Source organism: Centroberyx gerrardi, chromosome 13 (assembly GCF_048128805.1).
Source record: "Centroberyx gerrardi isolate f3 chromosome 13, fCenGer3.hap1.cur.20231027, whole genome shotgun sequence".
Lineage (NCBI taxonomy): Eukaryota > Metazoa > Chordata > Actinopteri > Beryciformes > Berycidae > Centroberyx > Centroberyx gerrardi.
Window position 1 is genome coordinate 19,737,642 of NC_136009.1, and position 144,179 is coordinate 19,881,820.

At 41.9% G+C, this 144,179-nt stretch overlaps 5 protein-coding genes across 8 annotated transcripts in view; 3 read left to right on the forward strand and 2 right to left on the reverse strand.

Annotated features, from left to right (window-relative positions):
* Positions 1-17,529: 17,529 nt before the first annotated feature.
* Positions 17,530-36,063, forward strand: cables1 (Cdk5 and Abl enzyme substrate 1). 2 transcript variants are annotated; one of them, XM_071910853.2, is made up of 10 exons: positions 17,530-18,123; positions 24,718-24,789; positions 24,976-25,068; positions 26,474-26,551; positions 29,539-29,644; positions 30,560-30,716; positions 30,967-31,070; positions 33,300-33,406; positions 33,618-33,825; positions 34,384-36,063. In XM_071910853.2, exons 1-10 carry the CDS (start codon positions 17,564-17,566, stop codon positions 34,522-34,524), a joined length of 1,626 nt encoding a protein of 541 aa, XP_071766954.1. In that variant the 5' UTR covers positions 17,530-17,563; the 3' UTR covers positions 34,525-36,063. The 2 variants fall into 2 exon arrangements, with proteins under 2 accessions (XP_071766954.1, XP_078144077.1); XM_078287951.1 differs by lacking the exon at positions 26,474-26,551.
* Positions 36,064-40,999: 4,936 nt separating this feature from the next.
* npc1 (Niemann-Pick disease, type C1) lies at positions 41,000-57,399 on the reverse strand. 2 transcript variants are annotated; one of them, XM_071910855.2, is made up of 25 exons: positions 57,283-57,399; positions 54,954-55,082; positions 54,668-54,774; positions 53,860-54,032; positions 53,325-53,492; positions 52,908-53,157; positions 52,601-52,683; positions 52,133-52,500; positions 51,453-51,679; positions 50,930-51,030; positions 50,193-50,295; positions 49,846-50,035; positions 49,372-49,554; positions 49,162-49,276; positions 48,801-48,928; positions 47,889-48,023; positions 47,605-47,694; positions 47,117-47,307; positions 46,801-46,916; positions 46,399-46,528; positions 46,019-46,204; positions 45,064-45,295; positions 44,074-44,187; positions 43,533-43,695; positions 41,000-43,260 (listed from the first exon to the last, which is right to left on the reverse strand). In XM_071910855.2, the coding sequence occupies exons 1-25, from the start codon at positions 57,358-57,360 to the stop codon at positions 43,178-43,180; spliced, it is 3,843 nt and encodes a 1,280-aa protein (XP_071766956.2). In that variant the 5' UTR covers positions 57,361-57,399; the 3' UTR covers positions 41,000-43,177. The 2 variants fall into 2 exon arrangements, with proteins under 2 accessions (XP_071766956.2, XP_071766955.2); XM_071910854.2 differs by having other exon boundaries at positions 52,133-52,503.
* Positions 57,400-58,950: 1,551 nt separating this feature from the next.
* egfra (epidermal growth factor receptor a (erythroblastic leukemia viral (v-erb-b) oncogene homolog, avian)) lies at positions 58,951-96,369 on the reverse strand. Its single transcript, XM_071910861.2, has 28 exons — positions 96,121-96,369; positions 78,184-78,335; positions 77,509-77,695; positions 76,669-76,800; positions 76,492-76,560; positions 76,222-76,340; positions 75,409-75,550; positions 74,657-74,773; positions 74,331-74,457; positions 74,113-74,186; positions 73,897-73,984; positions 73,545-73,744; positions 73,233-73,365; positions 72,700-72,790; positions 71,594-71,751; positions 70,488-70,526; positions 70,189-70,333; positions 69,794-69,916; positions 68,819-68,917; positions 67,687-67,872; positions 67,093-67,248; positions 66,250-66,325; positions 65,223-65,369; positions 64,430-64,527; positions 64,149-64,316; positions 61,837-61,884; positions 61,626-61,719; positions 58,951-60,931 (listed from the first exon to the last, which is right to left on the reverse strand). Exons 1-28 carry the CDS (start codon positions 96,197-96,199, stop codon positions 60,588-60,590), a joined length of 3,591 nt encoding a protein of 1,196 aa, XP_071766962.2. The 5' UTR covers positions 96,200-96,369; the 3' UTR covers positions 58,951-60,587.
* Positions 96,370-104,265: 7,896 nt separating this feature from the next.
* On the forward strand, positions 104,266-116,189 carry mmp16b (matrix metallopeptidase 16b (membrane-inserted)). Its single transcript, XM_071910842.2, has 10 exons — positions 104,266-104,394; positions 106,434-106,582; positions 107,399-107,515; positions 108,762-109,066; positions 112,070-112,231; positions 112,403-112,620; positions 112,749-112,887; positions 113,683-113,833; positions 115,233-115,348; positions 115,828-116,189. The coding sequence occupies exons 1-10, from the start codon at positions 104,266-104,268 to the stop codon at positions 116,187-116,189; spliced, it is 1,848 nt and encodes a 615-aa protein (XP_071766943.1).
* A 26,522-nt stretch (positions 116,190-142,711) lies between these two features.
* Positions 142,712-144,179, forward strand: part of pter (phosphotriesterase related) — a 5,612-nt gene continuing 4,144 nt past the window's right edge. The window contains exons 1-2 of one of the 2 annotated variants that reach the window (XM_078287795.1): positions 142,712-142,780; positions 143,583-144,038. In XM_078287795.1, the coding sequence (XP_078143921.1) occupies positions 143,607-144,038 (432 nt within the window). In that variant the 5' untranslated portion in view covers positions 142,712-142,780; positions 143,583-143,606. Of the gene's footprint in view, positions 142,892-143,582; positions 144,039-144,179 lie in introns of both variants that reach the window. The other variant, XM_071910859.2, reaches the window with a different exon arrangement.

A 144,179-nucleotide genomic window follows, 5' to 3' on the forward strand; every position in this document is an offset into this window, starting at 1 on the left:
TGAGTGAGAGCTTTGATTAAATGCTCTTCTGTTTTATTACGCTTTCATTGACTCATGATTATGATGTGTGATAGTCGAATCTCCGAAATGACAGTTAATCCTCCCCAGCAAACATTTTGATGTTGAATAGATGTTGATACGGCTGCACCAACGCCTGCATCATCTTGTGAAATGGAGACCTAAATATCTTACTGATATCGGGTCAAAACACTTTCCAAAGTTTTTACCGGGCTATAATATCAAATTGTGAAAATGTTGTGCTTGTTTGGGTTGATGTTGAACTCGGCCTTCTCCTGCATGTCGCCTTCTGTCAAAAGGTTGCTGAGTTCAAACATCTTAAAAGTGAGAACATGCTTTTTGTGATTAGGTAATTACAACATGACTTAGTTGGTAAATGCATTACAGTAGTGGTCAAAAGCTCCTGGTTTCGAATGCAGATGTAGATCAAGCATTGAATCACAGTCCTTCTCAATTGCCACAGTAATATTTGTATCTTTCATTTCTTTTTCAAGTGCAATTAAAACTCTTCAAAAGTGTGCCTCTACAAAAATCAGTTAACATCGCCCCTTTACAGTCAGAGTTTCTTACAAACTGAGCGCTGGTATAAGTAGTGATGGAGAAGAAGGGGGGTTTGCCTAAGGGGTGTGCGGGGTGGACGGGTAGATATGACATCATCAAAGAGGAAACCCAAGCGGCCCTACTAGCTGTGCTGCTGGAGGCCCCTCAATAAACAGGCTGGTTATCACATCACTAACATTTATTTAACCCCTCTCCAGAAGGTGTTCTGCTAGAGGGCGAGCAGGGGAGGAGGCCGTTCCCGAATCGCTTCGGCCCGGCCTATTACATTTCCCCGACCTCGGCTGATACCCTAAAGTACACGTGGAGACACAAATACACCAAGACATACAAGCTGATGCACCCCACTGCAAAAAATCCCCATTTTAACAAGTCATTTAGTCTATTATTGAGTCAGAAAATTTTAATTTTCTTAAAATAAGTGACAAAATCTGCCATTGGGGTTAGATAATTTCACTTGGTTCCAATGCAAATCAACTTGTTTCAAGAATTTTGGAGAATCAAGTGTCATTTTCTTGATGCAGTGATCTGCCTTATTCTGACTTGTTTCAAGATATTGACATAAACTGCATTGGAAACAAGTGGAGTTATCTCACCCCATTGGCAGAAATTTTCTCTTGGTTTATCAAAAATAAGATTTGAAGGCTGAATATGAGACTAAAGATGGAAGTTTCTTGGCCCGAGATCGACGTGCACAAGCTAACACATACAAACGCACAGCTGCTGTCCTCCTCCCTCCACACATGTTCACACACAGCAGCAGCACCAAAAGAACCACCATCAACAAAGTGTTTCGGTCTCGTCTAGAGACATCCCCGCACTCCCCCGAACTCCTCTACTCTCCGTCTCCCACTTCATCCAGTCCTCCCATGTTTGGCTGTCTCTCTGGGACGGTGGGGTGAAAACATGACTTCACCAGAGGAACGGGTGGGGGCGGTGGGGTGTGGTGCGGAGGTCGGGGGAATGGGTGGGGATGGAGAGGGGGGATGTGGGGTCAGGGAATGAAAGGATGAGCGGATGAAAGGATGAGGGGATCCTCCTATCCCTGGATACCCCCCCCCCATTCCTTTCCCTCTTGCGATGGGACCGTGCACGAAGCTCTCTCCCACACATCTCCACATCCCAGCGCCAGGCCTTGTGTTTTCTTAATTCATTACTTAAAGGAAAGAAATGCAGCCCATACCAAAATAAATACAGCCTCTCTTGGATCAGACTGTGTTTCATAGTGCAATAGCTCCTCGGAAAGAAAAAAAAAAAGGCTGTTGTTTTAACCGGAGGAGGATGGAACTCTTTTGGCTCTGGAGTGTGTCTGTCACTCTGCTCTCTGTCTCCGTCACACAGCCGGGGCCCAGAGCGACGCTCTTATCACATGCATGATTTAGACCCAAATACACTGCTTTACAAGTGGGCTGCCTGCGGCGGCAGCACTTAGCGGGGAAATTACATTCATTGGATGACATTCTGCAGTTGCAATCTTAGGAGTGAAAACTGAATCACTTGCCTGAGGCTTTTGTCTTTTGGTCTAAGGGAATTTTTGTGTTTACATGCACACAATTTTTATATTCCATGTACAAAAATTGTATCCATATTAAGACCAATTTAAGTGTGATGGCTGGGATACATACACTACCAGTCAAAAGTTTGGACACACCACATTTTTCTTTATTTTTACCATTTTCCACATTTTAGAATAATAGTAAAGACATCAAAACTATGAAATAACACAAATGGAATTATGCAGTGACCAAAAAAGTGTTGAACAAATCAAAACTATCTTATATTTTAGATTCTTTAAAGTAGCCGCCCTTTGCCTTGATGGAAAGGCTTTGGAAAGAAATTCATACATACATTGATACATCAACTTCACTATTTATGTTTGTCTAAGAAACAAATTTCAAGCATTTAAGCATAAGCCTTCAGATCAAAATGGCTTCAAGAGAATGAAAAACATGGTACATTTAATCAGGTGTGTCCAAACTTTTGACTGGTAGTGTATATTATATTATTATATTATATTATATTATATATGTTTTTCTTTGGGATATGATGAAGCATAAAAACAGCTTATTGTGAAAAAAGAGGTTGCGTGAACAGCAAGCTATTATCCCAAATACTGTGTGCACTTAACACAAACGGTCATTCATCGATGTATGACCTTTCTCTAGAGTGCCTTTACATTCAGAAACATTGCCTTGAGTTTACCTAACACTGACAATAATGTACAGTATTAACTTTAGGGCCGCAGGCAGTTATTTTAAAATCTCCCTCCTTACAATTTCTTGCTAGTCACTCCAGAGAAACCCAAGCACTTGTCATTTAGAGTCTTTAACTATCTTGATGCTGCCTCACTTCGGGTGAGGTCTGTTAAATGGCCAATTGAATGCTCTGTCAAGCAGAACCTTCCTGTGACCCTAACACACACACACACACACACACACACACACACACACACACAAACACACATGCATATACACACACACACGCAGGCATGTATGCATGCACGCACACACAAACATTTACTGCACTGGCACAGTCTAGCACAATCCTTTGCTAGAACATCAATAGTTTGTTTATAATTAGCTCTGGCACCTCTTGACTACTTAGAGAGAGTGATTGTTTTTGAAAATGGCCCCTGGGGTCCTGTTGACTGATTGGCCCGAGGTGGCTGGTGGTGGGGGGATGTGGCGGGGAGCGGAGGGGGGGAGCAGAGGGTCTGTTGCCGGCGCACAGTTGTAGGCTGCATTCCACACGAGCCGCTCTGGACCCGCGTCTGACAGCCACTCCGATAATAGCCCAGTCAGATAGAGTCGTAGGGGCGGTGAGTCTGAGCCCTGTACAGAATCACTCAATTAGTGTAGCAGGAGAGGGAGCAGGGGAAGGAGGGATCTGCTCTGAAATGCCTTTGTTCTCCGAAACCCACGCCAGCAACGCACAGCAGCTCACAAACAGCATGGGCCCAATTAATAAGCTCCAGTGTTTATGCAGAGAAATGCAAGGCGTAAATACAGTTTGTGTGGTCTTGTAGCTTACTCTCTGTTGGTGGGACTCTGAAGAGGAGTGTGTGTGTGTGTGTGTGTGCCCAAGTTCTCTTACTGTTTATGGAGAGTAACATCATTCAAGGAAACAGTTCATAAACTCACCTCACATGAGTAGGCTACCAACACTTGCCAAATGGATCCTTCACCTAACTACAAATTTAAAGGCAATCATCTGCATGTTAGAAAAGATTCGGTTGTTGTTTAGGTTGGTATAAATGACAAGAAATGTTCTATACGCTTTAACTTTGTAGACATAGTTACCAGAATACACAAGGCCAAATCAGTTTTCTGCAGCCATTTGAGAGGTTGTATCAAGGGTTTGCTAGTTAGCTAGCTAGCTAGCTAGCTAGGTGTAGGTTAAATCGTCACCTACCTCCAAATACAACTGTCGCTATTCAGCGTTATCCCTATAGCCACTGACTTTCAGTATTGTTGCCATGAGACTACTTGCACTTAATGTCATGGCCGTAATTGTCACCATTGCCATGACAATAAAAAATAGACAATTAAAAAGATTTTCAAATGTCATAATTTTGACGCCCTGAGCCAACGTTAACATGGAGGACGAGACACAACAATGGGAAGAAAATAGCTGATTTGACTGGAATTTGGGTAGAAGCCTCAATTCAGTCAAAACACAAAGGTACGCACCATAACTGAAGCAGAAACCCATGAGACGTCTTTTGTTATTGTGACTCATTTCTCTTTTCAGTGTTGCTGTTAGTTCATACTGGTACTGGATATTGGTTACATCTTACAATTGATTTGAACCGTCATCCAAAAAAATTTGATATGAGCAGCAACTTGGACCTGAACATGAAGGTCCAGGGGTTTGAACGCAGCCTCTACAAGTTCAGCTCTTTCTGTTTGGTAGATTTGTTAGCTTTATACAAATACGTTACCTGAACAGCTTCTCACTGTACGTCGGTGCCTTTCTCAGACCCATGGATTATGTGGGCAATCCCTTGATGAATATACCTTTCCACTTTATCACATAATGAGCAGGAGTGGTGTTTGCTATGTCATTTTTCATGCACCACAACGGGACTAATTGGTTTTAGGGGCAGTGGTTTATCTTCAGCTGTGGGAGGGCGCTGGTGAAAGCTTCAGGCCTTCCCCGCTCTCTTACTTTTTCCCTCCCTGCTCTCCCTCACAGACTGCGTCTTGGCCAGCCTGCCGCTGACCCCTCACCCCTCGCTGACCTGTCACCTGCAGACACCCTCTCTGACTGCCTTTGATCCAGTGTTTACTCGTATGTACAGTAGGGGTTAATCACACACCTTGAGAGAGCGACGTGGAATTCCATACAATGGGGCCGTTGCCCTCTGTTGTCTGAGGAGTTAGAGAGGGATTAGAGATTAAAGGCCAGTCAGTGTGTGAGGTAAATAGCAGAGAACAATATTTTACCTACTCCACTTTTAGTCAGCGGATGTTGCTGTCAACCGGCTTTCTTTCTACTTGATATTTAGTTTTCACTGAGAGGCTGGTGGCTGCCAGACATGTGTGTGTATCCAGTACATTCTCTTCTTGTTTCTGGATCTGGAATCCCTGAAATTTCATAGTCTGCTGTAAAAATAATGGTATAATAGAGGATATTTTTCTTCTTTGAGGTCTGTTCAGGTTGTCCAGAGAGAACACACTCTTGGGTTGTTGAGGTGTTGGCCACGGACTAATATAACAAAAATTCATCACACACTCACAATGCCAATAATATTTTTATTCAATATATCAAAAGGCGAACATTTCGACAAAAAAAAAAAGTCTTCATTGGGAGCACGATGAGCAGTTTGTAGTTTGTATTTAGGCTACAAGTGTGCGATGCCTTTATGTTATATTTGTTTTCTAATTCTCCACCACCAATGGCAACCTTTTATCCAAACTCAACAAAGATATATTTCAACTAAACTGATGGAAGCTCTGCAATAACTACAGTAAATATGCCATCTGTCACACTAATGTTTCTCTCTCAGTCTCAGAAGACTGGGTGAAAAAACATCAACCTTAAGCTCATTGATCATTTAATCTGGGAAATAACCCAACATTTTGTAATATTTATTCTGTCTTGAATGTCCTTTGTTACAAAAACGTTCTTGTGCTGAAAGACGACGCTCACAAGAACAGAAAGCATATTCCCTTGATCGCTGAGCGCCGCGCTAAGGAATGGTATTATTTAAATTTGAAATTGAAACAAGACACTCCCTCAAGAACATGGTCATTCACTTGCTAATTGAAACTGAAATACATGAGTTATGTTCAAACAATTACGGGCTTTTCTTGTAAGAGCCCCCATTCATTTTCGTGACAGGAGAAAACAAAACAAAACCAAAGAGTGGATGTCCACTCGTGGGAAAACATTCGCAACACACAGAATGAACGCACAGCAAATGCATATCCCCAGAAGGAGCTGATCGCAGAAGATTCACAGCAAATCAATATGGACATCGGACCTTGAACGTCTAACTCTGACCCCTGTGTAGCTTCACGCCGCTCTCACTGGTGTCCAATAACAGGGCCTCTCATCCGCTGTAATAAAGCTGAATACACAATGTGGAACATAATGTGGCTAAGACTGTGGGCCCAGACTTCAGACTTTCAGAAAGTCCACACATTTGCTACACACCTGTCATTCAAAAGAACACAGTCATCACCCCCATGGAGTTCCAGTGAATCCCCAAACAAGCTGATGATGACATGCTTTTTATTAATAAGGCTGGCAGTTAATTCCAGGCTTTGAGAGTGAATCATGCTATGATAGTATTCATACTGAATCAAATTGTTGTGCAATGCAAATAGAGAATGTGTGGGGAAACGGTACGGAGGGAGACTGCAGCCTACACAAACTGACATTTCTCATCACACTGAGGTTTTGGGTTATGACACAATCTTTAAAAAAGAAGGCGGCAATCTTATGAGAATAGTCAGCGCCTTTGCGGTCTCCACATGGTCTTTTCGCTCTCTCTTAAATGGGCTAAAATAACCCTTTACCATTGGCATACAATGGCGGTTATTCATGGGTGTGATGGAGATGTTAATCACTTGCTTGTTGGATGCCGCTTATCAGCTGGTGGTGGACAGGTGCATCTCTGATTCACAGAAACATACAGTAAAGAGCAGATGTATGATGGGTCAGACATAGAGCTGGTTGTAAAGTTGTTTTAATGACAATGTGAAGTGTTGTACAGATTTAAATAAAGCAACATAGAGAAATCATGTACCTGGAAGGGGATTGGCTTGTGTAAACCATCTGTTTTGTTCTATGAAAGTTCTTATTATTTATTGGAAATGATGCACTTTTGGAAGAATATAAAAATAGGGATCTGTTTTTAATTTGCTTTTGGCGCCTGTCATCACTCTGCAAGGGCTGAGGAACAAGCAGGAACAAAGAACAGAAACAAGTCCAAGACCGTTTCATGCTGTCTGGATGAAAAGATATAATGATACTGTATGATAGGCCTATATATTTTCAATTGGTCGATTAAATAATGATTTACACTAAACGAAACTAAAAACACAGCTAAACTAACAACACATTTTTTTCTCAATCCAAAACCAAAGTTGTGGGTTTCAGTGGAAGACACAGATTATGCCCACAGGTGGCCATATTATCAAATTTCTCCAGAAACCAAGCAATAATGAGAGTAAGAGCATTGAAAGACCGAAACTTCTGGTTTCAAAGGGAATTGTGGATGAGATTTCCTGGAAGAGGAGTAAGTAGGAGTCAAATCCTGCCTGTGAACGGGCCTGGTTGCTCTTTGTACGTCTTCATCCCTCACTCCCACTGGAATCTGATGACAAACTAGGTTTAACCTCCCCGCTATGAGCAGCCGGGACCAGCTTCTTATTGCTCCGGGTGGGGGAGGCTGTTCTCCCGCGAGAGATGAATTGTAGTAGTGGGTTATGATTCAGGGCAGAAGGATGTATGGATTGATTCTCCTTCCAGCGTACTGAGAGCTGAGTCACAAGCACTCCGTAGAGATGGAGCGATATATGAATGCAGTTTCAATTGAGATTACAGTGGGCAGCAAGTACAGTGTTATTTCTTTTATTTTACATATTTTTTTCCAAATCTCTCACTAAATGTAGACTCACCCGTAGATTTTCTAAACATGTTCAACTTACTAACTTATGTTTAACTAAATAAAATCTATCCTAGTTTTGAATTATTTTAAGGCAATAATCCACTTAGTTTTAACATGGCAGTTATTCGGCACTTGACCGCCATGAAAACTGGATCTCACCAGCAAGTCAGTGGCCAGAGCTTCGTAAACACAAATCACATAGAGCACACTTTAATTAAAAAATACAGAATGGGATTTGTAAAAATGCCCTCACACTCCACCGCCATGAAAACCAGAATATAAACTTCTCACCAAGATCGGAAGCAGCGGGGACGAGTTTGTAGCGTTTGGATTTTTACTTCCCGTTCATTTGAATGAGGTCACGAAAGTAGTAGTAATAGTAATAGTAGTAATAGTGAAAACTGACATTTAACACATTCGTGAACAGATTCAGCAACAGATCCTGCTACTCAATTTTCAATTGACTGTGGGTCCAACGTTATTTCTCCGAATAGCATTTTTATTGATAGAAGAGAACATAGCGGCGGGATACCATTTTGGAGCGATAGTTCCTGTTTGGGAGACCGGATCTACTTTTATTTTTAAATACAAATTTTAGTGTAAACCAAGAATAGAAATTCAAAATGACAACGGACCAATGACTGCTTTATTGTCTTAAAAGCGGGATCTGTTGTTCAATCTGTTCACAAACGTCTTAAATGTCAGTTTTCAGGCGTCATTCAAACGCTACAAACACTACAAACTCGTACCAGCTGCATCTGGTCTTGGTGAGTAGTTTATAAGTTATATTCTGGTTTTCATGGCGGTGGAGTGTGAGGGCATTTTTACAAATCCCATTCTGTATTTTTTAATTAAAGTGTGCTCTATGTGATTTGTGTTTACGAAGCTCTGGCCACTGACTTGCTGGTGAGATCCAACTGAAGCCAGTCAGTCCACACTGGTCTAAATATAGCCTCTGAAGGAGATAAACTAGTGAAAGCTAAATTAGCTGTACTTCAAAGCAGACGAATTTTCAATACTTCCCCCCGGCATTTCAAGTTGTGCCAGTTCTTTTATCTCGGCCCATGGCCCTTGAGGGTCCAGCACTTAGATGGAGTCAGGAAGTCATTGGTATTGCTTGGCATTCTGGGATGTAAGAGGACTGGCCAGCTTTCACCCAAGGAGAAGATCTGTCTTTCTTTTCTCTGTAGTAACAATCATCCTGCCATGATATCTTTTTGGAGCATTTATTCTCCCAGACCTGTTTTGGTACTTCATCCTCTGATGGTGTCTTTTCATCAGAGGTAGTTTTCCTTTCAGCTTCATCGACTCTTAATTACCTGCTATTGAAAATGAGATGAGAAGAGATCCAATTGTATATTATCCCGCTGGGGAAAAACCCTATAAATAAATTAAGCCGCTTTCTCTAAACGTCACCACTTGGTGCCACCAGCTATCCTTTCTCATGACAAATCATTCATATTTCCACCCTAGGCGTTTCCTCCAAAACCACTCCATAGACAAAAGAAACCGAAAAGTGCTGATGCAGCGTGAAGGATGGTGTTTTCATAAGTGGTTTGGCGTCTCTGTCACAAAGGCTGTCACACACCGCTATCCATTAGCTGTCTGTGGGACAGGGGAAGTTATCTGGGGGACCTATTGTAAGCTTGGCGGACTTGTGAGTGTGTGTGTAAGTATGTGTGTGTCTGTGTTTGTGGCGTCACACCTCTACTGTGCCTAGAGGAGCTGCTGTCTAGGACCCCAGAGGAAAGCCTTGGCTCCAGGGGGCCTGTCCTCCCCTCTGGCCCCTGCTGGACTGGTGGGGAAGCCAGGCAGGCCGGCCGGAGGATGGGGCTGGGGATGGGGGGGGGGGGGGGGGGTGTACTGGGAGAGGAGGTGCTGGGCCGGCTCTTGCCCTCTCGCTGACAGGATCTGGTCAATGTCCTGCCGCCGAGGGTCGCGGCCCGGCTTACGCACACAAACTTATCTCCAGTGCATCTGCTGGGCCGCCTGCGCAGTCAGGCTGTCTCCACGGCGGGCCGCGAGCGCTTTCCTGCTGGGGGTGAGAGGAGGATGGTGGGAGGACAGGGGGGAGGAAGGGAGAGGGTGGGGAAATGCAGGGGGAAAAGAGGAGCGTGGGGGGGGGGGGGGGGGAGACTCAATGTGAAACTGCCTCCTGCCAAGTCGCTGAGCTATATGGAAAACACGAGCCGCCTCCAGGGTAACAGGACCACTTCTGAATTTCTACAAACAAAAATAGCTCTGATGTCTGGCTACGACCTTTCTGTTCTCTGGCCCTCGTCGCTCTCTGCGTGTCTGTCACATGGAATTCCCACACGAATAACAAGCTCATGTTCGAACCTAAGCCGTCCTCGAGAACAAGCTCATTTGCTCTACTGTTGAGCAGGAAAAAAAAAAAAAAAAGAACGTTGAAATTCAATAATTGTGTGGAGCCTAGTGTATTTATCATTCCTCCTCTCTTTGCATGGAGATGACCTCTTGGTGACCAATTGCGCGGACCTCGATTGAGGTCCCATTGGTGAACCATTTCATCATTTAAACAGCATGAGTTCCAATTCTCATGACCTAATGCGTTGTAGAATGCCTGAAAGCCGCTGGTTGTGTTTTCTCTTCTCTCCCTCAACCCGTTCTCATCAACAGCACCAGGGAGCCATAACAGACTCTGCTCCAGGAAGAAATGGCCGACAATTTTGATTTGTTCTGACAAGGTGGTGAGCTTGCAATTACATTTTTCGAGGAATATTAGGACTGAGAATTGTGTACCCAGAAATGATTTTTGATACAAACAACACAGATCATTTGTATGTTTAATGTGTCAAAAACAGCATAATAATTAATGACAATAAACTTGTTGGTATGGGCCCCAGTGTTTAGATCAGTTCTACTAGCTGATATAAAAAAAAAAAAAAAGTCAAAGCTGACCTTATTTTTTTACTTTGATTTAGATTCTGTCTGTGGGTCAGTTACCTTTCAGGGTAAAGTTTCACATTTTGGCTCAAAAACAGGGCATGACTCTCCCATGCTAATCCTGCAGTCCCAGGACCTGCAATAGATTCTCCAAAGCCTACATGACAGCACACCTGACACTGACACATGCACACCTATAAACCTTAGATCACAACTCCCCTCATCTGCTACTCATTGGGCCCACTGTTAAAGCAAGACCTTTAACACAAAGGTAAAACCTCGCAATGGGTGTTTACAAGACAAAGTTTAGCCATGTGACCTCCGACGCTAAAGCGGTTTGAGGGTGAGCGAAGGAGGAGGGGAGAAGTGGAGTGAAGGGCTTGAATCTGGCATATCGCTCTCCAGCTTCAAACCGTTCTTGACATTCAGAAACAAACACTGCAGTGAAATGCTGCCAGTGTGAGTTTAAGCCACTTTTCTGGCCTCACATCCTCTCTGCTTTCACTGACTGAACTGTAAACACTGTAAAGCGGATAGGAAGTAGCGTTAATGAGGAAGGGCCGAATTTGCCTCCCAATCAGCACCTCAGTCACTTGTAGAGGAGAGATGGGGGAAACTTTTTTTTTCCCAGCCACACTATGTAGTTTGGATGGAAGGGAGCAGGGAGAGAAATAAGGAGAAGAAGAGGGGAGGAGAGACAAGAGAGACAACCTCCTTAATGTACATTCTGTTCTGCCTGGCTGTGATTCTCAAGGTTGCTAGTATGTGTCTAGTGTGTGTGTGTGTGTGTGTGTGTGTGTGTGTGTGTGTGTGTGTGTGTGGTGGTGCCAGGCACAGCGTATCACAGTCAGTGTTGACCCTGCCCTGTACTTTGGGAGCGCAACACTCTCCTCCTACTTTGGGCGAGGCTTGGCGGTGCTGCACGTAGCAACACTGTGCTAATACTGATACGTATATACACGGATGGGCGTGTACACTCAACAGACAGACATGACATAGGTACACACACACACACACACACACACACAAAGTGTAAAGACTGTGATACTCACTTGTTGCTCAAATACACCCGCATTAACAAATTCAGAATTTGCAATTTGCACACAATTCTCTGAAAACAACTTGCTGCTGTTTATTTTCTCAAGGGAAATATTACTGCTTTCACTAAAAATATGAGGTGTAGAAAAGTCAGTGCAGGTCACATCTCTCTTCTACTTTACAGTCATTATGGACTCTCTGCTTTAGCAGAGCCACCTTTGTTGGAAATCTAATAAAAGTCATTTTCTCCTTCATCTCATTCCCCTGTTAACATCAGCCAATTACACCCTCAACCACGGGTTATATAAGTGTGACAAATTTTCCTGTGTGAAATAAATTGCAAATGGCCCACGGTATGTGAAGGTACATTCCTGTGAAAGTTTCACTCTTATCCGAGGTTGGGTCTCACTTCATTCAAAAGCCGCATGTTCCTGTGAGAGAGCCGATATCGTCACGGCTACCCTATTGCAGTGCCAGGTCGTATCTCGCCACCAGCCCACTCTGTGTCTGTGTCTCACACCCACACGCCTCCAAATTAATATAAATGAGTGTTTTCGTTCTGAGCTAGACAGCAAAGTATGTTACCAAAAACACTGGCTAACACTTTTAAAGGGAGCAATCTCGTCCACAAGATAAATAAATATGGGAAATTCTTGAGGATGCAGTCATGTTGTGGTCAAATTGTTTTTCATGCCTGAATTTGGCTAATGCGCTATAGCCTACTCTAGCTGTGCAAAAGCTGGTAGATAAAGATAGAAGGAAGAGCTTTCACATTTACATGTTTTTGGCATTTCATATTTACAATGTGCAACCGTGGAATAATTTTAAGCAGCAGGAACCACTCATTGCATGTAACATGAATTTGTACAAAAGCAACTCAAAATTTCACTATGGCCAGTGTCTGATTAACTGTACATTCCAACTTACTATTTAAAGGGAAATATGAAAAAGTTAACTGACCCAACGTTCCCAAAAAGTGATTTCCTCATTACTGTGGAATCCTGAACGATGCCAGGAACATGTCAGAAATATAAAGGAGGGTTGAATAACTTACACCCTGCCTGCCTCGCCGTCTGACTGAAAGTATGTGCTAATATGTTTATAGCGTTAGCTGATATTGCTGAACATTTACCGCAGTGTGTACATTTCTTGCCTGAGATTTATGTGGTAGTGCCATACAGACCTATCTTATTAACAAACCATATTTTACCACCATGGCCTATCTATGAATAATTTTTCAATCACGGCTGTATTTTTGTCATGGCGCATTTTGGCGACACAATTGTGAGTATCAGGACGCTAACGGCAGGTCTGGTTAGCTTTCAGGTTTGGAAGGCAGACGTCACAGAGCCTGGGATGTCTTCCTACGATCTGAAGGCCGCTTCAGTATAAATCTCTCACACCGAGACCCGGGCTGACCCTCAGAGTTAGCCTTTGTTTGGCAGACGCCTTGGCCCCCTTTAATCTTGTGAAGAGATAAATCCTTTGATGGACCTGGCCTGACTCAGTTGAAAGTGCTGCCCAGCCATCTCCATAGATCACCATAATACGGCATGTTTGATGTTGGGGGGCTGTGGCATGCGGGTGGGCTCCCTTCGCGACCTATAACAGAGTCATCAATCCTGGGCCACGACCGCAGACCCCACCTCTCCACGCCTCCTATCCCCTCCTCCTCCTCCTCCTCCTCTAACCGTACACCCAACCACAACCAACCCTGCCCTCTTGACCACAGAGAACTAACACTCAACCAGGATAAGCATATCTGTCTGTGTCAGACACAAACAGGCAGACACAGAGACGGCAGGCTTTTGACACAAAGACACACAATCCCAATTCAATGTGACTTCGCTTTCAAATTTCAGTATAGCAGTTTTCCCATTATTATTTTCTCATAAATTGTGGCTTGATGCACTACTCATCGCTCCCTGAATTATTTAAGTAGTGTTGTTTTCCCCTATACCTGTAAATCACTGCATGTATTTAGCATGATACCCACTCCTGAGAAAGTGAGCGGCCCTCGCCATTGAGTACATCATTGGGTTATATAAGTGTCATCCAAAAGCCTGTGATTGAACTGAGGTGAACTTCAGGGAGCTCTTTAGATTCCACTGATAAGAGCCTGGTCCCATTAAGACAAGCCGTCCCTGTGTGAGAGCTCAGCACCGGCCTCACACACTCGCTCTTATCTAAATCCTTCATCAACACATGGCTAATCTGAGCACAGCTGCTAATTTTGATAGATTTGATTCTCCGCTGGGGAATATGGGAGCGTTCAGTGTCAAAAATCAAACAATAGCAAACCATGTCATTATGAGATAGGATTAAGTCTTGTGGCTTTGCAGAATTAGGAGCATTTTCTACTCTGTTTAGTTTTTTTTTTTCTCATGCTTGGCTGTAATAGGAGCTAAGGCAGTCCATAGGTGATGCTGTCATGCTGCCAGGGCTGTCCTTGTTGTGTATGTGAGTATGTGCATGTGTGTGTGTGTGACGTATGCATATAAAGTGTGTGTCCCAGCAAGACCAACTAAGGCAAGCGGCAATAACACCCCTGAAATAGCTTTGCAGGCATTTTAATTGCTTTACCCTGCAATGGATCAAAACGTTATTGATATAAAAGACAAAAGGGTGAAACGTTTCCCAGGCCTAGGATTAACAAAAACACTAATACTATATCATGAATTGGGAGTGTCTGTCACTGTGACAACTAAATTCCATGAATGAGGTTTTAATATAACGATAAATACCCGGATGGCTGAACTTGATTTCCCAGCTATCCTCCCCGACCTTTGACTTCTTCCTTCCACATTCCCTCCTTTCACCTTATCCCCATTCTTCTTTCCACCCTTTCACTATTAGGACCACAATTATTACACACTACTGTACAATGCTATGTCCACTGAGCCACTACTACTATTGTGTTATGTGGTTTCTACCAGAGCAGTTAGGGGTAATTTATGACGCTCTTGGCATGTTTTTCTTTAATCAATGTGAAAGTAATAGCAGAGTCATGTGCATGCAGCCTCACAATGAGGTGCTGAAGCACTTCATCTGTAGGAAACTTCACACAAACACAGGAAGCTCAGTGTTTCTCGGTGAGGGCAGGAGTCTGAGCTGCGGCGCTGCAGGGACTGATGGGCCGCTCAGATTAACTGGGGCCAAAGAACCTGCAGTTCCTACGTTTTATTGTTGCCCGGGCCGTCCACAGTAAGGCGTCTCAGCACAGATCTGCACTGCATGGTCAATATACAGCTGGATTATTGTAGTTACGCACTGCATTCTGCTTTGGGCTGTTTGTGACACACATGATTCCTCCTCTTTTCCTGTACAATAGGTATTCAAGTGAAAGAACAGAGACTTGTTATGATTCTTGGTGAGCACAAGTGAAGTTAAATCAATGTAAAAAAAAAAAACTAAGATCATTAGGGAGTCGATGTCATCACCCCCGGTCCCCCTAACTTGTGCGGGTTACAGAATTAATAATATGATATAGATGTTTTCACCTGGGGACACCTGAGGATTTAACAGTTAGGGTTTATAAACATCAGTAATGTAAAGTACTGTTTTGTGTAATTAATGTATTCACCTCAAATTGATATGCAGCATATTGCACCAAAAGGAAAGTCATAATTTGCACTAAATGTACCCGTTTCATTTTTGGCTCTTCCCTTGTTGCACATGCCTCCAGACATCCCTGTGACACAACGAAGCCATGTTGTCGGTCAGATCAGCTGGGATCAAACAAACATGAGGAGCAGATTTGAGGTCCAACAGAGACATCCAGTGGTGAGCAAATGATTTGCTGTGCGCTGTCTCTAAATAGCTCATTCGTATGAAAGATCTACAATACATTCCAGTATGAATCAGGCCCAGTATACATTTAACACTGTAGTTTAGTTTGTAAAATAACATATCACTGAATGATGGCTAGATTAATGTAATGTACTTATTTTCTTATAGCCAAAATGCCAGGTGTAATAGAGTATCATGTCAACTGAATGCAGACTATCTTTTGTTTAATTTAACAACATGCTTTGAATTTGTTTGTTTTGAATAAAGACCACCTATTATACCAGAGGACAGGATTAATGGGTTTTTAATGGGTGACTTGAAAATGAAAAGCAGCTTTTCTTTATCATGAATGATGTCTGTAACATTGGCATCTTGACCGTAAAGGGCCCTATTGTAAGAATTCAAATTTTCCTCTATTTATACACATATAAGATGAAAGATGTTTGATGCAGACATTGTTAAAATTCAATTTTGTTTGAGTGATTAAATTTAAGGTTATTGACTTTTTTAAAAATGATTCAATTTTCGGACTAACTCTAGTCAACACATTACACAACTGGACTTGCTCTTGATTTTGCTCTGCTTACTCATAATTGCTACATTCCTTCAAATCAGGGAGGTTTGCAACATTTGAACTGACACGCCTCTGTGAAAACCTCCACTCAGCAGGTTTACCTCATATGAATTAGAAGGCCTAGTATTTTCGGCTAATCAAGCTCCAGTATTGTGACTGTTCTGCCTGTGAGGACCTAAGTCTTCAAACTAATTCAATAAATTCCCCTTTAAGATACTTGCAAAACATCATGCAGAACATTATTCTTATCCTGAGCAGTGGTATATTTGAAAACAAACTCATGAAAACTGAATAATATGGGACCTTAACATGGCTGAGCTCAGCTCTTCAGCTGGGGTTGCTGCTGTGATTTGGAGAGTGAGTTTATCTGGATGAGCATGAAGGATGTCTGAAGAGACATGAAGAGGTAAGTTAAACCAGTGGCTCTCAACTAGGTGCTATCAAGGCCCAGGAGTCTGCAGGTTTTACATCCAAATACTGCACATGCTGATTTCAATGATTAGTGTGCAAATCAGTGAAATCAGCTGCTGTAGTTTTAGGTTGTAATGAAAACCTACAGACTCTGACACATGGTTGAGATACACTGGGATAAATGGCTTCCTCTGGTAGTAGTATTATACATAGTCTAATGCAAGAGTATGATTTTATTTACTGTCAGTTTGTCACATTGGCACAAGACTTTTGGGTTCTGGGAAGAGAGCATCCTTGCAAAATGTTATATATCCTGCATACACAGTTGAGCAGTACTGCAGGGAAATTGCAGGGGATGGGATGGGGCAGGATGGGAATAGCAGGATATCTGCAAGACCTGAGAAGAGAGCAGAACAGGGCAAAAGAGAAACATGTGATTGTCAACCAAAACCACTAGATGGCATATTTAATGAGGTTAAGCCAAAAACAGAACACGCAGTCCATGTCAAGCAGACAGATGGCGCAATTGCTGAAGAGATGCTGACTTGCACAGTTTAGAAAATGATCTATTTCTCAAAACAAACACAGCCAGGCCCCATTCTGTCAACATCCATTGATCAAGTGCGTCTAACTGCAAGCCTTGTACGGATTGAGAAAGTGGGAGTAAGCAAGTCTGTTGCATTCTTTGATATTGATTTTTCATGCGCAAGCCTATTCATTTGTCCAAGTTCCTAATTTAATTAAAAATCACTTGTAGGGCTTTATTACCCAAAACACTGCAACAGACTGACAGAGTTAATACAGTCGGTTATTAGATCTGCATCAGATAGATCAGAATGAATCTATTTTAAAGATACCGTGCATACTTTTATGTAATTTTGGCATACCCTGTCAGAGAAGAGAGGGGGAGGCTTCGCCAGGCAGGAAAAGAAAAAAAAAACCTACACGTATCCCTGAGAGCCTATTGGTCCAATTTTTCCTTGTGCTGCCACAATACTGCACACACGTGACCTCCCTGTTTTTAGCCAGTTTAACGCATGTACTTAAAAGACAGGCCACTGGCATTCACCAACACAAGCACGATTAACACACTATTAATGTCATCAAGGTAAGACCACAGCCTGGGAGATTCAGATCACTGGAAGTGGACCATGGCGGCTGCCACGAGCAGCAACACATCCACAACCACGCTACAGATAAAGCACTCCAGTATCGAGCATACGCGGAAACGCATAGACCCGAGGAGGAGGCAAGCGGCGCTCTCTTTTCTCAGTAACATTTCGTTAGATGGACGGCCGGTGCAAGACGATGCAGACAATCAAGCCGAAGAGGATAATTCACTTGAAGCCAGGACTAGACAGAGCCTGGTTTCCCCAGAGCGCTCCGCGTACGCAGCGGGCACCGGGGCTGCAGCAGCGCCCACGGCCGCCCAGGCGCTCGCTATCGCAAACCAGGCTCTCCTCGCGAACAACCGGGCCAGTTTTGGGATGGGTCCCAGCGCTGCCCCGGCGGGTACAGACCCGGAGGGGGATGCTTTCGGGCCCTCCATGTACAGCTCGCCTTTCTCCGCGGTCCCGGCCGCGACTAGAGGGAGGCTGCAGACCTACACTCAGGGAATCCTACCTGCGCCGTACTCCAGGCAAGCCTCCCAGAACTACTGTCTGGAGGGCGGACAGATAGCCAACTCTGCGATAGAGCTGCAGAGGTCAAGGTAATGGTGTGAACAGCTGAGGTATTTGTTTTACTTAACGGTCTAATCTAAGGGGGCATGCACTGTGCTGGATGTAATGAGAGTAATAAATATGTTACAGGTTTCGTTACCCAGCTCCAGCTTGTCTGCAGGATCTGACTCTGCAGACGCAGGTCGTTAGACTGGACCTTGATCTGATCATAGCAAACAAGAGCTGGTCTGGTTTTCCCTGAAGGATCTTAGCAGTAAGACTGTCTCTATTCCATTGACAAGTATGCAATGGAGCAAACAGTACTCAGTTACCTGTGGTAGAGTCAGTACTAAGACCTGAGACTCACTCAACTGTTAAGGTTTTACTTATTTCCCTAATGGAAGCACATAAATCATGTTGCACATCCATTACTAATTACAATAACAATAGGATGCCACTGACAGATAGTCTATGCAGCCTCCTACTGTATGTTATTTTGTTCAGTTAGAATAATAATCACCACCAGCCTGTAGCTGTTACTTGTTGATTAATTGTTTTGGTTTTTTTCTTTAGTAGTTAAGCAGGACAACGGCTCGTTGTGCATGTCACATTTTGGCCAAACGCTCCGCACACCAGTTATTAAATTAAGGCAAAAGACCAAACAAAAGTCCACAGAAGGTGATAGACAAAACTGCTCATATTATCCAGATGTTTCCCTCCCGTGGGTGAAGTGTTTGGTTTACCACGATCCATTCATTTCCTCACAACCACAGCGACTGGGGGCCTGAATGAATGAACCCTTAGGATCCATTCAGGAACAAATTTCTTGCAACTTTCCGTCAGTGGTGTGTCAGAGATCCAATTGATTTGAATAGAAACAAACTTTTAGAAAAGGTGCTTTTGGCTCTAAGCAAGACAGCCAGCCCGGACAACAACACTACACAGCAAGAGGAAAAAGTTCAGTTGTTTGCGTATTTACTCCATGCAGATGCTTGCAGCCTCATGACTCATCGGTTTGCACGGAGACAGATACATATGATCGCAGGTCCAACAGCTGTGGAATCGTAACCTAGTTTCCCTGAGAGGCAACTCAGCATACCTCATCAGTCCAAGAATATGCTGCATCTCTCTCTCTCCCTTTCTCTCTCTCTCTCTCTCTCTCTCTCTCATGCTCTCATGCTCTCTTGCTCTTTGTCTTATTTAGTAGACTATAAAGTATTTTTAGTGAGTGTCATTCTAAAACTTGGCACACACCTGCTGTCTCCTTACCCTCTAAGTGATGTAAACATCCTGTAACTCTACACCTCTGTATAGCTACACACTACCGGGCTTACGGCTCCATGTGGATTTCTTTTACTCTGGCTCTCTTTGTGTACTCTTCCCGTCCGAGGCACAAGCAGAACTCGGAGGGTGTTGCTCCACAGCAGGACAACTGTCAGTAACAGTCGTCTCATGGGTCTCTCACTGTCTGAACCTGCTGTCAGATCCTCTCCACTCTGGTCTCCATTCAGGGCCCTTTTCTTACCCAAGTCCTCTCCTCCCTGTGGGGCCGTGTAGCTGCCAGACTTCACAGGAAGCTCTGCTTCATGATGAAACAGTCATTAAGCATTTAGTTCCCCTTCCTGACTTCATGGAAATGGCATTACTAAATGAACGGCCTCTGAAAGCCCTCATACGCTAATGCCATACTTCTTAATAGTGAAAAGGGCACAGTTGAAGAAGTTATATAACACTGTTATAGACCCCATGAATCATTTGTGAATGCTCACTGCTTTTTCCAAGTGACCATTTACATATTGATCCTCAAAATGTATTTTACAGCAAAACACACCATTTCATGTATTAAATTGACCCCTTTCTACCATAATTTTGCATATTTGGCTTTTAATTTCCAGTCAACCGTGCTGTTGTTCAGTTAGGTAATACAGTATGAGGTAAATAAATACTGTACTCTGCTTGTGGAATGTGTTCGGACGACGTCCACACAAGCTGAATTCAAAACTGTTGGGAAGTAAGCAACCTGTTGATGGAGCGCCGCCATATTCCACCGGCGTGCAGACAGACGAGCGCTGCGCACAGTGCCTGGTTTGTTTTCTGAGGGCAGCTGGTGGAAACGTGTCCAGAGGTCCCTGGCTGGGAAAGGCAGGATGCCCAGGCTTTCTGAGAAGCTGCCTGGCTCTCTGCTCTGTATTTTCTGTCCTCCACTTCCTCTCCCAGGGGCATCAGAGACACACTCTCCCCTCAGACTTTTGGCCTACAGTCCTGCTCCCATTCAGGAAGTCACAGAGCCTCTGATGTACCGCCAAAAGAGACTTTCTGAGGCCAAAGCTGCTGTAGACCATCCTCCTCTGAATCTAATGCATGGGAATGATGGATGGTTTCATATACAGCTTTCTTTCCACTCCTCAGCATTCATTCATCATGAATCAGCACACCATGAGCCGTGTTTTAAATATAGCATACCTATTACCATCTGGCCTTGTCAGCCTGAGGTGTGGATCAGATCTCATTTTCATTTCATCCCTTTTTCCCCCCCCTAAGCATAGGCAGGCCAAGTCTCCTCACGTTCTCTTTCACTTCTGTTTTCATCACCATTAGGAAGTGCTAAAGCATGTACTGTATTTTAACGAGGATTTTTTAGCCTGAGCCAGCAGAAGCTGTGGCTGGAAAACAAGCAGCAGCACAAGCCATTATAATGGCCTTCTGGAGTTTTGTGCGATTGGGTCACATCCTTCTGGTTATGAGGTTGATTGTTGTTCGCTGAAGTCATCGTTGGCATAATCACAGGATTATATAAGAATGCTTCATTTTCCTCCGCTGTCAGAGCATTTGAGCTGTCAAATGCTCTGAAAAAGCCATAGGATATAGTTAGAAACCACCGTAATCAAAACCAGACCGGCAATTACTGCAAAGATAAGATAGGCAAACACAGAGACTTGGCTCAGCATGTGTTGCTGCGCCTAATGCTGCTTTCAAAATAGAACCCAGAGTTAAATTTCCATAATGGAAGTTGCTCTGTGGCTCATCCTAAACAACTTACAATATGTTGCTATTTTGAGGGTGCAGCATATTTCTATATTCCCAAGTTCTACACACCAGAACTATATGAGTTATGCTTCTGTTATCACAAGTTACACTCTACCTAAACCAAATAGAATTTTTTTTTTATCTGCTAATACACCGCATTTGTAATCCAAATTGTGTTTGAGGACCGAAGAATTTTGGAGAGAATAACAAGTTTGCCGTACTGATTGGATTTTTATCATAATAATCATATTTCCGTTTGCCTGGTCTGTAATTGTGAGAAAAGGCCCAGAGCATTACATTTATTTCCACTCAGTGACTCGCCAGCTAAACGGAAGACAATGTCCTGTGGCAAGCAGCCAACAGGGCGTGCGTGTGAAACGGTTTAATCTCCACAGCTGAATAGTCCACTTGAGTCCTGTAGTTTCAATGCATGGGCACACTGGGCAGGTTTTTTACGTTTTCATTGGAAGGGGATAGCATAGTGACTGCTGTAGAAATATTTTATAATCTTAATGTTTCATGGGTTGCATTTATGAAACATGCTTGAAACTAAATTAATTGAGGCAACAATAGCAGGGAACAGAGACACCCTAATAGATGCTTGTTGCTGCTGTTTTACCATTTGGTGTGATTAGTCGTGCTGGGGTCTCTTTGAAGCTTCTGAACAGCCCTTGTTAATGTCAGACTGGAGAGAAGGATCGAAACTGACTGATCCAACCCCAGTTGGCAGCCTTGTGTCTGAAGTGAATGATTGGTCTGGTCCATGTTATTGTTTCCAGGATTTTTTACTGGCCTGGAAAACATCTTTTGCCAGAAAAACATGTCCTGCTGTTGTTCATCTACAGTGGCTGGATCAAAGTCCTCATACACACACACACACACACACACTAGCATCCTGATGAACTGGAAACCTGCCCTCCCGCCAGCCGGTGTGTTTGAAGGGTCACTGGATATTTGGAAGAATAGTAACAGTCCACGGAGGAGTTGAACCTTACCCAAGATTTCAAATGGAAAAGTCACATAACTTCAGACCCATAATGGAGACCGATTGCTATAATAGAGGTTATATAGTCCTTGAGACAGATTGGGATAGGCTACAGCCCTCTTATTTTGCAGACTTAATCAGTAATGCCTTCAGATACAACCCCAGAATTTAAGTCCATTTTAGATTTCAGATGAGTGATTTTTCCAGTTTCATTATCTAAAGACTATACGTTGCACTGTTGTGTACATTTTAGTCTTTATTTTTCTCAGAAAAACGTGACCATGCTCTCTTTCACCATTGCCTTGCTTCACAGATTTTTTAACAATCACTCCCATTGTATAACGCCTGCAACTTCGCAACTTTCAAAGTGACATGAGTGCCAACATGGTGCAGCGGTGCATTTTTGGGTGTCTTTCAAAAACGAATTGTACCATTTCCTCCTCCTGCGTCCTGGTGGCTGGAATTTATTCATTTTGAAGAATTCAAAATTTGTGACAGCTCAAGATGATGCACAAAGCATTTTGGAATTTTGAACACCAAAAATATGTCAAATTATGGAAGCAAGACGTCCTCGAAATGCCGTTTCCTCGAGACTTTAATCGTATTATATCGAATTAAATCATTCTTTGTCTGAAAAGCTTCATTCGGCACAAAGTTCTTACAGCGTCTTGCGGAACCTGGGGATGAACTGATGCACCATCAAAGAAAACTAGAGCAGCCTAGTCTTCCTAGACTAGCTGTAGTCTTCCTTTGGTTGTATATCAAAGATCCTTATCCAGCCAACCAATCCATCTCTCAGGTTGTCACTAGAGGGGGACGTCTTAAGACTGACCGTAAATCACATGATCCCGCCTGTCTGACCCTCAGGCAGAGGTCAACCCCCTACATTATGACCCTTCCACCCGCTCTGGCAGAGACATGTCGATGTCAGTCGCCCATTGTCCCACTCACTTACACTAGGAATTTACTTACTGTTCATCCCCGATGCCAGAGCTTGATGTTCTTCCCTACATTTTATGATTATTAGGGTCATAATGAGCAGTAGAAAATTATGGCCCTGTCTGCTTCAACAGTCTAGCTCCGCATGTAAACATTATCTCACCCCCATCTCCTCTGGTATACAGTGTTCACTCAGCCTGTGTTGGTTTAAACCCTGGGAGATCCTCAAGGACAGAGTCATCTTTCGTTAATCTGTCCTCATGCTCTGTCGTTCATTAACCAGGCACTCTGGGTTGCACTCCGCGGTCTCTCCTCTAGCTCACAGGAGAGGGAGGGGGGGTTGGGGGGTCAGGTCAAGTGTCATCAACTCTCCTCACATCTCGCACAGTGAAGAGAGGTGGCACAAATGAAATCGTCGGTCCAAGATGATATATGCATGGTGTGCGCATTCTTCTGTTTACGACCTCGCTTGGCTTCGCCCAGCAGTAAGACTCTGCCGCAGACTTAATTATTTCTTGATGCCAGATAGACCCTCTCCCAGGATGTCTCAGTGTTTTGTACTTTGTCCATTAATTTGTACTACATTAAATGTGGTCACTTGATAAGTATGACTAATGAGTTGGATTATGTTATTGTGGTGCGAAACATGCAATTACAACTACATTTTGGAATGGCTCAGGCACGCTTAGATCTCACATGTGGCCTCGTTTCTGAAACTGGCAGCTGATCATATAGAAATGGTCCAGTAGAATTTGCCTGTTAAGTCATGCAACAGAAGTGTGAAATAAAGGCCGTCTGTGATAACATGTGTTACACAAAGTGCTTTCAGAGCCAGCTCCTTATCCTCTTACCAGCTCCAGAGCATGATCCTGGAAAATTCTCTGTGATCTTGCATAAATGCTGAGCAAGGTTCAGGAGTGATCATTGACCACACAGGCACAGTGGTTGATTGATGGCGGTCGTACGAGTCATAACCAGACCATTCAAGACTCTCGCAACTTAGCTTTGTAAATTAACCACTGAGCGTACAAAGAAAGAACACAGGCAATAACAGTTTAACACCGTGGATTTTACCTCTGTCCTGAGGCACACAGGGACGGGACACAGGAGATTTACTTATTACCTACAAATTGTTTTATCATTGGAAGATGATGATGGGAGTTATCTTCCATGTTTTATAATTTCTCAATGCTTGGTCAATGTGGTGGGTAGCAGCTCTCTCCGGTTCTTGACCTACTGCTTTGCATTAAGTAGGAAAATGGAGATTTAGGTAGAAATTCCTTGCATTTTTGGTGAATGCTGATACCTTAGTTTATTGCATGAGTTACACTGACCTCAATTTGTGGAAAAAAAGGAACCTTTTAGGGATTTTCTGTGACCACTCCTGCCCTTTTAGGCATTGTTGTGAAATCCCATTACTTACTGCTATGTCTGTGAAGTCAAATTGCTTTACAGTACCATAATGTTTCTTTCCAGTGGCAAAACCAGATCTTGACAAACATACTAAATGCTTATTCAAAATTGGTGCAATATGCTGTTATTCTATACTTCTGTTACACATAAAGGACATTTTTTCTCAGTTTGTACTTCTAAGAGGTTTTTGGCAGAACAACAGTTGGTCCAGTCAGTGTTTTCTTGTGATAATCTTGTGTTTCTTCCTTATCTCCTAACTGTTTTCCCTCTGTTTTCCCAGACGGAGACTCATCTCTCAGCGCTCCTCACTGGAAACTCTAGAGGACATTGAGGAGAATGCTCCTCTACGCAGGTACTAAACTGCACAGGACTGCTTACATTAGTAATTTGGCACTCTCCCCCCAGAGGCATTTTCCTCACTTTGTCTTCAATATACTTCTATGTCTAAGAGGAGACATTCAGCTCAGTGTAATGTATCCAACTGGCACAGTTTCTCTGTCTTGAGGTACTGATGTTTTGTGTTTGGTCTACATTTTAGATGCCGAACCCTATCGGGTTCACCACGACCAAAGAGCTTCAAGAAGGTCCACTTCATAAAGAACATGAGGCAACATGATATGCGCAATGGAAGGTATGAAGGCAAACAACGCCATCCTCTTAGTCAATACAAGCCCTCAACGGATAATGGCAGGCTGCCCCAGTCAATGAACTGCAGTTTGAATGTCTCTCACATTACAAGGCAAATCCCAGGCAAGCAGGCCTATCCTATTCGTAGTGCATCATTATAACTTATAGTTAAAATGTAATTGGCTATTGATTCACTGAGAGACTAGATGTTCATCGGGAATCCTGTCCATTTTCCTACATATGATCTGATCTAGTATTGTATAAAGATTTTATTCCAATCTTTATTTGATCGTTGTTGTAAATCTGGAATCACACCATGAAGTCACTAAACTCATAAGAGCTAAATCACACAACATATCACACTCTCAGTTTACAACAGGATGCATGAGGCTCACGCACAGATCCCTGAACACAGACAAAATTTGGCACAGTGGTGTTGAACTTGCTGATTGTTTTACAGGGTGTGCAGAAAGTAATCAAACCAAAGATTGTTGTGTAGACTGGGCCAGGAGAACTATATTAAGTGTTTCTAAGTAATATTGTACTGGCGCCTGTCGCATTCTTTGGATCTGAAAAGTAATTCAGTTAGCTTTAACTCGCGGTGTTTTGAGATGCAGAATCTAGTTTCGGTGCTGTACGAGGAAAGAATCAGTTTTCAATTGAATGTTTTTTAAGTGTAGACCTATTCGCCGGTCTTCATCTTATAGTTTATTATTCGGCATTCGGTTGTTATGGAGTGGCTGACTTTGTGCATAATGTAGCACAGTAACCCAGAATGAACCTCAAAGCAGTCATTTTGTCTATATAATCAGCAAACCGTTTGATAGTGCAATTTGTTAAATTAAGTCATTCGATAGATGAAGTTTGCCTCTGATGTGCGTTTCTGCCTCATATCCAGTGCAATATCTGATGTGGAATAAAGGTGAGCTGGATTTGCCGCGCCATTTAGCAATTGCTTGTTGATTAACTGATGCTGAAACAATTGGCGTTTCTCTGATCCCCATTTTTAGCCGGGTTGTAAGATTGATGTGTCCGTGAGTTACAGCTAGATATTCAAATAAGAATTTTGAGGTTCTTATACTATTCCGTAAAATCAGCCATTCTGCCCTCTGTGCCGTTGACATTTTGTCATTTGGACACATTTCTGATTAGATATCTCTGTCTACACAAGTACAAGGCGTTTTAGTTATTTTAAAAAAGATCTTGTATCAAAAATGCATCATTGTTGCCCCCAAACCACTGACCACGAACCACGTGCCACTATTACTGACACAAGCCACACACACACTCATACTGACGTTTCACTTCATTCTCTTTATTCTAATTATTTACTGCACACTTTCTCCAACTTAACCTGTAGATCTTATCATAGATATTAATTAGCTTATTTACCATTTTTGTTTTTATAGGATAGTCCTTATCAGTGGCAGAAGATCCTTCTATAGTGTATTTTCTGTCCTGCCCTATCGAGATTGTAGCCAAGCAGGGTATGTATCCTACAGCATGCCAAACTCTGTAATTTCCTCCAGCCTGTGCTCCCTCTTTCCCTTATTTGTTTTCTCATCCCTTTTTTCTGTGGATGTACTCTCCTTTGACTGGTGCATACATTGCTAAGGGTTGGTTTTGGTGGATGCATTTTTACCCTAAAAAAATAATAATAAAAAGCCAGTGGGCTGAAATGGGCTTTAAAAGGCTTAATCCCTCATATATGTATCTTCCGCTACATTATAGCTTGATGCTTATTGCTTGTATCTTTTTCATTTTGGCTCAGGTGGCTTTTGGACACTCATCCTTTTTGTTCAATTCAACCCATTTTTGTCCGTTGCAACTGTCGCTGGCTTTGCTCTTTACCATATAGGATTCACCTTTCCTGAGGTTCTTGCTCTCCTTAGATCTAGCAACTGTAGCATTTGCAAAAAACTTCAACAGTGATTCATCTTTATGTTGTTTTCATGTGTTGTGCAATGGTTTAAGACTGCAAATGATCCATGATGCTGGGCGACTGGAGTTTCTGTTTGGGGTGTACACAGACATGACAGTTTGTTATTAATCATTTTTGTTTATCCTCTGCCTGGGTTTGGAGATTACATTTCTTGGCACTCGAACAGAAAACGTCTCTGGCTTATCTGTAGAGGACGCTTGTTTCCTTTCTTAAAGCTACACAAGGCTCTGTGTTATGGGAGGCTATAGTAGCTCCCAGGGCCTCCAGACTCCCACCTGGCCTGCATGGGGATCACTCTGGTCCGGCCTTGAATCCGCCGCCCCCCAGTCACATGAAACAGCGTGTTTTGGAGGAAGTGAAAGAGAAAGGGGACAGATAAACAACAGAGAATACAATGGACCACACTAGGGCTTACTGAAGAGCATAAAAGGCTCGATCCGTGTGTGGAATTTCCTAAGCCAGTCAAACAGTGCAAGGTCAAGGGTTAATGAACCCCCAGGGCTGTCCAATATGCATGTTTGACTGCCCATTGCTGCTAATTGACAGTTTACGGTCAGGCTTTGGCTGGCTCAGTCAAGTGTTTTGACTGCAAAATGACGTTTTATCAACAGCCGATTCTGCTTGACTTCCAGAGCCCAAATTTATTCCAACACAGTGCTGTTCATAACAAAGTTGTTGTTGGTCATTTAATAACCACAGTATTTGTCCTCTTATTTCTCTTTGTCTTGCCCCAATTACATGTATTGGTTTAATGCAGCACTCATGATAAGTGAGCGACTTCAATTATATTGCTAATTAGCTCAGGCCTCTAGAGCATGACTTCACTGAATTAAGGGAATCCTGAATGCTGTTGCACTCTAAAGTAGCCAGTAGTGGTCCAATTTCAAAGTCTTTCCCCTTCTAAGACTCTCCTAGATTCATTAAGTCTTGAAAGCAAGTAACAGTAGGCCTAATTTCTTTTGCACTGTTTCAGCTTTCGTTGATAGCAATGCTAATCAATTTATTAGCCTTAATTTAGAAAGATTAAACTGGGCCTGAGCACTTTGCCTAGATTATAACACTACTAACATAAAAATGTTTGAAGTCAGTGATTGCTAGTCCTGCATGTTACTAAGCAATGTCAGCATTTTCCTATGATTTCCTTCTGTCTCTCTTCCTTCTCAACAGACCGAAGTACAACCTTTCATTTTCTGGTTTGCTTCAAAGAAAAGCTCTCTCTCGGAAAGCTTTTCCGTCTCTTATGTTTCCCTGTTTTATCTCATCTTCACTGTTCTGTGAGTTGTCTACTGTTTGGGGATCTCCATGTCTATGATGCATCTGTCAACATTGTGTCCTGATGTGCCTGTCTGCCAGATAACACTGTTTTCATTATAGCAGATTGGCCCAACATGTCATCAAAACACTAGGAGAGTCATGTGAGGGCCCGCTGTGTCATTTGTTTTATTTATCTGGGCACCATTTTAAATTGGAAACAAGGCTGGAGGTACAATAGCAAAACCAGGAAATGTTGCCATGTTATGTCTTCTGAGACTTTAATTCTTAAGTCTCAATACAAACAGTCTTAAGGGGATGGATATTTGTTTAGGGGACTTTGTTTTCTTGCTTTGGTATGAAAGCAAGTCAGTAAGCAGAGCGCTATTTAACTCCTATCAATTTCAAAGAAAACTAGGACAGTTGAATTTATTAATTATGAATATGTAGTTACAATTGTGCATTCTGCCTGTTGCTCTTATCATTTCAGTCCTCAAGTGATATTTTTTATTGCAGTTTTAACTGTTGGACAGGTTCTTCAGCTTGCTGCCACCCCACTGTATCTATCAATCAGTATGACAGAGGGTGTGAATAAAGTGAACTGCAGGGCATGTAGTCTCTCTGTCAGTGTTCAGAGTCTGCATTAGCTTTTACTGACTGACCTAAAATCTGACAATTTGGTTTCATCATAGTAGTAACCCATCTTTAATTCGTACATTTTAATATTTGAAACATGGGTTTGGCTTTAATGAGGCTCCTCCATTAATACGTATGGGCTTAGGCTTTTTAATTTTGTATGTGATAGCCTCAGTCTGTGTTCTCAGCAGTGGACATTGAATACTGAATCTTTTGGCCCATACAGATTTGTTCAGTCGGCTCTCCACTGTTTGCTCCACTGACACAGTTCCACTGCAGCCGTCTGTTTTCTACTTCAGCAAAGCATATCTCCCACACTAGTATGGCATTTCAGGCATTGGTGATGCAACAACCGAGCTGCAAGAGACTACTGCCCTGCTAGAATGAAACTCTACTCTCCTCCGGTCCCCCTCCCAAGGGTGCACTTCATTTCTAATTGCCCTGAAACGCACCCAAAGACACAGGCAATTACAGAATCTAGGCCAGCTGATGAGCGCAGATCGATAGTGGGCCTATCTGAGTGGTAGAGAAGAGGAGGTGAGCTATAACAGGCCTCAGCCGGAAGGTTAAAGAATGGGATGGGAGTTGCAGAAGCAGCAGGGCGCTGTGTGGCGCTGAAGCTCTAAAGGTCTTGTGCTCTGGCAGGGAGGTAAAGCTGGAAGGAGGGCGTCAGCGGCACCCATCGGGTGGCGTCAGTGCCAAGGAGATGGTGATCGGGCTGGAGGGCGTGGAGCTAGGAGCTGATGGAAAGGTGAGAGAAAAAAGAAGCATAGAAACACTGGCTACCTTTACATGCACACAATAATGTGACTATTACCAATAGTCCGATTAAGACAATAGTGTGATTAAGCTGTTTACGTGATTCTATAAAGTGACACCTCCACTAATAATCTGGTTTACATGTTACATGTGGTTATTGCGAGTACTGAAACGGAAATGACAAAATGCTGACGGAACAACACAGTGACTTGATCATACTTAAAGAAATGTGATTAAGGCTATACATGTTGTAACTCGTCTCTACTAATGTCAGTAAAAGTGGAGTACTCCACATATGTTACTGTGATTATGCTTGCTCTAAGAGCTTTACATAATCAGAGTATGGTGTTTACATGGGTCCTGACTTACTTGCATAATAAGAGTCTTAATCACATTGCAGTTGCATTTTTGTGTGCATGTAAAAGTGGTCACTGCCTTTAAAGAGGCCTTCATGTAACATCTGGTCACCAATTGGCCTTACAGCAGCCATTTTGAACCTACGTCACACTTAGTGTGGGAAACTATGTGGAATACTGGCATATAAATAAAACTAATGTTACTTCAACACGTAAATGAGGTTTTCAGCTTACTAGCTACTAGCTAATTACCTAGGCTAGGTTCCAGCAGTTATATATAGTGGGCCAAATATATTACCTTAAAATGTGAGCTTATATGCCTTCGGATTCTCGAGATCCATTCGTTTCTGATACATTTTTCAGTGGGGAATCTGAAATGATAAATGTTTGCCAGCTTCCCAACATTTGTATGATGTGCATCTTGGTACACGATAGTAGGACAGGACTTTTCACAGTCAGCAGGTCATATTTACGGAAAATCGGACATTATGCAAACATGGCGTAAGGTCTATTGGTGCTGTTTTATTTTATATCTACACCTGCGTCCACAGACTGTGTCCTACACCCAGTTCCTGTACCCCACCAATGTGCTGGGCGGTCGGAGGAACACCATCGACTCCACCTCGTCCTTCTCCCAGTCTCGCAATGCCAGCCACCGCAGCCTCAGTCTGGGCCGAGCCAACAGCAACCAGAGCAGCCTAGATACAGGTCAGTCTTCATGCAGTTCAACCCACGTATCTCCAGGCACAGTATATTTATTACTTTTAATAATGTTTAAAAAAGGGCCCGTGTAATATAATAGGATCAAATTTGCCCTCGTTCTCCATGCTCTTCGCTACTATTCAGCATGCTCTCTAGTGTTATTTCATCAGAACGACAGAGTCGTATTCTGGAAAAGAAAATGTGCAGATGTCTGCTTCTTGCTCAACCGCTGTTGTTGTGTTTGTGATCCTCGCAGGGAATGATCTGGGGGACTTTCGTGAGTACGACCCCAATCTGCTGGATGACCCCCAGTGGCCTTGTGGGAAGCACAAGAGAGTCCTCATCTTCCCCTCCTACATGGTGAGAACGAGACACCAGCAGCAACAACAACCACAAGTGCTGTCCCCTCGAGAGTAGAGTGGAAAGGCTGTTTTGGTCAAGGACATCACTCACTGAAATAGATCCACTTCTGTTGACATGCTTCCTTGGTTGAAATTCTCTGAGATAGCTTCTTTTTTAATTATTATTATTGTCATTATTGACCTTTCTCCTTACTTTTTCCCACCGCAATCAAGAACAATAACACGCAGGAAAGATTTGCCCTCCTCAACATTTTTGTATGAAAAAATCCTCCTGAACTTTATCAGCTGTTTTGAATAGCAGCCAGGAGGATCTGTCAGTCCGTTCTAATCAGCAAGGTCACTGGCCCAAACTCTCTCTCCGCTCCCACTCCTTCTGGGTGCCTGGATGAATACACTTACTGTATCCCCGTCCAGTGGGCAGTAGCTATTAAACAGCCACTCCACCACATCGTAACAGCTAGTGTAGTGTTTGTGTCTCCTGCCGCTGTAGCCGCAGCGCTAATCACTCTCCCAGTTTCTCCGGAAAAGAACGGATGTTTAATTGTGTTTGGGGAAAAAAAATACCAGACTGCCACCTCATTGTTTCCTGGGCTCTTGTTTTTCCTTTGGCAGACTGGCAGAATACACAACAAGAATTGAAATGGTTGAAATGTTCAGTCAAGGCCAGACGATGTTTTTTCTTCTCTTCCTCCAATTGCAAAAAGCCCAGCGTCGCACAACAATAGCTATTGTGTTTACTACAGGAATGGAACCAGTCAATTCTGAACGTTTTCACTCCACCGGACGGACGCAGGATGCTTAGAAGACATGACTTTCCCCAACTGAACTTTCAAGTTGGACAAGCAGAAGATAACCATCAGCTTTTCTTACTCAGCGTGCAATCCGGGATTTTTTTATGAATTAGAATTATATCCGGCTACACTTGCTTCCATTTGGTTGCAGGCAAAACTTGTGTGTACACTGCAAAAAAGTCATTTAGTCTATTATTGAGTCCTAAAATCATAATTTTCCTAAAATAAGTGAAAAAATCTGCCAGTGGGGTTAGATAATTTCACTTGTTTCCATTGCAAATCAAATTTTTTTTTAAGAATTTTGTAGAATCAAGTGTCATTTTCTTGATAGTAGTGCAGTGATCTGCATCTTTCTGACTTGTTTCAAGATATTGACACTCACTTCTAGAAAATTCCTGAAATAAGTGAAACTGCATTGGAAACAAGTGGAGTTATCTCACCTCACTGGCAGATTTTTTCTCTTGGTTTACGAAAAAATAAGATTTGAAGGCTGAATATGAGACTAAATGACTTGTTAAGATGGACGTTTTTTTTACAGTGTAGTAAGTAAGTAATTGTAGTAATGACAGCAAGTTTGGCTTTTGCTTAAAATTGCGGTGTGTAGATGTGAGGGATACTATCCTCCGGGTAAAAACACGGGATAAAGAAATGTTTTTATGTGGTGACATAAGTAGGTGTGAGACTGGCAGCAGTAGGCTAGATTTCCAGTCATGTGAAGTTAAGTGCGTTCCTGCGTTCTCGCCATTTCTCAGAGCCACAACCGCTGATAGACATTAGTTCTTCTTCATGCTTCCTGATCAGCAGCATGGTGTTCAGGGTGAATACAGTTATTCACTGTGCTGTGCATACGATACCATACGTGCGGTCATCATGATATTTATAGCACCATTGCATACAGTCCCCTCTTTACTTATCTGCTTACACTCAGTGGCCACTTTATTAGGTACTCCTATCTAGTAGCGGGTCCCTTTTTGCCTCCAGACCTGCTTCAATTCTTCAAGGTTTGGATTCAGCTGAGTGCTGAAAGTGCGCTTTGTTCCACAGGGATGTCGGTCCATGTGGATCTGATAGCGTCTCACAGCACCTGCAGATTTTTTCGGCGACTCATTCATGGTGTGAACATCCCACTGACTTTAACTTTAAGGCGCTCATTATATTCTCCCATGTGACCCACCCATCTGGCACTCGGAGCGCGTTGTAACAAACGCTAAGAATTGTTTCAATCAATTAAACGAGCAGTCGAGTATATTTTGTGTCTTCTGGGCATTTGAGCCACCCGGTTTTCACCTGTCTTGTGTATCTCAGCACTCAGTCGGCCTCATTGTGAGTCAGTGGAATCTAACACTAGCGTGCGAGGATCCAGTCACCTTCCTCAGTGAGGCCAGTCGCGCTGAAAGTGTGGTCGCTCTGACGCCGCCTCTGGTTTTCCCTTTCAGACGACGGTCATCGAATACGTCAAACCCTCTGACCTCAAGAAGGACATGAACGAAACCTTCAAAGAGAAGTTCCCCCACATAAGGCTGACACTCAGCAAAATTAGGAGGTACGGCTGACAGAAATCTACATTATATATGCCATATTTGTCAGCATTTTGGTGCAGTGTTCTTTTATGTTTGTTTATGATAACTTTGATGTCTTCATTTTTTTGAGCAATAACCATGAGTTCTTTCACTTCCTTCCTCTTCCGTCACCTTTCTTTATTTTTTCCTCCTCTCTTCCCCTCATCCTCCTTTTCGTTTTCCCTCCGCCTGCAGCTTGAAGAGGGAGATAAGGAAGCTGGCCCAGGATGAATGTGGCTACGAGGAACCCACAGTGGCCATGGCTTTTGTCTACTTTGAAAAGCTGGTTCTCCAGGGCAAACTCAACAAGCAGAACCGTAAGCTGTGTGCCGGGGCTTGTGTCCTCCTGGCAGCCAAGATCGGCGGAGATCTCAAGAAGCACGAGGTCAAGCTCCTGATAGATGTAAGTTTCTTTCACCAGAAGTCTGTGAAAAGCAACTATGAACTGTTTAATGCAATTTCAAAACACAAGATGTTTCCTTTTGTTGTTTTTAGCTAACATTTTACTATGGCTGTGGTTACACTTGTTGTTTCAATGCGAGTTTTATTGTCCCATCATGCCAGACTGCATTAAGAAACAGGCCTGGACGCTCGGAAATTGGATTTTGCTCACATTACTGTCAGATCTTGTCAGAAAAGAAGTGGCCTGGCTCGTGTTGTGATTGCAGCTGTGATTGGTGCTGCAGTCTGGACACAATGTGCATAAAGGCAATAGAAAGAAATGGAGAGGGGGAGCAGGAAGACAGTAGTGCAAACACAGTTTTAAATAAATACAGCCACAGGAGACCCATAGTCATTTTCGGGCCAAACGTGGACGCAAATCTGATCTTTAGAATCAGATCTCAGTATTTACCAATACACAGGATCTGATGTTGCTATCAAAAATAACATCAAAATACCAAGTGCAGCGTAGCCTACATCTTCTGCTTAATCTAAACTGGTGTATTTTTTTTCCTGCCAGAAACTGGAGGAGAGGTTCAGAGTGAACCGCAGGGAACTGATAGCCTTCGAGTTCCCTGTTCTGGTGGCGCTGGAGTTCAACCTGCACCTGCCCGAGCATGAGATCATGCCCCACTACAGACGCCTGCTGCAGACCTCCTAGCATTAGTGACCCATCAGGAGGACGACCACCAGGTTCTCCTCCTGATCCCCCGCTCCCCACAGTCTCCACCCCTCATCTCCCCTCAGCTCTGTTGGACAGCCTGAAGGTACTGCTGGCCGTCGCTGAGCTGCAGCTGTTCATCACTACAGGCAACACTCTCCTTCCTCTCAGAGACTTGAAATCAGCCAAAGTGACGCACATTTCTAAACCGATTTTTTGCCATCGTTTGACTTCGACATTCTTCATCACTACGTGTTTTGACGGACTTGTGAAAGAAAGGGTTCGACCCTCGACCAGTTTTTCTAGTTTGCGTGTTTTCGCATCTCTTCATCCTCACTTTGTACATTTGAGGTCTCTCTTTTTCAGTAAGAGGGTTGTTAGAAAGTTTTTTCGTTTGAATCCGATGGTGAACCTTTTGTTTTCAGTTGGAGCAACCAATGATTGTAACATTTTTACCATCTTTTTTTCCATTACTATCCTCCTTGTAAACTTTGGTATGATTGGTTGCCTTCTGACTCGCATAAAATTTAAACAAAGCCTCGAAGTGGCTGGTTTTGGCTGGACTGTTATTTCTCAGAGTGACTCATCTTTTTGCAAGTCATCGTCCAGTTCCTCTTCACTAAAAGTGCACTTTTTGAATATTGCAAGACATGGGGCAGGGGGACATTTTTCAGACTTTTAAAGAGCTTGTGAACTAACCCTGAAAAATAAGCTGTGTTCATAAGCACCACATACAAGTCAATTGAATGGACCTTTGTTGATTTTTTTTTTTTTTTCTCTTCCCCATCGCTAATTCACAATTTTCTAGCCACCACTATCCGCATGCAAAGTAATCAACACAACTGTTTGAATGCAAGTATTTGCAGACCAGATGGGATTTCCTGTATTCATTACAGCTTCAGTATTCCACTTGTTTTCTACCTGTCAAATGCTTGCTTTGGACCTATGGAGACCAGACCCACTATTATCAGTGTATAATTTCCTGTGCTCTATGTTAGAGTGTATTGCCAGCACATTTACAGTGCTATGTTGAGGGTCGGGAAGGTAGTTGTGGAGAGTTGTTCATGAGTGCAAAAATGCCATTAACCAATGATCAAGATTTGGTATTCAGAGTGGCAGGGTGGCAGCAGGGTGCTCTAGAGGTTAGAGACACCCGGGTGAAGACCTTGTGTCAGTAAGCACCCGCCCTGCTGAAGTGTCCTTGAGCAAGACACTGAATCCCTAGCAGCTCCAGGGCTGCTGCTCTGTAGCCGACCCTGACCTCTGACCTCCCTGGAGGAGGGGGGGCGAGCAAAAAGAGAACTTCCCTACGGGGATCAATGACGTACAGTATCACTCATTTGAATATAACTTGAATTAGCATTGTGAAATTTGAAATCAGTTTGTTTTGAAAAAGAAGGAAAATTGACAGCTATATCATTGTGACCAATTTAAAAAAAAAAAAAAGTAATGTTTCATAACATTGATGCCTAATGTTTGGCATGAATCTCAACTTGATTTATTTTTTTTTTGTATTAACTTTGATTGAAAATGTTACTGGACTGAATTAATGTAGCCTCACAGAGAACCGTAGAGTATTGAGAGGCCACCGAATCAGGAAAGTAGGCCTACTTGAAAAATTGTATTCAATGCTGCTCGAAGGTATTGATGGTATTTGAGTTAAAATGATCAATAGACTAAACCAAATTGTAATGAGAGGACATGGGTTATGCTGATTTAAGGTGAAATATCATTGAGCTAATTTCTGTTCGCAAGCCCAAAGATTTCGCTGTAAGCTGCACACAAAAGACTCATGAGCGACACTTATTACATGTGTGTATGTTTGTAAATAAACTGCTTTGCTTGTTCAATCAAAGCCAGAGTCTGAAATTGTTTTGCTTTTTTCTTCAGTTATGTTTAAGCGGTGAATCCAACATATTTTGAATGACCAGGCAGTTTTTGCTACAGTAGAGGTGTACCTGGAAAAGTAAGTGAAACTCTCCTGTCTTAAACACATCACCATCCGGTCTCCAAAAAGATACACCACTCCATCTCACAAACCGTCATGACAGATCTATTTAATAAACTAAATCAGGTGTGACTTCAGAAGCCTGGCTCTGCTTGCAACACTGGAAACAGATTGCACCTGTGGCTCTGATGCAATCTGAGAGGGCAGTTTCTCATAGAGCGCGGGCCAGCGAGGGAGGGAGGGAGGGAGGGAGGGAGGGAGGGAGGGAACTCTCCTGTGCCTGACACGTATCCAAGGTAAACAAGGCCCGCAGTCACGCCAGTCTCGTGCTGCCATCAAAACAAACAGGCCGGGCCTGAGTGTGGACACATGGCATACGTGGCTTAGTCCCCTCCATTGACGGCCTAATTCCCCCCTCGCAGCCTCATAAAGGGGGCTATTGACAGCCCTTCCTGAGCCCTGCTCACACATAAGTGACCCTCATTGTGAAAATATGTGTACCATCGTTTGGGGCAAGCACCGGTCTATTGGCCTTCCCTTTAAAATAACATTTGGCTGAAACGGCATTTTGCCCCCTTCCTCTCATGATGCTGTGACTAAGGGCTTTTCCCCGGGTCAGCCCACCTTCTACCATTTATGGTAATTTGTAAACAAGGAAGTAGTGAGCGTTGACGTTGTGTGGCATGTTAACTAAGGATGGAATGGGACCCCGCTTTGATCATTTTAATCTTTTGGCCCATTCAGCAGCAATATTACAACGGCGCAGGCAAGTGTGACTGCACCGGCTCGCTTTCATTATTTACATAATGTACAGAGAGATTTCTAATGTGAACAGGTGTGACTCCATCTGGCCAGGTCAAGTCTAATTCCAGCTCCCCACAACTCCTCTCTACAGTAACTGCAATCTGATGAGTGTTTCATCTAACACCGGCCCTGGTCAGGAGGGGAAAGCACTGCAGGTGGACTTGAAAATCTGATCCTCTCTCCATGTTTGAGATGGCCATCTAATCCCTTTTGTTCCACCCTAAGAGTCTATTTCGGAGACAACTGAACCCACTGTAACAGAAAACCGGTGACGCAAAACAGGACATTAAATGCTTCGTACGCTTATTTATTGATGGGTCTTTAAAAAAAAACCACTCCATTCATCTTTTTAAGAGGATAATGTGGCAGACGCCTAAAAGTGAAGTCAAGGACAACAGCAGGAGGAAGTACTGGGATCAGACAGGTTAGGCTGTTGGAGGGGACAGGCCTGTTGGGACAAGGGCGTTGATCAAACAGCACAAAGGTGGAAGTAACTAATTACATCTACTCCAGTTACTGTAATTGAGTAGCTATTTTGTGTATTTGTGTACTGCTTTTTTGAGTATTTTTTAAAGTCAGTAATTTTACTTTTGCTGTAAATTTTACTTACTACATTTTTTCATTTACAAGTATATACTGTAGCTACATTTTAAATCACATCCATTACAGAGTATACATTTTTCAATTAAAAGAACCTAGTTTGAACACTCTCGTCCTTTTAGAATTGCACGGGAAAGATCACATGTAACAAAGTTCACTTTTCTAAAATGTGACTCAGTAGCTTTTACTCTGTGTACATTTTAAATTAGCTACATTTTACTTTAAGTAGATTTTTACACTGTTCATTTTACTTCTACTGAAGTAAAATTTCAGCAAGATAACAGTACTTCTACGTTTTAGCACTCTTTCCATCCCTGAAAGAGTATGTACTGTTTATCCTACTTCAACAAATGAGTTTTAGAAGTAGTAACCTTTAATTAAATAGTTTCACAGAGAAATTGCCCTATTCCCCCAAGCTTCTGACATTATTTGATAGTGTTTTAGGATGCAGGGTATCATAACTGTGGCCTTTATATAAAATCCTGACCACAAAGGATCAGAAATCCATTCAACTCCTAGCATGAAAATTGTGCTTTATTTCAAAATCAAACTTGTATCTTCAAAATAATCCTGACTGACCGAATAAGTATGCAACCTCAGGAATTCAATCAGTGTAAAAGCACTTGTTCCAGTTTGGACGGTGGTTCGCCTCACTCTCCACTAGTGGAACACTTACATAATCTGCTTTAGTGTGTTGACGTTTGATGCCACCAGAGCCTTTCTTATGAGTAGTTTGGGTTGTTGAATAATAAAATGTACTTACTAAAGTCACCATTTTTAAAGGGGTAATGTCACTGAAATTGGCTTGTGGGTTGTTAGTGTGTATTTTCCTAAAATTCCTAAAATAAAAAAAATAAAAAAAACTTTCTTTCTCTGTTGGTTTTGAGTTTTCTTAACAAGAACAAGGAAAATGCAAGGAAATTTTATGGAGAGTCATGTTCACATACCTATATTAAATATTTACAATTTTGTTATTATATTCAGAATTATGGGGAAAAGGCTATCCAGACTTTTTTTTTCATCCCCTCAATAACATCAAAGCAATTATTTTATCGTGAAAAGCCATAACTCAAAACCCATTCAACAACCAAAAAACAAAAAAACAAAACAAAAATCAAAACTGCTTTTACAGAATAACAACCTATGAGTCAGTTAAAGTGGGTGAAGGTGAAACTGCACCTAACTACTCCAGATGAACACGATCAGACAATTTTCATCCTGTGTGCTTAATCATTAAATTGCATAAAAACCTGATGTAACACTGTTGGTATAAGACCTGCTGAGATGTATCAGTAAACCGACAGATTATTTTCTGTTTCCACAATTAATGATATCATAGTCATGTTATCTCAAAAAAAAAAAAGTAAAACAACAAATTGAATTCCAGGGACTGATAATCCAAGGTCATGGTCATTCAGCCCAGACAGGGAGGGAGATTCAGCTGGAGCTCAGCCCATCAGAACGAATTTTAAAATGAGAGCTCCTTTCATAATAAATCGTCATGAGTGACCTTGTACCCAGGAGATACAGTAGATAGCTACATTACATGAACATACAACTACATCCAACACACACCCACAGCCTTACCAACACTATCATGAGCACTAACTCTGGCATATGATGGAAAACTCTGATAGATTGAGCATCAACAATAGCAATATAGATAATCAAAAACCATTTTTATAGTAACTAACCCACTCTGAGGTGCCAACCAGTTTAAGTGTGTTTCAGGGTTATAATATTAGTTTTGTGAGTCACATTACCTTATTTTGGCTTTCAGTTTTAATTAATTTAGTTTCAGTTCTCAAGCAGGGTTTGCCACTTTCAGTTTGGTTTCTACTTTTTAACAATATGGTTTCGTTTTTATTTAGTTTACGCTTGAGTAGGTCATTCTGTATTTTAGGAATCAGGGCCAAGCAAAATATGTTAATTTAAGCTATTTACTATCCAGTATTTAAAAAAAAAAAAAATTCGTAAGGGCTTTACAAGGTTCATTGTACGCATCACTGTACTCATAAGCAGAAGTGGGACTTATTCATTTCTAGACCCTCTCCTATACTCCACTCTCATTGGCTTTCAACTAAAAAAGTTGGAATTATTTTTCTTCAGTTAGATTTGGCAGCAGAGATTGTACTTTCAATTTAGCATCTCTTTCCAACACACTTCAGTATTTTCATTTCAGTTACTTGAATGATTCTCCACACCATATTTTATTTAACCACAATAACCTGGTTGTATGTGCGTGTCTCCGGTGTGTCACATGCATGATGTTGTCACGTCAGGGTCGAGCGAGAGGTGAGGCTTGCAGATCTTACATAACAGCACACTCACCCCCTGTATATTCTCCCCTGCAGACAGAGCACCGGTCCTGCCAGGGAAATTAATATTTTAATCTCTCAGCCAGATTCAAAGAACAGCCCCGGCTCTCACAGAGAAACAGATAAATAAGTCATGAACTGGAGGTTTGTGTGACAACAAGGCTGGACAGGCAGCCAACTTGGAAACGCATGCTGTGAGGAAGTGAACAACCCTGGGTTTGGCAGGGACGTTCGAATGGGATGTGAGTGACTGATTGCCAGTAAAGGTTTGGTATAAATATCCAAAAAAGATCGCAGATTTAGATGCACAGTGGCCTGCCCTATTTGAACGCCTTAGTCAATATGTTGCAAATATTATGCGCTGTCGACTTGGCATGTGAAATTTTGGACCTACCAGATGTTTCATTCACTGACAATTTAAAAGGATTGCATGGATGCTTCCCTTAAAGACATATAAAAATTAGGTCACTCCCCAATACAGTCAAGAGAGCAAGATCCAGCCACAGCTCCATGAGTGGAATCAGACGCCACACTGTGGTCAGTTTGGACAATCACAACTAGATGTGTGGTTTATACTGTAGCAGCCATTGTAGCCAATTCTTCCTTTTCTGCATTTATAGTGCATGCAATTTCTTTTTGAAAACGCAAGATTTTTCCCTCCCAAACAATCTTTCTTCAGGTTGGAGCTAAACTAAAGCAACAGTTCAGCAGCGGGACTTCTACAGTGGCTACATCTGTATAACTGTAACCTCATTATTAAATAAAAGGAGTATATGATGTTAAATAAATCAGATGAACAACTGAACACATTAGTATAGGTGATATATTTGGGGCGAAAAAAAAAAAAAAGGTAAATTCATGGTGGTGTACCCATCGTGAAATACAAAGGGGGTGAGAGGGCTCCACTGCACACTTGTCTGAGAATTATTTCATACAGGTTAAAATTGTTAAAAACTAAGGTCTCTCAAGGCTTTTTGTACAATTATGTGCTTCAGGATGAAAGCTGTGATTCATCTATGCCAATGCGCAGCATTGTTGACAAGCAAAATTCATTTGTGTTACATCTTTTTCAATTAGTGGATCATAACCGTTGTTTTTCACATCCAGGTTCAACCGTGGAACAAGGTACTACCTTTGCTTGGTCACTATGCTTTCTTACAAGCCAAAAAAACATTACTGCATCATGAAGAATCCCATGATAATACAACGTAACAAAAGGAATGCTACTGCTCCTTACAGGTCCCAGCAGGTTTTACACTCCCTGGACAAAAGGTTAAAGGCCTCTTCCAGTGATGTCATCGCCCCATTCAAACTCAACTACTGGGAACACACAATCTCAAAAACCGATGAATGATAATCTCCACCAGTCATAATCCATTCCAGGCAAGATGAGGTGCAGGTGATGCAGGCTGGGATGTAAAGCTTTGTCTTTTTCAATTGGCAGCAATGAGATGTTACGCTTGCTTTTCCTTGCAAACCAATGATTGCTTTGGAAGGCTTATTTGCGAGGACACTGGAAGAGGGCTTTAAGATAGGAATACATGGTAACACAATATTAATAGTTAACAAAATTTAAAATGAATATCAACTTAATCAAAGCTGTCCAGGAAAGTATGTCAAGACACAAGATTACACAGTTATTCAGCCATCCTTCTACAATACTCTGAACCAGCACATGTTAGAAAGGAATAAGATTTTAAATTAGACTGATGCAAGGTATTTACAGTTATAAGTAAAGCCTTGAAATGCTGCTCTTCATCCCCAATCCTGATTTAACAAGTGTTCGGTTCAGTAACTGAAAAATGCATAATTTACAATTCAATGTAAATTTTCTTGAACATCATTATCACCAATCACTGTGACCCCCTTTAAACTCTGGCATTAACATGTGTCCTGACTGATGGATTGTCGTTGGACAGAGCAAAAAAACACATCATGTCCATGTGTAAATGCACTGACAATCCGATCACCCAAACCACTTCCAGGGGGCGGTAGAGACGCATCTGGCCACATTAACCAAGTGTAAAGGCAATCACCAGACCACATTAAGTACCAAAGTGGCAATAAAACAAATCAAGCAGTTTGGATAGTAACATACAACATCACAAACGGATTGTCAGGATACTCATGGATGGGGAACAAGCAAAACAAGGTGTCAACAAGGACATAAATATTACAGGAGGAAGTGGTGTGCGTATTTTGGTGAGGGAAATAGAAATCTGTTATCAATGTGTACACTGGAAACACATTTTAATGCCAGGTGTAAATGTTACACCTGACGTGCCAGATAAACCATATCTAGACCCAATCTGAATACGAGACGCATGTTAATGCCAGGAGTAAAGGGGGCCTATCCTGTCATTATTGTTATCTGTTAGCTACAGTGTGTACGGTACAGTCAATACATGATTCATCATATCAAATAGTTCTACAAAAGGACCACATTAGTAAACTTTTGCATAAACATTTTCTTTTACACATTCTATTTTGTCCAGTATACATATTTAAAAAGAAAAAACAAAACAAAACAAAACACTGACCAATGTTACCCTTTTGAGTTTCCCCACAAGACAATTGCTCATAGCATATGGAACTGACTGAAAGTTTCTGTTTGTAAACTGATGCTGAGGGTGACGTCTCTCCTACTGCCACACCGCTGAAGTGTTTTCCTGTTCCATGGTATGTCAGGTGGCACTCCTGCCTGATACTGAAGTCAGAATTGCCCTGTAGTGCAAGGAGGAGGAGGAGGAGGAAGGGAGAAGGGTTGGGGCTGGGGGTCCAAAGTCTATCGAGGAAAACAACAAGTATACGGTTGGACAAGGCCTCTGGCACTCCTACTCCCGAGTGTATTCCTGAGTTACAGCTGTGCATAGTAGTGGCAATGATGAGTGTGTCAGTAATCACAGAAACCGCTTGCGCTCACACCCACACAGTCTCGCCCAGACAAATGGTTAGTTCATTGTTCATCGTCTCAAACAGCTTGCTAGTAGTTGAGGAGGCGCTCCCTTTCTGTACCGGCATAGCGTTTGTTAGCAGCAAACACCTTCGCTTTGTTCGCCGAAGGACCTGTGGAGAGATTCACAACAGAATGATCCCATTAGCTCAGCTCATGTCAGTTCTCAATTCATGAGTATTACAAGTGCAGGAATACCTTCATATACAGCCAATATGACATATAGCATACACTATCATGGTTGCTGCTACTGTGTGTATGACTAAGTGATGATGTAATGTAGATTTTCGTGTGAAGTGTTCTTCATGTCTACTGAAACCAGCAAAAGGAGAACAGGTACTTAAAATATTTCAAGTGTTTCCCTTCCACGTGTGACATTCCTGACCTATATAGCTGAGCAGAACAGGGAGGAAGATGAGGCCGTGCGTCGCCCCCAGCAGCACTATGGCCAGGTACATCCGAAAGTAGAAGATCTGGAAGATCTGGGACTTGGAAAGGGCCAGAATCAAGATGCCTCCAAACTTAGTCAATGTGATCCCACTGAACACCTGTAAAGAAGGAAACAGTGTTTTCATTCAACTTAAAATGGAAAGCTGCACATTACAACTAAAAAGATAAATCTGGATTATTTTGACTGATATTGTGATGATGGCCATTAACCACAAAAAGTCTTGATGATTACAGGACCAAAATTATTTTACTGATTTTATGGCGAGTGTTATCAACTACAGAAGACATTCTAAATTAAATTTTCATCAATTAGAACTGTGCAGCCCTACAAGCTAGCTCACATTCATTCAAACCCACAATTCCACAGAAATCCACAATATTATCATACAGTATCATTTTTCAAAGCTGGCAAAAAAAAATCAGATAGCTTGTTACTTGTTACATGGTACGCTTTGGTAAGCTAAGGTGAGACTTACCGAGCTGCCCATGTGGGCCAGGGCCTCCTCCGCCCGCTCCACTCTGTTACTCTTCACACTGATGGAAAAGGCTCGCACAATGTGACTGCAGAACTCCACCGAGATACCACAGCTCTGCAACAGACGAGAGGAAACAACTTAACAGCAGGAACATGGAAATGATGGACTGAAAGCCAAGCAATTGAAGTTCACATTTGCTGCCTCATGCGGGACATGATGAAGGAGAAGTTGCAACAAATGGGTCATTCTATACAATCTGACCAAAACCTTCTGTTGCAACCTAAAAACTCAGCTCTTAAAGAAATACCTCCTGTCCCCTCTCCCATGTCTTCCTCATTTACTCACTTTGAAAATACTCCTGTCTTATTCAATTTAAACCTGCAATAAGTGATATTAGACCTTATAACCAATCCTGAAACGAATGTATGCTATGTGGAGATTTCATTGAGACATAACGATATAAACCAATATCCACACACGCGAGCCAGCTGTGTTGCTGCTTTCTCCTCTTTTCTAAAGCTTGATGTCTGCTCTGGAGCAAAGCTCCTCCCGGACCATTCAGTAGCTTTCCAGTTACTTTAGTTTCCTAGTTTAGCAGCCCTCACCCCCTCCCATTCATGAAAAAATGATCTTAATGACCTTCAGCGAGAGAAAGATCTCTCAAAGCAAGACTGGTAACCGGCGAGACTTCTCTGTAGTTACGGTTAGCTTAGCAATTAGCATTTATCCTTCCATTTGTCCTTCGTAGGCCCCCGTGGTGCAGTGGCTATGCTGTGTGTTATTTACATGTGTTGCGGTTTCTGTCACCCTCTAGTGGTCAGAAAATTTCGCTTATTGCAGCTTTAAAAAATGTTTTCTACTTTTTCTCCCCGTCTCTTTATTCTACTGTTGCGGCCACTGTAACTCACTGTGGATAAGTGTGTCAGCTAAATGGCTAAAATGTTAAACATTAATTCACTGGCAGCCTGAGTGTTTTATGTTCGTCCTCACCATGACCAGGTTCACAAGAGACACTGCATTGAGGCTGATGCCCCACAGCCACATGACGCCAAACATGTTGACCAGGATCATGGCGATGGTGATGCTGACCAGCACGGCGGACCACAGCTCAAAGCCCAACAACACTGTGGAGACCACAAATATGGCCGCCAGTGACGCGCTCAGGTTCAGAGCTGTGTCATAGGCAATGGTCAGGTACTGCTCGTAAAACACGTAGAATACGCTGCGGAGGGAGAAAAAGAAGGATTAGAAGGATGTGGACAGCCATTAGGAGCAATGGTAACATTTGTTGCCCAGTTCAGAAATGCCAGAACTGCGCGTGGATAGTCAATACTACTAATATGTAAAGTTACCAATGAATATTTGGGAATTTTCTTTGTTTGTAGCAGATAACCATGATCTTTCAAATCAAAGTCAATTATCTGATCGCTTCCTTAACTTGAACAGCCATCCACTGGTCATGAATATCAATGAAGATTTAGGAGTCAACTTATTCTAATATTGTCTAGACAGAGCAGATTTAAATTGTTTATTCACCAACCACCTTTGCATGACATATTTGTCTCTAATTCTGTATCTGAGGTTGTGGTCTACATGGTCTCTATCATACATAGGGTTGTACTGACATGACTTTTCTGAAATTTAGGATATAGGGGACTGGAAGTTTAAACACAATAATGAAGGTCAAACACTGCCTACATGCCATAAATAATGTTTTCTTTGCTGTGTGCTTATCTATGACCAACATCCTTGAACTTTGAGTTCAAAACAAGCCAAACCATAAAAACCATGAAAACAGACCAACTGATATCACAGTTCCCCAACCGGCGGGTGAAACTGAAAACATCTCTTCTGTGTCAGACAAAAGCTGGCTATATAAAGACAATATTGATAGGTTGAATTAACATATTAAGCAAAGGCAAGAGAACCGGAGGCAGTAAAATACCTGTAGGGGAAAACTTTGTGGCCAATGGACTGAGTGATGTTGTCAGCCAGAATGCGAGCCATCTTCAAGGCCTCTATGAAGTCTGGGGACTCCTGCAGGATGGTGTGGTAGGTCATGAAGTAGGTGGCTCCGACCTGTGTGTCGTCGGGATACAGGTCAACTGCTGCGCTGTAGGCTGCGTGGCCACTGCAGGAACAGAGCAGCATTGTGAGAAAGAACAAAAGGAGACAATTACATAAGGTTTATTGTGAAGAACCTAGCAGACTTTCGAAAACACGTTGGAAACAGAAGTGAAAGTTACAGTCTTCAGTGGCAGAGCTCTTTCAAGTAGTTCGAATAAAAGCCTAAATAAAAGACATTTTGACAGCGTTAAAACTTACCCTTTTCCACACTTAATGTTGGGATTGTCTGACAGGAACATGGGTAAGAACCGCATGAAGTCTTCTCCTTCAGGCCTCTGCTTTCCACTGGGAGTCATGGGCCGACAGTGCACACAAGACGGATTCACCACTGAAAAACAATATCACACATTTTCCCATCCATTCAACCAATAAGATTGTGGAAGACAATTGACATCTAGAGATAAAAATAACACTTTAAACTCGCAGCAATAAATGTCTGCGAGTTCTATTAATCAGACAAAGTCTCTGTGTATTTTGTGTACAGAGGAATGACAAAAAAGTTGAACTAAATTTAAACGTCGGCATGTGACAGTAGGGTCACCAGACAGGAGTTCAGCCTGCCAGATGAACAGCATGTTGACACAATGGATAATAGTTTACCAGAGGCATTGCAGAAATCCCCAGTGGCGTTGAAGTATCGACAGCAGCTGGATTGGGGCTTCACCCAGTCAAAGTAGTCATCTAGCCAGGAGGATGGCGTGAAGGCCACAGTAGTGCTGGGAGCAAAACGGAAAGTGAAATTAAATATACTACTTTATCGAGGATTAGATTAGATTGTTGATATAAACTTGAAACAGGTTCTCAGTCAGACCTAAATGGAAAGCCTATACAAAGCCCATTTTATCCTTTACAGACTGATTTCGTCTGATACAACTAAACCACCTGGAATCCAAATTGTTCATATTTTCCTACTTACTAGTTGCTGATGAGTGAGGCGTAGTAGACCTGCTGGACCAGGGAGTTGTTGTTGCAGCCCACCCCTCCACACACAGCGTTCTGGCCCTCCAGGCTGCTGTAGTTCAGACCGTCTTCTACCACAAAGTACACTGGAGGTCCAGTGTGGAGGAACATGCTCATGTTCTTAAAGTAGTCCAGCACATACGAGTCCTAGGTGGAGAGACAGTCCGTCAAAAGAGACCTCCACATGGATCGGAATGCATACTGAGGATTTCATGTTATATTGTATGGGGTAGACTGTGGCAAAAATCAAATATTAAAACTACTTGAGGTGTGCTTGATTTAGCTCACCAGACAGTTGACAGCAGTGGTAACATCACTTGCAAGAGAAGCTAAATCAGTCACACCTGCTTCAGCAAATATTCAAAATGTAATCGACTTATACTTTGCCTACATCTGGTTCATTGGCCAGAATGATCAAATCAACAAAGTTCCCAGTAGACTTACATCAGGCATGGAGAGTTTCTGGTCCAGTCCAATCTCTACTTTATTCACCACAGCAATACTGAAGGAGAGCATCCCCACAAACACTGCCACCTAAAAAAGGAGCAATGGAGAAATCTTTATGAACCCAAATAAGCATCATATTCTGACCTAATCAACAAAATATTCTAATCATCAAAAGCATGGGCTCAATGAAGTCCACTGACACATTCGAATAGTATGTTAAAGAGGCTGATTCCTCAAATTCCTCGAATTACTAGAGACAGATGCATCATTGAGGCACTTACTACTATGGGCCGCACCCACTCCTTGAGGATGAAGGGGGCGTAGGTCTTCTTGAAGAAGCGGAAGAGGAAACCATCTGTCTTTTCCCCCTGATCTTCTGGCAGTTTCACACAGCAAATGATGTCGAGACGATTCCCCTTTGAAACACAATAGACAACATAGTACTGGGGAATACCTAGTGAAGTTGGGAAGTTTACAAATCATTTAGAGCAATGTTTCTCAACCATGTGCCATCGAGGCCCAAGAGCAGTACACCCACTACACCAGCTGATTTCACTGATTTGCACACCTTCAACCAGAGAGGAACTAATCAGTGGAATCAGCTGGTGTAACGATTAGTTGGAATGATGACATCATGATTGAAAACCACAGATTAAAGACCCCATGAAACGGCATCATTACTTCCTTGATTTTATGTATTTCCTGTTGAAACAGGATGTTGGGGCGGGACATAACGCAGGGAGGGATCATTCAAAAGTCTAAACCAATGGAATATCAGTTAGGGAGAGAAAGGCAGTTTGATTGGATGGAAGGAGCTGAGAGGTGGGACTATTAAAAAATCTGTGATGTTTTATTGGTTGAAATTTTTATTTACGCCTCCTGGTACACGATGATGTCACCATGAAAGATACTGTTTACCAGGAAGTAAAAGTAATGGGAGTTCATTTCAGGGGGACTTTAAAGAAGACTTCCTCTGCCAGTGAATATTAGTCTCACAAATCTGTAGAGGATTAAAATGTTTTATTAAATCTGTGGGCCATTTATTAATCTGCCTGTACCTAATCTAAACACCATACAATGCTTCTATTGTTCTTCAGTCAGATTCTTTCACACAGCCCCACCCTAAACGTGCTGAGTCATCCCCGCCTCCTCAGCAGCGTCATCAATGTCAGCACCGCCACTCTCATTCTCACCTCTTGTCTTCTGGCGTCCAGGCCGAGCAGGCTGACAAAGCAGCTGATCTGCAGCAGGAAGTCGATAAAGACGGCCAAGCCGGCGAACATAGAGAAGGTCCTCACCGCAGGCATGTTGGACAGGGCTCCTGTAGAAGAAGTCGGCATTTTGATCAGCAGGTGACTCACGAGAAAATTGCCAAGTGTGGTATTGTACAAACTTCTGAGAAAAATCTTTGCGATACCCATTTCAACCCTGTCCCCAAAAACATCTCGCTTTAAAAGGTGGAACATTATCATTTAAAGTGCATCTATTGTAGTGTCACGCACACTCCAGATGTGTAAAATTAGGGGAGTGTATGAGTAGGTGACCCAGTCTTACCCAGGAAGAAGGCCACAGTCTCGGAGAAGGAGGAGAGGAACATGCTAGGGGCGACGTCTCCGAGGATTCGACCGATCTGCTGGTGAAGCTCCTCCTGGTGCATCCGCTCATCCCTCTGTTCAGAAATGCAAACAGAAATAGTTTTCAGTACAGGGGGGTGCGTCTAGGCCTACAACACATTCAGCTGGTGGAGTGCACAAGGGACAGTACCTGGTATGTTTGCACTATAATGAAGATGTTGTCCACTCCAACGGCCAGCACCAGGAAGGGGATGACCTCGATCACGATGAGGGTGAGAGGGACACCGGCATAGCTGAAGATCCCCAGTGAGCAGGCCACAGAGCTCAGCACAATCAGGATGCCCGCTATACCCAGAGAAATCTTCGAATCCACCTGCATGGGCAGAAAGCCAGAGGACCAGTCATCTTCCTGTAATACTTACTTCTTTTAACGCCTGAGCTGCAGAAAGTTGTCAAGCATGTCATACTAGTTTTGCTGAATCAATGGGAATGTTTACCCTCTTAGATCAGTCAAGCCGGAAAGACATTGCATAACTTGGCTGGCATGAAGCATCCAATTCCAGCTACTTCAAATAAGGATTATTGTAACATCCTCAGAGCTAAAAAATGAATGACACATTGTATGGAAACAATGAAGCCTACAAATTAGGGCAGAGTCTCTTACCATCAGTCGCCTGAGGCTGTGGATGTGACCCAGGGCCAAGGAGATGTAGACGAACATGATGGCATAGCTGACTACTATGGTGCTAATGTCACTGTCACTCTCCCTGTCAATCTCATCTTCAATACTCCTCTCTGAGTTAAAGGCTATGGTCAGGTTGGGGTTGTTGTAGCTCTTCATGAAGCGGATAAATCTGAAATGCACACATAAAACATTTACATAAACAAAAACAACATGATGAAAAGTGACTTACGGTACAACACCTATCCTGCTAGGTACAAATAAATTCAAGCCTGATAAAGACTACACTGCTGTCTCTGATGGATTTTAGAACCAGATTGTTGTCTCACTCTTTCTCCCACGCCAGAGCTTTGCCCAGCTTGACTGTGTCGTTAAGGTAGTTGTTGACAGGAAACGTGATCACTAGAGCAGTGGCGTTGTTGTAGTTGGTGTCTGCAGTGTGGAAAAACAAGATAAAGTGCAATGATGAGGCCATTACATAAACCAAGCTCAATATCAACCACAGTAAAGAAGTTTATAAAACTGGCAATCCAGTTGGTGAAAGAAACGATCCAATAGTGCTGATAATTCCCCCTAAAAAAGCATGGCTACCCATTACCCATTAAGATAAATGGCATTGGTTGCTATGGCAGCTCTTATGGTAATCATGGAAGGAGTTAGCAATCTTTTTTAGTCTTGTTTTTTGTAGTCTAAACTACTTTGAAGATACAATACACAGGCATTGGTAACTGCTGTATAAAAGCTACATATCCTGTAGGGTTCTTGTAGGCTATTATGGGGACTTAAGTGACGCCAAGGATACTCTGCTCCACCTCATTCCTAACTGCATCACCATTGTACTTATAATCCCTGTTAAGAACGCGATCTCAGGTGTTACTGCTATAAAATGTTAAATTGGAAGAAGGTCAATGGCCAAAATAGCAAATCTTTCTCCGTTAGTGCAATAAAAGACTTTGCAGAGAGGGTGAACACTCATTATATAGGCCTAACTGTTGTAACTAAGTAACTACTACTTTTTTTTTATTTAACTTCTCTCTCTCCATCTACGCATGTTATTCCAGCTCACCATCGTAACCCCCAAGGGCCAGCCAAGGGAAGACGGGGCCTCCAAAGGTTCCCATACAGGGGTCATGAAGGAGAGTAGTGTCGTTGAGGGATGCTGGAGAACTGTTAAGAAGAAAAAGACAAAGAGGCAGTTGAGCAGATAAACCCAGCCATCAGTGCAGGTGTTGTCATTATCTGAACCACACATCTAAGAAGAGCAGAGACAAGAACCATTTCACTTCACAACAAATGAGGAAGCACGAATGTGCCATTTTAAGAATAGCACTTTTCAGGAAACACAAATGCTCACGTCTGGAGAAAATAGAAACTCGTGCATCTTGTGGGCTGCAGCTGTTGTAGTCCAACACCTTCAACATTTTCAACAAAAAAAAAATCTTTTCACTATAGCTTTATAACTTTTACTTTACCACCCACCGATTTCTGCAAGCCAAGCAATTATGAAACAGTTCGAGGGAAAAGCAAAACATGAATGCCACCCGATTGCTAAAAAATGCCGAAATGCCGAAACTCTGTTAGAAAGTCACCTGACACAGTAGAGGAAGTGGCTGTGAAAGTCAGCATAGACATAGAAGTCGTCTCCGATGCTGTGGTCCAGCACGCTGTGGCTATTCTGGAAGTAGTTGAGGACGCTGAGGATGGTGCAGTTGTCGTTGTACGGGGCCAGAGGAGACAGGCAAATGTCCTTCAGGGTAACGTTCTGACCTTCGTATGTGGCTACGAGGCCTTCGATGTCAAGCTGCAGATCCAGCACCTGGATGGTCAGGGTTAAGAAAAAAAAATTAGGGGATTTGTCTCCTTTGAACCCCCCCATAACCTGAACAATATCTCTTTATACAAAACACACACTGGCTATGATCTCATGATACGTTTCCATACACGATATGGGGTTCATCAACGATTCAACACAACCACGATACGATGTAATAAATAAAAGTTCAATGACAACTAAGTGTGACTGTGCAGAATTATGTTTATTTCTGAGCCACAAATCTTTCTAGCGATGGCATTGGCAATTACATGACATTATTATGTCATTACAAAGTGCAAATAATATAATTTGGATGGAGGGCTCATGAAATTGTGATGGGCAAGCCGTCTCATTTGTGATTACTACAGCAGAATAAAATGTAGCTAATATCACGATTCATTTTTCAAACTGTATTACTCCTTCCTTCTTCCCAATTTCCCTCTTCTGCTAACCCACCTGGTGCAGGAAGTCTTTGTCCAGGATGGCTCCAAAAGGGACGTCTGACCCTCCAAAGTAGGGCGAGTACAGGAAGGTGTCATTGAGGGGAGTGGTTATGATGAGCTGCTCGGTCCTGAAGAAGGGTCCAAAGTGGCTGTCAAAGTAGTCCTTCTCTTGGCGTGCCTGGCTACTGGGAGACGACCACAGGTCGACGGGGTTAGTGGTGATGCGCATGTAGACCAGGCCTGCTGAGGAGGCTGCCACCAGGATCATGGTGCCCAGGATGACCAGCAGGGGCTGCCGCACACAGAAGGAACCCCAGGCGCTGAAGAGGAGCCGCATCGCATTTTCAAAGCGCTCGCCCAGCGTTTCACAGCACGATGCATCTACTAAAAAGAGAAAGAAATTGGGACTTAGTTTGGGTCATGTGGGAATGGTAGAACAATGTTATTACTTTTAACAACAATTCTTCAAGCATTACTGTACCTTGGTCAGGGTTATCATTGTTAAGAGACAGTGGGTTATTGCTGTCCAATATGGGGCCATACTCAGACATGATTGTCCTTTTCCTGTACACATGAAAAACCATATAAACCAATTAGATATAAACTTCTAAACACACCAACACTGACACACTGACACACTGACAACACACCCAAGATATTTTTGTCAACCAAGATATTTTGTGGGTGAGTGGTTGCATGTACGCGATATGGGTCACAAGGACACACCTAGAAACCAGATTTTAAACTTAAAAAGAGAGATAAGCCACCAAAGATTCTCAGTTCTTTACCGGTAACACCAAGCTCCCAGTACAGCTCCAATGAAGATAAGCAGGAAGGCCACGTAAGAGATCCACATGATGACAGTCATGGCATCGATACCAAGGATTGTCCAGGGAGGGGGCAGAGGTGGAGGGACTGGTTTGGGGCCGCAGGCGTTGGCGCAGTCCTGACAGGAGCAGGGACCTGAACCATCTTCCAGGCCCTCTGTGCAGTCATATGTTTGGTTGTTCATGGGAGTGAAACTAGACACTGGAGCATCTACAATGAAGAAATAGTAAAACATTGCATGTTGAAATAATTATCCAAACAGTAAGAAGGGCTGGTACCTTCACATGTAGCAACACAGGCATAGGACAGTTGAAACCCTAACCCATAAAATCTAGGAAGTGGTGGGAATATTTACCAAATACTAAAAAATGATTTACCTGAGAATATGGGGATGATAGGGAAGGGACTCTGGCCATTGTTGATGTCAAACATGTACTGGATCCAATTAGTAGCATTGCAGTCCTTTGCATCCTTGCCACACAGCAGTGACAAGGCCTTCACGTTGCTAGATGGTGCCTGGACGTCCTTACATGCATTGTACATGGCTGAAAAAAAAATTCAACTTGCATTATTCAGGAGTAAAATTAAAGAGTTACATTACTCATCTTTGCACCGCAGAACATTTTCTTCCCCACTATCCTTCCCTATAAACCGTATTATTTTCAAACAATTCTGACCATTAGTCACCCGCAGAATTACCCAACTGAGAGCACAAGGTTATGTGTGAGTGGGGAACTGACGCAGTTTACTCAGCAGATCTGACATATCCAACCGAGTATAACTGTTACTACATGGCATAGTTTCTCTAAAATCCAATAGGTTGCTCAGAGCCATGAAGCCCCACAAAAGAAAAGAAGGTGAAGCTGGTTTTCATATAAAAAGCAATAGCTGGCTACTGCTGTATGAACTCACCATTAGCAAATGTCTGTCCAATATAGTACTGCACTTCCACCACATTGGACTTGCCCGCTAGTTTTGGGTCAGGGTCCGGGGTGATCTTGGTGGCGTTCATGAACAGACTCTGGTGGGGGCTGCATGTCAGCTCGCAGAACAGGTTCATCAAATTGAAGAAACAGGCGGGGCACCTGCAAACAGTTGTGGCAAGAGACAGAGACAATATAAAGAAAGGTACTACCACATAACTAATAGAGTATAAAAAGAGTTAAAGTTTAAGAGTGTAAACAGTTGTAAAGAAAACTGAAGATAAGCGTGCTGAAGTCAACAAAAATCTACAAAGACAAGACGACATGCAAACATCGGCAAACCATAGTCACTGGGCCCCTGCCAGTCAGTCTTGCATGCAAAGACAAAGCTTGTTGTACTCTTCGTGGAATAGTAATGTAATCATAAGGTCTTGCTTTGTCGCGGAAGTGTTTGGTCACTGTGATTATAAGCTTTGATAAGAGTAATTTCCTTTTAGAGAACTGCATATTATACACTTGTATTGTCCTTCTCTCCATGCATGAATACACCTTTAATATAGACAGAAGACTGTTGGTGTGCTTTATACAAAATTTAATGAGAACCTAGGAAGATCATCACAGAACATAAAATTCTTCCAGTTAGAAGAGTAAAACATGAGTAGTACTGATGGTTTTAAAGCAGCAGATAGCCTACTCTTTGTGTGAAGAAATTCAGAAACTCTAATAAGGAGGAATGATAATGCTCTTGCGAGCATGTCATGTGTTCCTTTAGTTAATGTTATAACCACACTGCATACCGAGACAGGAACTGAAGGGGCAGCTGCAGACTGCCTTTGAGAGTGCGCAACTGGTTGACATCACAGCAGAGACTTTGGTTTCCATAGTTATATCCGGGGCAAAGCTCCTACGTGCAAGCGAAAAGAGGATGATGTCATTAGCTAATTTAATACACTTTCATATCATTTTTCAACAGAGCAAAATAAAGCACCACTTGAAAGTAGAAGTACATTACAGAAGTGCAGACGTTTGATTCAAGCAATGAATGTCAGGGGTAATTGGGCTAAAGCGCAGGGAGACGTTTACCGTGAGAAGCTCATAGCCCTCAGAAGCTAGTGGGACGGGAGGACCGGTGTAGTTGCAGTTGTACTTCTTCCCAGGGACCTTGACTGACTCTCCACACTCACCATACCACACGCAGTGCTGGGCCTGAACCTGACAGTGAGACAACAAAAACACGATGATCATATGTCCAGTGTGTTCTCAGAGCAAATGCATTTGGCCTTGCACACATTGGCCTGCATACATTTCCTGTTTTGCCGCTGTCTGGTGAAACGTATGAAGCCTTATCTTTATACAAATTTGAATTCATTGTATCTAGTGAGGATAAGAACAAGGTCAACCAAGTCAAAGCCTACAGACACGGCAAGATCTTCTAAAGGCTATAGTGGACCACATGGCCTGGTGTTGGCTATTCAAAAGGATGCCTTAACCATTCTGATCTGGAGTTTAGGCTACACCCAAGTTTTACCTTGAGGTTTAATATTTTGAAGGTTAATCCTCTGGTCATGTTTCATTTCCTATGATTCTAGTATCTACTGCATTGTATGTCTGAAAATAAAAATTTCACTTCTACAAAAATCTGTTTTGGTCTTCCTTTTTTAATTTAGCATTTGATGGTTTAGCCTTGCTTCTTAGACTTACTGCAGAATGTGGCCTTGTCTCAGCTGACAGTCAAAAGTACAAAAAAAAAAAAAAAAAAAATAGGCCAAATAAAGAGAACTATGATCTGATCTCTATGGCAACTGCCAACAGCACTCAGCCAATGTTGTTATGGCTACACTCATTTTGCTCTATTTTGGCCCTTGAAATAAAAAAAAATGCCAGCGGTCTTTTGTCTTTTCTGACGGCCATCACATTGTTTGGGTGTGCGCTCTGTTCTTTTCACATTTAAAGGAGAAAATACAGCTAACAAAATTAAAACAATATTCTAATACAGTGTAATAGAGTTTATAGTTATTGCCTTCCTCTCTTACAGCTGCCAACTCTGGCAAATTTCTCTGTTAGCTGACTGTTCAACATCTGAGCAAGTCAAGGAACTTAATTCACTGAGTTTGCTAAAGGTTTTATGACCAAACCCAGTGTTAAACTCTGTCCTAGTCATGTCTATCTATGGCTATTGTGGGATTAAGTTCAAGGTCACCATTCAAATGCCATTATGTCCACAGTCGGCTTTTTATGGAGTTGCAGACTAGGGCATCAAGCTGCACAAGGTTGTTCCTATGTCAATCTGCAAGACTCAGATCTAGGCATTAAAGACTTTCTTATTAAGAGTAGGAAATGTATGTTGAAAATGATTAGTAAACATATTCATTAAAAGCTGCGGCACCTGCTGTACCCTACCCACCCTCCAAAACAAACGGACACACATATCAACTCAGCTGCCTCAATGGTCCACACAAAATCAGATTTAATGTCAGTTTCTAGAAGTAAAAAGAAAATCCTGAAGAGCAACTACTCTTATCCATTCCAGTGCCCCAGTAATCTATACTTTTACTCATCCCACAGCCTTGTTGTATTGACATGAATGGTGATAACTTATCCCACAACAGTATTGAGTAATCATCAGATTCAAATCTGCTGTTTTAGCTTTGTTTAGAACTAGTTTTTAGAAGCTTTGAAGAGGACTGACCTAATTACCTAATGAAAAGGAGAGCAATCAAAGCGCGCAGACACAAAGGAACTGTGAGTATGGTGACGATACTGCATTCTCTAAATCTAATCAAATCAAATCTGGAGAGTGATAGTCTGTATTGTCCCCTTTGTTTTGCGCCTACAACTGAAAACATAGGCACCTATCTAGCTTGCTAGCCATCTAACCTGCCTAGCGAACCATGCGCTGCAGAGTTACTGTCTTTAAGCCCAATTCTGTTCTAGTTAAACCAGGTTATATACAACAGAGAGGTGAAGAAAGGTGTTCAGGTTTTACTTTGTTGGCTAGTTCAGCTGGCTTGTGTCCTGGATCTGTCAAGACACCACAGAAAGGGACAACTTTTCGCAACTCTCCTGCCATCCCTCCCCGGCTTTGCATGTATGATTTCCAACGTGACTAATGCCTAAGGTACAATTTGTACCAGTGCCGCCCGTCTCTGTGGTATTTCAAGGCTAACGTGTTATGTTATTCATTTTCGGCTTTTACTAAGGAGCTGCTTGTTTTCTAGCAAGCGTTATATGTTGTAGACAGTGTTGAGCTACTGACAGCATATTTTGCGAATCCAAGAACAGGCTAAAAATAGTTGGATCCCAGACTTACTAGCTAATCTGAAGCTAGCCGTCTCAAATAAACATCACATAGCAACAAGCAGAGCTGAGTCATGTTTTAGTCACGAGCACGCTGACGTTAAGTAATACTCACCCATCGATAATGTCCCTCTGTTAAGAGTATCACGAACAAAAGTATAAACAAATTGCTTCTCTCTGGTAAGAGTCCCATCCCTCTCACTGAAAAGATCGAATCGCACTGACAACCCAGGTAAAGTTTCGCATTTCTTGTTATTGGTTCCTTCTTCTTCACGTGTTTGTTTGGGGCGGAGACAGACTGTCGGCTCAGTGCTGCCACCAAGCGCAGTGGGGCTGAATTGCACTGTGTGAGGTGTGTCCCCTCTGGGCAGTACTCTGGTTCTACTTACTGATTTTCTTGGGCTCGGCACAGCAGACAACACCATACATTGCCTTGATGTTTAAAGGGGGATGTCACCCATTTTAAGAATTCACATTCTGTGTCCCAGGACAGGACAGTTCAGTCAACTTCAACTACAGCTAGACATCAAAGAGAGAACCCTTGATCATTTTGTGTTGTCTCTGAGATGTAAAATCAGGGGCTGCTCCATAGACAATGAATGGTGCACTGACTAGGAGTTGTTACACCAAAATGTAGTTCATATTCCAGCATTGCTAACGGGTATGAATCCGAATTTAAACCTCATTTGGGTGCAAGAACTCACACAAAAATCTTATGGGTCAACAAAGCCAGTGCCCCATTCATTGTCTATGGAGCAGGAGCAGGGCCAGATTTTACATCCCAGTGACATCACACATTCAAGGGTCATTTCACCAGTTTCTAGCTCAAGGAAAGAGAGGTGAACATTCACAAGTATTGACGGAACTGTCCTGGGGCCCAGGAATAACGTGTGAATTTTTAAAATGGGTGGCATTCCCTTTTAACACAGTGCCAGTTTAACATGCTGAGCGACGGGTTCAAGTCACTCATAGCAGTCAATGACTTGTGCTCACATTCACATACTATGGACCCGCTAAACTCTTTTGTATTTGGGTCTCCTTTAGTGAAAACAGGAAACCATCAGAGTGGCAGCTGTCATCTGGATGCTGTTCTCACTCTGCTGGTGTACCACTGCTTATCTGCTATGCCATATCTTCAAAACGCTTCCTCCAAAGCCTCCAGGTATCCTGATTTTTTTATTTAATTTATTTAACCTGTATTTAACCAGGAAAGTCCCATTGAGATTAAGAATCTCTTTTTCAAGGGAGACCTGGCCAAGACAGGTATCATGATAAAAAGACTGATGAGGTGAGTGAATCATTCATGCCACTCATCAATCAATCACATGATGAGTGGCACTTCAGGCATTGACTGTTTACTGTATATCACCTCCTTAATTTAAAAAAGCTGTTGCAAACACCAAACATGAGATGTATTTCCATAAAAAAACATTTTATTCATGGTCACTTTTGAATGAAATAATTACAAGTCAGGAATAAGTGCATATTTGTGTATGAAGTGGTAAAACCATGTACTGATAGGATAATTTATAGGTGACTATTTGGGGGTATATTGTACACAGTATAATCACTCTTCTCTGTACATGTACCTGTGTAAAATCTGAAAAAGTAGGCTCACAAGTTGCTACTATAGTATATTCCTTTAAAACTAGGAAAGATATTTGTATTCAAAGTTAATGCTCTTGCAAGACTACAAGACTTTAAAGCTATGAGCAGATTTATAGATGTAGTGTCGACACTTAAAACCCTGCGTGAAACAATAACAAGTATAGTTTTGTTAAAAAAAAAAAAAAAAAATCAGACAAGGAGAGGTCCCCTAGTAACAACATAATTACATTAGATCACCAGCAGCAGAAACTTCTTACATTTCCGTCACGTGATGGAGCCATCCAAACAGCTTATCTCTATAACACAGTGCGTTTAAAGGGGAATACCACTTTAATTAAAAAATCAAATAGGCTAATCTTGAGGCAGTTCAACCAATATTTAACACACTTAACATCCCAAAGCTAGAGACCATATAACCAAAACTTTCAGCCACTTTGTCACCTCTTTTTTTAGCTAGCAGGGCTAATGGGAAGTGCTGGTTGTGGCCCCTGTAGTTTCTATGAAACTACTGCAAGCTCTTTTGAAGCAATGGTGTGTTTTTCTGGTGAAGTATTTTTAATATATCTTGCTGAGCACTAAAAGCATTCTAAGCTTTTAGTGTTAGGAGTGTAACAAAACATACTATCTGTGGAGAGTAATAAGGAAGAGAGGCCAGCGTTGTAAAAAGAGCTTCCTGGGTACGCAGAGATTAATTTATGATGCCATACCATAAGTAAAGCCCAAAGCTCGACTAACTTTGTGGGCCGATACGATATCTGAACAATAAGCTTCATATTATAGGAGTGGTCTCGAACTAGAAAACACACCATAATCCCCTGAAAATCATTTGGGTACCACCACAGTTGCCATATTTTCTTCTTCTCTCTTCTTTGGAGCGATGGGTGACAGCAATGAATGTGTACTAATACAAATATAACTGTCCAAGGGCATGTAAGTAACGTATTTAAAAGCTGAAATTCAGCAGTGTTCCCCTTTAAATCAACCATACATTGCAACATAGAAATCTTATCGTTTCCTCATTGACTCGTCCTTCAGGAAGAGTGTCGTCAGGCCTCTGAAGACCCCAATAGTCCAGCCAGCATTTCACCCTGAAGAGCCTCCCTTTCATCTTCTTGACACAATCACAGAAATGCAAAAATGTGACGCTTCACATCAAAGTCCTGCAACAGTGACTGCACATTTGTAACTGTTGTGAAAACAGTTGCCAACCCTTTTAAATACTCACTCATCAATACTGTTTACTGATTGTGTTTTTTTTTGTTGTTTTTGTTCTGATTCTACAACAAATGTACCTTAAGTTGTGTTTCGGGATGAGCTGCCACTTTCTGTTAATTTCTTTGCAACACAGCTTTTGCCTTATAATAAATGGAGGTGCATCCTTTCAAAGCGTTCCTCCAGCAATACATTCGGATTTTGTGCACAACGTTAAGACTAATTTTCACTTTCTGACAGGGGTTACAACATTTGCATGGAGCGTATCTGGTTCAGCAACGCTCAGCTCCACTGAGTCATTTTATGCAAGTCTCCTTTCATCCAGCTTTCATCAAAGCAAAGTCATTTGCAGTTCGTTGGTTAAGGGAAACTCTTTGGAATGAGGCGAGTTTTTGCTTGACAAGTATAACAGCATGCAAACGACACGGAAAGCTGCACAGCATGTCACTTGACTCCTCAAGACCGGATACGACATATAAAATAATTCATGGTACCACTAGCCATCAATGCCCTTTCTTAACGGAGCAGGAAACAGTCTCTTATTTTTTCGTGTCTGCATGTAGATCCTTCCGCCGCAGGGCTCGGGGTCGTCAGGAGGCCTCAGTCCGGGCCCAGGTACTCTGCGTTCTCCGCTGCTGGGATGTGTCCGTTGGTGTGGGTCTTGAAGGTGGGAGTGAAGTCCTGCTGGTAGTCGGGGTTGTCTATACTGTTCTGGGGCTGATATTTCTGAACGCTGTGGACGGTGCCGTTGGAGGTAGGCAAGAGAACGGCGGGGCGCGGGATCTCGTTGAGGTACTCGGGTCCCGCGGCTCCGTTCATAAAGCAGTTCAGGTCCTCCGTCTCCGCGTCGTCTGACGAGATGGTGGGCAGGACGCTGCGGGGGGGACCGGGGTGCTGGTAGATGGGGTTCATCATGTCGGAGAGTCCGTTCTGGTTCATGTAGTCTGTAAGAAAGAATTTACATTAGCGAGCACACTAGATGGTCACACATTAAGAGTCAATAAAAAGGAGCCATGAGGGTATTTATACAACTTAAAAATCATAAAGACATACACTACCAGTCAAAAATTTGGACACACCTGATTGAATGTACTATGTTTTTCATTATCTTATTTGATCTATAGGCTTATGCTTAAATGCTTGAAATTTGTTTCTTAGACAAATATAAACAGTGAAGTTGATGCCTATGTATGAGTTTCTTTCCAAAGCCTTTGTCTTTCCATCAAGGCAAAGGGCGGCTACTATAAAGAATCTAAAATATAAGATAGTTTGGATTTGATTTGTTTAACACTTTTTTGGTCACTGCATAATTCCATTTGTGTCCTGAACATGGCCCTAATGCTGCTAGTGTTAAAAATGTATGCACTCATGGTACTGTTAAAAGTTTCGACCAATTGGGAAATAGCATTTGTTCTTTCAGCACTGGCAGCAGTGCAATAAGAACAGTACCGCCGTTTGAGATGGATGAAGCAAGTTTTCAGATAAGCTACGCACACATTGTCCACTAGATGTCCCTCTTCCTTACTGAATGAAATAGAGGGAACAGAGGAGAGAGCTCTACTGAGAATCACTTGAACGACAAAAAAAAAGAAAAATGTCAAGTGAGATTGAGGCGTTTTGAAGTTGAAGGATACTTGCCTGGAGCTGGCTGGAAGGCCTCGTCAAAAAGTTTGTCTGTGGGGTCAGGGATGTACCGAAGAACCATGCTTCCTTCTCTGCCTGGGAACCCGTTCTGTAATAAATGGGAGGGTACTGAGGCTAAGGCACTCCTGCTGAAAAACGCTACATAGACAGAAAGATCTTTTTTTTCTTTTTTGGAGTTTATTTGATAGGATGGATTTTCTCTTACCAATAAGCCATTTCTGCTGTGGCACGTTCCAATGCTGCTGGTCAGACTCTGCAAAGTAGACAACAAACTTTTGTTGATATTTCATGAGGACACCAGAGCAAATGCAATGCTGAAGACAGTGGTGTATGGGGCCATGACATATTTGAATCAGCTACCATTATCCATAATCCACACACTAATTGAAGAAAGGCTTCAAAAGAAACTAGACAGGCATTTTCAGTGCAACTCACAACAGACAGTTGATCTGCTGCGCTCAATTTCTGATTTAGTTAAACTCTTTATTTTCTTTGACGTCATTATGTTTCATTTTGGCTCTCTTTGATTGAGACTTGCCTTCTTTTTTATTTATATATTTCTTGTGTGTTTGTTTCTTTTGGTCATTTTCATTAAGGGGCTTGGGGGACGATATGTTGCCTTTGAATTGTGATTGCAATGTGTTTTTATGTGGACCCTAGGAACCATAACTGTCATCGCAGTACAAGCTGATGAGGATCGAAATAAACTTCCACCAAGCAGATTCATATTCATTCTAACAATCTGACAAGCTTTGTTACGTCTGTCAGGTTCCTGAGGGTCAAAGCACTATGAATGTCGATAAACCATGGAAACCGAGGGAATAAAGAGAGGAGAGTGACAGCTGTGGCAATGCAATTACTTTCAACAAGAATAGGAAATTGAACACGCTGAAAGAGCGACCATCTGTAAAAAGTTCTCAGCCCCGCAGAGGGCTGTACCCCAACAATATTACAAAAACAGGCTTATTCTGAGCTCCACTCCTCCACTGCGCAAAGATTTTAACAAGTTTGTCCGCCTGCAAAGGTAATCAAACTTGAAAGCTCATATGGGCTAACCAGGCTTTCAGTGGCAGGCACCGATCCCAGGTAGAAGAGCCAAGACCTACGCATGGCCTTCGCTGCATCTGAAGTCGTACAGAGTAGATGATTTCGCCTCATTTCAACTCTCGTTAATCAAAGGGCACCCGGGAGGAAACGTGGGAGAGGGGGAGATGATGGAGGGAGGGCAGGTCGGTAGAGGGTCGGGAAGAGGAAGAATATAGTCCCGATGGTGACAGTTAAACAGAATGAGGGCAACTGGGGTCAGTCTGGTTCAGGCCAGGTACGACTGCCCACGCAGATTCAAGTCTAGCCAATTAGCTTCCCTCTCCTCGCCGTGCGTTCACCCGGATTCAATTTCACCGTGACGGTAAAAAGAGTCGCGGCGAACTAAGCGTGAGGCAAATGTGATCTGCTTCTGCTGCTGAAAGGGGAACTTAATTGCTTTCAACAAGCTAAAAATGAGCCTGAGTTTATTTCCATTCTGACTCATAATATTCCCATTTCCCATTTCCTAAAACGCATGGTCAAAATAGCACAATTTAAGTTTCAAACAATTCACTCATCATTCTTAAAAAGTGTGATGCTGGTATATAGGATATAGTGGCATTTCTTAATCGGTTAATCCTTGCTTTTACAAGGGACAGTTCATCCTGCCTCTAAAAGGAGCTGGTGTTTATTTCTCTGTTGTTGGGAGGGAGAAGGTCACAGAGAGGGGACCTAAACTGTTCTTTAGTTGAGACAGAAGCACTGGTATGCTTTCATCAGACTGTCTCTCTTCAAACACACTGTGTTATAGAGAGAAACTGTTTGGATGGCTCCATCACATGAAGGCCCGATCCATAATTGTACCATGGCTTCCACTGATGAACACTGTCTCTCCACTATTGGCTTACACTGTGGTTTTCTGGGGACATTTTTTACCCTCTGGAATTTACTTGTCTGAGCTTTTGATACCAGGATTGACAGTGTATTACAGTTCAATACATTATGAAGCTAGAGGACACTTATTTATAACATTTTAACAAGATGTAACATGTATTCATAAAACATTAGAATGAATTAGTTAAGGTCAATTGAGATTATTTTTCCATCTCTTAAGTCAAATGTTTCAAGAACATATATCAATAAACCCCAAGAACAAGATGCATCATCCCTCCAATCAGACTAGTTGGATACCAAGATATCACATTAGCCCAATTAGTGTCATTTGTAAGGATACTGGGATGTGTGTAGCAGGTTTTGAGTCAATTCAGACTTGCAGTGTAGGAGTGAGTGCCTTTCAAAGATAACATTTTTTGTAATTATAGTTTAGTATAACTTTTTAAACACCAGAACACTGTGCCTAAATGCGTCATCCCTCTGAGTTTTGTCAGTGGCGTCTGAGATATCACCTGATGATCTCCCGGACAGACCAACAGACATGGCCCGATCCAAAAATCTAGGGTGTATGTGTATAGATGATAAGAAGTAGCCTACTGTGGAGTGGATGAGCGGGGTGCGGGAGGTGCTGGGGCTGCTGAAGAAGCCATGTTGGGGCACCAGGTACTCGTCTGCATCCACAGCGTCCTCCATGTCCTCTCCACTGATCAGGCTGCGGTAGAACCTGGTGTCTGTCGGACTCGGCAGGTGCATGCGGTCATCACCCTGGAACAGAAATAGACTTTGCCTATACAGGATAGTGGATCTCAATCATCAAAAGTTCAAATCAACTATAGATTTTAAATGGTTAGTGGGTCTGTGGGAAGGTAAAATTATACCTGAATGACAAGGTAACGGGGGGGATCCCGGGCCATCTTTGTAAATTCGGACATTAGTTCCCGGAAACGAGGCCGGCTATCCGCATCGATCATCCAACCTTAACAGAGACATCAACAGATCAACATATCATCATAAGTTAAGAATAGAAGATGAAACTTTAATGTTCCTTGTGCGGAGATGAGGTCACTGCAGCAGCAAAAGTAATAGGATTCAGCAGGGAAAAAAAGACAAGCAGAATATAAGCACACAAATAGAATATAAGCAGTAAAAACAGAAAAAAAATGTAAAGCTATAAAATAGAATGCAAACAGAATGCAAATGGTTGTGGCGTTATATAAGCGTATGTTGTGACAATTTAAACGCATGTTAAGTAGACTGTATTGGTGGGAGGTGTGGGCAGTTACAGTTGTCACATAGCGACATGATTGCTTACTCAAAATAAAAATATGTTCTATAAGTATGTATAAACATAACATAATGGAATAGAAAATATCAGTATATATATATATAGTATGAAATGGTGGAAATACTATTAGTATATGCAGAATATAACAATTTATAGCTCTATATGTGATGTGTAAATGTGCATCGTATTCACATTAACAAGTCTACAGATTGTAATATATATGTACAAAAAGTGTTGTGGCGTGTAGACATGCATTCTGAAAAAATAAAATAATACCTTATCAAATATATTCACTTTACAACTGTAGATAGCATATACACAGAATGTACTAAGTAGAAAAACTGTTTCTGTTGTGTAGGTTTCAACCAGCATGACACCAAGCTTACATTTCACCATGATCATGTAGACATCTATGGTGCAGATAGGCGGCTGAGGCAGACGCTCCCCTTTCTCAAGGATCGCAGCTATTTCACTGGCTGGAATACCATCGTAAGGCTTGGTCCCAAACGTCATCAGCTCCCAAACTGTTACACCTACAGAAAGGAGGAAAGACGGCATATCTCAGTCTGACACGCTATCATTCGAGATGAGGACTTTGTTTTGATCCCCATAAAAAGGAAGGAAGATAGTAACAGGATGCAAGTTTCCAAGATATCACACGGTATCAAAATAGCTACGCTGACAAATTGGCCCCTGCCTACAGGAGTGGGAGTTAACAGGATGCATCTCTGTGCTTGAGCAACTGAAAAAGGGGGAAAAAGGAGGAAAGGAAGCCTGTCACTCCCTGCCCGGGCCTGCTGATGGCTTTGCCTTATTGAGCGGAAGGTATGATCAAACCCCAGGGAAAAGAAGATTTGGAGGCTGGCCCACACAAGAGAGAGAGCTGTGTGTGGTGTTTGGTTTGCATACGGTGTGTGTTTGTATAGGCATCTGTGCATACATGTGTTCCTGAACTGGAAGAATTGTTTATGTGGGCTGAGGCAGCAATCTTTTCTGACATGATATTGTCCATCTGAGACTTATTGGAGCGTGGGTGTCTGATACCTGTGTCTTAAAATCCCAGATGCTAGCAAGACGTTATTCCTACTCCTTTTTATGCTCTTAATTTTGATGACTGCACCATTATTAGATCCAAAAACAACAATATCTGAAGTTATACCTTAAGTTACAAAACATTAAAAAAACGAAGGCCGCACTCTTTCTTGCTCACTTGCTGTTAAAACACTTCATTGAAAATAAATATTTCTCCAACGCAACTGTCACCAATACACAGGAGTACAAAAGCCCAGCTGTTTTAAATATATCTGAAGTTACACAAGGTTTCAAGCACCATCTGGGACATTGCATGCAGGGTTCATGCCTTACTGGGTTAGAGGTGGAGCAAGTATTCACAGCATAATGTATAAGACTTACCGTAGCTCCATACATCACTCTGGTGTGTGTACGTCCTGTTCAGGATAGATTCGAGAGCCATCCATTTTATTGGTACCTGTAGAAAGGGAGAATTTCATGACTCTCTGTAGATAATGTTAAACACAACTTCTGGACAATTTGATGTGAGGAAAAACAGAGGTACATTAGGGAAGAAATGCTTACAACAGACAACAAAAGACTGATAGGAGAAGGGAGATATCTGATTTGAATAGTCATTTTTCTTATAACTTAGTCCGATGACAGGAACCATTCAAATCACATTACTTACCGAAGATATAATCTAGAGCAAAAGCAGAAATACCATTTTCATGACCTAGAACAAATTCCATTCCTTTACAGTAAGTCCTCTTTTGAACAAGCATGCAATTTCATTTCAAGCTGCGACCAGACTGGTGCGGGTTACCTTATTGGGGCCGTTGTGACAAGCGGTAGCCTGAAGTAGGCTGATACTTGTTTAGATTGTGCAGTCACTAATAAGGATGTTCATGAATAGGCCTAATCAATGATCTGTTATTTAAGCCTATTCTTGACTGTGTGCAACATAAATCAACGTTATCAACCTAAACAATGTGCGTGGGATGTAACTTTTTTCTTAGTATCTTTGGAAAATTCTATCTTTTAAACTGACCATGTGAAATAGTATAATGTAAACATTTTGTGCTTGCTGGGTTAAAGAGTCAAACTCTTTTTGGTGCAGTTTGGTGCAATGGTTTTTGGGACCAACAGACCGACTCTACCGACCGGCCGAAAGAGTGACTTATACTAGCTGCTGGTCGCAGCTAAAAATATATACACAGTATATGAATCTCTTCTCCAACCGACCTTTCCTCCATCTGCGTGGTACTCCTTCTCATCTGCGTTGAGGAGCTTGGCCAGACCAAAGTCGGTGATCTTGACATGCTGAGGAGTCTTCACCAGGACGTTCCTGGCTGCCAAGTCACGGTGCACCAAGTGGCGCTCCTCCAGGTAGTTCATACCCTTGTGTCAAACCAAGGTTGAAATGTAAATCAATACATGAGAACAGTGTTCACTTTCAGCAGCTGTTTGATCAGGTTGGATTCTGCTACTGTGTTTGACACAGTAGCAGAATTTGTACAACTTCGTACAACTTGCATGATCAGACCTGATAAAAGTTCTAAAAGCCCTGAATACTGGCATGAAATACTCATAGTCATCACCTGATTAGTCATTCAGCAGTCCTTCCAAGTGATTACAGGCTGGGTGTACAGTATGTTATTGTTTGGCAAGGTAAAGATGACAAAAACAGAAACTGAATCTTAAAAGTCTATCAAACAACAACAACAACAACATACGAAGACAGCAGGACCACAATAGACGTCACCATTTAACTGTGGTAAAGAAGCAGCGTGACACACTGTAAAGGAATACATTTCTCACAACAGGTTTCTCCCTTACCTTGGCTATCTGCACACACCAGTTGAGCAGGTACTGGGAGCCGATATTGTCCTTGTTCTCCTTGACGTAGTCCAGTAGGCAGCCGTAGGGCATCAGCTGGGTGACCAGCTGCACTGTGGAGGTCAGGCAGATGCCCAGCAGACGACACACATGAGGATGGTCCACACTGGCCATCACATAAGCCTCCTGCCGTACACAGACATACAGAAAAGTCATGTAAAACAAAAGTGAATGGGGATAATCCACACTGGCCACCGAAAATAAGCTTCCTACAAACAATTATAGGAGGACCACGCAAACAAGACTTCACAATGAGCTTAATTTAGTTAGCTTCCTCTCATAAATGCACAGTTTCTAAATTTATCTTACAGTACAGACATCGTTATGTGAATAACCAGTTAACTGTGAGGTCAGTAATTATAACAGCCTGATGAAAAAGAGGCTTCAAAGCAAACTTAGGAAACTTTTCCCCTTCAAAGCGATCCTCTGCCGTAAAGTCAGTAAGTTCAGAGGACGTTGCGTGTCTACCGCACCTCCTAGATGTGGAGTGACTGAGCAACATGACCACAAAACCACTGCATCCAAGACGCACGTTCAACCCTTTGCACCAAGCTTTTTTAACAGGCTGTGCTTTTTCTGTGTGGCTACAGGAATGCATTCCTCTCCAGAACACCTCAGCCTTGGATTAGACGCCCACACAAGGTCCTTCAATGAGCTAATCCCATTTCCTGCAGCCCAATGAGAGGGTCACTGTCTAGAAACATGACACGTTCTCCATTTGAGGGAAAATAAGTGGTCATTAATTTCAAATAGAGGTGCATGTGCTATGAATTAGAGGAAACATGACACTTTAATCGACGTCTGGCTAGCAATAATTGTCACTCACCGTATACAACAGAATGGGGTTCTGAGCCTTTTTATCATGTCAAAATATTGTGATAATTACCAAAATAAATGGTGTTAAAATCCATGTATAGAATTCTATCTACTGTAATTTCCTACCAGTAATGTTAACTTAATTAAAGCAACTTGGGAAATAAATTATGAAATGAATAGCTGTTTTAACGCTGACTCAACAGTGTGACAGCAAGCTTACGTCGAAAAATTATCCAAATAAAAACAAGGAACCTACATCTAAGATCTCTTTGTTGGCTTTTGGTGATGTGGCCTCTCTCAAAACCTTGATGGCCACAGGGATCTTCACATCCTCTCCCTCTGGAACCCACAGGCCCTGTGTGGACAAAAGTTTGTTATTTCATAGGCTATTATTGGAGCTAAACCATCAAGCTGATTTAAATACAGCAAACATCACCGTAGCATGCACACATAGACTCACACATGTATATACACACAAACATACGCATGCACAAACAGACAAACGTGGACACACAGACATGCGGGTGCACACGCAAGCGTGCATATGTACACACACACACATCAGGGTTCCCACACCTTCTTAAACATCAAATTCAAGGACTTTTCAAGGATTTTCCAGTCCCAAATTCAAGGACCCAACACGGCATAGTTTGAGACACGGATCAAGGTTAATTACTATTACAACACCGAGAATTTTTATAATGAGAACTAGCAGGCTGTACAGAAGCTCACAGACAATTAAAAAGAGAGAGAGGCTTGAATGAGTGAACAACTCAACTGTGCTGTGTTACAGTGATGGCAGACTATGTGGTCTCTTGCCTTCAATTGAACTTCAATTTCTATTCTTGCACAAAATATATAAATCCAAGCACTTTCAATGACCCATGTCTATTTATGTCTATTTTCAAAAACTTTCAAGGCCTTGATTTTTTTTCCTCAAATTCACAAACTTTCAAGGATTTCAAGGACCCGTGGGGACCTTGACACATATACACACACACACCACAGAAAGTGAGAGTGAACTGACGGATACATGATCTGGTAAGTTAGAAATGTGACTTTTAATTGAAAAATTAGCAACAGATGTAGATGAAGGAAAACACTGTGGGGTGTTGGCTATGTAATCTTGGCACATACGTCTAGCTCTAGCTTCAGTATAGCTCAGCGATACAGTAGTTGGGATTGGAATCAGAACAAGGCATTTTGACACAAACCCGAGACACGTTATTACCTTGTAAACTGTACCAAAAGCCCCTGATCCCAGCACTTTGATCTTCCTGAACTCGGGTTCCTTCAGGATCCGCAGCAGAGCCTGGTTAGGTGCTTCTCCGCTTGGAGTCAAAGGTTCAACCAACTGGAGAAAAAAAGGAACGTCTCACATAGTGTCTCTCAAATAACACTCATGATTCTCTCACAATGCACTGTAGCAGATCAATATTCAATACAAATAATCCAAAAAATAGACATAATATGGACTTGATGCCCACAGTTTCCACACTTTCTCTCTTTCTCTACTTCTATACTTTCTCTCTCAGCTGTTAAAATTCTAGTAAAAAACTACCATCTCTACATACAGCAGGCTTGTATCTCGGCAAATTAATCCTCGACTCAGTTTCCACATCTTACCTCTTTCTCTTGGAGAAATCTGCGCATGGTCCTCTTCCTCTTGATGTGGCGTCGGCGAAGCAGCACAAAGACAGACAGGCCCGCGATGAGGATAGCCAGCAGACCGCCAACAACACCAGCCGCAATCATGGAAATGCCAGGATGGCTGAAAGACAGTGGGGAACCAATTTAAGAATGCAGACAGAAAACAGAGCACCTACGCAGATCCAATCAACAAAGAGAGATGAGATTAGAATGTCTACTTTCGGCAATATCAGTGTATTCTTAAGTATCAATGACCATTTGTGTAATTTACTCACTGTTTAGTCTGGCAGCCTCGAAGACCAGGCCCATTGCATCTGTAAACAAATCAATACAAAGGATCTGATGTAACTGTCACTTTACTGTACATTCACACATTTCCTATAGAGCTGAACAACCAGGGAAACTCTTTGCGATCATCTGCCATCAAAAGCCAATCAGGTTTCCGCACTTCCTTGTTTCCCTACCGATGTGATTTTGTTTCATGAACAATAGTTCCACCTGGAAAGTGCAAAATGGACGAGAAGTTGATTACAGCCATTAAAAGCTTCCTAGTTCTCTATAACTTTTATTTGAAAGTCTACAAGAATAAATGTCTCTTAACGATGCTTGGAGAACGGCTGCATCTATCATTGGGGATGATGATAAGCTCTTAAGTCATTTTATTTATTTTTTTCTGTTTATTTCCAATTAATGCTAGTTAATTAGCGATTACAAGCCAGCTATGTTAACTTATCAAGGTTATGAAAGGCAATACCAAATCAGTGAAAAATATAGTATTTCTATAAATCAAAGCTTATTTTTCTTCGTCAAAACGACCCATCAACCAAATTGCTCGTAGTGTGACCACAGGATTAGAGTGATCACCTACGTAGAAACCGGGTTTGGATGTCGGAGCAAAGGATGTTGGTTAAAAGTGGGAACTGCATGTTGTTGGGATTATCAAGAAATTCCCATCACAGGCCCAAGACACCTCCAGAAGACTCAACAGTAAATTCTGGCATCCCAGAACCACTCCCCTGCACACCAATACTCACTGACATTTGTACCTATAATTGGGCTTAAATGTATTCCACAACACCTTATCTAACAATGTGTAATTTCACCATTAATCTTATCAACAATTGGCTAATGTGACAGCTGACCCCTCTGGCTTGGAACAGCCCACTCGGCAGGTCAGAGCCCACATTGTGCCAACAATAACAGAAAAAACAGCACAGCTGACCCTGCTAGTCTGAAATAAGTTTACTGATTAATATTATAAAAGACAAATGTTAGCTGTCAGGAAATATTTACAGTGTGTTAAACGTCTGGATCCTTTTCAACAGAATGAAATGGTGTGTCATTTATCACTGTTCTTGGGTTGGCAGAACAATGGCCTTACCCTTGGGTGCAGTTTTTGTGGCACAGCCGGCACACGTTCAACTCATCGGCGTATTTCCAGACGAGAGTGTCGTCCCTCCCTGGCACCCCTTGGGGGCAACGAAACACACAGAACAGTCCATCTTGGAAGTTGGCACACTTGGTACAATTACCAGGCCCCTGAAAGTAAAAGTAAGGCCGTCATGTTTACAACTCTCTTGAGATTAGGAGTAGATATTATGTAGACTGCACTGCCTCATGGTAGTAAAGACTGAACTCATTCCAGTGAATAATTTCTCAAGGCAAACTGCATCCATTTTCCTCATAAAACCACAAATGTTTGGCAACAAAAGACATGTTAGGCACTTCAGTTTAGGCAGGTGAACAGACACTTAAAAAGGAAAATTCCACCCTTGGGTACTCTTACATTATTAGACATCATCATCATTTGTTAGATTCAATGCATTCCAGGAGTTGGGTTAGTGTTGTAATTTACTTTTCCCTCCCTCAAACTGTCTCTGTCTCAACCTCAAGCAGAATGACTTCCAACAAGCCTCAGAGAAAGGCTGTGAACTTGTTGCTTTCAATCAAAGGTGGCTGTATGACTGTATGAATACAGCTAGCTAGCCAACTAGTACGTGAACTTGGGGTCTTGTCTATGATCTTATTCAAATGCAAAATGCCTTGTGGCTGCATTGCATTATGGTCTATTGAGGCTTCTGCTGGTGGAGAAATTGGTATCTCTGGCTCTTCTCCGATGGATTTCTCCCTGTATGATTTTTGAACTTCGGTGCAAAATGGTGAGTCTAGAAAGAAGCCCTTTCTCTTTGATTTTGAGGGGCTGAAACCAAAACAGGATGTTTTCCACTGATGTTTTAGATAGCTGAAAAATGTTCTGCTATCAAACTCCATTGTAGCTGTGTTGGCAATCCCTCAATGTGACATCACATCATCTATGTTTGGCCACTTATCCGGGGGAATAAGAAAAATACACCACCAAACAACAAAATGGGCCCAGAAATGCAAGGTACATCGCCAATAGCTGTTTTGTCAACAGTGTTAAAAGTGTTTTATGGTGGATTTTTCCTATGTATGCAAGCACAGTTTGGTTATTGGTGGCACACATACAGGCGCACTGCAGGTCGCGGTTCCATTCAGGGGCTGACACTCAGAGTTACACTCCATGCAGGTTTGATTCACTACTGCCTCCCGTGGTTCTCTGCAAAAACAATAACAAAGCTGACAGACTCTCACTGCTAGTGCACTTAATTTCAAACAGTTACATTTGAAGTGAAATACTTGATCCCTTTTTTGAGGGCAGGAGTTAAATTGTAAGCATGGCAACATTCAATGTTTGACAGAGATCTCCGAAGATAAACAGTTGTGAGCGAGTGTGCCATTCCAGCTACAGTGTTTGTCTTCTAAAGATTTAGGTTTAACTTCAAAATACCTTAGGTCTTACTTGGACTCAATTCGGCCTCAATAACAAATCCTAGATCTCGTCTAATATCATGGTCAGGAAATGCTCATGGTATGAAAATAGACTTTAAAGGAGTTAACTGTAGCGCACAGATCTGATGATCAAACTTGTTTATTTGTCTAAAATAAGGAACACTGCATTTCAGGGCTTAAAAAGGGAGTGAGCCTGATTCCTCCCTTACCCCTCCAGGATGTTGCAGGAGTCAACACAGCTCCCGTCCCGGCTGTAGTCCCGGCAGGCGAAGCACATGGCCGGGCCGGGGCCCCAGCAGCCTTCCTTGGTGCACTTCCTCTCACAAGTGTTGTTCTTCACAGCTGAAAACAAATACATACAATCTCAACTACAATTCTTATCTTTTTCCCCATAATGAGACAGTTTCTAAAATAGACTTCATTAATTTGAATCTAGCTTCTGCGTGGCGTAATCAATCAGAAGTCACACAACAACAAAAACAATTTAACTGCCTTCTGTGTAGGAAACCAATTCAATTTACCGCAGGTGGCAGCATCTGCGTTTTCCTCTATCTTGACAGTCTGGCTTTCTGATTTGAAGAGCCCCTTCCAGTGGCGCCTCTTGGTGTAGCAGAGGTTGGGGTTCTTGGTGATGACTACGTCTCCATCACTGATCTCCCTCAGGGACCGAAGGCCCAAGTGCTTGATGCCCAGCTGGACAATAGCCAAACTACGGCTACCACTGAGATACCAATGGGAAAAGTGGGAAAGGGAGAGAGGGGAAAGGAGAAAAAAAGAAAGAGAGTTTATGACTGCATCGGATAACGCTTGACTCATTCATTCTGTGTGATCTAATGGTTGTGAATCTGCAGGAGGTCTTTAAAAGGAACATACCGTGTGGTTCGCCCATGGATGATCTCCAGATTCTCAAACGGACTAAGTGAGGTCATGCTCTGTGGCCACGTTTGAATTAACAGGTATCCTGAGGAAACAGATATTTAAATAATTGCAAAACTATTATGGGAAATGCAAACAAATGCTTGCCATTAGAAAGATAATAGGACATTGTAAAAGTGTGTTATGCATTGCTCAGCTCTTACGCAATCTTACCAGTAATTTCTTTAACGGTCTTAAACACATCTAGCTGGGCAGGGTCCATCTTTGGTGTTTTGGTATAATCATCCCTACAAATAACAAGAATGTATATATTATCTTGGCAAAGGTGCCCAGTACTCTATTAAAATGAATATAGCTAATTATAATAGGCATAGTGTGAAAATATTGCTCATATTCTATTGCTGTAAACATGCTGCATGTCCTTAACTCACCCATGAATCGATGTGTGGATGATAGCGATGTTACCATTGATTTTGGTGCAGTTCTTAAAAGAGTCAATGTTGGAGGCATTGATAGACAGGGTCTGAGCCAGATTTCCCATTCCAAGTCCATTGCACACTGTGAGCAATCAGCAGCAACAAGAAAACAAATATCAATACAGGAAACATTTCACAACATTTCAGTGCACGCTTGGGAAAGTGCAGCAGCAGCAGCAGCAGGTAACGGCTATTGTCTATGCAAGGGAGCACATGCTGTATATGCACTCGGAACGGTGTCCCCAGGTCACACAGTGTTGTTGTAAGGGCTTAACTCCTACCTTTTGGGCACATTCCATCACACTTGGTACACTTCCTGACTCCTCCCTCGTCCACCTCGTATGTGTTACCGCTGCATGTGCGCACACACGCTCCATGGTCCGTCACAACATAGTTATCTGGGGTGAACCATAAAATACAAGCTGCTTACTTCATACAGGGACATACACTTATCTGCACTGCTAAGAATCTGGGCTCATAAAGACAAAGAATATCGCAACCAATCTAATTGTACCTCTCAGCAATTACAACTTACAGTATATGGGTTATATCTCCAATATAATTGCAGGTGCATGATAATACTGCAGGTCATACAGTATAGACTGAGCAGTACTAGGTTAGGACTATACAAGTTAAAATGAGAGAGCACAGTTGTTGCATTAACACGCCCCGAAACTCAATCATTTTCTTTCCTTGTTTATACAGTTTATAATTAAACTCTGAAAGACTGTAACCACTGAATGTCTAACGACCCCGAGGGAAAACCTGGGCACTTGTTCAGCATACCACAATGTGAAAAAGCCCATATTCATGCATGATTTGTTGCACATTGGCAAGTGAAACCCTCCAGTATTATTTTATTTATCTTGGCTGTCAAGACAACTGCTACAGTGCATGCTTTTATGTACGGTAATAAATACACCAATAACTAGGTGCAGCACCGTTTCCTGGTAAGGGCACAGGTTTAGTCACAATTTAGGGTGAAAAAAAAACTAATTTGAAGACAGGTTTCTCTGTTCTTAGTCGTTCTTACGTGGGCAGTTCTTGACACAGGTGGCCCCGAAGTTGTACTTTCCGTGCGGGTTGGGTACCAGCTGGTACAGGTTGGGGTCGTAGCGCATGAGGCCCGGGCAGGAGTCCTTACACACCCCGTCATCCTGGAAGTCCCGACAGGCCTGCAGCACAAACAACAGCCATCCAGTACACTGGGACCATAACAGAGCCCCGCGCTAATGATAACACTGCATTCCTCTATCATACTCTCAGCTTAAGCCTCGGAGCCGCACAGAGAGGGAGAGCACAGGCTGATTCTCAAGGCACTGCCAAATGAAAGATTTAATCAGTCGTTATATGTCTCATTGGAGCTGAGACCAACGACAATGTGCTCCGGATCAGAAAACAGATGCTATTGTGTAAGAGCTTTTTTTCGTGTGAAGCATCTCATAAAGATGTAATGGGGAAATATGAAACATTCATTGTTTTGGTTTATGTTGTTTTCTCAGCCTTTCCTCCTTACGGAAGAGTATTAGGGCCATTGTAGGTGAATTTTTTTTTTTTTTTACTGCAGCCTGGGGAGGGGGGTAATACTATGAGAAAAAACTCAGAAATTTGCAAGAAATTTCTGAGTTTAATCTCAGAAATTCAGAGTTTTCCCCCACAAATTTCTGACTTTAATCTCAGAATTTCTGAATTTTTTCTCAGAATATTACCCCCCTCCTCCCAGCTGTGGTAAAAAAAAAAAATAATAAACACATACACAATGGCCCTAATACTCTTCCATACCTCCTCCCCCACTCCTTGATCATGTCATTACTCCTGCCCCTATATGAAGATGTCTTCCTCTCACCAGACAGTCGGTGGGCCTGGGTCCTGTGCAGCCAGCAGCACAGTGCTCATTGCAGCAGTCGCTGGGTGAAGGTCCCATGCATCTCTTAGAGCACTGCTCCGCGCAGTTCAGCTTTGTCACTAGAGACAGAAACAGGGGCAAACAATTCATTTTTTCAGGTTTGATTTTGGAATAGTATTAATAGACCAAAGGTAATTGTTTTGTTTTTGTGAGGAGCTGAATGAGTTTTTCTTTTCAGAGAAGATCAAATAATCACACATCAGGACTTACAAGTCTGACAGTTCTGAGGACCGGGAGCCCAGCATGAGCCATTGAAGCAACTTGAGTCACATGTTTTACCTGCATAAAAAGAGACTTGTTGAGCTGCTGTAGTATTACATAAATCAACTGATGGGATGAATTACTTTTATATATTTTTTTCTGTTGTCAATCAAATGAACTCCTTACACAATGGGTTGTTGCTCGGCTCAGGCAGCTCCATGGTGGGTTTACTGTCGCCGTTCACAATATCATACCACTGGATTGTCTCCACGTTGCAAAGCTGGTTTCCTGAGAACTTAACTCCTCCTTTAAGAATTTCTGAAAAAAAAAAAGACAACTGCTACAGTGAGTCCACATGCAATAATACAATTTTACAACACAAGGGTAAAGAAATGTATTTTTTATTATCAACAAAATGCTGCCATGAAAAACATCTTAAGGGCTGAAAGTTTTATTCCTTACAAAGTTGACGCAAGTCAAGAGATTTTGGGAGAAATCCTGTCATGGAGAACTTGTGTACAGAGAGGTGTACTGACCAAGCGGCCAAAACCACGGGTGAATTTTGAAGCCAATAAGGAAGTGGCGGCAATTCCTCTAACGTCTGCTACAGGCCGGCTCCAAAAAGACTCCAAACCCAGCCCAACTCCATGCAAGTCAATGTAACCACAACCCAACTTCTCACTCAAAATATAAAGTCAATACATTTTTTCAACAAGAGGTTATGGTCTCAGTAGCTAATTTCACTTTTTCAAAATAACTGTCATTAACGGGATATAACGGATATAAAATGGGATTGTTTTCCTAGTGATTGACAGGTCGCCTGTCCAGTGATCAACATGTTGCTGATTATGGACCAATAGTAGGCGGAGCTGCAGCTCTGCGGACGACCCTTGGTCTCGCTCCAAAAAATGTCAACATGGCGGTGATCGTGAACCCAATCTCCAGGCTTCAAAACGGCCCTTCAGAAACCTATGGGTGACGTCACACTCACTACGTCCATCTTGTTTTACAGTCTTTGGTACTGACCTGTCAGGCTGGTCAGAGGAAGCTCGGTGCTGCCCTGACCCATGGATTTGTTATAGTTGAACAGCACAGAAAGGGCAAAATCTCCGTCGTAGAGGAAATGGCCTCGGATGATACGCAGGTTGTCCAGGGGAATCCTGGGAGCTGTGTTGAGGGCGATCAGCACATAACCCCCCACCTCCTGAATGGACTGTGGACGAAGAAGTTAGAAAACCAATGGTGTAAAGGCAGTTTTTGTTGTGAATTGCAGTTGCACAGGTGCTGTGTTGTTGATAGAACTAGTCTGTATTATTGCATATCTGCTGAGTTTATGTTATTTTGTGTGTGTGTGTGTGTGTGTAACAGTGTACGTGTGGTCCCTAATCACATCTGCCTGGTGTTCACAACTTTGTCTTTACAGCTAGGGTTCAAACAAGGTTCCAACCAGAGCGTTACAAACACACTGAATTATCCGTCGCTATGGACCCGCCCTCCACCGCTTTTAATTATCTGAACTGAAGCGATAAGAGCAGTGAAGAGCCTACGAGTATCCAGGACAGACTGCCTGGCAAACTGGCTTCAGACCACCAAAGACATTTCTAAAAAAAGCTTGTACGATCCTTGCACCATCTGCAGTGAGCATGTTTATCATGCAGTAATGTTTCCAGCAGTAACCGAGTAACTGAGTGCAGTCCTTACCCTGAGGAAGGACAGGTCATGGTGCTCCTCCATGTGGGTGACCTCCAGATTCTCCAGGACCACAGTGCAGTTGCTGTAGGTCTTCACCATGTGCTGGTAGTGGTCCTCTTTGGACCCCAGCAGGTTGAATCTGTTGGTGATGCCTTGGCATACTGTAGGGACAGAAAAAAAAGAAGAATTAGATTCAGTGCATAAGAATTCATTGAGATGAGATGATTCATATGGGGCGTCCTGGTGGCTCAGTGGGCTAAGAAGCATACCATGTAAACACCTTGGGTTCAAATCCGACCCAAGACCTTTGTCGCATGTCATCCCTCTCTCTCCCAATCTTTCCTGTCTCTCTCAACTTTGAGCTATCTAATAAAGGCGAAAATGCCCAAAAAAATACCCCCCCCCCCCCCCCCCCCCCCAAAAAAAAAGATGATTCATATGAATGTGACCTGAAACGCCTTCTACTAGAAATGATACTGGCTGCACATCACAGACATATGCACTTGCAATGCAATGTCAGCAAAGCATTTATCCAAGGCCTAATACCAATCAGAAACATATCCCATTTATGTAACACACTGGATAAATTTATGAGTTTCTGTATGTGTCTTCTGTGAATTTGATCTGTGCAGTCATAACTTGGCCAGCTTTCAGCTGAAAATAGCCGATCTGGGTTGCATCTACAATTGGAATCAAATCCCAGCGATGAAGCGAGCGCTTGCTCATGAGTCAAAATGAGCTGGCTGTATTTATACTGGCAAAGGGCTGAATCTTTCCACTGCTATTCAGGCTAGTTAAAACAACCGCTACGACCAGCATATCCAGACCGTGTCATTTCTGAGAAGAGATTTTGTGTGTCACAGATTCCATGAGATTCAAGAGGAATACACATTTCTTAAGGGAATTTTCACTAAATCTCATAATGAATACAAATCTTAATTTAACTTAACTTCAGCCTAGTTGAAGCATATCTGATTTTTAGGTCAACTTCTTGACATGACCAAAAAAACAGCTTAAATCAAATGTTGATCCACGCATTTTCTCTGGCTTTCACTGCCAAATAACAAAGAAGCCATTGATAAAGTGCTGCACGGGGCTACGATTGTACACTGATAATGTGGGCTATCTATCATTACGCAACAAAGTATTTGGATAAGGACGGCAGTATTACTGATAAGCAGAGAAGACACAAGAGGATCTCTCTCAATGAAAAGAGCTTGTGAGAATGTGAGTCCTAAGAAAACAGGTCGTCTTCCTGAGCTGGTCAGACAGGTTCTGACTGGCACCGCGAACGAGCCGCTCAGTCAGCTGTCTACATTGTTAAAACACTGTGACACCACCGCCTCCCAACACACACACACACACACACACACACACACACGCACACGTTTACATGCACACACATGCACACGCACAAGCATAAAATAAATTTTTCTTTCCAAATCTGTTCTTAATGTATGGGTTACGGTTTAATTTGAGCAATAGGTTCAAAACGGGAAAAAAACGATTCTTCCTCCTATTTATTACAAAGACATTGCTGGTGTAATACTGTACATTCCAAAACATGCCTGCTCTTGACAGCAAAGAAAGGCAAAACATGCTTGCATACGCTCCAGATTCTAAAGAGGACACACCTAACAGTCCTTACAGTACAGTAACTGTACCTGCACACTGGCATTTCTGATGAGCAAACATGAAGAAAAAGACACACTGTTCGTTTCAATAGATTCCTCAACTAAAAAGTCAACGGAATGGAACTAATATCACAAATCTATCTTGTTCGGTTAATTTCCTTTTTCCCTTGGTGCGGTTTATTCATTTTGTTGTTTTGAGTTCACACAAACCGAACAGCGAGATGCATGGAATCAGTGAGAATTAGGCACTAACAGCTGTCTCCCTCCCTCCCTCTTCTTCCTCCTCATTAGCCCGTCCCTGAGGGATCTCCCTGACATGAACCCCACAGTCCAGCAGTCTAACGCCTAGGCAACAGAGGCAGACTGGGAAAGCAAGCTGACCGTTTTAATTAGAGGAGCCATGCGAGATGTAATTAGCCCTCTAATTATTACTCGGACTGAGAAACCACACTGTAATAAACAAAAGGTCGTCATCGCAGTGCAGCTGTGAATATTATTAAGGGACCGTATGATCGGATAAACACAGAGTGGCCATCAATCTGGTTTGGGCATCCTGAATGATAGATTTTTAATAAGAATACTGATTAATTGACCTGCTGTTTGCCACATAGGCCTATTGACATCAGCCGGCTGCATCAAGCTTGCTTTTATTTATCTATTATTATTTATTTACGAGAGTGAGGCAGGTGAGTTCTGAGCTCAAACTGAACATTACAAAAGGGTTCGACAATCTTCCTCCACCTGAGGCTCAGACTTAAGTGGCACAAGAAAACAGTTCACTGCTCAAGCAAGCGGCAGTATAGCCATAGTACACATTCTCCTCTATCTCATCCAGCTGTTGATTTCATCATCTCTTTTATGAGCGATGCAGGTGCCGTTCTAACTGACCGCCATAAATGGACTTCCTCATCAGGCCACAACACAGGAGAAAGAAAAACTCTCCTGCTAAACACAACATGGCGTGATAATGAAAACCATATATTCACGATTCTACCAAAACCTTTTCTCTAGTGATACAATCCTCTACATATGAAAACTATTGTCATACTGTATATCTGAGCAACTTCACATCTTCAGATTCTGCTTATGGAAAGAGACAACAGCCAAAAAGTAGAGGAATCTGCGGAATGGAAATTACAGACAACTCAAGGCTGCCGCCCCGGTTTTTTCCAGAGCACCTGGTTTAATTTTGACTCATCAAAAAAAACAACAACAAAAAAAAAAACATGCACAGCACGCAACTGTCTGTAGTTATACCTAATTGCAGGGGTGTGGCTTGCGATGATGTAACTGATACCGTGACAAAGAGCGATTGCGGATTGCTTCACTTCCTCCAGCTGCATTGTCGTCACAGTGTGTCCAGGAGGTGAGAAGAAGCAAGGAGTGGCAGGTCTGGCATATCTCTGCCTGCGTACTGCATGCATGTGTATGTGCGTGTGTGTACCTGCATGTGTGTGTGTGCAACACTCTGCTGGAGAGGCTGAGCTTCTACAGAACTTGACACAGACTCGATAAACCTGATCATTAGTCATCTAAGCTCGCTGCAATGTGCGGTCGCATATCACTCTTTTGATGTTTACTTGTGGACTAGCGTTGGAAGTCAAGGGTGTGTGGGTAGATTTTTGTTTCTTGAGGCTATAGGATCTGTAAGACGACAAAAAAGAAACTGCCTAAGCTTATTGTGTGAGATAATTAGCTCCTTATCCGGGTCCAAAAGAGCATTTACCCTTAAAGAGAATATGCAATAGCTAAATGCATTCTTCTCTGGCTTTCAAAGAAATACTGTATCACACTCCAGTTGAGAATTCACATGCTGTCCTTACAGCGTGGGAGGGTAAAATTTGTATTTTATGAATGTAACTAAGTATAATTCTCTCCCAAAGCAGGACACCAGAGAATAATAAACTCTAACTTGTGAAATCCTAGCATATAGCCTAAAAGTTTGTCTGAACTTTTACTTTAAAATGAGTTATACATTACAGCAGTGCTATTATCTCCAAACAATATAATGTTAAAGGAATAGTTCACCCAAAAATTAAAATTCGGTCATTATCTACTCATTCTCATGCCAGTTTTTTCTTCATACAACTTACCTGGAGTTCTCCAGGCTCGCTGCTGGAGGAGCTTCTTCCAAACAATTGCAGTGAATGGGGAGCAGGACGTTCTGCTTCAAAAAGGGCAACAAATGTCCATAAAATTACTCCATAAAGCTTGTGTAGTATAATCCAAGTCTTCTGACGTCTGACGATCGCTCTATGAGTGGAAAAAAACGTATGGTAATGTGGAAGTAAATGCAATGCCGATCATAATGGATCAAATTTCGTTTTTTTCCACTCATAGAGCGATCGTCAGAAGGCTTGGATTATACTATACGAGCTTTATGGAGTAATTTTATGCACATTTGTTGCCCTTTTTGAAGCAGAACGTCCTGCTCCCCATTCACTGCAATTGTTTGGAAGAAGCTCCTCCAGCAGCGAGCCTGAAGAACTCCAGGTAAGTTGTATGAAGAAAAAATACTCACCCGAGTTTGTACTGGCATGAGAATAAGTAGATAATGACCGAATTTTAATTTTTGGGTGAACTATTCCTTTAACTATCTCCTGAAAACCAATCCAACTTTCAAGTTCAAAACAGTAAAAAAAAACAACAGTAATGTGAGTGCAGTAAGGTATAAAACCACAACACATACTCAAAACAGACAAAATTTACAGTAAACATATAAGACACATTAACTAAACACATTAAAACACATCAAAGAAAATACTACTACTATTACTACTCTCTTGTTTCTGGCTAAATAGAGAAAGTAGAGAATATCCACTAATGCAGAGCAAACTGTCCTAGGACACAGCAATAACATTTCAAACCTGAACCCATCTAATGATTTCCTTTGGTAATTTGGGCCAGCTACTATACATTAAGTCATCATGCTTTATACCTTAGTAGAGACAATAGAAATGGCCCTGCCGCATTCTCTTCCTCTCATTCACTACCTGCAATTCAATTACGCTGCGTCCAGAGTCTGCTAATTACATTATCAGAAACCCTATACATAATTAAAGGGAAGTAGCAATGCTAACTTGTTTTTTTCTCTCTCCGAGTCAACAGTATCACAGCAAAGCATCCTACATAACTCGATCTGCAGTGTCCTTGTGTTAATAACAAATCGATGCCAAGATTAAATCTCTTATTTAGAGGTGAAGTCTGGTTAACCCGTGATAACGATTTAAAGTCACATTTCATTAAAGATGTACTGTAAGAGAATTTTGATAAGAGGAGGAAAAAAACACAACATGTTCTGCTGTTGTTGGCTCCAGTACAGAGTCTGGGCTCCTTGGGGTGCATTGCCTCGAATTTCCAGAGCCTGAGATTTCAGGGAAGCATAAATCTCCAAGGCCCACTATCAGTGAGCGAGGAAAATAAAGCACTTCCTCGATTCTTTCTGTGCATTCAGCACATACTTCCTCCTCCTCTGCGTTCTGATAGGCTGAGATTCAGGAGGAGGTGAGGGATCAAATCTCATATTGGGACACATTTCCAAAGGCAATACTAGCAAGTAGCATAAGTAATGCAAGTAACACACACTACATATAGGCAAAAGGTGAATGCTGCAGTAGTGTGTATGCAGTATGGATGTGTATAAACATTCTTTGTAGTAAAAACTCCTGATATCCGGCTCTCTGTACAGGGGAAAAGGCGATCTTCCTTTGCGTGGGAGATGCATCAATCCCTTTGAGAAAACATCTTGGGGCCTCTGAAGAGAAAAAAGGGCCAGCAAAGAGTAGAGGATACCCCCCCCCCACACACACACACAGACACACGCACACACACGCACACACACACACACACAGACACACACACACACACCGCCGAATGAATGCAACAACACAAGCCCCTCTGACATCTCAGGAAGTTGGCCTTTGCATGGGGTCCGTTAGAGACAGCTATCCTGCGATGCTAAACCAGATGGTAGCTGATTGTTGTCTCCAGGGACGGGGGCCAGGAAGATGCTCTACATCTACCGAACTATAGCGGAGCGAGAAAGAGAGAGCAAGAAAGATAGAAAGCAGAAGAGCAAGAGAGAGAAAAGTAATAGGAAGAAAGTGAGAGAAAGAAAACGAGAGAGGGAAAGTGGTTTAGCTAAACCAGATGTTGGATGTGGCCACTTCTCGCCTCACACTGTGGGGTCAAACTGTGGAGAGAGAGCGGGGCGTTTTAAGTGTCACACTTGATGTATGAAAATGCCCGACCTTTCCTTAAAGACTTCCAAAGGGGTCAAAACTTTGGAGCGTCCAGCTGGAGAAAACACACACAAATGAGACTGCCCCTATTTACAGCGAAAAGCATCCCACCGAATACATCACATCTCCTCTAAACAGTTAAACCCCGTGACTGAGCCTGAGCGCAGTCAGTGAGGTTTAGTCTGTTAAAAGCTCAGGAAAGTGACCAAATAAAGACCAAAAAGGCTAATGTTTACTCTCCCCTCTTGAAGAGTGCTCTCTACCAGTCAGTGAGACACTCCAGATACCTGTGGCTGGGTCCATCGTGTTTACTCTCAACCTCAGTGTGGGGAAACACTGGATGTAAGTTCCGTACAAACACACAGAAAAAACGTACAATCACTCACCGCATACAGCGTTCAGCATTTCTGGGACTTTGTGGCATATACATTACTCCCCATACTAACATCTGAGAACCAGGGCCAATATTCATTATGGTTCTTAGCGCAAGAGTGCTGACTTTAGAACAGTGTAATTCTTAAATCATTTGGACATTTTTAATTTTATGGGGCCCGACCAGTGCTAATAAGCCAGTTCTCCTTATCTGAGTAGCTGGAGGAGTATGAAGCATATGGATAGGCCTACAAAGGGCTACAGTTTGGGAAAATGTGCATTTATCACATAGTGACTGACTTACAAGACAATCTTTTCATTGCATTCATGCCGGTTATCCTTTGAGCTACTGCTGTGAATAATCAACATAATACACATTTATCTCAGTAGTCAATGATGCATTCATTTCCCAATAATGATATCCGTGACAGAAGAGACGGATATCCCAGATGATAGAAGACGAGTTGAAAGCGCAACAAGGCATCAATTACTGGGCACCGAGATGATTTATTGGAGTTAGTTAAACACAGCTGCACCCCTATTACTCTCCAGCTGTGACCAAAATACAACAGGGCCTAAATGATGGCTAATCAAGCAGTACATATCATTAGCCAGATAATTCCCTCAAATGCCCTGTTGGAAAGTCCATTAGTTCTCCGAAAAGGCACAAAACAATCCCCCTCCTGTTACCCAAAACTCACAAAACCTCTGCTAGCCCCAGCCCCATTTAAATTCCAATAATGCACCCACCATTCTCCTGAAATGTTCCAACATTCAACCCACTTCCTCTTTTAACGTCCAGACATTCTCCCCATTGAAACCCCTTCCAGCCAAGATCCTCCCCCCCCCCGCTCCTTCTCTTTCCCTGTTAAAACCATACTCCTCTTCAATCCCACAGGAAGCGAGAGAGGAAGACGGGAGAGGGAGTGGGCGGTGAACACACTGTTGCTAACTCACTCGCTCTGTCTTTTTCTCCCCCCTCCACCGACCGTCTTAGAGCCATGCCTGGAAAGGAAGAACGGAGGGAGAGAGGGAGAGAGAGAGAGAGAGAGAGAGAAACAACAACCACAAGCAAAGAAACCCACACATTTCACACATCATTCCAGCAGGAGAAAGCAGCTGTGATTCGGGAATCCCCCTGTTGGTTTAAGCATTCCCAGAGCATGCCAGGTTGGAGCACATCAACACGAGAGCAACAGATAAGTCTCGCTCGCTCGCCGGACTCCTCACTTCATCTAAACACAAAAAAAAGATAAAGACTCCTTGAGGCAGCCTTTGTGCTTAAGGGCTTCTTATTTTTAGACTGATTGCTGACAGGCTCGTTTCTGTGTAGGTCTAACCACTGTTTCACAGCATCTCCTGCCAACAGCTCTGCTACCGCCTTAGTCATGTCCCTAGCAACTATGCCCCGCTGGACTCTTACACAGAGAGACCCCATAAAAGGCATACTCGACGAAGGCCTGGGGTTCGCGTTAGTAAGCTTTGTTCTGTTGCTCAGCCCTTACTCACCATGTCAACCTCTGCTTTACACATCACCGTGGCCTCACAGCCACTGATGAGTAGTTTCCTCCTCATCCACACTGGCACAGAGGGCAAGACTCAGGGACGGATGGGGCTTAGCGAATTAGCTTTGTACAGCCAAGCAGCCCTCACAATTATCAACACTGTGAAAGGGGATTTAGTTACATTTTGTGTTGTATTTGCCAAAAGCATGACAAATTTCATTTGCGCTGGAAAGCTCAGAAGAATTTAGTTATGACTTCCTGATGACACATCAAACTGAAATGCCTGAAATGTGATGGGGTGCCAAGCACTTGGGGCCCCGGAGTATAACGAGTGCTCAGTTATAATCTCCAGAGTATTTTCAAAACAATTCTATCTTCGGGATAATAGTGCGAACAACAACGCCCCAGAGAAAATGGTGCTACTTTTTCGCCAAATACCTCACCCACAAAACCACAGCTCAGATTGCATCTATTGTTAACATGAGGGGCGTTATCCTCTTCCTGATACTAGAGGCACATCGCACATGGCTAACAAAGCTCCACAACAATGCTTTAGCTTGTTTAAACTGATCATGACTGTGGAAGGCGGTTGTTTCAAGGCCACCCCCTCACTACAGGAACACAGAGGGGCTTTTGCCCAACCTAAAGCCTGGCTGCCTTGCGTCAGTCATCAAAGGCATCAGACTTGGCAGTCTAGACCTTTTTCTCCCTATCAGCTACACTGCTGAACACAAGGACCCTGGCTCAGACTCAGTGTGTGTGAAACACACTCCATAGTACAAACACTTGCACTCATGACTACTTCAGAGAGCGGACAACTAGTGTCAAAGCCAGGAACCAAAACCCCTCCACCACAATATTTATCCAACATCCAACCCAGAGAGAATTTAGTACCACCAGAACAGAAAGTAGTGTGCTTCCTTCCTCTCACCGCCTGTTATATTGTAGATTCAAAAAAGAACTATACATGTAGTTATTTAAGGGAATAATTACATAATCATTGGGATAAAACATTTTGGTTCATGTTCCATATCAACAGAAGTGTGCATAACATCCCCTGAACAGCTTCAGCATCTCCTCATGGCATCCCTGTGTTGGCTTACTGTTGAAAGACGTGAGCATTGAATAAAATGCTCAGCAGATGTAACGATGTTTCCAGCTACAAATGTTGGATGCCATTTTGGATGTTTTTTAATTGACCAGCAAGTGCCAAGCCTTTACAACCCAGGCTAAATCTTGGAAAGTTCAGATCATTTAATTTCTTGGAAGCGTAAAGGCATCTATAATGCACAGAACATATCCAGAATGCTCCCTTACCAAGGCAGAATGACAATGGGAAGAAAAGGAAAAGGCAATATCCCTGTCTGGGGATGGCTGACATGCATACTTCAAATACCTCATGCTTGACTGTTTGAAAGCAATCAAATTCGGTGGGTTGCTTATATGTCCTTTGGCCTTTAAACCCAATTAGGCTTACTGTATTCTTAATCTTTTGGAAATCTTCTGGGTGCGTGATTACGGGGATAATACTTGGATAATAACTAAACAAGTGGATTCATATTAAAAATCTCAGACTCCCCTCTGTAATCAGCTCAGGAAGAGGCTGTTGATGCAGTGGATATAGGTCCAGAGGGCTAATCCTAACTGCCTGGCATCAGTCCAACTATGCACTCCAGGGTATTTCTATCATGGAACCCATTCCCCATCTAGATATACAGTATAGCTATTGAGCTGCAGCAGTTAGCTATACAGATGAAAGATGAGAGTATTGGATATTGATAACGGGTCAGTTATGCTGTGAGTGTCATAAAACTATAATATGATGCACTGCATGGTAATATACTGTGTGTTGTTGAATATATGGCCTTGACTATAATGCTTTTGTGGGCATTCATGCAATGAGAGGGTCAATTCCACCTTTTTTTATGGAAGGTAAATGGCTGCCAGTGAAGCATGCAGAATTCCTTATTTTTTTACAGGCCTCTGGCTTCAATTATGACAACATGTGGTAATGAAGATGTTCCGCTCAAGGTCCCACCAGGAAATTAATTTTGAGCTCAACGAAGCATCGGTGTTGTTGAAACTTACCAGGCAATTAGAAATGGTACTACAGAAGGCGTGTTGTGTTTAGAGTATATTATGTTTTAGTGCTCTGGGAGTCAAACAAATCACAGATCAACTCGTTCATCTGTAACCGAGTATGCCACTACCACAGTATTATTGACGAGCGATGCCGTCATCCGACCTATAAATGGCCGGGATAAAAAATATTTTACAATGCTGATATAATCCCTTGTGAGGTGATGCAGGCTTGTAAAGAGCTAGACCACGGCGAGCCCAAGGTTGACATCTTCTTTTCCTCCTCTAACACACCCCATCACAGTGCACCGCCAGCAACCCTATCATTATTGTCGTAATTCAGACAGGGCTATGCCATGAGGAGGAACGTCTGTTATTTACTTCCCAGCAACACACTGCACCAGTCTGTGAACCGATTATTTGTCGGTTTCCCTTGCCCTTGTGGTTTTGAAGACAAACCTGTGGACATATACAGTTATTTATCTCTACTGATATTTGTCTGTAGGATTAGATATCCTTATCTATAGATCCAAAACAGCTAAATTAATTCTCTGTTGCTAGCCTCCGTAACTTTTAGCAGAGAAGGTTGCCTTTCTCCTCAGTGTTGACACAAAGCTGTGTAACAAAGTCACTGAAGTCATGTCTACATAGCACATTAAGGTCAGGGAAGACAGATAAGCCTGTGTCAAAGCAGACAACAAAGTCCTAAATAAAGAACCTTTTGTCCAAAGACTTGGGGTTTCCATGGAGAAGGGGCCATACGTTCAGGTCTGGTCTATACACGGAGCACAGGGGCTGAATGCACATACATTTGTCTCTTAGTTTCCTCTCTCTTTGTGTATGTATTTCATTCACGCATGTTCTCCCATTAGCTCCCCCACCACCCACCCACTCATCCTCTGTATATTTGGCTATTTGTCAACCTTAATTACATATTCTGTAGAAGAGACTCATGTTAGGAAGCCAAGGTAACCATACCAAAACAAGCACACTGTACGTTTGGGAATCCAAGCTTTACACTCTCAGCTCTGTAGCTTGTCAATATTCGGCCTATTCATCGATGTGACAGGGGGTCTAGACTGAAAGAAACCTGGAGGCATTACAGGTATCAGTTAACAAGTGATTTTGCATGTCTGTCCATGTTTACTCTGCTCGTGTAGAACTCCGTACTCTAGTGGCAAGTTTCCTATTTTCCTATACTGTTTTCTCTTAATGTTGGCATCCAAGTGGTTTCAGTTGCGGTTATGCTGCTTCTTAATGCAAGTTAAAAGGTTACGACATTACTGGAGCTGTTGTTCTTTCCCTTGCAGAGGGCACAGTATATGGCACAGTCCGCGCTCACAAGAAATTTAAAGGTAAACTTGACAGACCGAACAATGACCGCTCTCCGAGTCCGTAACCCTTCTGTTTCTATGTGACTAGTTATTACTGTGCACTACTATGTAGCATTACAATAAATAACGGAAGGTCACAAAGACCTTGATTGACACTCGTACCACACCCAGGCAATGAAGCGTGTAATGTTTTCATACAGTAGGCAAAAAAAACACTCTACACTCTTCAGTCAGAGGTAATCAAGTTATGAAGAATAACGGACAAGCCTGATCAGGATTCCCTAGAAAGTCTGACAACATATGATGAAATACAGTAAATCATCTAAAGTAAAGCCAAGCCAAGTTAAACTGTTGTCTGTGTGAAATGTCTGTTACAGGTTTCCTACTGCTTGCAGGTGTGAATGTGAAAATAAACAACTTCCAAACAATCGTCCACAGATCACAACCAATGCATAAAGAATGACAAAAAGCATATGGACTGGTTCAAGTGAAGACTGTTAACTAGAAGAGCTTTAACAGCCTTTTAATCAGGATGTGATACAGGAAGGCCCCCCTCTGCAGTCTGCAAAGGGGAATTAGAAATTAAACATCCTGGATCTCGATCCCAATAGCTTCTGACAGATGCAGGGAATTCATTTACAAAAATTGGATAAATTAACTATAATGTACCATAAGGTCCAAACCGCTAACAGTGAGTCAGAGCTTAAACACACCACTTAGTTTATGGGGCCAACGGACCACACAGGAAGAGGCTAAATGTTATTAGGGAAGCAAGATTCTGAGATCAGCCACCACCCTCCAACCAGCGCTTTCTTCTGGAATATTCTGAGATGGAGATTTGTTTGTGAAGCCATTGTTCTCTTCCCTATAGGGGATTCCTCTTTTGTGCAAGCAGTGTTCGAAGCAATGCTCCTCAGAAAGACCTGCGGCGAGGGTCATTAGAGAAGACACCACACCTAGGTCTTCGGGATACTTGCGAGAAACTCTCTTCTCCAGTATGCAGAGTGGGGAGTGCAGAAACTAGAAGGGACACAGATAGAGGCCTCTTTGATGAGCGATTAAGCAGCGGCATGAACACCAAAGTCAAAGATCTCACCCTGTCCTTCTGATGTTTGTTTGTGCATTCTTGACTTTCCTGTTTTTCTGCCCTGCTGTGTTTCTTACTTTGATCTGTGCATCACCCCTGTCCGTCTCACTGTCATCTGTCAACACTACATTTGCATAATGACATGAAGATCCACAGGGTTCAGTACTGAATACAAATGTACCAACGTATCCCTACTCTGAGAAAAAAAAAAAAAAAAAAGGCCACAGACTATTTCTGTTCACTGTCCTTCTCAGTTGAGCTGAGCTGCAAAATTTCCCAGAGCGAGGTTTTGCTGTGTGACAGTGCCATGGTTTTTAGCCGAGCTGAGACAGAGGCCTGCAGGATGGAAACACAGTCAGTGCCCACTTTCCATCTTTACTTACAATACTAGCACTGTTTGACAAAACTACTCCAGTGATTTCAGCCTGACAAGACACTAAAAGCCTATCAAGTCTGTTCTAAATGCTATTCAGACATGTATAAACTGACAAAAATCGAATTCATTCACCACAGAAATCAAATATGGTAACGACTTTTTCAATTACTCCAGCTGACATCAGTGTTACAAGGTTCCACCATGTATTGGCAAGTGTATAAATACCTGGCTGCCAATAAAGGAGGAAAATATCATTATTAGTGGTTAAGAAGTAGGCAACCAAGTTTTTGATGTAGTCCTGTTTGGAATTAAAACACTATTCTCAAAGGTCTACTATATGCAAACATACTGTACATACAACAAAATGAGAACTACCAGAAGCTGCTCATACAATAAAACATATTGGTACATCACTTATTGTATATTACCTCTTTGGCCTGGATTGCCCTTTTAGAACACAGAGGAATACAAATATTACTGATGTTCAATATTAGTGTTATATTAGTCATGTGTTAAAGATAAGATTGACAACAAAAGGCATTCCACTATGTATCATTTCCACACAGCAAACAGACATTTAATTTGCAAAGAAAATGATTGCTGCATTGACTCATGTCTTCTAATGATAAGGTCTTTTTTCTTTCTCAATAGGGATTAAAACATTGCTCAACAGGGCATAACCATTTAAATCATGAAAACATATGATCATTCCCTCCTTTGTCCTCAGTAAAAGATATGCTGTAATAGATAGACATACAAGGGTGGGCTAATAACTCTATTGGAGCAGTGGCCTCTTTTCCCTTTTAACACGACACTGCACCTGATGAGATGGGAAGATAGCAGAAGGGCTTTTTTCCAGCCTGAATTCCTTGGTCTCTTTCCACTGGAGACTCTATGCAGCCACTGGATCATGGAAAGGCCATAAAATGCAGGGGATGACTTTGTTACCATGTATAAACAAAGGACACAAATCAGTTCAATGAGTAACCACGTCCAGACAGGTCACTTATTCCATGCAGTGGATGTACACAAACCACAAACTATGTGTTTGTAGCTGCAGCATTCTCCAGAGAAACAACACAATGCACAATGGGTTACTTTGAATGAGAGGCAGAGAGGAGGGCTTTCAATAATTGAAATCATTGATGTAGCAGACAGCATTGCTTATCTCGTTAAGTATTTATGGCAGAAATGAAACCAATACGTAAAGGTTTGTTGTTTATCGGTTTGTTTTTATGATGGCATAGACTGACAAGCAGCTGAACCAAACGTGCAATGAACTGCTACAATCAATTGCAGAACCGCTCGATTTTTAGGCCTTAACAATGGATGAACTGTATAAAGATGTATCTTTACGGTAAAAAGTAAGCGGAATAACAAAAGTTGCTTCCCTTCTGTGTTTCCATCTCGTTGGCATGCGTGTCTAGCCTTGGGTGTGTCTGTTGCACACCACAGATCTCCACCAAAGTATCAGTGCTGCCAGCCAGATAACCTGCCCTCTACAGAGGCACTATTGTCCCTCAGTGAAACCGAAATCCTCCAGCTCGCCTGCTAAACTAAAATCTCTGCCACTCAGACCTAGTGCAGTTTATCAAAGCAGGGAGGGAGGGAGGGAGGGGGAGAGAAATTCTCCCCCAGCTCCCACGGCCCCAACCCAGGAGCCATATCTCCAACAATGGCTGTAGCAGATGGAAGTCTGGGAAGGTCATCAGAGGTAGGTACTGTGCAGACCAAGCAGACACCAGCAAGACGCAGCACAGGCAGCAGCAGCAGCAGCAGCAGCAGCACCCCTCTGGACCCTAAAAACCAGACTTGAGATTCTCGGATTACAGAGGATCATAACCTATATTTCACTACCGCCATCCATCTAATCCCAGAGAGTGGGCTTTAATGAAAAGAAAAGATCTGGTTTTCTGAAAGCGATGGAAAAAAAAAAAAAAGGTGATTGATGAAGGAGGTTGGCTTGCTGGAATCCAACACAATGCAGAGGGAAAAGCACTTACTCAGAATGCTGAAATGCATTGCAGCAATAGATGGGATCGAAATCTGCCATCGTGATTCAGCTGCATGGGCAACTTCTGCAGGTGTGCAAGAATGCAGAGTACATTTAAATGCGGAAACGATGGAACTGGACTTCACCCATATATTATCTTCCAATCTCGTTCTGTCGAGAACTAGAATAACCCATTAACTCTGAAAAAAGCATATTGATATAAGCGGGTTATCCTGTGCCCACGCGAGCCTGGGAGTCTGGCATTAGGGATTAAGGATTTAGCCGCCGACATGTCCCTGTGATTAGTTTGATCTTTCACAGGTTATCTCATAGCCCAGTTAGAGGCAGGGGGCCCTCAGGCAGTTCCGCCTCATATCTGCACTCTGGCAGCCTGGAAGAGGGACAGATATGACAATGAAAATATAGAAGTGTTTTAGAAATATCTGAGTGGGCATAAAATAAAATAAAAATCCATCATCACCTCCACAGTACAATTCCATCCAATCGATGCCACGTCAATTTAGCGTTTGATCCTGTGAATTAGCGCAGTTATTACTTCCCGTTGGCTGCTGGATGAAAACGTGGGCTTTCTTAACAACCTCCCCACAGATGATGACAGCTAATAACTGAGAATGCCAACATGCAGGACGAGGAGCATTTCTATTATTCAGCAGGTCCTGCCTGACTCCCACAGCCCCCATCACACCCTGCCAGGCTGTCACTGACTGGAGGACTGACATGTGGGCTTCCTGTGGGAGAGAGTGCTTGGCTGCTGCTGAGTGCATTATCAAATCTCAAATTCATCTCCAAGAGGGAGCCTACAGCCTTAATGTCTTCCCCATACAGGATAGCAACATCCAATAAATACGTTCAGATCCCAACGAGAGAACTAAAGGAGAACTTTAAGTTAATTTTTGCCACTAATGCAGGAAGTAATGTGGTGGTGCAGCAGGGATGCATCGAATAGACACCTGAGAAAATACACATTTCAGGTAGTCAACATGTCATTACTGAGGAATAGCCTCTGTTATCCATTCCTAGGTTTCCTTTTGAGTTAAAGTTAATGGATAAGCCATCTGCAAACTGGATGGCACAACCTCATGAACTCATTGTGGCATCCTTGAGCTACTCTTTCTCTAATAAATAACTCATATTAATTATGTGTTACTTGTCTTTACTTGTCTTATCCAAGCATTTGTTATTTGCCGTTTGCATTTTTGGCAAAATGAGAGGCGCGGTGATGCCTCGGGGACTTAAATGCAATTTGACGCCTCGTCCAAATCAGTTTGAGCATTTTGGACACTGTGTGCTAGGAAAACACTGTGTGCCACATAGAAACATCTGTCTCAGCCCCTGGCCAAACAACAACAACAATAAAAAAAAAACTCTGACCATATTGTGGAACTCACATTTGCCTGGAAATGGAAAACTGGACTAACTGCCAAAAATGGACATTAATTAAATCAAACTATACTGCATACCATAACTATCATTACATACAGTTGCTGATTTCTTATAGTTTCTTTTAGATTATAATTTTATAATCCTAAAATCCTTGTTTACTGTAGGAGACTCTTACTGCTGGGTAAAATGTGTGCTGTCTAGTTTGTTTAGCAGCCCAGAAATATTTAGGGACTCTGTCTTTTTGGCTCACAAACACGTTTGATTTGTTATGGTTCTCTGAAAACCAGCGATGGATGTAACTTGCTAGAGCGGGCAGGATAAGAAGCGACTTGCATGTGTTAACTCTCTAGGGCATTCTGGGACCAGCGCTTGCAATACACGGACTCTGCTGCTTATCTGCTTATGAGGAGGAACGACGGTGTAATGAGCGTGGACAGCGATGACTGATGAAAATAGGAAGTAAAGGTCAGGAGGGATTAAAGTGGTTCCTTTGGCCACTTTCTCTCCTGACACCTGCCCTTTCCGAGATCTGAGTCACACTGTGAAACCTCGGTCAGTACATTTGGAATGAGTTTTCTTTTGCAATTTCATTTGAACCACTGATATTCCTGTTGAATTTTCTTTATTCATCCGAGACTCATTCCCATATAGTAAGGTGAACATTTATAGACTCCATATGTTCGACTTTTAAAAACAATAGGACATTTGTGGAATGTTGAATGTTGTTGAAAGCATAAAGAAGCATTGAAGTAACAGTCAAAACAGTGCAGCTTGTGTCTTTTTATAAAAAACAATAGTTCTATGACCTTTACTTCAGGGCCAGCAGAAAGCACTGAAACAAGCAGGGCAAGAGAATTCAAGTGTTCCTGCCTTCTTCAGCACTTGTTTTCATACCTTCATCAAGCTCATTTATTGTTAAATCCACACCACACTTACCTGGCTTTGTACTACATGTCAAGTGGGCAACTTTTCAGTCCAAAGAAGTAGCCTGTCTTCATATTTTGATCTAATTTCCTTTGAGGACCTGATGCAGACTGTACACATGCATCAGCTGCTTGTCATGCAAGAGGATGTTTAAAATATACTGTATATATATATATATATATATCAATAAATAAATAAATGTGCACAGCTGAGTAGGCTAGAGAGAGGGGGAAGCAAATCTCAAATGAGAAAATATGGCAATGTCAATCATCAATGTGAGGTCCAATGTACAAGGAGAAGTTAGCAAATGAATCAAATGTACTTTTACTGTGTGTGTGTGTGTGTGTGTGTGTGTGTGTGTGTGTGTGTGTGTGTGTGTGTCTGTCTGTGTTATAAGGTGGCAGGGTGTCCCAATTTAAATTCCAATTTCGCCTACAAATAGGTCAAACAGTGTATATTGCACAATGTTCAGGAAAAAAATGCTCACACCATCTGCTCACAAATACTGCAAAATAAAAAACACACACTTGCTCAGGGGACTGGTAAATAAAGTACGCCAGTAATTGCACAATCCACATCCCCTCCCCGCAGCATCATCAATCTGGTGCAAATTTGCGTACATTGGGTCGTGATTTCACACTGGATGTGGCAGAGATGCGTTTGCGCAACAGACTCATTGGCCAATCTTTACTCTCACCAAGTCAAGCATATGTTTCTGAAATATATACGACTGTATTAGCACTATAAATTACTATGAAAGACGCGTAGTAACATTATAAACGTATTCCAGCCGCTCTGTAGCTTATGCCAGGTCACAGCCTTAACAGCGAGAGGCTTGCGTGAAACTTTTCCCACGGAGGATCAAGTTTCTACTGTGCCGTTTGAATAGTTTGTGTTTCCATGAAGCAATGCTGGATAAACACTGAGGAAAGCTTTTGCCACTGTTACTACACAGCCACGTCCATGTAAAAAAAAAAAAAAAAGTTCCTTGACTTACCTTTCTTTTCCGGCAGGACACAGGAGACCAAGGAGAGCAGAGAGGTGAGAGTGATCCACATTTGAAACTGTGTTGCCATCGTGTTTTCAAAGCCCTTCGTTCTTCCGCCGCGAATAAAAAGGTGTCATTCCGTGTCAGTAGGACGCGATAGTCTTTATTAAACTAAAAAAACTTTGAAGTTTTCGTAAACTAAAGGACTTTTCTTTTCCTGGGGAAACTCAAACTTTGACAGCTCCTCCTCCTCTCTCGTATATCTCCAGCAGTCGGAGGCGCTTGCTTTAGTGAGCCAAGGAGAAGCTATTGGCGGCTCTGACGTCAGCAAGAGGGAGGTTTGATGCATTTCTCAAACCTCTCAGGTGGAGAAGCAAAGTGTGGTTATTTTAGTAAAAAATAATGAGCACCGAAACTATTGCTATTGAAGTATTCTATCTTTCAGTAGCTCATGATGTGGCAATAACGTAGGTTGTGTTTGCTGTCAGCGTAAATAAATAAAAAGGGTGACTTCAGTCAGTGAGCATCATAAGGCAAACAATCACCAATATAAATAAAAATCAAGTATATTTTCAGAAAAGTATTCATTTGTAAGTTTTCCCCTTAAATGACTCTATCTATACATAACTTACATCAGTTTGACAATGCTTAATATCATGCATACTATGACTTTAACTCAAAATTATTTATATCAGTGTATTCTGTAATTAAAAAGGTGGGTAAACTGAGTTTAGGTGGGTTTGCCCTTCACTTCTTCCCTGCTTATAGTATCTGTGGTACTCAATAGCACATTATGGTGTACTTTATAGTATTTTTATCTCCTGTGGTATCACTGTAATATTCCTATAATATTTCTATAGGGACATTGACTTTCGATGTGACATTTGTCCTTCTAAAATGTATTATATGACAATTATAGTTCTTTTTCATGAGGAATAAACGAGGTGGACCGAAACCATTCTGATTTAAACTGTTATTATTTTGCAGTAACTCATGATGGAATAATATGAATTTAATTTGCTGTTATTCAAATTAATTCTGCTCTGGGATAACTGGCCAAGTCTTAGTCACAACCTGAAACAATAACAGAAAAAAACAACAACAACAACAACAACTGAGATCACCACATTATCTGAGCTGAAGCTTGAAGACTGACTCCCATTCTGAGCGTTATCAAAGACTGTCACCAGAGATGAGGAAATCTAATTACAGTGTTATTTGACAGATAAGAACAACGTCATAAACTTGACAAATAGGTCTTCTTTCTGTCAGATTCTTATCATTTACCAATACACAGGATCTGATGTAACTATCCGGGGGCTTTTTTAGCACCTAGGTAGAAACTGTAGCTTGGATGTTAGAGGGGAGGGAGTAGGTGAGTCATCTGGGTTTTCAAACTTAAACTCTTATCATAGATGTTTCATTGAATTTGGCCCACAATACTTCCAGAAGTAAGTTCCCAGAACCAACCCCACCCTCAGACAGTATTGTTTTGTTGATTTACCTGTATGAAAAACAATTTTCAGCATCAGTGTCATACAGGGGTTGAATGGACGAAATGTCTAGACTGTTGACAGAGTGTCAGTCTGATTAGAGCCGAGTCTAAAAGGATGTCAAGCTGTTTAAATGTGTCTGTTGTTGTGCACAGATCAGACTCTGTGGGGACAGGAGTGATAGAAATCATTTTTCACACTGGTCTTTATTTCATTACTGCTGCCTAATGGTTCAGCAAATCGTCTTTGGTTGTTCTGTTGGAGGAAGAGGTTATTGTGTTGGGTGAAATTATGACCATTCTCCTCGCAGAGAAATTACCTAATGTGAGGCTAACGTTTCACGTAAGACAAAACAGCCAGCTATTTTGAGCGCACTGTGGATGTGTTGCAACTGTCAGTTTGAATGTTCTAGGGCCAGTCATTGGGAAACAGAGAACATTTTCCATGGCCTTAAGTCAGGGGGGGGAAATGTTAACTGAAGGAGTGTGCAATTAAGTGATAAAGTCATTCACTTCTCAAGGTTATGCCCCTCTAAACGGTCCACGACTCATCAAGGGGATCAAGAGAGGTTGAATAGTTTTACTTTTAGCGAAAAGCAAATTTCAGCTTTATGGTCATAAATTTAACTCCATCTCAAGGGTTGGTTTTAAATGTTTTGAAACCAAGATTAACCGCAGAATACAAAGCCACAATGGAGTCTCATTAAAAAAAACAAAAAAAACATCTTGACTTCTCACCAGTGGCCGATTTCTAAACCAATGTCTCAAATATGAAATGTTTCAAAATAAGAGAGAGAAAGGAGTCCCAGTTGTTAACGTACCACATTTCACCATCCATTGCTGTCCCTAGTGCTTTTTGCATGGGCCTGTACCCAGAGTCTCACACCACAGCTGCCTGTCAGCCAGGCAGAAACACTAAACAAGCACACCATAATGACCAGAGCACTGGGAATTCTTGAGAGTGAGAGTAAAAGAGAGAGAAAGAGATAAAGAAAGTGAGCGAAAGAGAGAGAGAGAGAAGAGAAGATGACAGTTAACTGCTTGGTAAAATAAACACATGTCCCACCTTGCAGTATTTTCACATTTTCAGTCACTCATCAACGCTCAGTACGCACCCTGCACTGGTATTCACTAAACTCTACAGCAGAGAGCTTAAGACAAAGAGAGATCATTTTATCCCTCTACCTAAAGACACATTATGGATTAGGAGCATGTGTTAATACACGCAGTGCAGATTTAATACTTCTTTCAAATACAGTAAAAGCCAAACAATATAATACACATCTGTCAAGACCAGTTCGATTAACTAATGTTTATACAAGGAGTCAATTAAGTGGTTCAGCGAGGCAGAAAGGCTGTGTGACCGTGTGCTGAGGGGAGATAACTTGTTTCCCTTAAGGTCTCTCTCTGATCTGCATGACAGGGCCCAGATGGACCAGCAACATCTCAGTGATATGTAGGCTACATTTTGGAAAAACATTCATTGGAAAGTACCAAATCACCCCCCCCCCCCCACCCCCAGTTATCTCCCCTAACATGGGGGAGTGTCTTGTACACGACAGAGATGAGAACGTGCTGTAGAGGAGGAGGAGGAGGAGGAGGAGGAAGAGGAGCACAACATATGGGATCGTATAGGATCCAGTCACTCGAAGGCACAGCATCTGCTGCGTCTGCACCAAAACATCACACATCACACCAGCCGCGTTTTAGGAGAATGAATGTGAAACCAGCCAACAGCACCAGTGAACTTGATGGGTCTTTTAAATTTAAGGAGGTTTGTTCTAAAATTAGTTTCTGAAGTTTATTTAAATTTTTTCCAAAAACTAATAAAACATAAACATTACAGTACACTCAGACGTTCGGACATCCCGTATAAGTATAGATGTATAAAATGGTATAAAGTATAGCCAAAATGAAGGATCGTCAGTAGTGACCCTTGACAGAGATGTATCCTTACAAAACATAGACATATAAAACATAAACATCGACAAAAGGGATAATATTTATCACCAGTACATGCAAGCCTACCTATTCGTTGGACCATTAATGGTTAGGTACAACACTGAGAGTAGCGATCCTCAGTTAGTATCTGATACGCCGCAGTGTTACATGCACATATACCCTACTGTATATACCCAAATATACATATAAATGTACTTACCTGTCCATCTAAATATACACATATACATTCATATTTTCATCACCAAAATGAAGTATTAGCCATGTGAAAAGTGACACAAAATGAAATGAAATGAGAGTGCAAAATCAAGACGTGCCATGGTCTTGTTTGGCAACATGACAAAACTTTTAGAGCCACTATCTGTTAGAGATACTGAGTGATGAACTTTCCAAAATGGATTCATAGGAATTACAAAATGAACTCCTCAATTTTGGTTTACGGGATGCTTGTTGTGAATGTCGGTGCTCTATTTTTGGCACTTGTCATGTTTGCCATATCTCTGACATGTGAGATAAGACTGGGATTAGATGTGACTGAGTCCATACAGTCTGAAAGCTTTAATAATAGCTTTCTAAATCCTATTTTCAGTGGTGAGGTTGGAAGGCCTCAGGCTCTCAGAACAAACCGTCAAGTACCAATTAATTAGGTTTAATTAGAGAAGCCAGTGAGATTACCTGATATCTTACCATCTGCTCCCCTCAAGGCAATTCTCCTCTAGCTAAGCTCAAATAGCAAAGACAAATATTTGAACAAACAAATGGGTTGTTATTTTGTAATATTGAGTGTATTGTCATTTTATTGGATTTTGTGTGTTGTGGGTGGTGGTCTTAAAATATTTAATTTGTAATTAGAGATATTCTACAATCTAAAATTGAATCTTCACCCAATCACACACACACATACACACACCCTTTGGTTTCTCTTGGTGATAAAACCTGTACATTTTCTTATTGCGCTGTGTTTTACCATTTCCTGACAAGGCCCCCGGTCCCTGGCCCTGAGCCATGCTCACTTGCCAGAGCATGTGGTCTCCATGGCAGCCCATTGGGTTACACAGTAAACACCTCAAAGTAAATGAATGAACCTGTTTTAATCCAATAGGAATCCCTTTCTCAACTTTACCAGTCACATCCTGTTTCAGTCCATGGAACACCTAGTTTACAGTCATCATGAGTAATCTGAATTATTTTCTGTAGTTTTGGTGTTTTCGACTTTCTCCAGATCATTTCGGTTCATGCAATTTTGGTTTAAATGTTTTTCTTGTACACTGCACCCTGTGCCTATGCCTATAATCTAAAATAAAATGTTATTAGGGATTATCGTGGGGTCATGAGAGTTTGATAATCCTGTTTTAATGTGTTTTGTGGATTTGGAAAATGCCTATGACTGTGTTCCCTGAGGTTTCTTCTATGGGGTCGATGCTGCAAGCCATTCAGTCCCTTTACACTGTGAGCGAGAGCTGTGTTCGCATTATTGGCATTAAAGTAATAATCCACAACTTTTCCATATAAATAAATGTCCATTTTGCTGGTCTCGATTGCCAATTGATACCATACAATAGTGATTCAAGTCATAGCCAGTTCAATGGCTATACATTGCTCATAGCTGTTGTAAACACCTATGAACGGGTCCCTCTTTCCTGGGAAAAATACTCCAGAGACAACAACAGCGGTTTGTTTGGAATAAATATAACAAGGTAGAAGAAAATATAAAAAGTCGCAGTCTACATTGAGTGTCTTTTTTATGTTGGGCCAGTGTCTACACCGAGTGCAAAACACCAAAGCAATAACTTCTTCTCACCAAAAGTGACGCCAAAATCAAGAAAAACAAGAATCTTGCAGATTTTCACTTTAAGTCAAGCTTGTTCAAGGTAGTGATGAGACTCCGACAAGGATGCACCTTGTCCCTTCTACTGTTTGTGATATTCCTTGACAGGATACCAAGGCACAGCCGAGCTCTGGAGAGTGTCCAGTTCGGTAACATTAGGGTGACATCTCTGCTGTTTGTGGATGATGATGTCCTTTTGGCATCATCGGACTGTGATCGCTGATGTGCATTGAAGCGGTTTGCTGCTCAGTGTGACACGGTCGGGATGAGGGTCAGCACCTCCAAATCTGAGGCCGTGGTTCTCTCCCAGAAAACAGTGTCTGTGACTTCCAACAGATGTGTTCCACATAGTTTCTTATAATAGCAACAATAGACGCCACAGCAGGGTTTCCAACATGCATTACATGAATAAATGAAGATGAAGGCCATTTACCTTGTTCAGTGGTTGATTGTAGTGTTGGCCCAGGCAGGTTGGTGGTATAGCAGCATGAAGGTGTTGATTCAAAAGGATGATAATTTAATCTTATAAAAATAAGACCGTAATACTACAACAAATAGCGGTTGAAAAACTGTGTGCTGGCGTCTTCCTGGCTACCTGCGACGCCATATTAATTACCCACAGGTCCTAACAACCGTGACAGGTAAAGCCATTTCAAAATAAAAGCATCTTCTTAATGTTATCCATTACATAAATCAAATTTCCGTAATCCATTTTCTACCCGTCTATAAATTATATACATGAACTAAGACATAAACCAAACCACAGGCAAAAATAACCTTGCCAATATTATCAAAATGGCTCCTACAGTGTCTGTCCCATTCGGGTGAGGGTTGAGCTGCCCCAAGTGCAGGACATCCAGTATCTTGGAGTCTCATTCACAAGTGAGGGTAAAAGGGATCAGACTGTGATGGTGAAGAGGGAGCTGAGCCACAAAACAAACTCTTGATTCACTGGTTGATCTTTATTCTGACTCTCTCTAGTGACTGAAAGAATGAGATCGCAGATGCAGCCAAAATGAGGTTTCTCCGCAAGATGGCTGACCTCGCTCTCTGTGACAGGGTGAGGAGCTCAGCGATCCAGGAGAACCTCGGAGTCGAGCCGCTGCTCCTCCACATTGAGAGGAGCCAGTTGAGGTGGTTTTTGGGCACCTGGTAAGGATGCTCCCCTGGGTGCCTCCCTTTGGAGGTGTACAAGACATGACCGACCCAGGACACACTGGAGGGACTACATCTCCCAGCTGTGAATCCCCCAGGAGGAGCTGGAGGACGTTGCTGGGGAAAAGGACGTCTGGGCTGCTCTGCTTACCCTGTTAACACTGCAACCCTGATTTAAATAAATGTCTAGAAAATGGATGGATGGATGGATGGATGGATGGATGGAATGGAAAATGTTAACTTAAAACATTATCTGTCTGCAATATCACTGCCAGATTCATTAGACATATTGGTACCATGAACACACACACACACAGAAAGGGAAAGGAGAGAGAAATTTTACACCTTATGTTGGTTATGCTCAAATATTAACGTATATCTCCCTGCAAGAATTTACAACATAGAAAATTAATAATTAATAAAAAATACCAAAAGACTGTAATGTGAACATGAAGACCTTAAGTAGGCCTATGATAAAGCATCTACAATGAGTTTCTGTTCTTACTCCTAACCAAATGCCCTCTGCCTGCCATCTCAAATGAATGTCAAATCAATTTCTCAGTTCATTAGTTTGTGGGAGGTGGATTCAGGTTCCTGTGTGTCCTGTGTCGTCTGAGGTTTGCAGGCAAACAGCTGGTGGCCTGGTTCCTCAATGGAACACCGCCATCTTGTGGTTCGCTTGAGGCATGTTGTATATCTACTGAAAAATGCTGTAGGCCTACATTGTACATCTTAAGAGGGAAATTGAAGTTCACATTCACCATGGGCTGGGGACTCTAAATTTCCTGGGAGGCTGACAGGGTGAGAGCAAGACCTGCTGTTCTGAGTCCTAAGGCCAGGGATTCACACAGGGGGTAAAATATGGGACAGCCATTTTCATAAGTTATAAGTAGCCTGTGGCCCATATAGTGCCAGTTTCTGTCCTATAGGCTCAGAATATGCTTATTGCAGCCCCGGTGACCAGTCCATTAAATTATACTCATGCAGGATTATGCATAATGGATGATCAAGGTGGATAATAACTGGATGAGTCATTAATTAACCAGTCAGTTAATAAAATTGTGCTGTGGTCCATGTTCAGGTGCAGTCTATGTACCTATATTCCTGTTTCTTATGGGTTACTATGCAGGTTTCGGTCCAGATAATGAACATTTGGACCAGGTTTCTCAAGGCATTAGAGCTGAAGAATGTATAGCTTGTAGGTCAGTAAAATTCACTGAATCCAATGTAGGCCTATGTCTCCCATCAGGAATTTATGATCAATCTGTCAGGTGAAAATTGCATTGGGCCTATGCAATTACTAAATCAAACGTCCTGACAGTGCTGAAGAATGCTATTTCATCTCACATGGACTGTATAGGGCAGCTCTCATGATGCTGCCAAGTAGCGCTGCGCTGCGTGTGAGAAATCAAAGCGCAGGCGTCGAGTCGGGAGGGAGCCTATCTTGCGCAGACTACTGTACATGGCCATTGATGCTGCTGGATAGATGTAGCCCTGATGTAAATAAGAATGGCGAGGGCAGTGGATCTAAAATGCTGCGTTATCTCAGCTTGACATCGGAACATTTTACGCCACCGTCGGGAATCTGCAAAACGTGGGGTCGTTTGCTCGTTTTCGTCTGAATCTGCCTTGACAGCTCGCCTGATGGTTTTCATTTGACACAAGAGCCAAAGCAGACGGGCGGCTTCTTCTAATAAACACTCGGGAAAAACGGGTCATTATGACCTTAGTATCCTCCGCTAAAATAAAACCATCGGATTGCTTTTACGCAGCAGCCTTCTGCTTGCATTTTTTGCTTTGGATTTCGTGTGCCGTGTCCGGAGAGGAGGATCATCAGTTCAGCGTTGAGGTAAGATAAATGGCCTTCGCCGCTTATCATAAATGACCGTGCTCTCTCCTCCAGATCATCTGCCTCTGCGTGAAAAAAACAATATTGACTCTTTACGTTATCCTTGAGCATGCCACATAATTACCATAACGCATAACATGGAGACATTGTAAGCCTATCAGGACCGCACACGCACTGAACGGCAAAAATATCGCGCATTCTTTATTTGTAAGGTGCAATGAAACAGAAGGATGCTCATTTGAGGTTATTACACTGCGGTGCATGAGCCGAACTGATCCAGCCCCCTGATCCCTAATGTACAATCCAGATATGATTGCACTTAGTCTATTTAAACGGTCACAGTAGCCATATCATAATGTTTTCACTGAGATATGCTTCATGATAACCGTACTTTTTGGACAGGCCAGTAAAGTCACACTTGCTTATTTTTGGCGGCATCGTGGTGTTGCAGGAGATTAAACATTTGCAGACCCAAGTTGCATAATAGGGTTTAATATCTTGTACCTTATTAATTGCTGTCATTTCCATCCTGGCCACAGGCACCCCTCCCATCACCCTGAAGAAATTAAATGGTGGAATTGACAGTCACACAGACTCTCACACACATCATTATTCAATTTCATGGCTCACTGAAATCTCTCTCCCAGATCTGCGCCTTTGAACAAACACAACACACAGGAAACACACCCACAGGAAAGAGAGAGAGCGAGGGAAAAAAAGGGATAAACAAGGCGTTTAGCTCAGCAGAAAGAGGGATAGAGGCAGAGGGGGGAGGGATGGAGAGAGGAGACAGCTAGTCGGATTAGCTAGCTGGAGCATCTCATAGTCTGTGTAATGATGGGAAGGCAGCTGGTTGGCGTGTGGACAGCTGCGGATGGCGTGGGCACCTCGGCGGCAGGCTCGGGTCTGACTGTGACCCCTGGACGATGCTTGGCCTCGCCGCTCTCCTCCGAGTCGAGCTGCACTCTGGCTTTGTAGGGCAAGCAGAGGCCGGGCCACAGTCCTGCACAGGCAGCCAGCAGCAAGACACACACACACACACTGAATAAGGTCACTGGGAGGGATGTGGATTCAAATGCTGAGGTGCAAATGGTTGTGCTGCTGTACAGAGAGCTTCTCAGCAAACACAAATGTAAACTGGCATTTGGACGTATATGGAAGAAAATACACACCCTTTATCCTCAAGTATATGTTGTACACACTGGAAATACAATTATACACAATAATAGACAATCTACATCTCGTAAAAGCTTGGAACCACTTCATCCATGCAGTGATCTAATGTGTAAATACATTCCACAGAGGCCCATTCTAAATGCAGTTTGGTTTCTGGTGATAATGAGAAATTGTTTGCATGATGGTTTCTATCAGTTAGTCGCTCCGCAGCCTCTTGTCAGATGCGGTATGAATGGAGCCCAGCCATATCTTTATCGCTATTTTATTGTGGGAGTGGCGGTGGCCTGGAGGTTGGAGAAATGGGCTTGTGACTGGAAGCTTGCCAGTTTGAATTCCTGGGAAGAACTGGGTGGGGAGAATCAATAAACAATACTCTCCCCTCCCTTAATAACTACCATTCAGGTGCCCTTGAGCAAGGCACTCTTGCTGCTCCAGTGGAGTTGCTTTTTGGGTAACAGAAGAAGACTGTGGTCGTACTGGACAGTTTCCCAGCTGTGAATGAGTTATGAATTCTGCAAAACAGCATGTATGCTCGGTTTACTTTGCCTGGATGAAAATGGTTTTGTGCATGACCAAATCTATCTCATTCAGCACAAAGACTAACAAGTAATGACAAGGTATGAATGTGTCTGTTTTGAATGGAATAAACCGCAAAGCATAAAAATCTCCCTCTCTATTATAACCTTTCACTTTTGACATATTGCACAGCTCAGTTTATACATTGTAATTGCAGACCAACCGACTGAATATCCCTTATTCACATTGTGACTTTTTAATTTAACCTTTAACATGAATTGCCATGTATTAAGCATTAATCTCTGGCCCAGATGATCTAAATCTTTCTCCTTCTTCCCCCCTCACAGGAATGGCTACAGAGGTACGGCTACCTTCCCCACACAGACCCCAGAATGTCTGTCCTGCGCTCAGCCCAAACCATGCACTCAGCCATTGCTGCCATGCAGCGCGTCTACGGTCTCAATGTCACAGGGACACTGGATGAGAGAACCAAGGAGTGAGTATAGACATGTGCTGTGGACGTGCTTATACACACACACACACACACACACATACACACACACACACACAAGGCGAGGTGCAGTGTTTGCACAAACACATGCACGCACGCTTTCACAAAGCCGTTGAAGTCACATGAATGTAAATCCTCAGCTCATTCATTTAAAATGCAAAAGGGTCTGGCTATGAATATTTGAATGAATTAGAGGAGAACAGAAATAGAGATGTTTAGCACCTTGATTGAAATTCACCTGAATCAATTAACACCCCCGCCATCCTCAGTTGTGCTGAAGGTCTTAACCCTTTTCCTTCTTCTCCATTCTGCATGATGATGCAGTGATATCACACTAAGGTGAGAATTCATGTTTTACATATATATATATTTATATATGTATTGTGTGTGGTGTATTTGTGACATTTGGTCGTGGTATGAATGGGAACATGTAACACTCCTGATTCCCTCTCAGCCCTCATTTCGGGTCCTGAGCTTACACTTGGTGTGTAGAAGTGACAGTGACAGTATTGTAGTGTGGAGTAGTTTAGCTGCACCACGCTCCCTCACTCTGCTGCTGTGATCCTGCAGCTCCTGTCAGGAAAAGAGCTACCTGCTTCACTTTAGTGCTTCATGTTGTGGCGTGGTGGAGAGAGCAGTGAAAAAGCCTTCCAACGTTGGCTCGGTTGACTTTGGTCACCAACACCCTCTTCTCTTCTCTTCTTCTCTTCTCTTCTCTTCTCTTCTCTTCTCTTCTCTTCTCTTCTCTTCTCTTCTCTTCTCTTCTCCTCCTTCCTCTTGCCCTTCCTCTCACTCTCCAAGTTGGATGCAAAGGCCGCGGTGTGGCGTTCCAGACAAACTTAAGAGTGCTTCGAGGTCACGGAAGCGGAGATATGCGCTGACAGGACAGAAGTGGCAGCGAACACACATCACCTACAGGTGAGAGACGGGAGATAGTTGTCATAGCGACCATTTAGATCAGCAGTGCTTATTATAGGGTGTTGTGTTTGCCAGTGTATCCATTAATTTGCTGTGCTCGCCTCTCTCTCTCATCTCTTTCTCTATTACCACCTGGGATCACATGCTCTTTGTTGTCATAGAGACTGCACAAACACGTCACATATGACGGGGCACGCACACACACACACACACACACACACTCACACACTCACACACACATACACACACACACACACAAACACACTGACATCACACATACATTCCATTCAGGATTACATGAATAAAATCACCTTTCCCTTGTGTACATTACAGTGAATGTGTTTATTTACAGCGTATAAATAGCTTGCTGGCAATATGGAATCATGCAGTGTTTTTTAACCCTCTTCCAATATTTCATTTTTTCCTTCCTTTGCATATTTGTCAAAACAAACTGTTTCAGCTGAATAGCATGGAGAGGGAAGGCTTTCCTCTCGCTCATACAAATTGTCTGAAAATCCTGAGTGTAAATTGTCCGTAATCTCAGCAGAAATATTCAAATTCTCATCTTATCATGCCTGATTAAGCTCCAGCTTTTAATAGGTTCTGAGGAGGAACGATAAAAGGGTCTTTGGCACAACTGCAAATTGACAGGTTACAGCAGTAATAGACGATAACACTGTCAATTTATTCAAATCCTTCCTTCCTCCCCGAATTTGAATTGATGAGCCACCTCTCCTAATGGAATGTCAATCAGTGCTGAGCCAGTGCTGCTGCTGACTGCACTTTATTCATGAAAATGAGTGGAGAGAGAGAGGGAGAGAGAGAGAGAGAAGATTTCCCATTCCTCTCTGCCTGCCGGGGACTGATAACGACTGCTGTGTTAAAAGTTCAGTGAAAGCTGCCGGGCTTGAAATAGTTTTGTGAAGTACAACTTTTTTTTAGTGTCTCCTCATTTTGAAAAAATAAAATGTTCACTCAGAATTAATGGGATAACGAGGCAAGGGGTTGAGATTTGGGAGTCTATCGCGGTGTGGTGTGTGTCTGTCTTTATCTCCAGAGTGAAATTCTTTTTTTTTAGTCTTCCTGGATGCTTGGTTCCCACAGTAGTTTCAAATGACATGTATGCTATGATTGCTGGAAATGTAATGTACGGCATCATGCATAGTACAACTTGCAACAAATTTTCTGCAACATGATTCAGGAACCTTTTCCATAGGTTCACACGTTTGCTCTGCTCTTCCTGCAGCATAAAGAACGTCACGCCAAAAGTGGGCGCTCGGGAGACCCACGATGCCATTCGGCGGGCGTTTGACGTGTGGCAGGGTGTGACTCCGCTGCGCTTTGAGGCCGTTCCGTACAGCGCCCTGGAGACTGGCAGGCGTGACGTGGACATCACCATCATCTTCGCTTCGGGTTTTCACGGTGACAGCTCCCCCTTCGACGGGGAGGGGGGATTCCTCGCCCACGCCTACTTCCCGGGCCCAGGGATAGGCGGGGACACACACTTTGACTCGGATGAACCCTGGACCCTAGGGAACCCCAACCATGATGGTAAGTGAAAGGGAAGGAAGGTGGAAAGCTAGAGCCAGAGATGGAGAAAGTGGTGGTGGTGGGGTGGGGGGTGGGGGGGGGGGAGGCAAGGAGCGAGACAAGGAGGCTATGAACCATGGGAGAGAGAAATGGGTAGGTTAGGCTGGAAGAGGGAGGGGAAGAGGAGGAAAAGATATTGCAGGAGCGAGGAAGGGAGGCTATGAACAAAGATAGAGATTGGGGAAGAAAGGGAAGAAATGAGAGAGAAGGGGTGTTTAAGGTAGAAAGTTGAGAAGAAAGAAAACAAATAAGAGGTTGCATAGGAGTGAGGAAAGGAGAGAGAAATAGAAAAGTGCATTGACTCGAGATAGAAAATGGAAAGGAGAGGAGAAGGAGATAAGGACTGATGGAAAGCAAATAATGGAAATGCAGATGGCTGGGCAGCAGGGCAATATGACAGAGATGGCATCACAGGGCAGAGTATGAGGGACGCTTAACCAAAAACAAAGAATGCACAAATGTCTTTGATCGGTCTGTGCTCTGCAAAGAAGCATCACCCCATCTGTCAGGAGTTTTTATGTTTTTTTCTGCATAATAAGCTCTTCAGATGACAGGATAGAAAACCCTGCTATTTTAAGACATTGGTTGCTGGCACATTATTATGGCTGAACTGTTTATCTTGAATTTGATAGCTCAGCGCAAGGTTTCAAGAGCGTTCTACATTAGAGCACCAGATAAATATCTACAACATTATTATGACAAAATGTAAACATTATAATGCTTTAGCCTGTAATGTTTGTTAATGTCTACTGACAACTCATCCCTGTGCTTTGATGTATTATGCTATGCTATACTATACTATACTATACTAAACCATGTTATGTTATGTTATGTTGCTATGTTATGTTATATGATTGTCATTTTATGCTGTCATGTCATGTCTCATGTCTCTTGTGTTATGTTATGTCATGTCTCATGCCATGTCATTGTGTCATTTTATGCTATGTTGTCATGTCATGTCATGCCATGTTATGTTATTTTATGTCATGTCTCATGCCATGTCATTATGTCATTTTATGCCATGTCATGTCATGCCATGTCATGTCATGTCATGTCATGTCATGTCATGTCATGTCATGTCATGTTATGTTATGTTATGTTATGTTATGTTATGTTATGTTATGTTATGTCATGTCTCATGCCATGTCATTGTGTCATTTTATGTCATGTCATGTCATGTCATGTCATGTCATGTCATGTCATGTCATGTCATGTCATGTCATGCTATGCTATGTTATGTTATGTTATGTTATGTTATGTTATGTTATGTTATGTTATGTTATGTTATGTTATGTTATGTTATGTCTCATGCCATGTCATTGTGTCATTTTATGCTATGTTGTCATATTGTGTTGTGTTGTGTCGTGTTATGTTATGTTATGTTATGATACACTGTGTTTTCTGCACTGTGTAGATAGTTGATTTATCACACCTCTATTTCTAATGGAGGAGTGTGGCTGCTGGCAGGGTGCAGCAGCCCAGAGAGGGAAATCAGATGCCTCTCTCAGCCCTGCATCCACAGGCACTTTAATTACCCTACCTGCAGGGTGCCAGGCTTGTCAGAGCACCACCGGGCTGCTTCGCTAATACCCATGTGCCATACACTTACATTCTATCCCCCCATTAGTGTGAGAGGGTTATAGTTGGCGAGTGTATGTTTTCAGACGCTTTTTGCCATCAGCTCCCCTCCCCCTCTCTCTTTTGTTCTCACTCGCCAATGGTAATATTCTCAGATTCCCGAGTCAAATTCATGTTCACCCTTGTCCAGTGTCCCATGGCTATCCATGCGGAGTGCCGAGGCTGTTTCTGAAAAGCCCCTGTCTCAGCTTATGTGTCTGGAACACTGTGCCGCCTTTAATGGGCTTTCACAGCGGTGTAATTGTAAATGTTGCATGTTGACATGTGCGCTAATGGTAGCTCAGGCCTGTCTCCTGGGAGTTCTTATGGGACGCTTTTGGTTTGTTGGAAGAGGGCAGTTGTGTTAGATGAAGGGTGTGTGTGTGTGTGTGTGTGGGTGGGGAGGGGAGGGGGGGTGTAACCTTTTAGCTGCTGGCAGAGGGTCAGTGGTTGTTCTGTGCAGCGCTGCTGGCAGGAGAGGATATCATGTTTTAAAGGGCAACAATCTCCCGGGGCCAACTTCAGTCACAAGCTGTACAGAAATGGTGTACTTCTTTCTGAATCGAGCTGACGCTAAGAGCTGAATGCTGGCCGTGGAATGACATTTTTTTAAATTTGTGGGTGTGTTTGTGCATGAAGCTGAACTCAGGAGCATGCGTGCACTTGCGATAGGCCTACGTACGTACTTGTTCAGTTGGCCTTGTGTGAGTGTGTGCCATGCTTCGGTTTTAATTGTTCTCTATTGCCTTGGGCAGCAACGTGAGTGTGTGTCCCTCTGTTCTCTGAGAGCTGTGGCTCCCATGGTGACTTATCTTCCCTTACCGAGCAAAAGAGAAATAATACCCGCACTCTAAAATTTGCTCGCAGTAATCTTTACTTACGCCATGTTGCACAAGAATAGGATAATGGGAGTAAGATTCAGTTTTTCCAGGACCTGAGATATATCTGATTTGAGATGTGCCTACACTATGTTGTGTGTCTTCCCTTCCCATCTCTCAGACTGATTCCTGTCTGTCTGTAGGAAAACAAGATCACATGTTATAGCTAAATATCCGGTAAATCTGATTTCCATACAGATTTACTGTTTCCCAATTCAGTGTGTAAATAAAGGTTTCTATGTACGTTTGTGCTTGTCACTGTATGCCTGTTTGTGTTGATGAGTGTATGTATGCGTGTATCTGTGTGTGTTTTCTTGTGTTCGGGTAAGCACATGGCTGTTTCATCTGTGTACATGTGTAAGTGGCACATATAATCACATTCATTCAGGTTCACATGCTTGTACTGTATGTTTGCCCTGCATGTAGTGTGTTTTCCTCCTCGTCACTGCTGTCCTCTTCCCCTCACCAGGCAATGACCTGTTCTTGGTTGCGGTTCATGAGCTGGGCCACGCCCTCGGCCTGGAACACTCCAACGACCCCACCGCTATCATGGCTCCCTTCTACCAGTATATGGACACAGAGAACTTCAAACTACCTCACGATGACCTACTGGGCATTCAGAAAATCTATGGTAACCATCTACTTCACAAATTTATTTAGTCTGTATTTCAAAGAAGACATTATCCACTGAACAAAGCAACTTACCTCTTAATGCTTAGTGCAATGTCTTTGACTGATTTGATCAATGTTTTCCTCTCCGTTTACTCGGCTACCGTAGCTGATGCGAGTTTCTTGTCTTCAGGTCCGCCAGATCGAGCCCCCCAGCCTACCAGGCCCCCACCCACAGTCCCACCTCCTCGCTTCCACCCTCCCTCAGACCCCCGCAAGCATGACCGGCAGGTCAAGCCCCACCGCCCTCCGCAGGGGGCCAAGCCCTCCAACCCCAACTCCAAACCCAACATCTGCGATGGAGGCTTCAACACCCTGGCCATCCTCAGACAGGAGCTTTTCGTGTTCAAGGTACAGCAGATTCTGTTCACCTGGGTGCAAAGCTGTCTGCATTTATCTGGGGAAGAGCAGAATGAAGAAGATGATGATGATGATAGTAATGATGATGATACGTCATTCTGTCTTGTCCGTTTCTATAGGACCAGTGGTTCTGGAGGGTACGGGACAACTCAGTCGTCCCTGGCTACCCCATGCAGATAAATTACTTCTGGAGAGGCTTGCCTTCCAAAATAGACGCCGTCTACGAAAACAGCGAAGGAAAGTTCGTCTTCTTCAAAGGTGAGAAAAGAAATGAAAGAAATTGTTTCTTATTGACTGTTGTGATGGAGAGTGACGGTGACGTTTTCCTGCTAAACCGCGACAACCGTCATCTGAATGTGGATGTGCAATCTCTCTAAATGTGATCTTTTATTTGTAGGCTAATGGATGAATGAATGAACTGATGCGGGAGAACGGGTGACTGTGAGGTTGTTTTAGTTGTGTACGGTAACAGAACAGGCGAAGGTCCGGTACAGCCATCCGTCCATCAGGCAGATTAACATGACATCTGTCACCCAGCAGGATCAGAGAGTGCCTCATGCTTTATTTATTCACTCAGGGGGACTTAACTGTGTGTGTGTATGTGTGTATATATGTGTGTGAGAGATTGTGTGTGTGTGTTTAGCTACTTAGTGCAAGCACACCACTACTGTAGCTCCCCTCACTCTGCCTGAGGCACTTATGATCAAACTGAATTAAATGCAACAATAGCTTCAATAAAACACACAACAATGAGTCTCAGTGGAATTGCCTTCAGAGTATCATCTTGGTGTTTATTGTATTATAGATAACGCTGCGTAGATTTTCCGCTGTGCATATGTTTTCTAAATTAGGTGATAAATCTAACCTTTGAAATGACATAAAAACAAAAAAATAGACTATCACCGGCCAAAAAAACTACACAGAACGCTTGAACGAACTCAGCGCCAGCAGTGCTTTGTCTGTGCCAGCAGTGTAATTTTTGAGCTTCTATTTATGATGAGTTCTTTGTCCCAGAGCCACTTATCTGTGTGTGTGTGTGTGTGTGTGTTTTAGGAAACCGTTTCTGGGTGTTCAAGGACACAACTCTCCAGCCTACCTACCCTCAGGACATCTCCCTGTTTGGGAGCGGCATGCCCACACAGAGCATCGAGACAGCCGTCTGGTGGGAGGATGTGGCCAAGACCTACTTCTTCAAAGGAGACAGGTCTGTGTGGAAAGGATTATTACTACAGTATGTGTTCATTATGAAGTTAGGTCTTGTGATAAGCAATGGGAGAAGACTGGAATCTCTTAGGGCAAAAACAAATGCTAGGTAGACCTTGGAAGGCTGAACCCTGTATTGACGAAGGTCTTTTATTTAGGCTGGTAAATCGACTCTGTATTACCAAGTTGTGGATTAATTCATTACATATGTTTATTTTGGTTTTATCAGTGTGATTATGTTGAAGACTGTTAGGATTCATTTATTACTGTGCATATCATATAATATGGTTTTATCCAAGGTTGTACTTTGTGTACTCTAGTTGGAAGTGAGCTAACCAAGTCATCCAGGAAGTCTTCCCAAACTAGAGAATCTGTTGTTTATGCGTCTATGTGCATTGCAAGGGTCTTAGAGCTTGAGAATATGCCAATGTGACTCACATGTTTGTTCAGCTGTCATGATAAATCATATCTGAAGAGGTCAGGAGACCCTGTGGTGAGAGCTGACAAAACGCTTTGTCATGATACTGTCATCCCTCTGCCTGCTGTTGCACATCATGACAAACAGGACTTTCTGTCCATCGTCAAAAACACAATTTCATCTCTCTAGCGTCTGACAGTTTGGTGTTTGCTGGGATCCAAAACAAATGACAATGTGTAGCAGACCCCAAGATCTGTGTGTGAGCGCATGAGGAGGAGATCAATCACAACAACCCCCACAACAAATTTGCGCGGTAGATCTCAACACAGTACGGTTGATTGATTGACCGCTTTTGCTAGTCATGTGAATGTGAAGTCAGTTGCTGTTCATTATGTGGTCAGATTGAGGGTGAAAAATGTTTTTGAAATGGATGAGTCTGGCCTCCAGGGACCGGCAGCAGCTTGTACTCAATGGATGGGAGCTTGGTGATGTGTGTGTGTGTGTGTGTGTGTGTGTTTGTGTCTGCTTCTGATTATTTTGTGAATGGGTGTTCGGTCCTGTTCAGGGGAATGACCACACCAGACACTGAGGTGATCTGTCAGGAGGAGTTTGGTGCAGCGGTAAAAGCCGACAGGGACAGGAGTGGGAAGTCAAAATTGCCTTAGTATACAAGACCGACAAATACGAGGCAATCTTGTGCTTTAGTGCTGATGGATTTGGTGTTGGTGACCATGTCAAGCTGTTAGATAACTGAACGCTTATGAAACTCTACACTGATTTGTGTGTGTATGTGTGCATGTGTGTATGCCTGTGTAGATGTGTCTCAGTGTGAATTGCCTCCTACACAGGACGGACCCAGATCAGCATACTGTAATATTCCTGGATCATGTGTGAAAAAAGGGGTGGCTGTCCATACCTCTGTGTATCTGCATTTTTGTTTACCTCCATATTAACTGTAGTGTTTCTATCTAACCTGTCGTAGATACTGGAGGTACAATGAGGACATGAGGACCATGGACCCTGGTTATCCCAAACCCATCACTATCTGGAAGGGCATCCCTGACTCTCCACAGGGGGCTTTTGTGGATAAAGCCAACGGTACGCCCGCTTTATGTATGTACAACCAGTTAGCTAGGGCAGATCCTATCCGTCTCACATTCCTCACTTTTCACTCACCAGTGTAGGCGGTGGCGGGATACCGGGCGCTAATACAAGACTAGAGTCCTGATTCGATTACACTACTGTACTTTAAAGTCCCCATGAAATTAACTCACATTACTTTTACTTCCTGGAAAACAGAGTATCTTTCATGTTGACCTCATGCTGCACTAGTAGGCGTAAATATCCCGCCCCTCCTGACCCTTCCCATCAAATAAAACTGCCTTTCTCTCCCTGACTCATATTCCATTGGTTTAGGCTTTTGAATGATCCCTCACTGCATTATGCCCCGCCCCAACATCCTGTTTCAACAAGAAATGCATTAAATCCAGGAAGTAAAGATGTCTGCAACTAATTGGAGAATCTTAAATTAAATGTATATGAATGAATCTGTTGTATCCCACAATCCATCCATCCAGGCTTTACCTACTTCTACAAGGGGAAGGAGTACTGGAAGTTCAACAACCAGCTGCTGCGCGTGGAGCCCGGCTACCCCAGGTCCATCCTGAGGGACTTCATGGGCTGCGACGGTCTGCCTACCGACCCCGACTGGGACTGGAACCCCACGGTGGTGGAGGAGCGCCACTACGACAGCGGCGACGTGGACATCGTCATCAAACTGGACAGCGCGGGGGGCACGGAGAAGGCGGTGGCCATCGCTATCCCCTGCGTCCTGGCGCTGTGCATGATGGTCCTGCTCTACACCGTTTTCCAGTTCAGGAGGAAGAGCACGCAGCGCCACATACTGTACTGCAAGCGCTCCATGCAGGAGTGGGTGTGAGGGACGCACTGTATAGGGAGGGGTGTGGAGCTCTCATAGTGGTCTAGGTATTGCTTGAAGCCCTAAGTACAGTATACTGGAAGCACTGTAAAGGGTACAGTACATTAGGGTTGCCATGTTGGCAGATTTTAAAACTCTGTGTTCGAACCCAAGCTACAGTGAAGCAAAACGATCAATGGAGCTCAACTGAAGACAATGAGGGAGCTACGTCTCCTACGTCCAACTAATATGTATGTATCTGCTTTGACTTTTTTCTGTATCTTGGAATGAACTCAATTAAGTGAGACAGAGTTAAGCTGAGTGGGACCTTCGTCTATCCCCGTCTCTGCACGCCTCTTAAAAAGCCCCTAGCACTAACTTCAGTGGACAAATTAGATATAGGCTACTACTTTACTTTTCATTTCTTAATTAACTTGCCCTAAGCTGTGCTTTTTTGATTTAGGGTCCCTGTAAAAGATTATTCATTGTGTGGAGGACTGATACACAAACCAAATATGACCTTTTCTTCCAAAGAGGATTACTGCTCGATGTTGTTTTTGATGGGATATTTTTCATCCATGGATCTAACATTGTGGCATCATTCTCACATTTTCTTTTGCCATTTCTATTCATATCCACCCATCTGCTCTGTCATCTGTGGCGATAGGAAGCAGCAGTTATTAAGAGCTAGGAACTGAAGACTGTGAAGGCGGTCTATCTCCAAAACAAGGGGCCAAAAACCTCTCTGCAATATTTATGAGACTGCCTTAATCACAGATTACTTTTACTCCCTTCTTCCTCTCTCTTCCTCTCATTTAATACCTCTCAGTTTCCTTTTCTTTCTCTCTTTCTTTTTCTTTCACACGGTGTCTGAAAGCTGCATACTGAGAAGAATACAGTAGGATTCCAAAAAAATCTATCAATGCATTAATTACAGTCCATAATACAACACCAACACCTGTAAGCAAGGATGGTGGACGAAGATTTTCCAACATGGAGGACAATAAACGATCTATCTAGTGCCGTCCACAATGGGTTTATTGCTCTTTAAATTTGAAAATTTTCTAAAACTAACGCTCAAAGTGCCCACTGACGAGTATCAGCTTTCATTCATAGCTTCACCTGTTGGTGTGAGAGAGAAAGGGAGGGTGTGTATATCACACACACACACACACACACACACACACACACACACACACACACACACACGCACTGCATATGTAGCGTCAATTATCGGACAGCTAGCAGTGAGACATCCATTATCAGACATGTCCCCGTCTGACATGCTGCTTCACTTTTTCCTGACAAATTTGGATGCCAACCCTCCACAAACAGTCATCCACAGTATTTAAACAGGTTTACCAATGCATATACCAATTTCTGAAATGATACACACATATTTCTGAATAAAAAGTCAACTTGATATCTGCTTACCACAACTGGACAAGCACATCCACTGTGGATCAGTGGGCAATGTTATCGACCAGACCGCCATCTTGTCAACAAATAGTTGCAAATAGTTGTGGATTAAGTGGGAAGTGAAAGCATTGCTGTACGGAGCCAAACACCAAAACAATAACAGGAATTAATTATTAGCCACAACTGGGTTTGGCTGCATGTCCGACAATGGAACTAGGTTGTTCACCTTGGAGGTTTTATGCACTGTATCTGTACTCAACCATCACACAAAAATAGAAGCAGGTTACACAAACAAGTGACAGATAAATGTTTATAGAACTACTTTAACATTGTTAAAATGAGTGGGCATATTGGAAAGGCTGAAATCTCACTGAGATTGTGTCCGATAATAGAGGTTACCCACATGGTAACACTTTATAATAACCATTGTTAATAAATGATGCATTAATCATTACTTAATGTTTATTAACTATGTTTTAATGGTTAAGTAATGACTAATTGATGATGATCACTTACATTGTTTACTAATTAATACTACATGTCTTAAGCATTAATTAATGATATATTTATAATTCAATTAATCATTTATATATAGTATCTGAACTGTAAAAACTCTAATCAATGATTTTTATTGATCTAGTTAACAGTTTCTTAATCATTCGTTATCAGAAAGTTAATCACATTCAATTACCTAAATAATCATTTGTAAATGATTAACATGGTTAATTAATTAATAGTTAACTAATTAATGGTTAATTAGTAGTTTGTAAAATATAAATGAACATTTATTGGGCCCTTATTTCAAAGTTGCGGCTGATGTTTACAATCCTTAGTAAAGGGTTAATAAGTAGTTTGTAAAGTATATTTCAATATTATCTGGATCCTTACAAAGTTAGAACAGATATTTACAATGCTTAGTAAAGGTTTGACAAATGGTTGTTTTAACATAAATGCACATTTTCTGGGTCCTTTTTATAAAGTTGCATCAGATATCTACTGATATCAAAAATGAAATGAGAAAAAAGTCAATACAGAAACTGAATGAAGAAAAACATTCATTTACACATCCAAATGTGCAATATTCCATTACAGTAATTGAAAATTCTCACAGCAGTATACTTAGCATTGTAAATATCTGTTGCAACTTTATGATAGGGATCCAGAAATTGTTAATTCATACTAGTTAGAAACTACTAAATAACCATTTGCTAAGCATTGCAAATGGTGCAACTTTATAGGGGCTCACACAATTCTTAATTATGGTATACAAATCATTTGTTAATCATTTACAAATATTTATTAAGTATTTAAACATATTTAACTTGATAATGAATAGCTAAGGCAATAAAAAACACTGATTTGATTTTTAATAGTTAAGATAGTATATATAAATGATGAATTGATTTATTAACATATTGTTAATTAAATATTAAATAATATGCAATATAATTTACAATCAATTACTAGGCAATGTAAGCAAATAACTAATCATCAGTTAGTTGTTACTTAACCATAAAAATAATAGTTGATAAACATTAAGTAATGATTAATGCACCATTTATTAGTGGTTATACTATAGTGTTACCCACATATATAGCACATATATCTATGATATAACATCATACATATAACATGCCACAACACATTTTGATGTGCTTAGTATGAGAAAGAAAAATGTTGTCAAACAAAGCACACACAGAGGCAGAATCCCTGTTAATCTGAAGACACATAGAGCAGGTGAGACAGAGCCAAGATGAGCAGGACCTTTATCTATCCCTATATATTGTATTGTGAATGCAATATACCGTCTAGGTCCTAACAAAAGACATTGTCTCGCCTATGGTTGCCTGCCATACAAATTACAATGTGGTTATGTGGCGTAGTGTTTCTTTCAGAGTCTGTCAGATGACCTGTCTGTGAGCATTCATAGTGTCATTTTTTATATGTGCTCATCATTTTAGTTCCTCTTTTACTTGAAATGGTCTCATAGTCAAACATCTACTACAGGATACCTGAAATAATCTTTTGAAATCAAGCCAATATCACTTTGCAACATATCGAAGAAAAAATCAGAGGTTTTAAAATGTATGAATGAAAGAAATTGTATGAACCATAAATTATCTAATCAAGGGTAAATGGACTGAACCTTGTTCAGCGGGTTGAACCTTGATTAGATGTGTTTTTATCTTATCATCTTTTGAGTTTGATTTGTAAAGAATCAAAACTTAAAACCAACATAAGGGCAGTGCATGTCATTGTTAAACTAAGATGTCATTCTTTCATAGCTGTTGACCATGGATCATTTGGACTCTTTTACAATTCAATCTTTCCCAGTTCGGTCCGCCTCACTCAGTGACCCCAGTGACTGATCAGTGTTGCAGTTTTTGGTTCGATGGCTTGACGGATTAAACTGTCATCTTTTATAAAACCATGTGAAGTTCTTTTCTTCCAGACTCTCCTTCCTCTCAGTCTTCAGGCGAGAGGATGATACCTTGACAAAATGATGACAGATATTGTATACGTTTTGAAGGAATATCTTTGCTTTCTTCAAAAAATATTCAAGTGCTGTGCATATCAGTCCATGATGATCCATGACCATTATGATTTAAGGTGGAAGCAAAAACTATGGCTCAGTGTTGTGTATGGTGTCCTATTGGTTTGTGTGTTTGTGGTGAGGGTCTGAAGGCTCTAGCGGGTGTGGATTAAAGATGGCCAGTAAGGCGAGTCAGTACTGTATTTATTGCCGTATTTATTCCTCTGTGCTCAGCACCTCAAATCTTGTTGCATTGCATTGTACTGAGGGCAAGAAGCTGTCAATAAAGTGGGTTTTAAAATGCAATGACTTTTTCTGGTCTTCCTGCTACCAAGTAACCTTTCTCCTTGTGTTACTGCCTCAACAGCAAATAATTCATGTAGTGTTAATAGCTGTACATCTTAAAAACGTGACAAACTTACAATGGTAACACATTACTTTACAATGGCATTATTGTAAGTATATAGTAATACTGTGGAAGCACTTAATAAAATTCTCACTAATACTAGTTGCAAAGTACATACAAACAATTACGCCATACATTTTGTACTTAAATCACATTGTTACTCACATTGTGTAAGCAATTATGCATTAGGGAGATTTTCACTTCTACAGTATTATTGTGTAATTTCACTGATTTCCCATAGGTTAAGATACAGGTTAATGCTCTGGAATAACACCATTGTTATCAAATGAAATCCTGCAGATATTTTTTCTCTACAGTTCAGAAAAACAATCCACATGAAAAGTAGTTTTATGACTTACTGGCAGATACCAAACAGGCTGTAATCAAAGCCATCAGCAGCAGCACCAGCTGCCCTCCATTTAAACTACCGGTTATTAGACGTGGACTGAGTGTAAGCGGGAAGCCTCCATGTTCCACCTGTCCGGTAGAAATGGATCCCCGTTATCTCCAGACTCTTGAGTGCTTCTTTCCTGCCTTGACACATGCTGTTATGCATTAGGGCTAATTTGGAGTGTCATTAATGGAAGTAGATGGGGCCCATTAAACAGCAGTCGATACGCAAGAGACGCAAGGGTGTGGGAGAGAAGGGGGCGCATTTTGCAATCATTGCAATCAAAGTCTCACTGAGCGACTAACACACACACACACACACACACACACCGAGACATGATGTATGAGGATTAAACATATTGTATACGTACATAAAGGCACAGTATACCATCTGGTTTGGAGAATTTTATCAGAATTTTGTTTTTATTCCAGCCCTTGTATAATGTGTGTATAATGAGTGTGTCCTTGTATATTCTCATGAAGTTCACCTCAAACATTGGTATGAAATTTCATGTATTTTAATATATTCCAACTGCCCAAATGGCCATTACTGATTAATACTGACAGCAGCATTTTGCATGTATCACTGGAGAGCAATACTTGGGATATTGGCAATTTCATTCTTGCACGGGACATAGTTAAATCTACTTGCCCTGGACAAGGAAAAGGACCTCAAAGACACTACAGTGCAAAGTCAAAATACAATATTTAAATATTGTTTTCTAATCTTTATTTAACGAGGGTGGTCATAATAAGCAGTAACATATTTTGGGGGGTGATTCTTGGCCAAGATGCAGCATAAATAAATGCTACACACAATGCAAAACAACAACGACAATAGAAACAGTACAAAACGCTGAATTCTAATGAGCAGGGGCAATAAATGAATGCACAGATATATTTCAGCTTAGTTTAGTTTGGTTCTAATTGGCATTTTTTACATGTTCTCTCAAAATGACAATGGATAGCACAACAATACTTATTCAAATACTTATTTCCAGGGTGGTTCTTTATCTTAGTAACACAGGCAAACCAGTATTCACATGAAGACAGACAGACAACCAGCGTTCACATGAAGAGTCACACAGCAAGGCAACTAGAAATAAGTCCTTGATAATGATACATACTGTACTTCATAGCCAGTCCAGTGTGCAAGATCAGTTATTCCCTCTGTGATGAAGTCGATTTCTCTGCTGGCCGTTCTATTTCTTGTTGTTGCATGTTGCTGATTGTTTCGGGGGGCACATTGCCTCGTTGGTGACCTCTTTGTAGCCTTTTGCCTGGGTCAGTCCACTTCCTTTTATAGTAGCAACAGAAAGAAAATGGCATAAATAGGGATTAGGCATGAGACACCCTTCAAATTATTTGGATTTTTACTGAAACACTGCTGCAAGTATGCAAAATGAATCTCATACCATCTATCAGGTTGAAAAGGAGGCAGTAGTCATTGGCTGAATCAGTGGCATTCTGAGACTTTGAAATAGAGGTTGCCTGTGAAAGAATAACAGACTTGGTTAGAGGAGCATCAATATGTAAGTTATCAACTTACATGGCATGCATAAAGAAATGTGTCATGATCGATTACATTGCAACACAACTAGGGGAAGAACCTTAAGGTCTTAAATCTACCTTCAGTCTGCAGAAGCTGGGCGCTTCTGGAGGGTTAAACTCAAAGGCAATTGCGCTTATTTTCTGCGTGCTTGCAGATGTGTGCTTGATTTGGAGATGTGAGGGTGAATCATCCATCACCTGGTCAGGAAAAAAAAAAGATCTTAAGCTAGCAAACCTGGTGAGACCATTTCATTCAGCATTCTTCCAGCAATACATCGTTGTTATTTGTGAGGCTCTCGCCCACCCAAGATAGACTAGACTTCACATAGATTGATGCCTTGTGTGTAATGGCAGAGACTTGATAGTGCAATTCTCCTTTTTAGTATCACACTAGCTGTTCACTAAAAGTGTGAACTCTCTTTACACTTGAAGCAAGTGAGATCTTGACTTTCCATATGAATTTAATTTATTTTAATCACACTGCAGCAGTTAATTACCTCATACATGCACTTCTCCTGGCTGTCACGACACTTATCTGTGCTCCAAGCCTTCACCTGCTTCACCAGAGGATCATGAACTTCAGTGCAGGGCATTCCAAAAATCCTGAGAGGAAGGAGAAGTTTTCCTAATACATTTAAGTTCTCTTTTTTTATCTCCTATTTTAAAAAGACCACAAAATGAAAGCCACAACACTGCAAATGACATCCCTAAAAGAATACTATACTGTAGTACTGTACCATATCACTTTGCATGAAGCCTTGTCTCCAGCTGAAGTGACGGGCAGCAACAGTCCCAGGAGTAAAGCGGAGGCGGTAAGCAGAGTTCTGACTCTCATCATGGCCTTAGTTTAACATTGGTGTCTTCTGGAAACTGATTTTAAAACCTCTTGCTAGATAGTCTTTCAAAGGCACAAGAGCCCTCCCAACAATAGGCCAATCACAGGGCTTGTAGAAAATTGGTTGACCAGAAATGACACTTTAGGTTTTACTTTTTGATTATGTCAGCTGAACCCTAACCCTAGAGTGGTGGATCATTGTAAACAACTATGAGGAGACATGGGATTAGTGATGACCCTGATGAGTTGACTGATGCTGTTTTCCCACTGCAAATCGTTATCCATATGAGAGACATTTCCATCAGTAACACGATGCATGAAATCGTCATTTAGTCCCACTAGCAATAAACTGCCATCCGTTTTTCAAATCAGTTATTCATGCTCCAATTTGATTGTTTTCCTTCTGGAAGCTTTTACCAGTTGACGCCCCCCATTTAGAGGGTAACTCAAATCTGAAACAAGTAAACATGTCGTCCCCCACAAATGATGCAGGCAACCCTTTGGCCAATTGGTCAGAAGATGCATCATCCCTTCAAGTTTCAGCAAAATCGGACCGGGGTGAAGCAGTTATGGCCTTTCAAAGTTGGAAATTTTGACCTTTAACTTGAAATTTTTTACACTGAACACAGCGGCAAAATGCATCTTTCCTTCAAGTTTCATTAAAATTGGACTAGTGGTGTCTTGAGATATTATATTTGACTTCAAAATTTTGACCTATATTTATAGTGCCCCAATTAGGCCAATCAGTGTCATTTTTTAAATTATGGAACACAGTGCAAAGATACATCTTCCCTCCAACTTCTGTCAAAATCAGACCTGTTGTGACTGAAATATCAACTCACATATCAAGACATATCAGCCCAGGTCAAGTTGTTGGGTGAGAAAGAATGAAAAATGAAAAAATAATAATAATAATAATTCTACATGCTTTTCAAAAATAGGTGATTACTTATTGCATTATATGTTTGAAGGGGAAAGTTAATCTTTAATGTAAGAATATTGAAAAATACATCTTTTTACGCAGTTTGAAATAATGGTCAATCATTTTTCATTTTCTTCAAATACAACAGTAGCCTACATGCATTTTATTTTTATTAAAAATATATTTCCATATTATCGATTAGTCATCAGTGATTCCCTTATTCCAATATTGACCAATGAATCACCCAAAAATTAATTTAATTTGTCCCAGTTTTCTTCTGATGCAATATCAGATTTTCATTTTTAATGCGTTTACTGCCACTCAAATCACCAAAATATTGACTGAAAACCACAAAGAATGAATTAATTCATAAATATTGCTTGATTTGTGCTTGTACACAATGCTCACCAACCAACCACAGGTTCTATAAAACAAAAAGAAAGAATTTGCTAATTACCCTATTAAAAATCTAATTAGTAATGTTCTAGTTGGATTACTCAGAACATAGTAATAAATCAGAATATAGTTAATCCAAAAGTAACTAAGTTATTGAGTATTGAAGCTGATATTTATCTTTCAGTAAAGATTAGATATCAGCCACCTCATCCACCTCCGATATGATGGATTTGATGCAGTTTGTTTGATTATATTTATTGTATAATTGATCAATTCTACACCAGTTGTCTATGGGAAACCCTTAACCTGAATTTATTCTAAATGTGACATTTTGATCAGATTCCACAAAAGTATGCATGGAACTGGTCACATTTAAAGAGTTACTTTAAATTTGCGATACTGTACTAAGATATTGGCTATTGGTAGCTTCAACATAAAAATATCACTATCGGCCTTCAAAAATAAAAATCCAGTCGAACCCTACTATTATAGTATCACCACTGCACTCATAATCAAAGTAAATAATTCCATCTTGGGTATTATAGCTATAATAAAGATTTGCTGTGCTATAACATCCTAGTCGCACACACACACACAAACGCATGCACGCATGCGCGCACACACACACACCTCACTATCTTATAAACGCATGACCCATATCACTGTGACTAACCGCAAGCTAAAGACAATCACCACAAGACCCAGCAGTCATACCTTGTCTTAATCAATTTCAAACATCCTCACTGGCCCTCATGACGAGACTCTAGGTCTGTATAAATCTGCTTGCAGGAAAGACATTCAGTCACTCAAGTACAAGTCCAGATTTCTCAGGACTGCTTCCCACTTCGCGGAGCGAGCGACCAGCACACTTTCACCATCGACACTAGAGGAGGAAGAAACCTGCTTCATCATGACCATGAGGACTCTGCTCCTGGCCTCTGCTCTCATTGCGGGAATGTTGATCAATTCAGAGGCCAATCCTTTCCCTGTCCCTGAGCATGCATTCTGCAGATCACTGTGGTAAGGCGTGTTGTTGTGGTTGTGTCTCTGTGTTTGAATCTGAGTTTAGAAAGGAATAGTGTCACATAGGAAAAAGACACTGATTTGGATGTGAATTTCAGATGCTTTTGCTTGTTTCAAGAATGTATGTGATATCCGCTCTCTTTCTCCAGGCTCTTTGGGATGCCCTGTGCTGAAGTCAGCACCAAACTGGTAGAACAGATTCAAGCCTTCGACCCTGTGAACGCCTGTGACAAATGTCACTATATGGTACGAAACAGTCTTCTGTCTTAAAGACATTTTAGGTGGTTGACATTTTTAAGAAAGCTGTTTCATAAACAGGTTAAGAGTAACTCAATGCTTCACTGTCTTACAACAATCATGTTGTAAGATCAGGGCAGTGTCCGTTTGATCACATGATGGCTATGAATACCCCTTTGGAACAAAACTCTTCATACTGAGATATTGCTCCTAACAAAGATTGTTTTGTCTGGAGATTTTGTCTGGAGATAAATTTGTTCTAGTGATACCATACCAATGTGTATTATCAATGCAATATCAATGTGAAAATTGTACATTCAGTCTATCAACTGGCCTTACATGTCTCATGTTCTCCTCTGTCCCAGCTTGTGTCTGCCACCCCTGCAGCTATCCAAGCCACCCACACTTCCCCAGATGGGCTCCAGGCTGAGAACTTAAACTTCACCATGATGCCCACCATAATGACCGGTGGCTGTCGTGTGTCTGTGAGTGAAACTAATGCTCAGTTCCTAACATAATAACTTCCCTGGATCAAGACAAAAATATGAAATGACACTGTAGCAATTTGCTTTTAATTTGCTTTTTGTCTTTACCAGGGTCAGTCGACTTCTCTCTCCTTTAGCAGTCTTCTTGATAATGGAGTCAACTACTGCAACCTCTACAACCTGCTGGCAGGTGAGTGTAGCGTGTCTGGATCATTATTGACTCATTTATATAATATCATTATCTGGTCATTTCTGCTGCTATGTGTTACTATTCCAAACTCAAGAAAGCAAACGTTAATGAATGTGGATGATCTAATTTCCGTCTGTGTTTGTCAATTAATGTTTTGATTCTAGCGAGTGGACTCACCTCAGCCCCAGGCTTCATGGAGATGACCAGTGAATGGGCTTGCTTGGGCTATGGACTTGCCACCTGTAAAGCCAAAGAAGCTGAAATGCTGGAATAACTGAACCAAATAATGGCAGTGTACTATATTTGAATTATTAGCTTTGGTTATAGATTTTTATCTTAAATCTTAATATGACTCATGTGGTTAAATAATACATAAATAATACTGGTTATGAACTGAAAAAATATTAATAAAAAGTCAAAAATGTATCATGTTTGCTGTGTATTTTTTTTACAAAGTTGATTTAGCACAGCTTTTGCACATCATCATCATTACTGAAAACATCAGACATTGTGTGCTGATAGCATGGTTGCTTTGGCTGTTGGCAACGTGTTTGCTGGTATTGATTTGTTATGTTGTTATATTTATTGATTGATTTGGTATATTGACATGTATGTTTGCATTATGAATTGTTGCCTTGTTATCTTTGTGTGTTTCTAGCATGCTAGCTGAGGTACATGTTTGCTTGAAGCATGTTTAGCTCTAGCCAAAAAAAAGATATGAGCTGGGATCTTCTGACTAAGACATATAGCTAACATATGAAAAAATATAAATATATATGACAGGAATTATATATCACATGATAGTATAGGTATAAGTTGGCCAGAGTAGGTAATGATAGGCTACTCTGCTTGAGCTCAATGTGGTTTCTGATCTGCTGAGCGGGCCGTTCCAAGCTAGCAGTGTAGTCTTCCCATTAGTTTATTGTTGTTGAAATCAATAGCGAGTTCAAATTATTGGGTAATGTTGGGAACTGGGACAAGCCTAAGCAATAAGTACAGGGTGACTTTAGCTGTTGGTGTTGAGCAGGTATGAGGGGTTGGGACGCCAGAAATCACTGTTGAGCATTCTGGAGGTGTCATGGACCGAATTCAATGAAAAATCTGTAATGGGAGAAGACCACTTGATAACACCAGTGACAGACCCGCACTCACATGTTCAACCCTGTAGCATTTAGATTAGGTGGCTGGTGAATGGTGCTGCCTGTCTAGTCCTGTAGATTTGTAACGGCAGCCTGATGTCCTATAGTCTCCTTTTGTGGGTTAGTGCATCATTCTTTTGACACCTGAACTGCTCTTCTGTATGAATGCTCAGCCTGGATTATGGTACAAAGGATTGCAGCAACAATCAAATCCTGTGTATTGGTAAATGCAGGCCATCTTGAGGTCTGTCAGTGATGTGACTCTATTCTAATTCATTCTAATTCACTAAATTTTAAAGAGTAACTAAACCCCAAACCCAAATCTGTGTAAAGCCTGACACCTAATGGTAAAATGTATGCTACTGGCACCAAAGATCAGCCAATAGCAGATGGCTGATCTTTCAGCCATCTGCTATTGGCTGATCTTTGGTGCGGTGATGTCACCACTTGTTGTAGTCTATAGCAGGTGATGTCATCTGGCACCAAAGATCAGCCAATAGTAGATGGCAATTTCAGTAGCATCCTTTTTACCAGTGGATATCAGGCTATACACAGATTTGGGTTTGGGGTTTAGTTACTCTTTAATGTAAGCTTTAATGTAGGTTTTAATGTCATAAAAGAGTTATAGTTGTTAAAGGGGACAACCACTTAATAAATAAAGTTATTATTATTATTATAGCTAAGGTTCGGGAACAAAGACCAAGCACACATTCAATTTCCTGCTCCGCCCTATTTAAACGTGCCTAACAATTACCCTTTCTCTCTCTCTCGTATGTCTCAGTTCTCACATCCCTCCCTCCCAAACCCCTTTTTTCTCTGTCCTTCATGCTCTTCTCCCTCAGTACAGGAACCACAGGGGAAATGATGGAGCCAGAAGACTCCCCATCAGCGAGACAGTGCCCCCACCCTGAGTCTCAATTTCCTGGGTTCCTCGAGCTGACCATCGATCCCAACTCTTCCGACCCCTCGATTCATCCTCTCGTCTCGACCCCTGATTCATCCCTCCATCCTCGACCCATGTTTCATCCTTCCATTCTCTAATCTAAATACATCTCACAGTGGCGAGGTCTTTGTTAGTGAAATGACAGGAACCTCTTTCTCCCATTGAAATGATCTAGCTGTACAATCTAGAGGTGCTCCATTGGCAATGAATGGGCCACTGTAGTTGTTGAATCCTAGAATATTTGTTGAGGTTTTGCATCCAAATGAACTCCACTTTATTGCAGTGATAACCAATCTGGACCAAACATTGGTGCTTTTAAAGTCACTGTCTCCATCTTTTACAATTCATTCTGCTGTACTATGTTGTGACATTGCAGATTCTAAGTCAAGACTTGTTCCATTATTTTGTCATTTCTAGCTCTAAGAAACACTATTGAATGTTAAAATTTGGGGTTTAACTGTCCTATGTAACAAAAAAAAAAAACATATGGAAGTTGTGGTAGGAATGATCAATAGTCACACAAAATAGAAAATTATTTGGACCAAGGTCCGTTGATTTGTATGTATGTGTGTGTGTGTGTGTGTGTGTGTGTGTGCACGCGCGCACGTGCGTATGCATGGGTGTATCTGTGTGAGCGGATGTGTGCATTTTTGGTCACAATGACCATGGTAACACTACCAGTGTGAAATCACCATAATATTCTTAATTTACACGGTGGAGTGCATGATGGTCATTCACAGATCAGATGACTAATTTAGTGGAGCTGGACATCAGCGTGACATCACAGATTCAGGAGGCGAGACGAGATATTGATAAAGACTTGAACTCAGATCACCAAGATGATCACGCACAACTAAAGAGAATTAATTAATTCATGAATAATTGTTTGAGCTATGAATCTAGACCCACTGAGGACCTGCTGCAGGACAGTAGGACCCTGCTCCGGTCACTGATCCACCCCAACCTGTTCCTTTCCTCTCGAACCTCAACATGCTCACTATATACTATGTTCAACTATATACACCATTTTTTACTTACTCTGCGTTTTCAGATCACAGTTGAGCTTGAAGCACATTTTGAGACTGACTTTGGTCAAGCGCAAACACATTATACCTGATTTGACAACTAGTTATATGCTATCATATTTACACATATCTAACAGTGCCAGTGACAATTCACTGTGAGAGCTAGCATAAAGGCTATGCTTAGCTCCCACCTTATGCATCCACTGATATTGGGAATTGAGTGGCCTTATTTTCAGAAAATATCTCAAGATTGCACAGTGGATGGTTCACAACAGGAAGGGTGCTGTGGGTTTGGCGCAGCACTCAGCGGTGACATGAGACTGAGTGGGGGAGACTGATAAAGGAGTGCATCATCCCGTAAAAGTGGGGCAGTGCTGATGAGGCTCTGATAACGCCTCCCTTATTCCTTACTGAGGATTGGGGATTTGTCTCTGAGGCAGTCTCAAGATGACACACTGCAGCAAGCTTTTGACCGAGTAATAAACACTGGTGGTCAGATGAGACGGGTGTTGCACAAACCTGCCCACACCTTTTCATTATTTGAGACAGGCTGTGTACAGGGAGTCGTGACACTCGGACAATGAAGAAATCAGACGGCTGTTTGTGACACAGAGCCACCAGGTAATGATTTTCCAGGCAGCTCGTCATAATCCAATGGCCTAGGACACAACAGGACAAAACACTAAAGTGAATAATGGCACAATGCTTTTGGCCAAGCCTTCAGGGAGACATAGGTGGTGCGCAGTGTGTAAATGTCAAGTAGAGACGTCACTTTTTGTGGCAACCAGGGAGCTAGTTAGCTTTGTCTTGTTTTATTCTTATGTATGTATATGACTTTGGAGACAGCTTTTCAAACACATAATAGAAACATATTAACCATGGTATAAAAGCTATAATACCCGGGTCGTGAGAATGTTCTTTATCATGTACCCCTGAACATCATCGTCAAAATGCCATATTAGGTGTTGTAGCTATGAGGAAGATTTATTCTATTCAAACACTCCCATCACAAGCAAACACAATGATTTGGCATTGTCTCACATCGCTGTAACTAAGTGCATACTGAGTACTTAATCGCCACAAGACCCAAAAGTCATACCCCTAATCTAATCAATTTCAAGCATCCTTACTGGCCCTCATGATGAGCCTGTAAGTCGTAGTATAAATTTACTTGTGGGAGAGGAAGTAGCTCAACCATAAGCCCAGATTTCTCAAGGCTACCTCACACTCCACGGAGCGAGCGACCGGCACACTCTCACCACCGGCACTAGAAGAAGAAGAAACCTGCTTCATCATGACCATGAGAACTCTGCTCCTGGCCTCTGCTCTCATTGCGGGAATGTTGGCCACTTCAGAGGCCGGTCCTTTCCCTGCCCCTTTCCATGCATTCTGCAGATCACTGTGGTAAGGCTTGTTGTTGTGGTTGTGACTGGAAGTGAATTCTAGATAGGTTTGTTTGTCCATACTGATAATCTCTCTCTTTCTCTAGGCTCTTTGGGACACCCTGTGCTGAAGTCAGTACCAAACTGATCGGACAGATTCAAGCCTTCGACCCTGTGAAGGGCTGTAAGAAATGTCACTACATGGTAAGAAACAGCCTTCTGTCTTAAAGTTATTTGAAGTGGTTGACATTTTTAAGAAAGCTATTTCATAAACAGGTTGATAGTAACCCAATACTTTACTGTCGTACAAAAATCATGTTGGAAGAATGTCATTTTTTTCACATTATGCTATAAATCTCCATTTGGGACGAAACTCTTCATTTACTGAGATATTGCTCCTTACAAAGAATGTATTGTTTGGAGATTTTCCCATATTTCTAGCAATACCATACTAATTTATATTATCAATGCAACATCAGTGTAAAAATGTTATATTATGTCTATCAACTGGCCTTACATCCCTGATGTTCTCCTCTGTTGCAGCTTGTGTCTGCCACCCCTGCAGCTATCCAAGCCAACCACACTTCCCCAGACGGGCTCCAGACTGAGAACCTAAACTTCACCATGATGCCCACCATAATGACCGGTGGCTGCCGTGTGTCTGTGAGTGAAACTAATGCTCAGTTCCTAACATAATAACTTCCCTGGATCAAGACAAAAAAGAAAATATGAAATGACACTGCATTGTAAACATTGTATTTTTTTTTACCAGGGTCAGTCCATTTCTCTCTCCTTTACCAGTCTTCTTGATAATGGAGTCAACTACTGCAACCTGTACAACCTGCTGGCAGGTGAGTGTAGCGAGCCTGGATCTGTTTTGTAGAGATTAATTATCTTGTCATGTATGCTGCAATGTTTTACTATTCAACTTCATTAGAATATAAACTCAATTACATGTATGTTCATCGATGTGTGTATATGAATGCAAGCGAATGTTATGCATGAATGTGGATGATCTAATTTCCATCTGTATTTGTCAATGAATGTTTTGATTGTAGCGAGCGGACTCACCTCAGCCCCAGGCTTCATGGAGATAACCAGTGAATGGGCTTGCTTGGGCTATGGACTTGCCACCTGTAAAGCCTGAGAAGCTGACATGCTGAAATTACTGAACCCAGTTCTGGCTGGGTTTTGTTATATCTGAATTATTAGCTCTGGTTATAGCTTTTTAATCTTAAGACTTAATGTAACTCAATTCGTTTCTGAACTGAATAAATTATCAATAAAAAATTTGTGAAGCCATATTTTTACTTTGTGTGTGTGTGTTCTGTGAAAAATGCTCCTGAATCTAAGCACAATCTTCACATATCATCTTCATCATAACCCAAAAGGATTGAGATATTTTATGCCAGATATGCAAAGAGTTATACTATATTATTATAACGCATCAGACTTCATAGTGTCATAACTTCATACAGTGACTGCCTCCTGACCTCTGTCAATGACTATATGACTCGATTCTAAACACATTACTCAATTTTCTGTCCTTTCAAAATCATTGGCTAAGTGCAAAATGCAGATGTAACTGCAGAGTTCTTCCTATATTAAATAGGAATTTAATTGAACCACTTTATTGAACATATGCAATTCTTCTAGGCTAGGACTGTTCACTCAACATTCATGGACAGGAACGTCTCTCTCCCACAGAAATCATCCAGCTGTGCAATCTGGCTGTGCTCCATTGACAATGAATGGCAGACTGTATTTGCTGAGTCCCAGAATATTGGCTGAGGTTTTACACCCAAATGAACTCTATTTTACTGCAGTGATATCCAATCTGGACCAGAAATTGGACCCATTTCCCCAGAATATTTGTTGAGGTTTAATACCCAATTGACCCATTTCCCTCGCAATCCGCCTTGGTGCTTTCAAATCACTGTCTCCATCTTTTAAATTCATTCTGAATGCTCACTGGCATGACCACAAATTCTAAGGTGACACTTACTCCATCTTTCTGTAATTTCTGGCTCTGCGAAACAGTAGTCAGTGTTTATTATTTGAGTAAATATCTCTGTCCTATGGAACAGAAAAAAACTCTGAGCATGGAATTTACTAGTATCCCTTTAAAATATGACAGATCAATGTCGGTTTGATCAATGTTTTGTGATTTGGTGATTTGTGATTTTCCTAATAAACGATATATATTATATGAATTTCTATCAAGATTTTGTTTTGGATTGATGCATTTCACGATACAGTGTGTGTGTGTGTGTGTGTGTGTGTGTGTGTGTGTGTGTGTGTGTGTGTGTGTGTGTGTGTGTGTGTGCGTGTGTCTTTGTGTGTGCCTGTCTCTTTGAGCAGATGTGTGTGTGTTTGTAGTCACAATGATCACAGAAACATTAACTGCCCTCCCTGTGAAATCACCATAATCTTCATTTACATGGTCGAGTGCATGATGGTCATTCACAAATCAGATGACCAATTAGTTGTTAGTGGAGCTGGACATCAGTGTGACATCACAGATTCAGGAGGCGGGGCAGACACATTTCTCTCATTTCTGGCAGTAAAGGACAGCAGTGAATGTCTGATATAAATTAAAGTTAAATCCTGAGTTATGAAATTCAGTAATTCCCTTATTCCCCTTAAACAACAGTAAGATATTATTACGATTTTATTCCACTGCTTAATTTGAGGCAATCTATTATTGTCAAATGGATATATCCTATTATCCAATATACGCTGAGGATATTGATTTTTTGTGATCAATTATTTGTATTATGTCATGGCATAAAAAGGGATGAGCAAGATATTCTGTGTTTCTGTACATTGGTGCATGGTCACACACTTTACATCCTCCCCCAAAATATGTTCAAACATTATCCGGAAGGAAGAAAAACAATAAAGTATAATAATGATCAAATTTCAGAGGGAATGTTCAATGACGCAAGACTGAACACAATTAATCATAGTGAAATTCTAGAGGAGGATGTTGGCAGAAAAGCAACAAAGAGTGTTTCTAATCAGTAGCATTAAAATATGGATTAATCAAACTTGTCATACTGCAGTATTAAACCCCTTCCATAAAGAGTGATGGTTGGATGTAGTCCCATTCATATTTCTCATAATGCCAAGATGTGACATGAGCATCAGTGTAATTGTATATTCAGTCTATCTTTCAGCCTCAGATTTCTTGATTTCTCCACATCTGTTCCAGCTTGTGTCAGCCACACTTGCACCGTCAAACCCAACCGCACTTCTGCAGATGGCCTCCAGGTGGAGAACCTACACTTCTCCATGAACCCTATTGTGTTCTGCAGTGGCTGTTGTGTTTTCGTAAGTGAAACTATTGCTCAATCAAGAAAATGTAAAAAATCTCACACTAAAGATGCTTTTCAGAATTACCCAGACTCTTCTTAGAACTGGTCGTCCAACCAAACGAGTAACGTTTGAAGCAACGAGTAAGAAGGACCTTGGTCAGTAAGGTGACCAAGACCCAAAGGACGACTTGGACAGACCTAAAGACTTCCTTGGCTGCACTGGGAGATCTTGGAAGGACAACATTCAGTGCAGAACAACCCTGGAATTTGTAAAAAGGCAGAGCATGAGGCGGAAGATTTTGTGGTCTGATGACATGAAAATTGAACTCTTCAGCCATCATGTAAAGGACAGATCATCACCCAAGCCCGGTGGTCGCAGAAACATGCTGTGAGGTCGCTTTTCAGTAGGGACTGGCAGGGACTGGGACACTTGTGAGGATAGAAGGAACAATGAATGGAGCCATACACGCATGCAAATTCTTGAGAACTTGCTTCAGAGTCCCAAAGACCTTGAACTGGGGCAACAATTTGCAACAACATTGGAATGGCTTCACAATAAGAATGTCAAAGTCCTGAAGTAGCTCATCCAAAAACCAGGCTTGAATCCCACCGAAGATCTGTGGAATGACTTGAAGATAGCTGTTCACAGACGATCGCCATCCAACTTGACCCAGCTTGATCAAATCTGCATGGAAGACACCTTAGGAACCTTAACCAAAGTTATTTTAGTTGTCTAAATTTACATGTTAGCAAACCTTTTCACGTGACAAACAGGTGAAAATGGCGTGTCCAATTTGTGCAGGAGGGACATAATGTTCAAATAATCTGTGTTCACAACATGTAATCTGCGTTTCAGTGTTCATGTTCATTTCACAAAATTTTATGAGACTGTGTTGGAGCCCAAGAAGGCTTGAAGCTGCCGAAAGTGCTTCGACAAAGTATTGAATTAGAAGGTTGAATAATTATTTACATTTCTGTATTTCTCTTTCACTAGACTTGATCAATAACATTTTTCATTTGGCATTATGTATTGAGTATTTTGTGTAGGTTGTTGACAAAAAATCTCAATTGAATCCATTTTAATCCGGCTGTTATTTGGATTTGTGTCCTGCCTGTTAGCTTGAATGAATCTTGCCATTTCCTCTGCCCTCTCTTATCAACAAGGCATTTTCACCCACATGACTGGATCTTTTTTTGTTTATCACACCATTCTCAGAAATGTGTTCGTCACACCATTCTCAGTAAACTCTAGAAACTGTGTGAAAATCCCAGGAGGGCGGCTGTTTCTGAGATCTGAGAACTGGCATGTCTGGCACCAAGGATCGTAAGATGTTCAAAGTTCAAAGTTGATGTTTAGTCAAACAGGAACTGAACCTCTCGACCCTGCATGCTTTACACTTTAATAGCCTTCATGCTTCATACTTTAATCATCTGTATGCTTTATGCTTTAATTGTGACTCACTGCCTGGAGGAGCGAGCTATAAACGGACAAGTGTACCTAATAAAGTGGACACAGAGTGTACCTCACTGTTGGTATCTCTGACTCTAACACACACACACACACACACACACACACACACTCTTTTGCCCTTACAAGTCATCCACAGACACTACTAAAACAACTTAACTAACACACATACGTTCACACAGTTACTCCCCTCTACAGCCTGTTCTTGAACATGTAGGCTACATGTACACTAATATCTCAGACCATGCATCCCCTCCAGGCAGCAGCTCTAGCAGGTGTATAAGCTAGTGCTTTGTTACCACTTTGATTAAACTTTGCTGTCAGTCGTCTCAGCCATTTGCTCTTTACCTCTAAATGCTGTCCAGCTGATGCAAACAGGCCTTGGTGACCTGATGATCTCTGGTATCTAATCCAAGCTCATTAATCATCACCATCAAATAGCATGTGCAGAACAAGGATTCATCATGTAATAGAGACTTTTTCGAACAACTACAGGTGGCGCCATGTTGGAGGTCCACCAGAGAATTGGCTGTGATTAAATCGTAGCTAAACATATGACAGCCAGACTAGAAAAAGAGAAATATCTGAAAAAGATTAAAGTCATGGATGTGGATCCACACTGTTATGTTAGCGCTAAATGTGAATGGTCTAGTGAGGTATATTTATATCCAGATTCAGGTTACTGTGTAGAGTAAACAAGATGGTCTTTAGCTGTAGCCTCTACTCCAGAGCAGATTAGTTAATCTAAACAAAAACTTGGGTTTTGGGCATTGTTAGGTAGCCAACTAGCCAGTAAGCTAACTTTGCAAAACTGTTAGCTATTTTGGTGACTAGCCACATAGTCACCAAACATAATAATATATAGCCTACTATATAATAAATACTCTGCATATTTACTTGCCACCAGAGGGCACATTACATCACCTGAAAACCCTACATCTTACCAGCAGCAATATTATAATGTCTAGTCCAAGGATAATGGCAATACAACCATCAGTCTGATGTTGTCAATGGATTTGATTAATACATTTTAAAATCTGCAGTCTACAGTTATTCAGTCCACTAAAAAACCAATCTGAAATGCCTGCATCTTGTCTCACCATAAGTGGGGGAGAATGTTTGTGTTTGGTTGTGATATTGGGACAGTTTTACATTTTCATGTTCTCATGTCCCACAAGCAAATTCAGTTTCTTTCTGATGCAAGTCCATCCACTCACTGTCACCTTAGTGATGCCCATTTATTTTAAACCTTAATGATTATCTTAAAATAGTGGCATTTGCTTAAATCTCTTTCAGAACAAAAGCTGTTATGATATAGCATAAACACTTTAATAAATATGTTATCACGAGAACTTTTTTCTTTAAAGATATTTGTAAAAATAGCTTTTATTTAGTATGATCAATGTATAGTTTATTGTGACAACAAATTACAGGACAGGGAAAAAAAAAAAAAGCTGAATAATAGACATAATCAAATCATTATTTCATGACATAATTATTTAGAATATGTTCTGATTACATATTAAATGTTGCAGGTGGTAGTAGGAAGTCCATATCCAAGACAGATCCACTCGTTGGTGTACTCTATGTAGCCCGGAGCTTTGCTGAGTCCACTTCCTGTACAGACAGGAAATAGAAAGGTAATGAGAGACCCAACATGCCATACAATAGCGGTGCACAACTTCAACATTTCTAGAGTTAATTCCAACTTTGTACTCTATTTTTGTTGCAGAACAGAGCAGAGCACAGGCCGGGCAGAAATCTCAGCAGCTGCAGGAATTAATTGTTGAAGTCATTTGTATTGATCAACATCACTATCAACCCACCACAGATACATTATGCTCATATTGTGCTATGGGACAGTAAAAATCACACTTGTTGCTCCTTTAATTAAATGTTCAGTGGGTGATTGCACTCATGTTCATTCATGACACTACTGAAGACAAATGAAATGTTTTCAAGAGGAGATTGGTTTTGCTACCAACAGAGTATTTATTATATAGTCAAAGACAATCAATGATGATACCAGTGAGCTTTAGGTTTTCGAAAACTTACCCTGAATCACGTTGTAGAGATTACAGTAGTTGGTGCCATTATCAAACAGGCTGTACCAGAACGCAGACATGGAGGAACCCTGAACACAAACCAAATCAAACACATTCATAACGTTTCATGATGGAGTGGAAAAAATGGAATGGAAAAAACATTTACAAACTATCCTTTTTTTGTGTGCTTTTATCGTTTTGCTGATGGTGATTAAGATGAATTGGATGAGAATACAAAAGCATCTGACTTACGCCGACATGGCAGCCCAGATCCATAGCTGTGGACATCATGGTGAAGTTGACTTTCTCAACTTGGCCAACCATAGAAGTGTGGTTTGCCTCAATTAGGGCTGGAGACACTGTCCCAAGCTGGGTGAAAATGCAGAATAAGCACTTAGTAAATCGATGTATATTAAAGTTACATGGCAGTCACTTTCTTGCTCTCAGAAAATTAAAAAGTGTTGGGGGTTTTTTCTTCAGTTCGTACAAGCTCACCGAGCATATCATGTACCCTTCAAAGCTTCACAAAATACACTGCAGGAGATATATAGTCTCATTTCGTACCTTGTATTGGATCATGGCTTTTATCTGGGTCACTATGGCGATGTTTACTTGAGCACATGGCACTCCAATCAGCCTGGGGACAGAACGAGTAAGATGAAACATTGAAATATATTTAATTAAATTTTATATGTTGCATTTTACAAGATCTCTTCTATCGTTCCCACGTTCACTTTGTCTTTGCATGATCTATTGCCTGAAGGAAAACTCAAATTACACAACAATCAATCGAAAATGAATCTAGTCTTACCAGACAACCTTGCAGTAGGCCTGCACTGGTTCGACTGGCTTGCCAGTTGTGACGACACATATTCCCATCAAGAGAGCAGAGGCCAGGAGCAGAGTCCTCACAGACATGATCAGGCTGGTTTCTGGTTCCAGAGGTAGAGTTCTCAGACGAGCGTGTGGATATTCCTGGGAACCCAGTGCTTATATAGGGCCCTGCATGAAAAGGAGCAGCTCGAAGACCATCGGCTTGTCATGTGTGCTATGGCACATCATTGATTTGCGTGACCTTTCGCACGAATTGCATGATAAGCATCACATTGGTATGGTCAGATTCACCAGCCTGAATTCAGAGGTGGTATCTGTGATGAAAAAAACACATCACCAACAACACATTCAGCAAATTATGTTTTTTTTAATTATTATTATTCATTTATTTGAATGATTCCAGGTGAAACTGATCCCTTCAAGTTCTTCATCTTTCAGATCTTTGAGATCTTTTAAACATACAAACTACTACTATTCCTATCATTACAGCTACTACTTCTACTACTATTCCTACTAGTACTACTACATTAATACTCATACTCATACTCAGAATATCCTCCTCATTGTCATCATCATTTGACCCTAAAAGAAATTTCAAGTTGCCGGAAATTTTTAATTCTGGTTGGAAGTATCATCTACCATTTCAGAAATATCTCTAAAATTAGGTCATTTCCATCACTGTCTATATTGTCTATATATAGACAATATAGACTATCATATCTCTCTGTATTTTTGCCTCCACCAAAAAGCTCTTTCTTCAGCTTGTTCAGAATGCAGCAGCTATAGACTTTGAACTAGAACTTCAAGGAGATCACATAAAACACATTTTAGTTTCCTTATACTGGCTTCCAGTTGAATTTAGAATAGATTTTTTGGTTTTATCTATTACTTTTAAAGCAATAACTGGCATGGCCCCAGCTAATATTATGGAGCTGTAGATCTAAGACTATATATTATTATAGTCTTAGATCTACATATAAAGCTGTGTTGACTGTTACAAAGTCTGGACTAAAGATCAACTTTAGAAGAATCTTCCAGAAGAAATATGTTTAGATTGCTCTACATATCCTTTTATGTCAAAACTGATAATTCATTTTTTAGAAACTTGAATTCAACTGATAACTTGTTTTTACTCTCGTTTGTTGGGAGTCCACTACATTTGTGTCTTTCTTTGGAAAAGCACATTATAGATATTGTTTTTAGTTGATTCAACTGACAACAAGAGGCTGTGAATGGATCTCCCAGAAGAAGAGATGACTGGAACAAAATATGGAACAATGCTGTGATTTTGTTTTTCAAAAGCATTGAAAAACAACAGTTAGACTGTATAAAACCTGACTAAAATAAAACAAACATGGGTCAAAAACGTGGTTGGAGCTTGATGTAAGACTAACTTGGCATGTGAGCATAATCTCAAAAATGAAGCTTTTCATTTCCCATATCTATGTATAATTTCATCTGATAATACATCTGTTTATGGTTGGAAACATGTGCCTCTGATATAAGGCCTCAGTTGTTGAGGGTGAGGTTTGCAATTCATAGTGGTTCAGTGTTTCTCGTAATCAGTTATTTCACCACTCTGTTCCTTGCCGCAAATGTGCGTATTGATTCACATGATGGTTTTTGAGGTGTAAGGCCTCTTTGATGCACTTGGGAAATTGTAAACTGTGCCACAATTGCTTTACCAGCACATAAATGAGGTCAAGACCAGAAACCCAAAGCAAACCACTGACTTTAATTGTCATTCATTTCATTCCAACTGATTGGAGACTTATTCATAAGACCCTACTTTCTACTTTTAAGTGCAATATTACACAAGCATGTCTCATTTCAGAAAAAAGTCAGAGGTTTTTAATGAGACTTGGGTCCACATCAGACTGCAAAATAAGCATGAGTTCTTCCTTTCCGTCTGCAGAGGGCACCAAACTATAACACTTGTTCCTCCTGCAGCGAGCCAGACTTCCAGAAATCCAGACTCTTCTCTTTAGCTTGCAAGCAGGATCTGCCTGGCCTCGTTGCCAGAGAGAAGATGTAAATTGCATGGAAAGGCAGTACAGCCGACATATAAATCTATTCTAGAGAATGGAGTATATTATAGGTTATTCAGCAGTGAGTTTTAAAAATACTACACATTCATAATCAAATCATTCCCATATGAAATCCAGTGGTCCTTATATCAGGCCTGTGCAGCAGACCTAGCAGTGAGTGATGGCACGGTTGCATTAAAAGAAAAAAACAAACAAACAGACAATGCATCAACCTCATATTCTCCTTAATGGCTGACTTGTCTCTCCAGAGGTCTGTCCGCATGGGAGAGGCTCGCTTTAGTCATCACTCTCCTTGAGAATCTCCCTGTGGTTGCGTCTGTCTGAGACTTGTCAGCCCCATACTGACGAATGGGAGTGACAACCTTCTGTCGCTAATGAGGAACCCTGCAGTGGATGCTAGGCCTATTCTGGGCTTCTGAGTAAAAGCAAAATTTCATGCCACGGCCCCGACCTCAAGTTCCAGGTCTCAGGTCTTGGATTTGTTGGCCAATAAAGAAAAGGAGATAAGGAGATATGTATTCTTATTTTCTTGTTTTCCACTTTTCCTGTGTCTTTTTTATTGGCCTTCATTTACAAAGATTGTAAATGGAGCTTATAATATATCTCATTATCCACTGTTCTTTTATGTAACTATATGTAAGTTTATATATGTACAGTATATGCATACATGATTATACCTGTATTTGCATATATTGGTCAGGCTTTCTCCACCTTTTTTTTTTTTGCTTTTTGGGTTTTTTTGTTCATAACTGGGCTGTGATCTCCATTCTGTCAAGTTAAAATATTTTGTTCTACAGTTGCTATGATGTTTATGTTTCTGTTTTAGTTCTGTGTGTTTTAGTGTGTTGTATTGTTATTTTTGTCTAATAAAAAAAAAAAAAGACCAGACCTTAACATAACTAAGAAAATGGAATAGAAGTCCCTATGTTTGTATTAAATCTATTTATCTCCTCACATCTTTTACTCAATCTACCCTGATCTACAGAGTGATCAGCTTGCCAGCAAATGGTTGACAAACAGTATGTGGATGGTCACTTGCTCAGCCATTGGCAGGGACGGTCGCTGCAATGGCCACTCGACACGGGGCAGTCCTGACAACGGCAGACCAAATGCTGTGTAGACCATCTGCTGGAACCGAAGCTGAACAGTGCAGAGAAAACTGGCACAAAGAGAAAGCTCTCCCTCCCTCTCTGTGTCTCTCTAACTCTGTGTCATCGTCACATGTTACAGTCAAGTTCATTAACTATGAACTTAGACAGTTTCTGAGTGACAGCTGTACTGACAGGTTGCGTTTACCTAATCCAACTGCTTGTGAATTTGTGTGATAAATAGGATTTATGCCTGAGGCCTGAAAATTGGTGCAAGCATGTGTGTGAATCACTGGCTATTTTGGTTGGTGATTGGTTATTTTTTTTCTTTTTCTTTTTTTTCTCAAGTTCTAGATGACGTTACAGCTAATGAACACTCACACTACACTGACCTTTTTTTTTTTTTGCATTAATTATCCCCAGGCACAATATGGAGACTAGTGGATATTCATTTATTCTATTAGTTTGCCAATATGAGTATTAAAAGGCTTGATGTAGCCTATCAGTTAAGAGTTCCCATCCATTTTTTTTTTTTTTTTTTTTTCCAAGTTCTGGAAAATTTAGTTTGAACAGCTAATGAAAATCCACACAAATCTTTTATGTATTTATTTTGCATGAATGATCCTCAGGCACTCCTGGTATGGACACTAGTGGATATTCATTAGTTTGCCAGTAAAAGACTTGTCATTTTGCAGTTTCCATCTAGATGTTCAGAAATAACTTATACTTTGTCCTTTCTACTTTGATTTATTGACATATTTGGAGTGAAAGGCAACCAAGGAGGCAACGCTCTATCAGCAGCATTGAACTCTCAGGTTTCATCGGTATTCTCGCGATAAAGCGCACTTCCGCGACTTGTTGCTCTGCTAATCCACATTATCGCCCGCGGGGTTTCTGCTCGGGTGGTAGAACAGTGGATCGCAAAGCAGAAGGAAGGTCAGCAAAGTCTTTTATCGTTTCAGATACACTACGGGATTATAATCGAATAAACTCTAGCATCTTTTCCACCTTCTGCTGCAGCTTTGTGTTTTTTGCACGTTGTTTCAGGTGATTTTCACAGAGTTCACCCTGCATACCAGATGGCCCATGTTCCCCTTGCACAGAATATTGCACTGTGTACCAGATTTGTTACAGATACAGCAGTTCTGCATACTTTTACAATGTCGACCATAGCCAGTATAGAACGGCATGAAATGAAATTAGCTCCTGGACAGACATATGTTTTTAAAAGTGATCACGAGTTACACTGTCCAGTCCAAAGGTCCCTCTGTCTGCACTGCAGTCACTGTGCAGACAACCTGTGCAGTGAGATGTCAAATCCACTTTTTTATGTGACACACTTTGATTTGCAAACACACTCTCCTGTTTGGCTCCAACCATTTTGAATGGTTTGATTTCGAGTTCTAGTAATTCAGTAGTAGAGCCACACCTATAAAAAAGGTGCAAACCATCTGTCCAAAGTCAGAATAAATGAAGGTTGCACACTTCTCTCCATACAAAATATTTATTTTACACCAACATGTTTCGGGAATATTACTTCTCCAGCGTGTCATGACAATAAAAGCTCACCTGGACCTCATAGAAACAGGTGTCTATTAGTAGTGACGTCATGTGACCAGCACCCAATGCTCCTTGATAACAAACAATGCTTATTTCACAGTAATCAATGACATCAAATACAATGTATGAATAAAAAAAATGTCAGTTCTAAACAAATCATGAATGTGTATCCTTTCAGGCTTGATAACCCAGAAGGCCCATCATGTCGGAGCTGAGCGGGAAGGTCCAGACAGTTCTGAGTCTGGTGGATCCGGAGCAGCTGGGCCGCACCATGACCCACGAGCACCTGACCATGAGCTTCGAGTGCTGCTACTTCCCCCCGCCGCCGGGTGACGAGGCGGTGGCGGAGAGCCCGTTCCACATGAAGCACATGTTCTGGCTGAGACAGAACCCGTACAGCAGCCACGAGAACCTGCTGCTGCAGCAGGAGACCGGCGCCGTGCGGGACGAGCTGCTGGCCTACAGGAAGGCCGGCGGCGGGACGATAGTGGAGAACACCACCGCGGGCATCGACCGAGACCTGCCCACCCTCAGGCAGCTGGCCAAGGACACGGGGGTCCACATCATCGGAGGAGCGGGGTACTATGTGGACTGCACCCACACAGAGGCCACCAAGAGGATGACTGTGGAGAAGGTGCGGCCCGGCTGGGGGTTCCATGTAGCACTGACCAATCCTGACACCCATGGCCAAATCCAACAAATCCCTTATATGAAATTAAATGTTTTGCTTCTTGAGCAATTCACGTCACTCATCTTTAATCAGGAAACTCTTCAA

Coding starts and splice junctions, on each gene's coding strand:
- cables1 (XM_071910853.2), top strand. CDS start 17,564: ATGGCGGCTGCCACGAGCAGCAACACATCCACAACCACGCTACAGATA. Junction 24,790..24,975: donor GAGAATGCTCCTCTACGCAG/GTACTAAACTGC, acceptor TCTACATTTTAG/ATGCCGAACCCTATCGGGTT. Junction 29,645..30,559: donor AGCTAGGAGCTGATGGAAAG/GTGAGAGAAAAA, acceptor CTGCGTCCACAG/ACTGTGTCCTACACCCAGTT.
- npc1 (XM_071910854.2), bottom strand. CDS start 57,360: ATGGGACTCTTACCAGAGAGAAGCAATTTGTTTATACTTTTGTTCGTG. Junction 48,929..49,161: donor GACTGTGGCCTTCTTCCTGG/GTAAGACTGGGT, acceptor CTTCTTCTACAG/GAGCCCTGTCCAACATGCCT. Junction 47,308..47,604: donor AGAAACTCTCCATGCCTGAT/GTAAGTCTACTG, acceptor CTCTCCACCTAG/GACTCGTATGTGCTGGACTA.
- egfra (XM_071910861.2), bottom strand. CDS start 96,199: ATGGCAACACAGTTTCAAATGTGGATCACTCTCACCTCTCTGCTCTCC. Junction 73,745..73,896: donor ATCCATGGGCGAACCACACG/GTATGTTCCTTT, acceptor TTGGTATCTCAG/TGGTAGCCGTAGTTTGGCTA. Junction 65,370..66,249: donor GAGTGATGTATGGAGCTACG/GTAAGTCTTATA, acceptor TCCTTTCTGTAG/GTGTAACAGTTTGGGAGCTG.
- mmp16b (XM_071910842.2), top strand. CDS start 104,266: ATGACCTTAGTATCCTCCGCTAAAATAAAACCATCGGATTGCTTTTAC. Junction 112,232..112,402: donor GGGCATTCAGAAAATCTATG/GTAACCATCTAC, acceptor TCTTGTCTTCAG/GTCCGCCAGATCGAGCCCCC. Junction 112,621..112,748: donor AGGAGCTTTTCGTGTTCAAG/GTACAGCAGATT, acceptor CCGTTTCTATAG/GACCAGTGGTTCTGGAGGGT.